We start from the raw sequence: 135533 nt of genomic DNA, 5'->3' as shown, positions 1-135533 counted from the left end.
GAAAGGAGGACAGCTCCGGGCTTTGAGGGTGAAGGAACTGAGAACAGTTCCAGGCTTTGAGTGAATAAGAGAGTTACACAGCATGAGTTCCCAGCAAGGCAATTCTAGTAAATGTAAACCTGTAATTCAGGCAAAATTTTCTGAAAGTGTTGCAATCCTCCCACAGTTTCTGGGAAATTGATTTCTCTTCATTTCTGAGACTCCCTACAGAGATAATAATTCCTAGGTATGTCACGGTGTTGGCTTTGATGTTATTTGAATGAACAAATGAAAAGCTGTTCTCAGATAGGAAGGTGCTACAGAAGGCCTTTCACTTTCCAACCTCAACAGGTGATCTGAGAGGTTGGCTGTTGTCCTCTGATCACTTGCCAAATAAAGATCAAGTACAATTGCTTCACAGAAGTTTTTGTCCAACATGGCACTGCAGCTAACCAAGTAGCAGCTGCAATAAGCGATGCCAGTGTGAATGCTAGTAGGTGCAACTCAAAGAAAAGCAAACATGTTTCTATGCCCAACTAAAAAACAGGCAGCACGTGGTGTAAGATATGACCTAACCTGTTTCACAAGAGGAAAATTCAGTGCTGAATGAAGGACAGAGAGTTCAGTGTGATGCCAAAGAACATGGTACGTATGGTATGGTTTCTACCACTTTATGTACGCCCCTTAATTGGCAGTGGGAAATACCTGCTGGGGGAAATACGTATTTGCACTTGACTGTGCTATGTAAGCAGAGTTGCAGTTGAAATAGTTCCACAGCCAGAGAAATGTGACTCATACAAGACAATGGACAGTGATATGTGGTGGCAGGCGACCCAAGCCCATGTCCTTCAAGGACAGGATTCAGGTTGATCAAAACACAGACATGCCTATGTAGGAAAATTCAAATTTTTAGCACTGTTGTTTTTAAAGGAGCCTCACTGTTCTCTTTCCTGATTCCTAAATTCTGATCATTTTCCCACAGTACCTGTAGAATACTTTGCATGAAATTATTACCCAAATAATCCAGCTTTTCTTCTGTTTACCACAGTCTGGCTTTGGGTAACCCAGCTTTTCCTAGCAGGATTTGAATACCATTTCCTTCTTTTCCAATTTAAAAATGTAATTTGCAAAATTTTGTAAAATAAACATTTAAGTATCATCACAAATTTTTTTTTAAATTAAAATGTTTTGAAAAGACAGGGTGCTTTCTGAAGAAGTACTTCCTTGCTTTGCAAACCTGCTGACTCACAGGCATGACAACACCACGGTCCCAGAACTAATACTGTGTTTGGCCAAGATGAGCTGATTGCTGTTAACCTTGAGCAAGACGGGTTATTCTGCACAGAGGGGAAAACAGCTGTAGGATTTTGTCCTTGATACAAAGGACATATGTACAACTGTCATGAAAAACATATCTTGGACAAGTCAGTATATTTAGTGTGCAGTGGGATTCCTTGCTGACACTGCAAAGCAGCAGCCACAGGTGGGAGCTTGCATCTCCACTCACTTCAGTAACAAAGCCTAACAGAGTGGGAAAGCAGAGATGGTTCAGGGGCTGGACAGGCACACACTGCAGTGATAGACACCCTGAGCTTCTACAGAAATGTGACAGCTGATGTGTTCAAACACCTCCCTCCATTTCCCATAGTCATCCTTGCCCACACAGGGTTCACTGCATGCTGGCTTTTGGACTCATGCCTTAGGTGGCAGCAGCAGTGACCGCAGCTAATGTACCTCGCAGCTGCAATAAGGGTATTCTGCAACATGGCAGCACTGATGTAGCAGATCATTGCCAGCAAGGAGGATGCTCACTTACATTCCAGCATCCCGTTCCCATTCCCAGACATGGTTCTGGCCCTTTGCTCACACTGGTGACAGCTCTCACCTGACTCGCAAGCAGGCTCAACTCACCAGGTTTACAGAAGGCACCCATCAAAACCTAGGCTTTTGCCAGCTGATGGAACTGAACTGGCTTTGCAATGGCACCAGCACCAGTATAATAGAAGCAGTGCAGTGGGGAAACCTCAAACTATTAGAATGACTCAATATTCTTCAAGACTTAGCTACAATTACCTAGCACAGCAAATGCATTTGAGGGGTTGCAGTATGTACCCTGCCTTTAATGCCACATCCTAACTGTGGGAACTGCAAGCCGTCCTGTTCCTGCTATGTGGATAATCAAAGAAGAAGAAGAAGAATTGCTGATAGTGCACCTGAGCCTAGAGTAAGCCAGGGAGTGTTTGTGTGCAAGATCAGGCTGGGAAATAGCCTGGGGAGTGATTGTTTATAGAATGGAATTTATAGTGACAGAAAACGGTCACTGGGAATGATGTAGTTGCTGTTTGGCTTCATGGCTTGACCTGTATCTGTATGCTATATATTATCATGCTTGAGCAAATAAAGTAGAACTAATTGTGAAAGCAGTGTGTGTGTGTGTGTCTAGCCTCTTTCTTTACAGATGCCACACTAACACCTCTGGCCTCCAGTCTGGCTCGCAGTGTGAGGAGGTGGACTTCCCTGGACATCACACAATGCACTAATAACTTTTTTCAGTCTACTTCAAGGTCATAGCGCAGAGACTGCTCAGATACTTGAAGGCTACCATTTGGACCACGTGTAAAACCTCATCTAAGGACTTCACATGGACTCCTACAGTAGAGCTAAAAATGCAGAGCTGAATTCATGTAGAAGATGGGTTAGCCTTGTTTCAGCTCTAAGGCCATGGAGAATCCAGTCCTATAGAATCAAAAACACAGCCTAGAATTTTAATAACTTTTTATTTCAAGTGCAAAGCCAGCAAGAAGACAGTGAATACAGACAAAAAAGCAATTAAGAGTGGCATAGATGGACAACAGAAGATAGTGCAAATGAAGGCTGAGACAAGACATGAGCAGAACAGGCATGTCTAAATTGTGCAGAAGCTTTTACTAGTGCTAGACTGTCTGAAATGACAAGAGCTTTTTTGTAAGTAAGTGAAAAGAATAAGTGATCTTTTCAAAACAGACGGTCTGCCAGTTCTGTAATAGTTGACATGAGGATAAAGGCATTTAGGTATCCTGTTCCAGAGGAAATTGCTTCTGGTGAAAGCTACTTCTGGCGCCTTCATCAGTCTGACAGCCAAAACATTCCAAGGAAAGTGGCTGGAGATTGAGCTGAATTTCCTGGAGTAGGTATTGAGGGACCCTGGAGGACCACAGCATTGCACACTCACACATCAGAAGACCCAGCATGGCCATCCTTCAGGCTGTTTGGAGAGTAGGACTTAGCAGTAGATTATGTACTTCGCCCTGGTCGGAGTTCAAACTTTGAAGGTTTGTAATATCTGTAAATCTTACAGGAAACTAGCCCAGCTCTTTTAATTCCAATACATCTTGGATTTTAGAGGCTGTGTGTATATGTATATATATATATATATATACATATACATATATACATATATATATATGTACACATGGTTCCAGAAGACATATATCCACTGTTTTTATTATTTTTATATCTGAAACTATGGTCTCCACCTGAAAGGCTTCTCTAATAGGTGTATCTGTTTGAAAATGTGGTAACTATAGAGGCTACCCAACTTCATTTCAAATGCTTCTCGGTAATATGCAGATGACAGCACTGATGTTGATTCTGATGTTGATTGTCACTGCAAACTCCATTTTAACACTGAATTTTGGCAATTATAAACAGGATGCTCTGTATTTCTAAAACCTTGGAGTACAGAAGCAGTTCCAGAAGCAGAGGAACTCCAGAATCACAGAATCACAGAATCACAGAATCCCAAGGGTTGGAAGGGACCTCAAAAGATCATCTAGTCCAACCCCCCTGCAAGAGCAGGGTAACCTACAGTACATCACACAGGAACTTGTCCAGGCGGGCCTTGAATATCTCCAGTGTAGGAGACTCCACAACCCCCCTGGGCAACCTGTTCCAGTGCTCTGTCACTCTTACAGTAAAGAAGTTCTTCCTGATGTTAACGTGGAACTTCCTATGTTCCAGTTTACACCCATTGCCCCTTGTCCTATCACTGGATATCACTGAAAAAAGCCTAGCTCCACCATCCTGACACCTACCCTTCACATATTTGTAAACATTAATGAGGTCACCCCTCAGTCTCCTCTTTTGCAAGCTAAAGAGACCCAGCTCCCTCAGCCTCTCCTCATAAGGGAGATGTTCCACTCCCTTAATCATCTTTGTGGCTCTGCGCTGGACTCCTTCAAGCAATTCCCTGTCCTTCTTGAACAGAGGGGCCCAGAACTGGACGCAATATTCCAGATGCGGCCTCACCAAGGCTGAGTAGAGGGGGAGGAGAACCTCTCTTGACTTACTAACCACTCCCTTTCTAATGCACCCTAAGATGCCATTTGCCTTCTTGGCCACAAGAGCACATTGCTGGCTCATGGTCATCCTCCTATCCACCAGGACCCCCAGGTCCCTTTCCCCTTCACTACTTTCCAGCAGGTCAACCCCCAACCTGTACTGGTACATGGGGTTGTTCTTCCCCAGATGCAAGACTCTACACTTGCCCTTGTTAAATTTCATCAAGTTTCTCCCCGCCCAACTCTCCAGCCTGTCCAGGTCTCGCTGAATGGCAGCACAGTCCTCTGGTGTGTCAGCCACTCCTCCCAGTTTTGTGTCATCAGCAAACTTGCTGAGGGTGCACTCAGTTCCCTCATCCAGGTCATTGATGAAAATATTAAACAGCACCGGTCCCAGCACCGACCCCTGAGGAACTCCACTAGTCACAGACCTCCAGCTAGATTCTGCGCCATTGACCACAACTCTCTGCCTTCTTCCTTTCAACCAGTTCTCGATCCACCTCACTACTTGATCGTCAAGCCCACACTTCCTCAGCTTATCTATGAGGATGCTGTGGGAGACAGTATCAGAAGATGGCTTTTGATCAATAAGTGTACAGCACCTGACAGGAACAGGAGAGGTGCGAAGAGTGAGGAATGAAGCATATGATATAAATGATCTTACTCTCTCCATACTACCTGGCACATCGTAGAGGCATTTAAATGGTGTGGTTAAATACTAGGTGGGGAGAAATCACAGTGGTGTGCAGACTCCTACAGCTCCACCTGGTTTATCTAAACAGAGCTCATTCAATTAGCTCAGCAAGTCTCTAATCACCAAAAAAGATCTTAGTTTAACCACTGCCTTCATCAGCACTGCAGAAGGGTATAGATCCCAAACTGAGCTGCCCTCTCATCTGGCCGTGTTAACACATAGCTATGTGTCAGTCTTTCTGATCTAAATGCTAACACGCCTAGATGTGTGTCAAGCGTCAGAAGAGTTGTTTCTGAAAAGCCCTCTAAGCTTTAGCCAGACACTTGCTTCTGGATACCTGCCAGAAATACCGTTCTAAGGGTTTACGTAAGCCCACATAGGCTCTGCAGGAGCTCTGTGCTATGCTGTGATCCCCTACCAACTGTGATAAGATTCAGAGCCGCAGCAGCAGTGAGACCTTCAAGATTTCCTTTACGTGTTGCAGGAACACAGCATTATGAGCAGAATACTTGGCACACTGTCACAACTGCAGCACTTCTCATAGCAGGAGAAATCAAAATTGGAATTTTATGATCAAAGCTGTGTTTTATTTTGCTGTTTTGCATTAGAAACAACAAGAGCATTTTTGCATTTTCATAAATAACATTCTTTGGCAAAATAAGTTTACACGGAAAGCTCAGCTGGACAGATTTGTGTTTTGTTTTGTTTTGTTTTTTCTTAATTCCTCTAAGTCCACTGCAAAATATATCAGTTCTCTAGTAAACAGTTGTTCAGAGAGGTCACAACATCCTGTGCTCTTTCTCCCAACAGTTTCAGCAACCCTAGCGCATATATCTGTAAGGTTTGGAGGCATTCGCCATTTGTTGACTGCTGGCAATGGCACTGGGCCTAGAGCTTCTCACTGACATTCATTTCTTTGTCTATTTTCCCTGCTTCATTTACTTCAAATGCCCTGAAACAACTAGCAATGTAAATGTTAATGAATGATAGGTTTATTAAATGGACCTAGGTTTACCTCCAAGTTTTAGCTGATCTCTCAGACTTGTGAGGAATGCACTGAGAAAATGTTTGGAAAGGCAGAGCTTTGCTTTCAGAGAGCAGTGCTGGGAGACTGATTATTATTTTGTGAAGGTCTCAGGGCGTAAGTTTTGGAAGCAAAAATAGTTTTAAATGAAAATCAAGATCGAAATATGTCCACCAGATTTTGTCAGGATGCCAAGAACTGCTCATCCTAAACCAAGGGTCTAACCTCATATCTTGAAATACTAGGCTAGACAAGGTGATGTTAAAACACTTCATGTGTACTAGCACTTAAGGTGCTGCTGCAAAAGATGCAGCTGAATTTATAGAGCTGATGATCCTTTGTAGTGCACTTTAAACCTAAAGACATGCAGAGACACCAACATTAAGTATGACACTGTAAATACAGAGGTGCATGTTCAAACACTGCTCTGAGGTCATATAGGTTTTGCTCTGTTGATTTTAGCTGACTGTGCCGATCGGGGTGAGGACTCAAAGGTGGCAAAGCGTAATAGTTGTCACTTTGAATTTTTGATCATAGAATCATAAAATAGTTAGGGTTGGAAGGGACCTTAAGATCACCTAGTTCCAAGCCCCCTGCCATGGGCAGGGACACCTCCCACCAAACCATGCCACCCAAGGCTTTGTCCAACCTGACTTTGAACACTGCCAGGGGTGGAGCATTCACAGCTTCCCTGGGCAACCCATTCCAGTGCCTCAACACCCTCACAGTAAAGGATTTCTTCCTTATATCCAATCTAAACTTCCCTTGTTGAAGTTTGAACCCGTTACCCATTGTCCTGTCACTATAGTCCCTAATGAAGAGTCCATTCCTGGCATCCTTATAAGCCCCCCTTCAGATACTGGAAGGCTGCTATGGGGTCTCCACGCAGCCTTCTCTTCTCCAGGCTGAACAGCCCCAACTTTCTCAGCTTATCTTCATATGGAGGTGCTCCAGTCCCCTGATCATCCTCGTGGCCCTCCTCTGGACTTGTTCCAACAGTTCCATGTCCTTTTTATGTTGAGGACACCAGAACTGCACACAGTACTCCAGGTGAGGTCTCACGAGAACAGAGTAGAGGGGCAGAGATTTTTGATAATGGAGACTGTCTGGTTTTATTCATACTAATGCACTGGTCCATCTTGGCTCCAGTATACCTAATTTTTAAAATCTCAAACTGAAATGTTTGCCATCACTGAAAGCCACAGATAGAGATACTTGCCACCACATTCCCAACCTTACTTCATACCTGAATTCATGCTTGCAAACATGAACTTTAAAAGTCAAAAGGGCAGCCAGGAGCTCTGTGGAACAGGCCAAAATATGTAATAAATCCCCTCTCCCAGAACTGCATCTCAGCTCTCACTGCCTGTGTTTTGAGCCCAGATTTGAGTGTCTGAACTTTCTCCCCAGTAGCACATGACAGACCGAGTCTGTGCCAGGTTCCAAAACCAGCTCCAGAGACCTCGCCTGACCACAGACAGGAGCCAGTGCAAGCAGCGTGACCTGACTGTGGGGTCACTCAATGCTGGTGTATTAAAAAGTATGTCTTCTGCTTTCTGCTTCACACTCCTGTAATTGCATTAATGGACTCATGTCTGAGTTACTGCAAGCAGTACAAAGAGAAAAATGTACAGCACTTACTTACAAAATAAATGTGTGACTACAAGAAAACAGGGAAGAGTAGTGCAAATTAAAGCTGTGTATACATTTGTAGAGAATCCATAAGGTCCTGTAGCAAATGCATCCTGACTTTTGGCAATATAGTGCTGTATTTTATACCAAGTATAAATTAATTACAAGCATTTGTTAACATAAAGCTTGCCTGTGGAATGCAAACTTACTGTGCCCTAATACAGTACAGATATTCAACATGTTAATTCATAATAACAGTGGCAATAATGATGGTGCATCGGCTAAAATATTACGCCACCCGTGCTCATACACAATAAGAATTCAGACCATTCTTTTTCTTAGCTTAAAAATGCTCAAATGCACTTCCTTGAAGAGCAAGCATTGAAAAACAAGTGGGAAATCATAAAAGGATTGCATCTATAATTTTGTAAATCTTCACTGTTTGGCTTAATTTCTTCCCACTGCACATTATTAACATAAAGAATTGTGTTTCAGCTAAGTCAAAATAAAGCCACAGTGCCAATTGCCAGCGCACAGAAAAGGAAACGTTGCGCTGTGACTCACAGCTCTTGTCTTGCAAACTACACGATTAAAAAATGTAGCAACTACAGTCATCTTAATATTCATAAACCTGTCTCCTCGTCGCACAGGTGCTGCTGAAAATCTTGTTCAGGATTCTCTGCTGGTGTTCAGTATGCTGGTGGGATGGTAAATGCAGCTCCAAGGACTGAGAGATGTTTAGCAGGCTCTTGTAGGTTATTATAGAATGAAATACAGAACCAAAGGAAGAAGGGGGAGACAGAGAGAATCGGGTTCATTACTAGGGAAGATTTCTGATAAATGTCCATGAGGGGTGAGAGGAGATTGTGAGGGGAGAGCAGGGGTGGCCATGAGGGAAGATCATGAGGGGAGAGCTGGAGCGGTCATGAGGTGTGAGGGGAGATCGTGAGGGGACAGAAGAAGCAGCCATGAGAGATGAGGAGAGATCCTGAGGAGAGAGCAGGGGCAGCCACAAGGGAGGAGGGAAGATTGTGAGTGTGGCAGGAGAGGCAGCCATGCGGGATGAGGGGAAATCCTGAGGGGAGAGCAAGGGCAGCCATGAGGTGTGAGGGGAGATCATGAGGGGAGAACAGGGGTGGGCATGAGGTGTGAGGGGAGATCATGAGGGGAGAGCAGCGGTGGGCATGAAGAGTGAAGGAAGACTGTGGGGGGAGAGCAGGGGCAGCCATGAGGGAAGATCATGAGGGGAGAGGTGGGGTGGTCATGAGGTGTGAGGGGAGATGGTGAGGGGACAAGAGAGGCAGCCATGAGGGCTGAGAGGAGATTGTGAGGGGAGAGGTGGGACAGCCGTGAGGGGAAATTGTGAGGGGACAGGAGGGGCAACCATGAGCGGTGAGGGCAGATCGTGAGGTGAGACGAGGGGCGACCATGAGCTGTGAGGAGTGGCCATGAGGGGAGGTCTTAAGGGGAGGGGCGGCGTGGCCATGAAGGGTAGGGGCAGCAGCTATATGGTGTGGCGCTACTGTAAGGGGGCAGCCATAAGGTGTGACTCTGACTGGGGATCATGACGGGAGATCAGTTTGCTCTCAGTGTCACGGTTTAGAGGCGGGCTTGACAGTCCTGGGGTAATAGTTGGGCTCCATGATTTTAAAGGTCTTTTCCAACCAAACTGGTTCTTTGATACTATGATAATATTACTACTGTGTCAGACAGAACCTGAGCACATATAGTCACAAGCTCACCACTTCTCAGAGTTAAAGACTGAAGTTACAATTAAAAGGCTAAAGCTATCTGATCACTAGTACATTCTCCAAGAGTTACATATGCAAGTCCATGTGTGCAGGATATGTGGTCTCACATATTTTTCATATAAAAAATACTTATTATTTAATGGTAACATTGTAGATAACATAGTCTGTTAATATAATGTTTAATTCTTTGAGATAGATACATGGATGATAACAGTATTGTTGAGATATTGGGGGGGGACAGCACAAATCTGTCTTTCTCCCTTTTGTGCCTCCTGGTAAATCCATAGCTATTCCAAGTTACAGTTTTTAAGGTAGTAGGTCCTTCATATTAATGGTGTAAAAGGGCAAATAAAGGGCTTCAAAATCCTGAATACAAATGAAATTGCACTGGTAATGAAAAGTGGCTGGAGCAGTGCCTCTTGCTGTTCGCGTCTCTGCAACTGTGAGCACAGGCTGCAATTCTTAAATGCTTTGTAATACTCAGCCTTCTTCATCGAGGATCTCACCCCAATTATTGCCCTTCTGAGCATCGTCAGCAAAACTGTTCAATGAACAAACGCGGAATTTGCCTTTTTTCTGACTGTGTTTATTATATGAAGCATGTGAGTATAGGCTGTGCACAAAAGCCAAGTCTTTAAATATCACTGGCTGCCAGCAGAAATCCAAACGAGTGAGTAATGAACTCAGATTAATAGAAAAAAAGAAAAACTGTCCCAATTTCCATGGCATTGCTCTCAGGTCCCTGGCTGGGGCTTGACCCCTCTGTCTTGCTGCAGAGGAGTTTAAAAGCAGAGGCCAATTTCTATCCTGACATTTAGGGGCTGACCACAGCTCCAGGCAGCACTAGCACACCATACCTTGCATGTTCTTGACACGTGTCTGCAACACCCACTGGAACCAAAACCAACTCCTCAGCTTTTCTTGTGGATGTTCAGCACAAAACCGCTCATGAATAGTGGGGAAGTACACCAAAGAGACAAGCAGAATCATTTACATACATTTGTTCGAATCATTTACATACATTTGTTCAGCACAGTGCATCTGTTGCATAGTCTCCATATTCATGCCATTCTCAGTGAAGAATCATTTGCTTTGTGCTGCAAGAGCAGATGCTGCCAAGCCTCCTTCTTTTCTCTAGTTACTCCTGTATATAATTAATTCAGTGGGGTTTCTTCCTGGTTTCACTATAGAGTAATAACAATTTGTTCCATCAGCCCTCACAGTAGGTAGATAAACATCAGTAGCCTCATTTCATGCATGGAGAATGTGTGACAGGAAGGTTATGCACTGACTGCTGTTGTAGAGAAGAGTGACCGTGAATGCCAGTTTTGGCCCACAGGAATTGATGTGTTGCCTCCCAGATGCGTACTGTGCTCCCACATGTGCTGTTGAGCTCTTGAAAATCAAAGGATGGCACAACCTTTTAGGAAAATCCATCAGGTCAAGGGAGGTGATTCTCTCCCTCTACTTTGCTCTTGTGAGGCCCCCCCAGCAGTACTGTGTTCAGCTCTGGGGACCCAACACAAGAGGAACTTGGACCTGTTGGAGTGAGTCCAGAGGAGGCCACAAAGATGCTCAGGGGGCTGGAGCACCTCTCCTGTGGAGACAGGCTGAGAGAGTTGGGGTTGTTCAGCCTGGAGAAGAGAAAGCTCTGTGGAGAGCTTAGAGCAGCTTCCAGTACCTAAAGGGAGCTTATAAGAAAGAAAGAGACTTTTCACCAGGGCCTGTAGTGGCAAAGAGAACGAGCAGCAGATTTAAACTGAAAAGTGGTAGATTTAGATTAGATATTAGGAAGAAATTCTTCACTGCGAGGGTGGTGAGACACTGGCACAGGTTGCCCTGAGAAGTTGTGGCTGCCCCACTGCAAGCACTGTGGCTACTGTGGTTTTCATTTACAACATCAAAATACGCATGCTCAGCTTTACACGTACATATATGTCTTTTCCATCTCTTGATGCACTTTGTTTGCTTGCACACATATCAATGTCTGTGGGTTGAGGTATGCACGTATGTCAGGATGTCCTAGGTGGGAAATTTGTTACCATTTAATGCCCAGTGAGCCACAGGTAGAGGAACATAGGACTGAACCACATCGCAGAACATCTCAAAAATAAAACAGATGGAGGGCGCCTGAGGCTGCCCAGAAGACTGCGCATGGTGGACATGATTTCTTGGCATAGCAGAAACAAAACGGCCTGACCTTGTAGCACCTCCATAATCCTTCGCTTACCCAGGGATACCCAACACCGCCTTGGCTGGACATTTGGGCTCAGCCATTAAACAGTAAGGTAGCTGACAGCAGCTAAACCACCTGACACAAGGGGTTTACTTGCTCTTTCAAATGTCAAAACCAGGTCAGAACTATGAGACAGCAGAATTAGACCAGGAAAAATCCTCAGGGCAGCAGCTGATGCAATTAGGATAGCTGGAGCTGGAGAGGCAAAGTGGGCAGTGGTCCTTCCTCACCTCAGCTTGGCCCCACAGCTCGCCAAGGGTTATTTCAGGCCAGAGAAACAGCTAGAAATGATTCCCTAGCCTCCTCGTGATCTTCTTCCTCCCTCTTCCTTCCTAGGGACATCTCTCCCTGAGTCTGCATGTGATTGATACATTAATAAAGGGGATTCAAGGATACAGGAGATCTCTTCCAAACCCTTTATCCCACAAACCTACGAATCTATGAATAGGAAGGTAACATTTCAGTGTTAAATTTCCTGGCCTTCAGCAGTCCTTGCCTGAAGTGCTTCTTCATAAGCCAGAGCTGCTTAATAGCTCTTTCTGCATTTTTTCCATGACTCTTTCTAATTGCTTTTGCAATAATATATAAAGTTGGTATTCACAGCATCCTCAAACAACAAGTTCCACAATACAGCTATACCCAGGATGTTAAAAGGAGCCTTCTTTTGCCTCTTCTGAACCTGCCACCTCATCATTTTATTGATGTTCCCATAGCTCCTGAGGACTATAGCTGAGAGGCAGTGAATAATTGACATTTTTAACTTTCTCAGTGTCACTGTTAATTTCAAAGACTGCCATCATACGCATCAGCCTGGCTATCTCTTTTTAAAGCTGCTGTGTCCTGTTACAGTTTATTATTTTGCTCTTTGCCTCTCTTCTTGGTACTGTTACTACTTGTATAAGACTGGGAGGCCAGAACTGCACAAGGCATTTGATATTCAGGCATACAGCAGTTATACACAAAATGTGTGTGTGTGTATGTGTATGTATATGTATTTACTCTCTGCTTGTGTATACAGACATATATATGTCAGGGATGTTTCTGGTTTTATTCTCTATTTCTGGTTTTATGCTTTATTTCTTTCTTAACATTTCATTAACAGTTTAGTCCTGTGATCACCACTGAGGACTGCTCTTCTGTTTTCACAGAAGTATCTATTACCACTTTAGGCAACTCTGCCCTGAACTGTATCCATTAGCTAAACTGCTAAGCTCCTTTCATACGTTAAAAGTTTCTTGGTAGAAACACATGAAATGGGTTGGCTCCTCTGTTTCTCCTCTCTACCTACAGTATCATGGCCCTGCAGATAGACTTCCATGTGCCCACTGGCCCAAGCAAAGGAATCAGACAGTGAGGAACAACATCCTGGTTCATCCTGTGTGAAAGTGCTGGCAAATAATATAGAATTTTTTTTTTATACATATGGGAACTGTGCAGCCAAGTGTCCATGTAGAATGAGCCAGACTGAGCTCCATGAGGATCTGAGCATCAGACAGACCCCTAAATCCACTTTAATACAGGTTATGATCCATCCTTTATTTATAATACAGGGGAACGAGAGAACCCATCCCCCCTCCCCTTTTTCAGTAAATGTTTGCTTTGCAGAGGAGGATGGAAATCTCCATCATCAGGAGGTCTGAAAAACAAGTTATACAAACATCTCCCCAGAGTGGTGCATGTCTAACTAATCCCCATGATGAAAAAACACTGGTTGATTGACTTCTCAAGGTCCCTTCCTACCCTAATCTTGAAGAGTCTGAGATTATCAGCCATCTACAGACAGATAAACAGATCAGCATTTTCTTCTTAGAGCGTGTTTGTGGGGGACAATTTTCAAACAGCTTTTTCTACCATCCTTCCATTAAAACTTCCATATCACAATGGCTCCTACAGAACTGCTGTAACCAATACAGAACTACTAAACCAATATAAGCCAGAGCAATTCTAAATCATTCAGAAGCTGGGTGATACCTCCAAACCCTCTAACATATCCTTTGTCCCTTTTGATTTTCACAGACTGGGGGAATATGGTAGACACAAAATCCTTATCAGAAAAGAATAAATAACCAGTCTGTCTTGGGATCTTTGAAAACAATAACAGATTTATTTTTGCAGCTGACAAGTGTTAAGAACTCAAGTTAATGGATTGCCATTTAGGAAACTGTTTTCCAAAATTTGGTCTTTCAGTCTTGTTGCCTCCTTTCCTCTACAGCATTTTAAAGTGATGCTTTGCACAACTGGGAGACCAAAAGGTTGATCTACCCATTTCCTTATAATAACATTCCTGCTGTTTTCTGAAACATCTGCAACAAGGTTTGCTTTATAGCTGTAACTGTGTTCATTATTTATTACCTGCTGGCAAATCCAGTGCCTGAATTTCAGGAATAACACCATTAACATGTCCCATGCTCTGATGACTGTTTCTCTATTGACAAGACTGAGAGCTCACACCGCGTAACAATGAACTAAAAAGCATGCAGTGATGCATTAAAAGGACAGAACTCAATTTCAGGCTTCAAAACCTTTGTGAAGGAAATGCCAGTTTGAAAAATGGCAGCTGAGTGAGTTTAGCATGGCAGGTTTAGCCCTTCTAATGTTTAAAAACTCAACAGAGCCAAGCTCATCGCATGGGGATGCTAATTATCTGGAGAGGACAGTATTTGTGTGCAGCATCCAACTGGCCAGGAGCCCAGAGAGGTTGTATCAGTTACAGGCCAAAGATCAAGTTTTTCTTGTGCTGGTCCTGGGGCATTCCAGGTAATATGGCAATGGCACCAACACCAATGGAAAACCTCTGGCCTCCTACCAAGACGAGTAGAGCCTGGCTTGCCATCCACCGGCTCCTGTCCCGCCATCTAGTGGGGTGTCTCCGTATGTCACTGGCACCCCAATGAGTGGAGTTACATCTGGAGGGCAAACACAGAGGTCTAGTCTTCTTTGAGTCCTCTGTGTAGGTATCGCTAAGTTAACTGAGGATACAGTTCAGATCAGTGTCTTCAAGGAGAAAAATCAAGCACAGAGGTTAGTTTGTCTCAGAAAAATTAAAAAGAAAAAGAAAAAGAAAAAGAAAAAGAAAAAGAAAAAGAAAAAGAAAAAGAAAAAGAAAAAGAAAAAGAAAAAGAAAAAGAAAAAGAAAAAGAAAAAGAAAAAGAAATGCTGTTCAGTTTCAGAAGGGTGTCTGTGCATAGAAGTTGTAACCTAGGCTCAAACTGCAGTACAACCAACAGCTGTGTGGGACAGAGCTGGGAGCAGCCTCAGTGGTGCCATCTTTCCCCACATCTCAGCAGCTGTGTTTGCGCTCAGGCCCTTTCCTCACTCCCCATCTGCTTCACATGCTGCAGCTGTGCTACACCTGGCCCTGTGTCTTGCATATCCCAGCCCTGGCTTGACTTTGGACCTTCCGCTCCACTGCCCTCACTGGACCACCATGGGACTGGGCCTTTGCTGGAGAGGACACTGCTACCTTGCCACCATCCACACACCCAGCTTGCCTTCCCTTAAGTAAGAGGCCTTGCTACTTCATAAGAACTTGGATTCAGCTCACTTAGCAAAAGAACTAATCATGAGCCATCTCCGCTGCGGAGGTCAAATAGGATGAATTCCATCCTCATTCTTTGCAAAGCAACTGAAATAGCCAGGCAGGTGCTGACATACTGGGGGGAGGGGGAGGGAGCAGGGTTATATTTTTGGGGATATGTTTTAGGGTTATGTTTTTTTGGGGGGAGCAGGGTTATGCTTGTGGATACGTTTCCAAATCTACTGCTGTAAGAGCAGATCTCTCTGCAGAGACATCCAGGTTTACTGCCTGCAGACCAAGGAATGTGCCAGCAAGCACAAGTAGTTAAATCCTTCCCCTTAGGTGTGGCATGGAAGAAACCCTTTCTGCAGCATATCTCTAGTCAGAGTCAAAGGGCTGTACTGTGTTGTGTTTAAATAGGACTAAAGCAGGGGCTCTACCAGGATTAAAGCTTCCATGCAGGCCCATCTTGTCATGCAGGACAACAAACACATTCCTTTCTGACAACTTTCCTTTTCCAAGCCCTCTTGTTCATTCTGCATAGTGATATAAGAACATTATTTTTATCCAAACTGTGTAACCAATTGCCTAAACGGGTGTAAATGACAGCACATAATTCATCTAAGAATCACTGGGTGAGACAGAAGAGAGCTGGAAAGGATCTAGAGGCAGTCTGTCCCTCTGTTGTGGGGTGGGATCAGCTGTTACCTGTGTCATTCATGGTAGATCTAGTATGTTTTCTGACCTCACCTGAGCAGGTTTCTGGACTGTTCTCAAAAACCTGCAGGGACACAGAACTAGGTAGATAGCCTACTCCTTGTTTCTCTATAGACAGTACTGGGAAGCATTTCCAATGCCTTACCTAAAACTCCCTTACAGCAAAATAAACCAAATCATATTCCTTCTACTTATTCCTGCTGCTTTTCTGAACCCCTGCTGATTAGTCCATATCTTTTCCAAAGTGTGTTGCTAAAGCTGGAGTCAGCTCTCCAGGAGGTATTAGCAGCACGGAATAGAGCTCAACCCCTCACATCTTTAAGACAGCAGAAGTTTCTTGTATGTAACGTCACCACATATATTCCAATATGGCACGGGCTTTTCTTAAAATAGGTAAGACAGGTGATATGAGGAAAATTTTTTTCACTGAAAGGGTTGTCAGGCATTGGAACAGGCTGCCCAGGGAAGTAAGTGGTGGAGTCCTCATCCCTTGCGGGTATTTAAAAGACATGCAGTTGGCACTTAGGGGCTTGGTTTAGTGGTGGTCTTGGCAGTGCTACGTTCACAGTTGGACTTCACAATCTTATAGGTCTTCCCCAACCTAAAAGATTCTATGATTCCATGGTTCTGTGACTCTGGTTCAGCTTTGGATCTGCCAGTACCCCAGATGTTTTCTGCAGAACTGCTGCCCAGTTCTCTGTCCTGTGTCTGTAACTGATAACACCTCTCTGTACTCAAGAGCATAACATCAGAGCAGCCATATGGAGCACAGCATCACCTCAGCATCCCCATGGCATGTGCAGCGCACACCGTCACACATCCATCCCCACGGGCAGAATTTAGGTAAGCTGGAGTGATGCATGTAATGTCACAGACAAAAAGGCTTTTTGTAGCTGTGCAGTGACCTCTCTGTCTGTTTGAAGAAGTGCAGCCAGCCCGTCTGAAACAGAGCTGTGGGTGTACAGCCAAGGAAGCAGCAGAGGATTTTCAGGGACCCAGCTGAACCGGAAAGAAATGTAAATACTGTAACGTCAGTGTAACAACACCTACATTTCTTCTGAGTGCAGGAGGTGTTGTTGCTGAGCTGAAGACCTTTCTCATATCCTAAAAAGTTACTCTTTTGGGATTTCTTCATCTATCTATTCCAGTCTGACATATTTTATTTGTGAATAGATCAGACCTGATAAACTACAGTGATGCTCAAAGTTCAGTTCTTCCAAGTACTAATCTTGTAACCCGGGACTCCGTCTTAGTACACTGCCAGTGTAGATCCAAATTATGACTTTTGGCTCAACGTCCAAGAATCTCCAAGGACTGCCAGGGACTGAAAGGCTGGTTATATTGTGTAACCTAATAATAAGAAGGTTTAGGACCTCTCTAGTGCCCTTAACCCCCGTGGGGAAAGAACTTGAACAAAAGCAGTTGGAGCTACAGTTTCCATCTGGGTGCGGGGAATGTCGCAGCTCCTGTTTCAGTCATAAATTCCAGCCAGATTTGTGAAGACACAAGCTGATTACAAGCTTGTTGTCCATCTTCTCTCCCAGTGCAAGAGCCTGGAGATGCACTGGGGAAGAGGGCATTGGGTACAGACTGCCCTGCCAGGCCTCTCTGCAGTGCCAGGTCTCACTTGGTTGTTTAGACTTCTATTTTCCAGTTTCTCTACCAGGATCTATCTATACAGATACATAGATTAATATATATAAAAATAGATACAAATATATCTATATACTTATATACACTGTGACTTTCACAGCCTTTTACAAAGGTTAGAAGAATGTCCCTTAGGTCATAGCCAAGCCACACCTCTCATTTTCTTCCACTGACTGCACCTGGCTGGAGACTCGGCTGCAGGCAGGATCTGCTTCCTTTTGATACAGCTCAGTGGGAGTGGTCACAATGAGCTGAAAACGTACTGTTCACTTAGAGAAAGAACAGTGAAGTATCAGCTGTCATCTGCCATTTGAATCCAAGATACAAAGTTATATCTTATCCAGTTGCTAGTATCTGATGAGAGTAACACTGCAATAATTCACAATGATCTGTGTTTTCCACGAGAAAGGATTCTTGTGAGACTGCAGACACCTGCCTAGAAAATCCACCTCAAGTGATTTAAAAACCCCATCTATAAAAACACACGACTTTCATCTGTGCTTGGGGATTCACATGTCTCCAAAGACAAAGTGCACTGTCAGGATAACCTACCAGTTCCCACCTAAAAATACCCTGCTGCAGAGGGACTACCTTTTTATCCTGCCACTCTGGAATGTGTTAACCTTGCTTGGATATGAGAGGTGTTTGAAGGGGCTGCCTGCACAGACACAGAAAGCAGGTGTGGAACACTCATGGTTTCTTCAAATGGTGCTGATTTCGGGGAGGGGGAAGAAGGCATTTCTAATATCAGCACATGAGAGAATTATCTCTTAATATGGCATCAGAGGAAATTTTTAGCACTGGTACCTCAGTAAAGTGCTTCTTGCAAAGTCTATACCAATTAAAGTATCACTAACTTAGTCCTGGGATTTATTCAGAGCTGTCTGAGTTTTAATCAATTTTAAAAGCCACTCAGGTTAAAAGGATGAAAACCTTGTCATGTCAACACTTCTGGTCTCATTTACAGCTTTTTTCCACTTGATATTGATTTAGCATAACTTCACGTCAAATTGATGTTCATACAGGAGCCTTGACCTATTTAACTGACGCGTTTTTAAGTAATACCTCCTACTTCACAGCTGCAACTCTGAATATAGACCTACACGCAAAGCAACCTGAAGGTCCATCTATCTCAGCACTTGTGCAAAGGGTTTCTACCCTGACTCCAGTAGACAGGGCCAACCCCTGAATTTGTAAGAGGTTTTGATACTATAGGAAGATTCCTTTTTCTAGAACAATCTCTTCAAATGAAAACCAAACTGAAGCACACCTACTAACTGGATGTTTTTAGCTGCGTATTACACTATGAGAAGGAGCCAAATGTTCCCCTGTCACTCAACCCACTGCTAAAGATGTGTGGTTTGTATAAAGAGGGGCTATCTCTTATCAAGTCAGCTGCTACTAGAAAAAAAAAAAACAGATAAGCTTTTGAGCAGAAGCCCCTAATTCAGGTCTGAGACAGCAACAGTAGGGGAAGGTATTTTTTGAAGGTGAAAACCAGCAGAGAATGACTGATAAATTTAATCAAGATTATGTAAGCAGCTAGACCATCTTGAAAAAAAAGGGGGGGGGGGGGAGCACTGATATCTGGAGCAAAGGAAGAGATAGCAGGGGAGGAGGAGATAAAAGGGGAGCACAAAGAAAGCCTTGACTAATTTACTGCCTGAGGAGGGTGAGGGACAGGGAATTGTATCCTGTGCCTAATGTCTCTGTCAAGTCCAGGATCATTAGAAGCACTAAGCATTTGAGGTCCCATAATGTCTTTTGAAAGTATTTTGTCATGTCCCCTAAGAATAAGGGTTCAAGAGAGGTCTACATTTATTTCAATTGTGTTGGACTGCTGCAGAGAAGTATGTGCAAGTGGAGGAAAAGAGGCCTAGGTATTACTGTGCTTCTGCCTTTCATCTTGACCCTGACTGCTGGGCTTAATCTCTTAATTTTGATTTGTTGTAAATAAGTGAAGTTCTTCACTGAGAGGGTGGTGAGTCACTGGAACAGGTTGCCCAAAGAAGCTGTGGATGCCTCATCCCTGGAAGTGTTCCAGGTTAGGTTGGACGGGGCTTTGAGCAACCTGATCTAGCAGAAGGTGTCACTGCCTGTGGCAGGCGGGTTGGAAATGGATTATCTTTAAAGTCCTTTCCAACTCAAACCATTCTATGATTCTATCTTTGCAAAAATAAGGAAAAATATACCTGTCCCAACCAGTCCTTTCACAAGCATACAAGTGGTGTCTCCAAACATACCCAACTTGATTAGTCTGAGGCAGTAATAACAGGAAGAGTCTAACAGCTTCTTAATTATTTGCCTATTACAAATATATCACTTATTTGGAGAAGGCACAGTGCTTAGTACCTGTCACAACCCTCACAAGGTGTCGAGCTCCTCAGCAGTGAGGACAGCCCTACTGCAGTTAAGTCATTACAGATGATGGAGACCACAGGAGAAGGCAGTCAGGCCAGCCGATACGCACCTTGTCAGGCTGTGAACAGAGGGAACATCACAGGTTTTTCCGAACATCACCTGTCTTACCCATTTTAAGGAATGCCATATTGGAATACATAACTGGTGACGACACTGTGCCACCCCCAGCGCTGCGGGCGACTCACAGCAGCGCTTCTCCAGGTGTCTGTGAAAGGCTCAGAGTGGTTCTGCTTCAAAACTGAGCTTATGCCAGAGCTGAAGAGCCAGCAGGGATCATCCCCTGTACCCAGCACTGCTGAGACTGCACCTCAAATCCTGTGTTCAGTTCTCAGTACAAGAAAGACATTGAGGTGCTGGAGCAGATCCAGAGAAGGGCAATGAAGCTGATGAAGGGTCTGGAGCCCAGGTATGATGAGGAATGGCTGAGGGAACTGGGAAGGTTTAGTCTGGAGAAGTCTCAGGGGGGACCTTATCGCTCTCTACAACTACCTGAAATGATGGAGCGAGGAGATGGCTGATCTCTGTTCTCAAGTAACAAGTGACAGGACAAGAGGTAACGGCCTCAAGCTGCACCAGAGGAGGTTTAAGTCTGGAGATCAGGAGAAAATTCTTCACTGAATTTTTCAGGTCAGCCATTGGAACAGGCTGCCCAGGGCAGTGGTGGAATCACCATTCCTTTAAGTGCTCACAAACCATGTAGACGAGGCCCTCAGTGACATGGTTTAGTGGTGGCCTTGGCAGTGCTGGGGTAACGGTTGGACTTGATGATCTTGAAGGTCTTTTCCAACCTAGCTGATCCTGCGATTCATGCGCAGGTCAGTGGAGCACTCAGAAACAGGAAGCAGGGTACAGCGCCCTGGCAGATCTGCCGCTCAAGGAACACAGCCCGCTACAGCGACAGCCCGGCCTCACCTGAGGGCAAAGAGGGGCTGGCCTTCCACTGCCCCTGCCCCTGCCCGCCGGCACGGCTGCAGCTGGGGGAGGCGGTTTGTGCTACCGACCCCCCCATCGCACACACGCACCCCCGACGCGCCGCCGGCCGCCCCAACCGCCCCGCCACGGCCACCACCCGCGGCCCGCCCCAAACATCCGCGCGAGGGCGCCGCGCGGGGCGGGGCGGGCGGACTGCGCGTGCGCGGTGACGCGCGGTGCGGTGCCCGCTATATGAGCTGCGGCAGGCGCTGACTCGGCCCTTTCCGCCGCGCTCCCGCCCGCTCTCGGGTCGCTGCGCAGACACCGCGCCGCCGCGCCTGCCGCCACCATGATCATCTACCGGGACTGCATCAGCCGTAAGGGCGGCGGCCCAGCGCCGGGGACGGAGCCGGGAGGGCCGGCCGGCCGGGAGGCTGCTCTGGCGGGAGGGGGGAAGCGGCCGGCCGCGGCCTGCGCTCGGCTGCTGGGCCTGGCGGTGCCGCGCATGTGCAGTGCGGGCAGCCGCGCCGGGGATTTGGGGGGGGGATGTCCGGGTCGAGGCCGCGCCGCCCGGGCTGGAGCGCTGGGTCCGGGTGGGGGTGACGGGCAGGCGGAGCGGGACCCGGAGGGGCGGTGAGGGGAGGCGGCTGCGGGGACGCGAAGGGCGGAGGCTGACGCGGCGCCCGCCTGTGTGTGTCCGTCCCCCCGCAGAGGACGAGATGTTCTCGGACATCTACAAGATCCGGGAGGTGGCGAACGGCCTGTGCCTGGAAGTGGAGGGGAAGGTGAGTAGCTTGTCCACTTCAGGAAGGGACTATGGCGGGGAGGGAAGGCAGGCCTCGCCGCGGTGACTCAGAGCCAGGCAGGGGCTGGGGAGAGGGATTGGCTTCCCTGCGAGCGGCCCTAGAGGTGGGTGGCGGGGCACGGCACGGCCTGGTGGCTGTGGCTGGAACAGAGACAGCTGCTACCATGGTTGCTGTATGAAAGTTCAGTGCTAGCGGTGTAGTGAATGTCAGGTGCTGGGAGAGGAGCCTGGCTTAAAAAGCCTGTGCTTGGGCTGCAGTCAGGTTCCTTGCATTTAACTGTGGCTCTGAAGTCATGCCCTGCTGTCAGGTCATAGATGTGTAAGAGCAGTAGCATTAAGATTTTTGCAGAGCCGTTAAGTTTTTTGATGTCTCTAAATCTAGATGGTCACCAGGACAGAGGGTCAAATTGATGACTCTCTAATTGGTGGCAATGCCTCTGCTGAAGGTCCTGAGGGAGATGGAACAGAAGCCACGGTCATAACTGGTGTTGATATAGTGATAAACCACCACCTGCAAGAAACCAGCTTTACAAAAGAATCCTACAAGAAGTACATCAAGGATTATATGAAAGCGTAAGTGTCAGCAGGCTTTTTCTTTAAATGGGATTGCAGAAGTTTTAGGTTGCTGAGATTTTGAAAACAGTGTTGAACTTTGTTCCTGTAGTATGTGTTAGTTTGGATACAGGTGCCAAACTCTCTGTGAACTTGAATAATGTCTTAATACTTGGCAAAACTGGAGCTCTAAAGAATTGATAATGGAATATCTGAGTTTATCTTGGCTGATGTACAGGACCTTTCATGTGCTTTGAATGTTATTTGTAACCTTACTGTTTTCTTTTGGATTTATCTATACCAGATGTTCATGTGGAAGGGGGTGAGGTGGTGAAGAAAAACTTCCTGAAGTAATTGTAACTTGGCAGTTTAAATGTCCATGAGTAATGTGTGAATGGAACTTTTGTTAATTCAAGGTGTAACTTGTTGCTCACGGTTTAGTACTAAGGGAGAAAAGACTGATGCTGAGAGAGAGTACTGTTTGTGCTGTGAAAATGGTTTACTATTTTTTTTGTCTATTAGCTTGGAAGTAAAATGAGCTTCATACAAGTGTTGGGCACTGTTCTGCTAATTGACTAGCAAAGTTAAGTTAAAATTTTGGGGCTTTAAGAGTGGGAGGGGGGGAAAAAAAACACAAAATCAAACGGTTTGACTGCTAACAACTCTTTATGCTATGGTGTGATGCTGCTCAGTGGCGTTACTAAGCTAGAACATGTTTTCAGATTCTTTTTTTTTTTTTTCCAGAATCAAAGCCAGACTTGAGGAACACAAGCCAGAGAGAGTAAAGCCTTTCATGACAGGGGCTGCAGAACAAATCAAACACATCCTTGCGAATTTCAAAAACTACCAGGTAATGAAACTCCCTACAGTAGTGTGGCAGTGATATGAGCTGTGATTGGTTCATTGGCTGAACTAGCTTGTTGAGAATTTTGAGGACTCAGGGAGTCAGGGCATCTAACTTGCCCTTCTCTGGGGGTATTAGAGACTCAGAGTCAGAGAAAAGGAATAGCATAGAAATTTCTTGGGGTGTTTGGGGATCTCATTTCAGTTTGCAATGCTTGTAGATAACTGCATTTGTAGCTAGCACATTTAGGAGCTGTAGAGTTTTAAGATTTGAAAGACGGATAATTTTGGCACCTGCCGTGTCTTGCTCTGCTCTTCATAGCATTGTGGTAAAACTGTAGAATGGTATTGGATTAGAAGGGTACTTAAAGATTATCTAGTTCCAACCTGCCTGCCATGGGGAGGGGCACCTTCCCCTAGAGCAGGTTGCTCCAAGCCCTGTCCAACCTGGCCTTGAACACTACCAGGGATGGGGGGCAACCACAGTTTCTCTTGGCAACATGTTCTACTGCCTTGATCACCCTCACAGTGAAGAATGTCTTCCTAATATCAAATTAGTTCTATCCTCTTTCAGTTTAAAGCCATTCCCCCTTGTCCTATCACAAAATTGCCGTGTAAAAAGTCCTTCCCAAGCTTTCTTGTAGTCCCTCTATGTACTTGAAAGCTGCTCTAAGATCTCTGTGGAGGCCTTTTCCAGGCTGAACAAGCCCAACTCAGGCTGTCTTCACAGGAGAGGTGTTACAGCCCTCTGATCTTTTGTGTGGCCCTCCTTTGGACTTGCTTGAGCAGGTCCATGTCCCTCCTGTGCTGGGAGCCCCAGATCTGATTGCAGCACTGCAGGAGAGGTTTTACAGGAGCAGAGTAGAGAGGTAGAGTCACCTCCTTTGTCCTGCTGGTCACGTGCCTTTTGATGTAGCCCTCATACAGAGGCTTTTTTGGGCCTCAAATGCATGTTGGGTCATGTTAAGCTTATCAACACCCTCAGTCAAGTCCTTCTTAGGCTGCTCTCAATCCAGCCTCCCCCAGCCTGTATTTGTGCCTGTGGTTGCCCCGACCCAGGTGCAGGATCTTGCACTTGGCCTTGCTGAACTTCATGAAGTTCACACTGGCCCACCTCAAGCTTGTCGAGGTACTTCTGAATGGCATCCCTTCCACCTTGTGTTCTGAATGCTGAGGTACTTAGGTGGCACTAAAATGGATAAGCTGCAGAAAGTAAAATCCCTGCAGCTGGTGAGGGGGAGTTTTAAATTGAACTTGGAGATGTTATAGTTTTCTTGTGTAAAAAAGGCACTTTCTCCTGGTAATAGCTCATTAAATGTCTCAGTAATGTGTTTCTTTGAAGTTCTTTGTAGGAGAGAACATGAATCCAGATGGTATGGTGGCTCTCCTGGATTTCCGTGAGGATGGTGTGACCCCATATATGATTTTCTTTAAGGATGGCTTAGAAATTGAGAAATGTGTAAGTACTGGGTGAATGTGCCCGACTACATGATTAGTTCTTTCAGTGCACCACTTGTTCTCTTGTGTGCTTGTTAAAGTTGAACAGTAGCTGCCAGCTTAAACTTTGAAGTCAGTACAGCCTAATTGGTGCTTTATGTTACACACAGTGCCTGAGACTTCCCTCAGGTGCTATTCAGTTACACCGAATGGGAAGTAGTTTCACTGCAGTGATTAATGGTGACTTCATGGCTAAGAAATGCAGAAAGTTACACACATCTCAGAAAGGCAATTCTATGTGATTTAAAGACAGTGTTCTCTGAAATGCACCACGACAGGGCGTTAATTGTGAAATACCTTACTTGATCATGTTCCCTCTTCTTTTGCTTATTCTGGTGCCATTTTTTGTTATGCAAGAACTGTGTTTAAAATATTGCCCTAAATTTGGGAACACAATAATAATCAAGTACTTTACCTTATACTGTCTGGGATCTCCAGCTGTTTGAGCTCAGACATCTCCTGTTGTCTGCTTTATCTTTAATAACTTTGTTGGAATGTGGTTGCAGCAAAACAGTCCTTGGATCACAACACTTGGCATTTTTAGGCTCATTTGGAGTGCCATGGAATTTGCTGTAGACTGGTAGTGTGGGGTTGCCACTTGCTTTGTCCAGTCATTGTGGCCTCATGAAGTCTGTTTATAGCCAGCTAAATTTATCTGTAAAGCCTCGTAGAGGCTTCCTGGTATGCAAGTCATGTAAAGATGAACCAACTCATAGTGTGGAACATGAGCCCAACTGAAGGAATGCTTTTATTGGCCAGAACAGACACACCACCTCCTGCAGCCTGCCTGAGGAGGGATAATATCTGCCCTGCACTCTGGAACAGGCCCAGGTCACCTGGAAGGTGCCTCCTCAAAGCAGAAGCTTGTGTTCATCTCCCCTGCTTGGGCAGACCTTTTGGATGTGTAATTTGGTTATCTCCATCTCCTTCAAGACAGAGTAAAAGAATAGTAGCAGGGTGTTCTAGTTGCAAGCAAAAAAAAAATCCCCTATGACAGCTTCTTGGTACAGCTCCTGTAAGAGGCAGTGTGTATGTTGTAAGGGTTAGTACTTGCTTAGGATATGCTCTTAATTGAAAGGAAACCTGAAACTTGGCATTTCAAGCAAAAAGGGTATGAACGAGTATCCTGTCCGGCTTGCTCAGCAGCTGATGCCAGTTGCTCTGTATGATCATAAGAATGATTAGCATCCTCTGATAGACCATGAGCACTTTTCCTGTTGCTCTCTGGTTTGCACTATGATGCGAAAATAACTTCCTTGCGCTTTCTGCCTGCCAGCCTGTGGCAGCTCAGATTGAATTAGGGAATACACAAACTTAAGTTATAGAAATTTACTGTTGTGACCTTGAACTAACACTTGCTACTCTTGTTTCAGTAACAAATCAAACAGTATGGTTTTGGATCACCTGTCTTCATAGCTGGCTGCTGTTTCTTCTTCATCGGCACAACACCAGGAATTGGCAATGTCTAACTGGACTGATGTCATCTTGAGCTTTATTCACTTATTTTGACCCTGATTTGGAGTGGAGGCATTGTTTTAAAGAAAAAAAAAAACAAACATCTGTCATGTAGATTGTCTAAAATAAAACTCATTTGAATCCATTCTAGGTGATGGCTTTTGGCCTAATGTATTTCTTAGGGTGACTTGCAGGAGAGGTTGCAGCAAGGTGTTTGTCCCAGGATTTGGTACTGTCAGTAGCATAGCCTGGTCCTAGCACACTATGACTTGATGACAGACTTCATGCAGTTTCTACCTGGGATACTGGAGTGCAAGAGCAGGCTAAGGTCAATCAGGCAAAGCCCAGAAAAATGTCATCATGATGGAGTGGGTCACCTTCATCTTTCTTGATTGCAGAGACTTGTCTCTGGAAGAGATACCAAAGTAATAACCCAGGAATGGAATGTGTGCTGCTGAGCTGCTTTGTCAGACAAGGACGCTTGAGTCTGTCCTCAGCTGTAGTATGACTTCAGTATCAAGGTAGGAGGATTGGATGGAGCAGGAGTCTAGCACCAGCACTCCCTCTGAGCCCAGGTACTAGGAACACAGGGAGAGGGTTTTCCAATGCAGGCTGGCTGTGGTACTGGCTCCTGTGTATCTGACAGCTGCTCAGGAGCAGATTAATAAGAATACACAAATTGCACAATTTTGGGGTGTTTTGTACTTACTGGTGAGAGAAGTGTTGGAATGGCCTGTCCCTATCCTAGGCTTATACACAGCAGGTGTGTCTGGGCTTGAAGCTTTGCTGAGTGTTGATAACTTGGTGTTCCTGCTGTATTCCCTGTTGGGAAGTGCATCTGTTTGACAGACCTGGAGCAAACAGCAGTTGCTTCTCTGGTTCGTGCTGAGATGCGACAGTAACGGGTTCCTTGCGCTTTCTGCCTGTCTGACCTTGTGGCAGCCTGGATTGAATAAAGGAACACAGACACCTTTGCAGAGCCCCAGATGGGGTTGGGGGGGTTATGTTGCTGCTGACAACACAACTGTGTGGGCCTTTGGCCAGGGATGTTGCCTTGGGCTGCAAATCACCCATGATTTTCTGCTGTGGTGGAGGCAGAGGTACAGGAGGTTAAGGTGCCAAAAGGGGAGGGCATGACCTGGTTGCCACCTGTTCACCTGTGAGTCCTTAGGCCTGCACTACAGTGTTGGCATTTTGCTGCCTTGTGTCAGGCTTGGCTGGAGCTAGGTTTCTGCAGGGGGTGAGATAGATGCAGCAGCAGGCTGGGAGGAGTGAGATACTGCCTGTGGAGGAGGGAGGGGAGCGTGGCCTAGTTATCTCAGAGGTTCCTGTCTAGTTTACACACTTCCTATTTTAGTTGTGTGGGAACTTCATTTACATATCTTTAACTTTCCCAGAAAGGGGGCTTGGACCAGCTGCGCTTCTGGCTGAGGTACAGGAATGATGCTATCCGAGCAACGTAAAATGGCGCTCCTCTGCCTTCACCCTATGGGGTTGAAAGGCAGGTTCACAGCCTAAATAAAATCACTGAGCCAACTCTCTTTCCTTGCAGAGGGTTTTTTAATGGGGCCAGGTCAGGGTGTTCTCTTTTTCTTAAAAGCTGAAAGCCTTAAAGGAAGGGGAAAGCGAGTACTTGCTTAGTTTGAGACTTCTGCTTCTCAGTGGAGTAAAGTGTCAGCAGGGAAGTGCTTGCATGGCCATGCAGCCTCTGGTCTTGCTGTGCAACCCCTAATACCCCTGGCTCCCATTTCCAGTGAGTTAAAACATTCAAAACTGAGTGAGCTGGCATGTGGGAGTGGAAAGGGCTTTTGCCCTGGCTTGATGGGTGATGCTGGGATCCCCAGGGAACAAGCCTGAAGCAAATTGTGTGACAGCTGCATACGAATGAGGAGGTGCTTTGAAAAGCAGCTGGTATAAAAGCATGCTGAGCACAGCCTTGCTGTTGGGTTGAATGGCCTAGGGTGAATCGTGAGCCGTCCTCACTACTCCCAGCTAATTGAGACGTTGAACTGGTGTGTACAAACACGCCTAGCCGGTAGGTCACAGCCTCATATGCTTTTCTACAGGGTAGAGCATATGATAGGAAGTCTCCCTTCTGTTGTGGGAAGGTCAGTTCAGAGGCTCTTGAGATGCAGGAGGTGGTTATGCTCATCCCTCCAGTGAGCTGCAAGAGAAGTGGTTTTGCTGCTGGCTGCGCTTCCCAACAGCGCACTGCTGCCTTCGGTTTCCCAGGGGAATGGACAAGTCCCACTGCTCTGGTGCCAAGCCTGCCAGGCAGCAGGGAGGAAAGGTTAAGCTACCCTTGATGGGAGAGACAAACCATGGGGGTGACAAGCAGTGGTCTGGGCTGTGCTGCTGTGGCAGTTAAGGCAGGGTGAGGGAATGTTTGAGATCCAGTGCCTTGTGGGAGTTGCTATGTGCTGAGAAGTGGGAGGCCTGTGGCTGGTAAAGGCACTTGTCAGCAGTCTGTGCTGCAGCTTTGATTTGGAAATGAAGCTGGTGTCTTTCCTTGCAACTCAATTCCCCTTCTTCTGGTGCCTCTATTTCATGCAGCTGTTTTCTGGGGACTGAAAAGCTAAACTGGTTGGAGAAGGCAAAGCTTCATACTGCTGTAATGCTATGGCTTTGGACTTACTGAATTGATGAAAATGCCGCATCGTAAGAAATTATCCTGGTGCTGCTTAAACACAGCCTGAACTTGAAAGACTTCATCCCTGGCAGTGTTCAAGGCCAGGCTGGACAGCACCTTGAGCGGTCTGGTCCAGTGGAAGATGTCCCTGCCCATGGCAGGGAGTTGGAACTCTATGATCTTTAAGGTCCCTTCCAACCCATACCAGTCTATGGTTCTATGGCAACTTTAAAACTGGGTGGGTGGCAGTTCTGGAGCCTTTTGCAGCCCTCAGCTTTGGCACAAGGAAGGAGAACCTGTAGAGGGAAGGTCCTACATGAATAGATGTGGGGAACAGACTTGCTGCTGCCTGCTTGGAGCAGGTGAGGTGCCTCCACTCCACCTTAGGCTGTGCTTTCCCAGATACAGCTGCTGTTGTGAACTGGGATGTTTCACCCTGCACCAACCAGCAAGTATATCTCTGTGTTGCTGCTGGCCAACAGCAGGAGAACAGCATTTAAACACAGTGTTCATTTAGCTCAGAGATAAATGTCTTGATAGGAGGAAAAGAAGCCTTGCCAAGCCTGGAAGTCTGCCATAAACCACCCAAAATCCATTGCTAGGAGCACAATTGTGCTGGTTTGTAGCCCCTGCACCTTGGCTGCCTTTTGGTTGTAGCTGCAGCTGGGAGCTGTTAAGGAAAGATTACAGCCAAGTGGCTGTGGGCAGGGCTGGCGGCCAGCAAATGCTGGTGACCTGGAAGTGTCTTATGCAGGAGTGGGAGGATGTTGTTGAGGATGTGCATAGCTGGTGTGTGTTTCAAGCCATTAGAGCTGCATTCATCACCTTCTACTTACGTCAGAAAGGAAAAGCAACCCAAGAGCCCTTTTTAGACTATTTTCATGCTATACCAACCTCACTGATGAGGCAGTGGCTGAATGTGGTGAGAAGAATGCTGAGCAATAGTTTCTCTGCAGCCTCCTGCTACCTAGGGAGCCAAGAGCTGGGATTCATATCCCAGTCTGCTACTACCACCAGCAGCAGCACGAAGAAGCAGAGCTGGCATTTCAGAGTGCAGCCCCTTTCCTCCCGTCCTCGGCAAGGTGTGTGCATGCTGGCAGCCCTGCCAAAGCAATACAGCTGCTGGGTTTTTATAGGGCATGTCCAAAAACTCATATGTCCAGAAAGGAATTAAGGATTAACTTCCCAAATTCTTTGTAATAGAGTAGGTGAGAAAAGGCCATGTAAAGCTGGACGTTCCCTCCCTGCTCACTGGATGCTCAGCAGGCAAAGCACTGCTGTTGCTACTGGAATAGGCTATTTTGGGGGCTGAGGCTCATCTCCTTTTCTTACAGCAGTGTCCACAGCTGAGCTGGGCACCCCTGTCCCCTCCAGTTGAGTCAGGGTGGGATGATTCTTAGCCTCCTGCAGCCATATGGTCAAGCTGCCCACGAAAAGGCATTTAAGGGGATCAGTGCAGCCCTTTACCCATTGGCTTGGGCTGCCCTGGCCCACCAGCCATCTGGCAGCATATCCAGTTCATCTGTTGTGGTAGGGCTTAAGAGTCTTCAGACCCCCGTAAACCCACCTGAGTATTAAGCTGAACGGGCAGGTTGAGCTGCTCATGACTCAAATGGTCATTTGGGAGAATCACAGAATCGGCTAGGTTGGAAAAGAGCTTTAAAATCCCAAGTCCAACCGTTACCCTAGCACTGCCAAGGCCACCACCAAACATGTCATTAAGGATCTCATCTACACGGTTTGTGAGCACTGCCAGGGACAGTGACTCCACCGCTGCTCTGGGCAGCCTGTTCCAAGGCCTGAGCACCCTTTCAGTGAAGAAATTGTTCCTAATACCCAATCTAAACCTTTCCTGGCACAGCCTGAGGCTGTTACTTCTTATCACATGGGAGAAGAGACTGACCTCACCTCACTACAACCTTTCAGCCAGTTGTAAAGAGCAGTAAGGTCTTCCTGAGCCTTCTCCAGACCAAACACCCCCAGTTCCCTCAGCCATTCCTCATCACACTTGTACTCCAGACCCTTCATCAGCTTCATTGCCCTTCTCTGAACACACTCCAGCACCTCAATGTCCCTCTTGTGAGGGGTCCAGAACTGAACACAGTACTTGAGGTGCGGCCTCACCAGTGCCAAGTACAGGTGCTAGAGAGTATGCTTTCAGTCTCATTTAATGGCATGTAGCACACTGATAATTCTGCTCGTGCCTATGGGACTCACTTGTGGACTGATGTTTTGACCAGTATTCAAGCAGAGTGAGACAGCAGCACATGGGAAGACCAGCAGGGAATCAGTGTTCACTGCTGTGAGTTCAGGCTTTAAATTAATCCAAATGTGGGGGCCGGGGAATCAGACGTGAATGCCTACGAGCCTCCTCCTCCTCCCTTTTGGCAGATGGCAATCCTGCTATCCTGCTAACAGCGCTTGCTAAGGACCCCTTGCACAACAAGCGGAGCAGAGCTGGGGAGGTTTTGTTGGTTGGTAAGTGCTGGATCCAAATGAGGCTGCCCCAAATGCTGAATCACGACTGTAGCCTTGCATGAAGTTTGACCAGTCCCACAGTGCCGTGAGTTACCGCAGAAGGGAGGATATGGGGCCCACAGCAGCGGGTCTACCCTGCTGCTTCTGTCTAGGGTGGTTTGTGCTGCAAGACCTCCTGGCGTGGCTGCAGGCTGGATGATGATCTGCCAACAGCACCTAACGACTCCACCTCCACATTTACCATGTGCTTCCAACAGGCAGGAACCAGCAGTGTGCTTGAACGCACAGCACAGGTCCTGATGTTGGCACATGAGAGCATCTTCAGTCCCTAGCTCAGCATCTCTGGGGGCTCAGTTGTACCCTTCCCTCATGCCACATGGATTTAGTGGGTGCTTTTAGGGCTAAAATTCCTGTCGCACCCTAACAAGCTAGAAAACCTTTAACACAGGAAGAAGGTAAAAGAGTGCTTCACGAGCTGCCAGGTTGCTGGACTATCCACTTGTGGTGGTTTAAGCCCAGTCAGCCATAAATCAGGCAGTCGGTCTCTCTCACTCCCTCCGCTTTTCTTCCCCCTGCTCCTGGAGGGATGGGAAGGAGAATCATAAGAATGTAACTCCCACGGGCTGAGATAAGAGCAGCCCAGTAACTAAGGTATAACACAAATCACTGCTGCTACCACCAATGATAATAATGGTAAGGGAATTAACAAGGGAAGAGAATACAACACCTCATCACCCACCGACTGATAACCCCCAGCCTGACCAAGCACTGACAGATACCTAGTCCCACTGCGCAGTGAACTGGCCCTTCCGGGTCATTCTCAGTTACATCCTGGGCATGACGTGCTGTGGTATGGAATACCTCTGGCTAGTTTGGGTCAGGTGTCCTGTCTCTGCTTCCTCCTGGCCTCCCCTCCTCCCTGGCAGAGCGTGAGACTCACAGAGTCCTTGGTCAGACCAAACATTTGAGCAGCAACTAAAAACATCGGTGTTATCAGCACTGTTCCCAGGCTGAAAGTCAAAACCACTGCACCAAAAGCACTGCACCAGCTACTAAGAAGGAGAACAATGACTGCTACTGCTGAACCCAGGATAGTATCCACCCCTTATTCCATACCATTCACGTCATGCTCAGATCCCACATTTTCGACATACCATCACTCTTATTTCAGTGCACTCTTATCTTAGTGCATGGACCAGTCCCTATAAAGCTGCTGAGTCCATCTGGTCCATGATGTCAGGCTCCATCTCTTGTAACAGTCTCTCCAAGCAGGAGAGGCTGCGTGCAGTGTTTACACTCATGAATAACCTGGTCAGTAGTGTCCATTGCCAAGTCCACCCCTCGATCATGAGTCCATCTCTGTGTTGCATCTCTGCCCTGATGGCCTGAAGTGTCATGGCCCACCAGGCTCAAAACAATTCACCGTTCCCTTCAGCAGTTTCTGCAGCTTGTTGCTGGGGACTCCATAGAGCTGCCTTCCATCTCCGACGCTTCCAAAGCACTGGAGGGGCCCAGTGGACCAGATACTGGCTCATACTGTCCCACACACCCTGCCACTCATGGCTGTCCAGCCTTGGGGAAAATCTCCTGCTCCTCCTATATCATCGTCTAACCCCAGACAAGACCCAAACCCGACTGCGTAACTTCTGAAATCAGACAAAATGGTAGTGGGTAGAACACCCTCTGTGTGTCTGCCCACATGCTGATCCCCGTCACAATCAGCAGGCAGGTCCCAAGGTTACCCAAAGGCCATTCAAACCCTTCAGAACTCTCCAGTGACGCTGCTGTACTTGTCCCTGGGGCTGGTGTAGCTGCCGTGCTCGCCGGCTCTCCCACCACCAGCTTCTCTTTTCCTGAGTGCAGCTCTTCCTCCTCTGCCTTGCTGGGACATGCTGCGTGGGCTCCAGCATCCTCCACTTGTCCCGGGTGCCCGAGGCTGGACCCAGCTGAGGCTCCCAAAGGTGGTGTCTTGCTCTTTGCATCCTCCGGGGGCTCGGGCTCGTGGGGCTCGGTGGGCAGCTGCCAGTGGATGTTCTCAGTGGCCGTGGGGCTGGGCTCCGCTGCGGGGCTCAGCTCCTCCACGAGGCTCTGCTCCTCTGCTGCCTTCTCCCGATGCTCGGCAGCCGCCTCCTTCCCCTCCTCAACCGCCCCGACCTCCTCCACCGGCAGCCTCTCCCTCCGGCCTCGGGCCCCGCTCCCGCCGCCGCCTGGTCCCCGGGGCCGCTCTCCCGGGCCGCTTCGGCCGGCGCCCGGGGCCGCTCCCCCTTGGCTCCCCGCAGCCTCACAAAGACAGAGGCGAGGACAAGGGCCGGGACGGTGAAGAGCAGCGGGACGGCCCGGTACAAGGCCACGGCCGCGTCCATCTCTCCCTGCTGCCGGAGCCCACCCGTATTACAAGCCATTGCCATAAAGTACAGTGAAACAAGAACCTTAGCCCAAGCCCCACACTTGATAAACACCAACACAGCAAATACCAGCCCTAAGTAATGTACAGCATTCTGAAACTCTGAGAGCAAGAGAAACAACTTTGAGAGCCAATAAATCAGCATTGTGACGACGATTAATCCAGTCAGATCTGTCATTATCTCAACCCTTCGTGCCCCACGTTGGGCGCCAAAAAGGACTGTCGTGGTTTAAACCCAGTCAGCCATAAATCACACAGTCACTCGCTCACTCCCCCCTCTTTTCTTCCCCCCGCCTCCTGGAGGGATGGGAAGAACTGAAAGAATGTAACTCCCATGGGTTGAGGTAGGAACAGCCCAGTAGCTAAGGTATAACACAAATCACTACTGCTACCACCAATGATAATAATGATAAGGGAATTAACAAGGGAAGAGAAATACAATACCACCCGCCGACCGACAATACCCAGTCTGACCGAGCATTGACCGATACTAGTCCAACCCTGCAGTGAACTGGCCCTTCCGGGTAACTCTCGGTTACCTCCTGGGCATGACGTGCTGTGGTATGGCATACCCCTTTGGCTAGTTTGGGTCAGGTGTCCTGCCTGCTTCCTCCCAGCTTCCCCTCCTCCCTGGCAGAGCATGAAGCTCACAAAGTCCTTGGTCACTCTAAACATTTGAGCAGTAACTGAAAGCATCGGTGTTATCGGCTCTGTTCCCAGGCTGAAAGTCAAAACCACAGCACTGCACCAGCTACTAAGAAGGAGAACAATGACTGCTACTGCTGAACCCAGGACATCACTGTATATCTTTTATTAGTTTATCCTGGTATAGCATTCCCTAGTTCCATTTGTGAAATACAGTTTCCTCACTGTTCCCCATTTTATCTTGAAACCTGGTGCTACTCCAGAGAAGGCTCCAAACAAACCAGGGCACCTTGGCTTTCCCCAGCCCTTCTGTTGCTTGTTGGTTGAAGATTCCAGTGCTCATTTACTTCTAGCACTTTCCACATTTGCAATGATGCCCATAAAAAATCAGTCCTTTGTAAAACCCATAAACCCCAGCATGCTCTGCACACTTCCATTACTCCTAAGTAGAGCCTATTTACCCTGTCCAAAGGCACTCTGCAGATCAATAAAATACCTACTTCACTTAGATCTTCTGCCATTTCACACTGACTGATGAAGTCCCTCTCAACTGAACACAAATTGTGAGGCAGTAAACTCAAATAAAACCAAAACTACATTCCTGCTAAGCTAATCCTGCTGGGATCCCTCTAAAGGCAGCCTTTTCCCTCTGAAACAGCACTGTCATTTTTGCCTGCAGCACTGAATTACATTACTGTATCAGGATTGTGTGCCCTCCATGGCCTTAGAAAACCGCATGAGGAGCAACATAAGGGAGAAGCTACCCTAGACTTTCTAGGTACCTTAGCTGCTCAAACAGGACATGAATCCAACAGAGGAGCCCAGCACATGGAAAGCAGAAGTCCTCATCCAACGTGATTGTGAATGCAAGGCTCCAGAGGACCTGAACAGCACGAGGAGGACAGCAATGTGTGCAGGCTTTGGCTGTTGCTCAGGGGTACATCACACACCATAGCAAGACATGAAGGCTGACTTCCTGGGTTCCTCTTGGCATGCTCAGGTATCTCCTGCAGCCATTATCAAGCTGGGTCCTGCTTGGAGAAGCTGAGGGGATCTGAGTCAATGAGTTATTTATGAAAGCACACACACATCCATGGAACGTGGCCTGCTCTTCCAAAACTCTCAGCAATCCCTCTCCTACAGTCCACCTTCTAGGAACTGGCTGATTCATGCCACAGGAAGCTGAGCACCAGCAGGAAGTGTTCCTGTGGAGAGATACATACACACACAAGCAGTTCTAGGGAAAAGTGAATCGAGCAATAATGTGTGACTTGTGCGTAAGGATCAGGGTTGTTTCACAAACCTCTGAAGGCATCTAACCCTGCTCCAAACCTTTAATTGCTTCCAAGTGGACCAGTAATGGACTGTTAGCTTTTCATGCAGACCTACTGTTTTGTTAGTGTGTGCTGAAGGGATGCACACACCTGAAGGACCTGAGGGAATGTGAAAGTTGTGCTGTAAAACCTCACCTTCTGCTTCATTTACAGGTGTACCAACAAGGGGTTTCCACTCAGTTTTCTTTGCCTTTTTTCTTTTTTAAACTTAAAAGCTTTGAGGATCAAATAACTAGTCCCATCCCTTCTGCCTCCCTGCTCCCTCCCAAAAAGGATGCTGAACAGACAACCCCTGCAATGTGCATTCCAAAAATGGGGGAACAGAGACACAAATACCTCAAGCCATCCTGCCCAAAAAACACAGTAACCCAGTGGCAAAGCCAGCAATAAAAACCTTCATACCTACACTACCAGAACTTGCGTTCAGTCAATAATGTAGAACATTGTGTGGTACAAGTTAAAATAATGCTTTTATTGATATGCTTCAACATAAAACGTGTAACATCATCAAAACCAAACAGAAATGTATTCCTTGATGAACTTACTTATTAGACAGACATTTCACTTTTTCTCTCGGTAATCACCTGGAGGAGTCACTGACCTGGCTATCAAACAGCCTTCTCTTTAGGGCTTTTAGTTGTGTTCATTTGTTCCCATGAAGTCTAAGACTGTGATGAGCACCGCAGCTGTGGCTGTTCTTCCTAAAGGCTGATCCCAAAAAGAGCATCATGTCCAACCCCCCCAAAGGGCGCACAAAGGGTTGTGTACCTTTGCAGCTTTGCAGACGAAGCCCTGACAGATCCCAGCAGAAGGGAAGGTTTTAACCTAGTTCTGCTGTAATGCAAACACACAAACTTACAGGTTCTTCTAGGACACAGTTTCCTTCAAAGTCACTGAGGCTTGGAAAATCCACAAAGCTAGCAGGAAAAAGTAAGATCAGAACTGAAAGGATTTCTAATAAAGATAAATCTAAACCAAGTTTATCCTATAAATATTTTTTTCCTGTCAAAACACATAAAAACACTTGTAGAAACATACAAGAAATATCCCTTGGGAGAAAAAAAACAAAACCAACAAAGCTATGGAAAAGACCAAAGTATCATCTGCCTTGATTTAACCTGCAGAACTGCTGTGTTCATTCCTGTCTGTAAACCCACCACAGTTCCCTCAGTGCAACCACTCTTAATTCCCTCTTGCTTCATAAATGCCATCATTAATCACTCTTATCTTCTCCTTGGTAGTGTCTGTATTCTGGCTTCAGCTCCCATGTGTTTTTGTGGGTCCCCTTCACGTTGTAGATGCCTATTTCTCTTAAAATTTCTTTCAAGTAGATCTGAAAGGAAACAAAAAGCCACATTATACAGGCGGGCAATCACCACAGCTCCTACACAGCATCTCATGATCTGCTCCATCACACCAACTTGGTTCATAATCATCAAATGTCACTGGGCAGCAAGGTGGGCTGATGGGCACAAACTTGTGTGATAATGACTGAGACTTCAACCCCCTGGCAGCAACAGACCTGCTGGGGTGCAGAGAGGCAGGTACTAGCTAGGTGGATGCTCCACAGCCTGCTGAAATGAAGCTCCCAGTGCCTCTGGGAAGGCAATACTGGGATTATAGAATCACAGAATGGTTTGAGTTGGAAGGGACCTTAAGAATCTTCCAGTTCCAAACCCCCTGCATGGGCAGGGACACCTTCCCCTAGAGCAGGTTGCTCCAAGCCCCATCCAACCTGGCCTTGAACACTGCCAGGGATGGGGCAGCCACAGCTTCTCTGGGCAACTTGTGCCAGTGCCCCGGCACCCTCACAGGGAAGAATTTCTTCTTTATATCTAATCTAAATCTACCGTCTATCAGCTTAAAGCCATTCCCCCTTGTCCTGTCACTGCATGCCCTTGTAAAATGTCCCTCTCCAGATTTCCTGTAGCCACTTTAGGTACTGGAAGCTACTCGAAGTTATCTCACACATCTTCCTCCAGCTTGTATTCCTCCAAGCTCTTGGCTGTCTGTCTTGCTTTGGTTGGAATTATCTTGAAACTCCCTGCCTTACTCAGACCCCACCGAAGCCCTGAGCTGTTGGTTTTCATGCCTTTATGTAATGCTTGAAGCTACATCAATTTGATGGATGGACCACTCGGTGGATAAAGAACTGGCTGGATGGCCGCACACAAAGAGCTGTGGTCAACGGCTCGATGTCCAGCTGGAGACTGGTAACGAGTGGTGTCCCTCAGGGATTGGTGTTGGGACCGGTCTTGTTTAACATCTTCGTCGCTGACATGGACAGTGGGATTGAGTGTGCCCTCAGCAAGTTTGCCGATGACACCAAGCTGTGTGGTCCAGTTGATATGCTGGAGGGAAGGGATGCCATCCAGAGGGACCTTGACACGCCTGTGAGGTGGGCTGATGCCAACCTTATGAAGTTCAACCATGACAAGTGCAAGGTCCTACACCTGGGTTGGAGCAATCCCAGGCACAGCTACAGACTGGGCAAAGAAGAGATTCAGAGCGGCCCTGCAGAGAAGGACTTGGGGGTGTTGGTCAATGAGAAAATGAACATGAGCCGGCTTCAGGGTGCGCTCGCAGCCCAGAAAGCCAACCGTATCCTGGGCTGCATCAAAAGGAGCGTGAGCAGCAGGTCGAAGGAGGTGATCCTGCCCCTCTACTCTGCTCTCGTGAGACCTCACCTGGAGTATTGTGTGCAGTTCTGGTGTCCTCAACATCAAAAGGACATGGAACTGCTGGAACAAGTCCAGAGGAGGGCCACGAGGATGATCAGGGGACTGGAGCACCTCCCGTATGAAGACAGGCTGAGGAAGTTGGGTCTGTTCAGCCTGGAGAAGAGAAGGCTGCGTGGGGACCTCATAGCAGCCTTCCAGTACCTGAAGGGGGCCTATAGGGATGCTGGGGAGGGACTCTTTGTCAGGGACTGTAGTGACAGGACAAGGGGTAATGGGTTAAAACTTAAACAGGGGAAGTTTAGATTGGATATAAGGAGGGAATTCTTTCCTGTTAGGGTGGTGAGACACTGGAATGGGTTGCCCATGGGGGTTGTGAGTGCTCCATCCCTGGCAGTGTTCAAGGCCAGGTTGAATGAAGCCTTGGGTGGGATGGTTTAGTGAGAGGTGTCCCTGCCCATGGCAGGGGGGCTGGAACTAGATGATCTTGAGGTCCTTTCCAACCCTAACTATTCTGTGATTCTATGATACTAGACAAGATTTAGAGGAGAGCTGAGTAGATGCCAAAGAACTTTCTAATATATTCAAATATTAAGGCTAGGGAGAGTAATTAGAACCCCCCAAGTTACACCAGCAGCATAACCTTCAGCAGCAGAGAGATCGCTAACAGCACCCTTCTTTACCCTTTATAATAAACACCTATAATTTGTTTCATTTTTTAAGGAACCGTTTGCCTGCTTGTTTGTTTAAATATTAATGGTGACTGATGCAAGTAGATTGCCATGGCAACTGCAGACCACAGCTTAAGAATCCCCATATTACATTCATAATTGCTTTACTCTGGGCAATTTAATCCTCTTTTGAGTGCATACATTGACCTCGGGTTACTGGAACCCATGTATCTTTTGTACCTGCAGTCCCACTATGCTCAAATAGCAACATCTTCAACTCATCAAAAAAAGCAAGTATTTGTTGATGATATAGGGAAAAAGGAAAGGCCGATTGCCCAGTCTCTTCCTTACACTCTGCCTATTTTTTGCTAAGTGCGAAAATTGGGCTTTTTATTTATTTCCCAGTCAGAAGAAGTCTCTTTTAGAGAAACTGATCATTACTCACTCTCCAAGTACACATCAAAAATTGACAAAGCAACAAAACCCCAGATCCCACCCTAATGACGAGACTCCAGGTGGACTCATGGAGCAGAATTCTTCTTGAAAACCTACCAAAGCAATAAGGGGTCTTTGTCAAGAAGAAAGTTGACCCCATCAGACTGCACATACAAAGCAGTTTCTCAGGCTCTTTTCTTCGAGCAGAGCGGCTGTGCGCAGGAGTAGTTCATTTTGCACTGCGGGGATGGCTCCTCAGCCTCCGAGGGTGCACAATGCAGACCCCAGCAGGTGGCAGCAGGAGAACAATGTACGGCTCAACACGGCTTCCCACGTCTCGACTGGCGCAGAGATGCTGTCATTATTCATGAATGTGCCCGCTACGACGGCAATTGGTGCGCAAACGTTTCTGTGCGATGACACTGCTGTTGTGCAACGCATCGTTTAAAGGTGATGAAAGCAGGTGAAAAACAGTGTGGCCAGCAGGGCGAGGGAGGGCATCCTCCCCCTCTGCTCAACCCTGGTGAGGCCACATCTGGAGTACTGTGTCCAGTGCTGGGCTCCTCAGTACAAGAAAGACAAGGAGTTGCTGGAAAGGGCCACAAGGATGATGAGGGGTCTGGAGCATCTCTCTTATGAGGAAAGATTGAGGGAGATGGGCCTGTTTAGTCTAGAGAAGAGCAGACTGAGAGGGGATCTCATTAATGCATATAAATATCTCAAAGGCAGGTGTCAGGAGGATGGTGCCATACTCTTTTCAGTGGTGCCCAGTGGCAGGACAAGGAGCAATGGCCACGAACTAAAACACAAGAAGCTTCACATCAACATGAGGAAGAAAACTTTACGCTGCAGGCAGCAGAGCACTGGAACAGGCTGCCCAGAGAGGTTGTGAAGCTTTCAATAGTGTCACTCACTGACAGACACTTCCAAAGATGGTGAGTGGGTGGAAGAAACACCCAGATTCAAGGTTAAATTCTGCTCCAGAGCATACAGACAGATCAATGAGAGTAGGGAAAAGTGTAATTGCACTTAGTCCCTTAGTACATTGATAAGCAGCTCCTGGTGTACAGACCTAGCCTGCATCCAGGAAGCCACGTCACAAGGCATGACGAAGCTGCAGGGCTCAGGCAGAATGAAACTGCTATGGCTGCACAGTTCATGGCTCCTGCTGTTCAGTGGCACTATCTTTGGGCGATGGCAGTCCTCACCTCTCACTAGTCGCTCACACCTCCAAATCACCCACCCAGTTATACAGAGATCACTTTTAACTTCAACAGGGTTTCAGGCCCAATTCCCCAGGCACTTCTGCTTCTCTCTAGACAAAACTTCCAAGAGTTTTGAGTCCACAGCCTAACAAAATGGACCAAAACCAACTTAAAGTGAATAGTGAGGTTAACATCTGTGCTACAAATGAGGGCACTCCAAGCTCGGACTGTGAACTGCAGCAACTGAGGATCTACAATGTATACCTATTGGCCATCTCTGCTGCAGGGGAAACAAGCAGCAGTGGTTTTAGGAGGGCAGCAGAGTGTTAACCCAAAAAATCACTCTGTGTGCACACATAACATGGAACTGTTGGAGCTTTTAGACAATTAGAAATCAGGGATAAACCTGCTGATGGATGGACCACTCGGTGGATAAAGAACTGGCTGGATGACCGCACACCAAGAACTGTGCTCAATGGCTCGATGTCTGGCTGGAGACCAGTAACGAGTGGTGTCCCTCAGGGATTGGTGTTGGCACCGGTCTTGTTCAACATCTTTGTTGCTGACATGGACAGTGGGATTGAGTGCGCCCTCAGCAAGTTTGCCAATGACACCAAGCTGTGTGGTCCGGCTGATACGCTGGAGGGAAGGGATGCCATCCAGAGGGACCTCGACACGCTTGTGAGGTGGGCTGATACCAACCTTATGAAGTTCAACCATGACAAGTGCAAGGTCCTGCACCTGGGTCGGAGCAATCCCAGGCACAGCTACAGACTGGGCAAAGAAGAGATTCAGAGCGGCCCTGCAGAGAAGGACTTGGGGGTGCTGGTCGATGAGAAAATGAACATGAGCCGGCTTCAGTGCGTGCTCGCAGCCCAGAAAGCCAACCGTATCCTGGGCTGCATCAAAAGGAGCGTGACCAGCAGGTTGAAGGAGGTGATCCTGCCCCTCTGCTCTGCTCTTGTGAGACCTCACCTGGAGTATTGTGTGCAGTTCTGGTGTCCTCAACATAAAAAGGACATGGAACTGCTGGAACAAGTCCAGAGGAGGGCCACGAGGATGATCAGGGGACTGGAGCACCTCCCGTATGAAGACAGGCTGAGGAAGTTGGGGCTGTTCAGCCTGGAGAAGAGGAGGCTGCATGGAGACCTCATAGCAGCCTTCCTGTATCTGAAGGTGGGCTATAGGGATGCTGGGGAGGGACTCTTCGTCAGGGACTGTAGTGACAGGACAAGGGGTAACGGGTTCAAACTTAAACAGGGGAAGTTTAGATTGGATATAAGGAGGAAATTCTTTCCTGTTAGGGTGGTGAGACACTGGAATAGGTTGCCCAGGGAGGTTGTGAATGCTCCATCCCTGGTAGTGTTCAAGGCCAGGTTGGATGAAGCCTTGTGTGGGATGGTTTAGTGTGAGGTGTCCCTGCCCATGGCAGGGGGGTTGGAACCGGATGATCTTGAGGTCCTTTGCAACCCTAACTATTCTATGATTCTATGTGCTGTACTGAACTTGAGAGCAAGTGGCTTGATGAGATGAGTTCGGAGGATGTTATGATTTTCCTGTAGGATCTCTTCTCTTTCCATAAACCAGGACCCTCCACCTGGGTCTGTGCTGTGCCAGGTTGGCCTATACATTTTGGAGAAACTAAGACTACTCAGTCTGATGCTGTATCATCAAGAAATATCCCCCACTTCCCCCAGTAAAGCCAAATACTGAATTTTAGAGCCTGGTGAGTGCTAACCAGGGGCCCACAGTTTCTCTCTGAAAGGGATCCAATATGTTTATATAGATATAATTCTAACACAGAAGCTAATCTGTAGGCAAGCTGTTTGTACATTTAAGGCACCTTCTGCTTTGTTACACCTTCCCTCATGATTTCTTTTCATAGAAAGGGAAATGTTATTATAGAATTAGGGGACAAAAATTTCTGAGAGAGGAGTTAACCTCTGAGCTCTGAAAACCCTTCTGAAACTCCGAGGGAAAAAACCTCACTGTATTTCGGACAGCCATTACTTAAAGCTGAAACACAAGAAAAAGCTGCAATCTGCCCCATTTTGAAGAATACAGTTCACATCAGACCACTGGTTCCATTCTTCACAATTGTTTGATTGCTGACATGAAAAGCATGTTATGTTCTCAGCCACTAAGTCCAAATCTAGAATTACTGCACTATTTCCAGGGATCACTCAGTACTTACATCTGGGTAGGTGGCAACAGATTTGACTACTACTGCGAGTTCTTATTTTTCATTAGAAAGGAAAACAAATAAACCCAGGTTTCCCAAATATAGTAATGGTTTGTGTTCAGAATAGGCTCGCTTTGTGATTTCACGATTGCAAAATAAAGATGGCACCAATTTCCCAAGTAACATGCAAGGGTTTCATTTACTACTTACATTTACCATTACATAAGAAAAATAACCTTATTTATTTGTTCCTTCACTAATAAGGATGTTAATTCCCTTAGAAAAATGTGTTTTGAATATTATCAACCAGTGAGGTAAGCACCTACAACTTCATTTTAATGGGAGCCAAGGAGACAGCAGCAGCATTTTTTCCCTCATGTCTGAAAATAACTTCAACATTTAGAAACTTGGAGGAGAAATTACATACCCAGACAATCTTAAGACAGTATGACAGAAAATAAAGCACTGAGCACTCAGCAGAGATTAATTAACAGCCAGCCTCTGTACAGTGTGGGGAACGCGTGCCTATTCACCTGCTGGCATTTGGCTTTTTTTTGTCAGCTATAGCTCTCTGCAAACAATAAAGTCACAGTGGGCATTAGGAACGGATACTTCATTTTCAGATAAAATCCCCATAGCTGCACACCAGAGGTTGCAGTCGGCAGCACCAGGGGTGCTCACACACAGAGCAAACAGCAGCTGAGTGGCAGGAACAGAGGGACAGTATTTTTAAATGGAAATGGATGCTACTAGCAATTCCCTACACAAGTTTTTAATGGGAACCCAGATGGGAAATTAGGATAGCTTCAGATGTGGGGTAGATGATGCACTGAAAGATAGTTCTGAATTTATCACCATACTGGCTGAAGAAAGGCATCAGGAAGACAATTTGGGTCCTTTATTTTCTCAGAGGGTCTGCGGAAGCTCGATGGGCACCAACACCTATGTCAAAAACCTGGCTGGTAATGAACACAAACCCCTTAACTCTCACATGCAGCTGGAAACTGAGACGGCACTCAGTGGAGGGGGGGCTTAATGGTCTGATTAATCTCAGAAGCCCTACAGGACTTCTAGCCATCAGAGAGACTCAAATAAGAAACAGATGCAAAAATACAGCCCAAATCACGTGTGATGTTGGGTCAAATTAGTCTCCAATTTCCTTTTAATATATCTTTATTACTACAATGATTAAAAAAAAAAAAAAACAAAAAGGCTAGATTTGCTGAGATGAAAGTACCAGTATAGATCCACTATACTACAGGCAGAATATATTCAGAAGCATATGATGACAGCAGAGATACATAGATGGCATAGAAATTCATTGTAAGTGTAATAGAAGTATTCATGTGAGGTATTTTCCTCTATGTATCTAATTTAATAGCTACCCTATAAATCTAATCTTTGGGGCAGTGACTGAGACAAAAATTGGGATTAAAGTTGCCCAACTTTTGGTGCTTAATGAAGAAATCTGTGTTAGAAGCACAGGCTCCTCTGAGCTGATGCCGAGACAGGTACATTTAAGAGGTAAATCACATCACAGGAGGAAGAAAACATTTGTTCTCCTGTGGCTTAAACGGTAGTTATGGGTGACTATTTCGAGCTGAAGTCATGCTAGGTGGGGTAACGGGATAAATCTGCACCTACTTACATTCAAAGTGATCAACATAGTGACTGTCACACCTATCTCTTACAAAAATAAAAAAGCTTTACATTTTCTTGCCACTCTCTCCCTATCTTCCTCCTATTCCTTCTTCCTTCTCAGCTCCCATGGTCCAAACACCTTCTGGCCACACAGATAAGAGCTGACTCATTAAATAAATGAATGAAATAGAAGACACGAATACATTATTCAGGTAGTGTCTCCCAAGGTACTGGAACACCATGAACCTGCTGTGTTTGAACTGGGTAACATCTTCGTGCAGCTTCTTAACCAAACAGATTGTGCACCTTATACAAATACTCTGATACACTCTGCTACAGATCCACTTAATCCTAAATGTGAAGTGACAAAACTAGTAAACATCTCCATTTCCCCCCTCTTTTACGGAGGAATATTTTTTCCCATAATCCAGTTGTCACTGTTCCTTCTTCTGCCTTAGCCCTAAGAACTTGTGAAACTGTTGCTCCGTTTAGACTCAAACATAATCAAAGTCCCTTTAAGTTTTGTGGAAACTGCAGCTAAGTTTAGGACAGGCATCAAAGTTAGCAGTGAAAAACATCAAAAGCACCAAACATACTTCACATGTCATTGTCTCCCCCATCTCCTGCCTGGTCTGCTCAAGGAAAGCTTGAACAGGGGAAGGAGGGAAAGAACTGGGATGTTAGGGTTCATAGATGAAGAGGCTGTCAGATATTGCAGGATAACAAAGCCAGCATGTAAACACATGTCTTCATGCTTTTCCTGCTTGTGGAAACAAACATCGGAAATGTTTCTTAAAAAATCAAAATAAATCCCATGTATCAACTCTTAGTCTAAAAATTATTCTGGTTGTGAAGGAAATCAAGTGATTTTGGGGGTGCTGGCTGACATGATGCCTGAGCTCCTAACAGGGACAATGAGTGCATTTAATACTAGTCGCATGAAACACAGTTTTCTAGACCCACAGAGAAAGAGTAACCCCTGTTGCTATGCCAAGATAAAGTTCAGAAACTGAAGGAAGGGCTGACCACTCACACCCTTTACTGCCAACAGTAACAGAACTAGGCTGTTACTTCAGTGAGAACAGGAGTATCATGGGAGACATTCACTGCATTACAGAAATTGGTTTCTAGTATTAAAGCAACCATTTAGGTTGTCTAAACCACCTCTGTCAAGAAAAAGCATACTCACTGCAACTCCTACAGAGTCTTACGATGGTGAACTTAAAACTAGATGATTTCTGTTTTAGAGAGCTGTTTCAAAGGCATACATAGTAAACTATTTTCTGGGTATGGAAATTATACACAATAGGAACTACTGAAAATGGTTATATTACAAGACAGCTAGCACATACCACTGGCTGTTTGGTTATGTCCACCAGGTCTTTAATGTTGTAATACTGATGTTTCTCAAAGGCAGAAAACAGCATGTCCAACACTTGTTGTTTATCAGCTCGAGCCCGTTTTCCATCTTCTTTCTTCTTCTTCTCATACTCAATCTATCAAATGCAAAACACATCTTAAAGACATTCATATGTAACACTGTCTAATTCTCAGTGCTGAACATTAAGGCATAAAAAACCTATTTCATAAAACACTGTTCAATGACTCAGTGCTTTTCGTCTGGAAAATTTTCTCCTGAGCATTCAAATGTTCTTTTCTGAACATAAACTAAGCATTTTGTCCTCAGCACAATTAAGCTTTTCAGATAGGTATCTCTGCTTTAACCAGCTTCAGGAACACAGCCTGCACGATGTGCCCAAGCCTGGAGAGAGAATTATTATTAGTATAGGAATACATACTGAGATGGTATTTTCACTACATCTCTGTTGGTATCAGCTTCTGCAGTATAATGACATATTTCAAACCTACAAAATGCCAGTCTCTAGAAAACCCACAGACCAGCATGGCCACATCCACTATCATAACAACCACCGGCACAAAGGATGCTCAAACGGCCCTTGGACACTGTGCCATCTGCTACAGAAACAGCACTCAAGGCAATCACTCCACCAATATAAAACCAAACTTCACCAAGTGAAGACACACTTCGAGCATGCAGATGGTAATCCCTTCAAGAGAAACCTGAGTAGCACATGCAAAGTTACAGTGCTCCAAAAAAGCCCTATTCCAAGCAAACAGAGGCCACACATCACCCTATTTCAGAATGAGTATTAAAAAAAAGTACTTAACTATTACAGTTTGCCCAAGACTGCCTCCAAAAATACTTCCAGCACTTCCTCAGATTAATCATCAGAAGCAAGATTTGCACAGGCCAGCACATCCCAAACAAACCTCAATCACCAACATCTCCCAGCACATCACCCCATCCACCCCCAATACCACCCTCAATACCAGAAAACCATGAAGCTCCTTGGAACCAACAAAGGTGACCCAGAAGGCAATATAATTCATGTAACCATCAAGTGCTTTCAGGCACACTGTGTGGGTGAATCTGAAGAGGCACAATGTACAGCAGAAAAGATGCTCGTGACCAATAAGGGACACAAGCCTGGCTGTGAGATAATTTTGTATGGGAGTCGTTCTGCCTCTCATGTCTCAAACCTGATCCTCAGAAGGAAGACCTTCAGAGAAGAAGCCTAGAAATGAAAATCACAGTTCTACTGGATACTAAACATCTTATTTTTAATAAGACAGATTAGCTTTTGGCACAATTTATTTTTGCCTATGTTTCTTTGCCAGCTAACTCCCTCCTACCCTCTCGGTGAAAATAGCCTGTATCTTGGTATCTGTCCAAAGTGGCTGAAGACTATTACCACCTTTGCCATTCCTCACAGCTCTCTGGCCAGCCAACCTTCTCTTTCAAATCCTGAAACAGATGTACCTCATTAAACTGAATGCAGAGCAACCTTGTAGCTTGAAGTTCACTGTTTCTGCGTAAAACCTAAGATCACAGAATCACAGAATCACAGAATCCCAAGGGTTGGAAGGGACCTAAAAAGATCATCTAGTCCAACCCCCCTGCAAGAGCAGGGTAACCTACAGTACATCACACAGGAACTTGTCCAGGCGGGCCTTGAATATCTCCAGTGTAGGAGACTCCACAACCCCCCTGGGCAACCTGTTCCAGTGCTCTGGGCTTGGGCAACCAAATACTTGTCTGCTTTGCCAGTTGTATGTTAGTGTCATAAAAAATACAACCTCTCCACACAAACCCAGACTCTCAAGACAATCTCTGTGAGCATCAACAAAAAATCTACAGTACAGTTTGTACCTCTTCAAATGACACATAGTGAAAACGTGCTTAGCTAGCAACTAGCTACTAGTACAACTCCCTCCACGAGGAGAAACAAATCGCTTTAAAATGGATGCTTCCCACACAAAGGAACAAAAAGGAAATTCTCAGCATTCTCTCCCTGATGTTAGGTCTCTGACAGGACTATTTCATGACCGGGTATAAAATCCTAATTACACAAATAACAGTCTCCCAGAAAATAACATCAAGTGGCCTATTTAACCAAAACACAATCATTTATTTTTTCCTCTAGTAAATTGCAAGGCCCAGCATTCTTCTTTCTCTACTATTTTAGCGCCTCAGCACACTCTTGCCAGCAGGAGCTTCTATTTTACATTCTCTGGACAAGCTACAGTAAATCAAAGAAGAGTGTTTGTATTCCCTATACAAATGTAATGTGGATATTTTAATATTATTGATTAATTAAGAATTAATGAATTACAAGAAAGCTGGAGAGGCACTTTTTATAAAGGCTTGTAGTGGTAGAACAGGGGGGAAATGTTTCAAACTGAAAGAGGGTAGATCTAGATTAGGTATCAGGAAAAACATCTTTGCTGTGAGGGTGGTGAGGCACTGGCACAGGGTGCCCAGAGAAGTTGTGGCTGCTCCATCCCTGGAAGTGCTCAAGACCAGGTTGGAGCAGCCTGATCTAGTGGACAGTGTCCCTGCCCAGGGCAGGGGGGTTGGAACTGGATGAGCCTTAAGGTCGCTTCCAATCCAAACCATTCTGTGATTATGTGATTAATGTATAAAATCAGCTCATAAAAAAAAAAATTAATATCAAACCCTCCCTTTGCTGAAAAGTTATTTGCAGCTGGTGTCCCTGCTGCCCGTATCTTAATTAGAAAACACTCCATCATTTTCCTCGAACTGCAGCCACAGCTCCCACTGCTGCATAAAAGACATAGAGCCCATTGTGAAGTGAAAAAAAGCATGGTATATGTTGCTGTTTTCTTCTTTTTGTCCTATGCCTATGCTACAAAGAAAACAGGAATGAAAAAAAATGAAGGGCTGCACTGTAACCTGTTATGAGCAATCAGGATGTTTTATGCAGTAGGCTTAAAGCACTTTCTGAGACTCGTTATTACTGAACACATGTACATAGTAATATTTCTTTAAATTTGTGGGTTTTTGTAAATTTAAAAAGCATCAAAATACAATTTGATTTCAAGGAAGGACCATTTTAGAACAGGCTGTTGAGTGCAGCAGTTGTGAGTTTATCCCTGCAAGACTTCATACAAGAATCAATTTCTCTTTGTTTACCTTCCCAGGATGTTGCTAAGCTTGCTGAAAAGCTGCCAAAATTGCCTTCCTGAAGGTATCATTAATGCTGAAGCTGATGTACTACACTGCTTTGGTAGACAGCTAGTACAAAGGTGATATAAAAGTGAGGCTAATTCTGAAGTTTCACCCAAAATAAGTCTGAAAGGTTTTCCCATCTCCTGGTGCACAGGTACTAGCCTCTATAGTATGGGAGAGTGGGAAGAGGGGAAAAGCACAAAGAAGCCTCTGAAGAGGTAACCAGCACCACTAAAGTACTTTTCTGCTGTATTACAAACAAGAATTCAGCCACAGAAAGATTCCAGCTGCAAGAATATTAACACCGCAACCTTATAAACTTATGTATGTGTAATATTTACTGATACAAAGAAAAGGAAGGTCCCCTTCCCGGAGAAGAGCTAGGCTACAATCCTGGCATATATTGTACTGGCATTGCTATTTCTTCTAACAAAAAGGTAGGCTTATTACAATTTATTGGGGAAAAAAGAAATCATTTTCCCCATCACTGTATTCAGGCAAGCTATTACTATTTCCCATCTACATGTATTTAATTTCCCTCTTCCTTCCTGTTGTATGTTCATTTATGGGTACATAAGCTTAAGCCCCATTTAGTATTCTATCATCTCTGTTCAGGAAATGTTACTCTTTTCTTTCTTATTTAGTAGACACTACTTTTTTAACTCAGAAGTTCCCCAAAAGATGACTGAATGGATCAGTATGTGTGGTAGTTTGTACATTTTTTCTTCTTCCTTGTGAGAAGTCTTGTCCCCACCAGGGCTGTCATACGATTACCAGCAGTGCAGCAAGTGTTAAGAAAGCAACTGCTTCTTGAAAACAGCAGAAAAAAAGTTAACCAAGAGGTCTAAAAACTTCATGGACTTGTTCTCCCAGTTGTACACCCCCTCAACCATCTAACCTGAACCTTAATAAAAGATTCAGTGAAAAGGAAGGTGGTGTAGAAAGTAGTCATGCCTGGCCCTTTAGAGTCAAGGCAAGGCCAAGAGTGATTCAAGTACAAGCAATTCCTACTAGATTTTTCCCACTAGAGCTCCTTTAAGTTAGATATGAAAAGTAAACACACTGCAAACAATTTCCATTAGCACGGACAGCTATATATAAAAAACATTACAATTAGGACAGAAGAGCATCCTAACTTTTAAGAAGCCTGGTTACATCCTGCTTATACCCTCTAAAGCTCACACAAGACTTAAGATTTCTGTAATGATATGACGACAGCAGTTTGTAACTGGAATGAAGATTGAAAGATTCTCTCCAGGCTGAAGTCCTGCTGTTGTAATTATGCTAGTGTCAGGGAAATGACACAATATCCCACTAAAAAAAGAAGCTGTACATCACTGTGGCTTCTTCCAGAATGAAAGGAGGAGAATAGCAGTCTCGTATAAAATTGCATTTGCATAGCAGGATATACCAGTGTGACTATTTTGGTTAAATGTCATTCCCTTAGCTGAAATAGTTATATTGGTATGATCATCTATGTATAGATCAGGCTTTGAACAGTAACTACTACAAAACAGTCCCATGAGGGAGAAACGATTATTTTGGGTTCTGTGGAAACAGACTGCCTTTCAGAATAATGCTTAAATATCATCCTGCATATTGTCATTTGTTTTATGTAAATAAAATCTTAATAAAAAGCGTAAAAGTTTAAATGACTAACACAGTGACTCGTTTTCAGTATGACTTAACATTTCCCCCATTCAACAGTAACAGGGATTATATATGCTTACTTACAAATTACTCAAAGAGGATCTTTAAGAAAAAGGACATTATAGTTTGTATGTACATCAACTGATCTGAAACAGCAGTGTGGGTGTAATATTGACAGAGCCAATGATGCTAACAACACGTACTGTGAAGGTATGAAACTGTGAAAAATTATCAGCTGTTACTCTTTCTTACTTGTTGTCAGTTCCTCCAAAGGACCGGGAACTAATGATTCTTTTCAAGCCTTTTACCCACCTCCGTATGGTATTTTATTTGGCTCAAAGGAGTGCTTCCACATCTCATAGCACAGAGCCAGAACTGCCTTTTATTCCCAAACTTTAAAATTACATTTAAAAAACAAACACTAGAGAAAGAATGTAATAAAGTCACTAGAAAAGGCTTGGGTAAAGGTGGTCTGCCCTCCATCCGGTAACATGACACTGTCAGAATTGACAGACCTTAGCCCTAAGGGTGATACTGGTCTTGAGACAGAAAAAAGATCCCCAGAAGACCAAATCAGGGAGAAACCAGATAACATGGGAGTGTTTCCAAAGACAGTGGCCAACAGTGAATCCTGAGCAAGACTCCTCCTGAAGAGAAGAAGGGAAAATGCTGAAAGCTACTTACATTATATTGATGATTAGCCACCGGTTTATAGTTTGTGGTTACAGCTTTGTCCAGCTGCTGTGATAGCCTTACAGGTTTAGAAGATTCTTCTATCTGTAACCTGCAAAAGAGAAGAAAAAGAGAATGAATAAAAAGTTCAGACAAGAACACACTCAAGAAGAATTCTAAAAATCTGCAAGTATGAACCAGCCCTTATTAAAGGTCAGATGCAAACAAATCAAAAGGCAAAACAGATGCACTCTTGTGAATTAAATTTTTCCTACTGTTTATGCTCGAGTACACTGTGAATTATTAGGACACTATATATTATAGAAGATACCGAAATGCTGAAAACCAAACAGCTGTGACCATGCCTGAACACAAATTTCAGTCCAAGAGCCTAATGCTCAGGTGGAAGAAAAGCCCTTACTCTTTAAAAAGATCAAACCCAACCCAAATGAACCCAGAATCACCCAGCTGACTGAGCTGAGGTCTGAAACAGCTTTTGACCACCCCTGCTGACTCATGGAGCACAATAAGGACCAGACTCCACGACCTTCTCTTTGATATTTTAATGTAAAAACATAAATTCTCTTGGCCTTTCTTCTGGCATTATAGTACAAATATAGTACAAAGCACAAATTAGTGTTTTACGAGCACTTTTAAAACCACGAAGACAGGGAAATCCACCCAGGTTCAAACCAATGTACAATCAAGTCTCAATCACAGAGTTAACAATAGGTGACCTTCAGTCCTCTTTGGGCAAGACTCTGACAAGGGCACAGGTTGAACACATTTTGTCAAGCTCATCTGTATGTAATTTAAAGCTTATCTATGATCATGTAGAAAGAGTGCTCTCTTTACTTCAGGTTTAGCACTCCAAGAATTAATACTTGAAATGAAGATGCAAGAAACCAAGATCTAGAAAGGTACAGGACAAAGTCCCTTCAGAGAAAACAGTTTTATGGTACATACAATTAATATGCTTCCAGCAGTGTAGTTACTCTGTTTCCAGAAGTGTCTCTTACAGGCAGAAAAAACAATTTTCGCTAAACCAGGCAGTACTTAAAAAAGTGTTTGAGATAAAAACAGTGTTTGTTTTTGTCTTTCTGTAAAAATACAATGCACACCCAAAAAGCTACATTTAAATTCAGCATGCTCTGATTTAACACCTGAACAAATTAAATGAATTACATTTGAAGTAAGCAGTAAATGAAGAAATAAATTCTTTAGTTGCAGCAACTGGAAATAAAGCCAATTATACTTCATCGCCGGTACTGCTGGACAACAGTTGCTGGCAGTTTCATCGCACACAGAAACTTGCTTCCTCTTCAATCTGTGTAGGCTTGTCATTCGTTCCATGGTTTTAATTACCCTTAAGTGACCATTGCCTTGCATTCTACATTTCTAAATCAGGAGAAGGTACATCAATGTCTTCTTCTGTCCAAATGTAACATGTTTTTTCTTTGCTTGAAGGAAAATCAATGGGAAGGTAAAAGAGTAGTGAACAACGTTGACTCCTGTTCCGGCAAATAAAAGTAGAAGTTTTTATCATGAGTGTTTATCTTTTGGCCTTCAATATAATTAAATGATTTTAAAGATTTCATTGATCTGGTTTCCAAAGGTCTTCTAAACTCACGTTTCACAAAGAGGCTCAGGCTAAAGCTAAATCAGTACCTTTTCTCCAAGTTGGTCTTTTTCTTCACTTCATTGCTTAATTTTTTTTTTTTTTTTGTCTCGATGGCTTTTAAAATATTTAAATAGTTTGGTTTTAATTTTTAAAAAAATATTTTCTTGCAGTTCTTCGCCATTTTTCCTATTGTTTTGACCATGGAAGTTTTCTAGTCCCTCCTCTCCCCCACTGTTGCTATTTTTCACCTCACTTCTCCCCTCTCACATTTCCCTTTCTGTAAAGCAGATTTCCTGCCCAACCTGTTTACTAATATTGCTCCTGTTCATGAGACAGTGGCTCCAGGAGAAGGGGCTCCTCTCCCCTCCAACGCCACTGCACCACCTTCACGTGGACCAGATTTAGGTATTTGGTTTGTGATGTTTTTACTTCTCATTACAGCTGCAGCATATGTAAGAATAGACAAGGTTCTTAACAATATTCAGATACATCAGATGGTCTCAAGATTTCGGGGAGCACTAGGATTTCAATGGTGGTATTTCTGCAGGATTGTAGATCCTCCTTGCACCGGGCTTTAGATTCATTACTCTTTTATAATATAGATTCACAATATCTTCCATTTCTTCAGGAAAACAGCCAAAGGACATTAGCCCTTCAACAGTGAAATGCCAGAACACTGAAACACCTGAACTGAACACCTCGGACTGTCCTCAGAGGGAAAAGCTTTAGAATTGTGATGTCAAATGCCCTCCAGCTCCTTAATAAATCAGATTTTTATGTATGCGAACAATTGATGGCTCTTCAGCCTAGAGCTTATCATGAACTTCGAACACCACTCAGCGGTGAAGGTCTCTTCCTGTTCTGGCATTTTAAAATTACAATACAGGAAATTTCAACCCCCGTTTTAGTGCCTCTTCCAGAAATTAATCCTTCTTTGCATAAAAGAACACCAGCAATTTATTTCTTAACATTTTTCACTTGCCATACAGGATGTGCATTCCAGCTTTTTTATTTTAACCTGCTAATTTCCAGACCAGTAGAAAACGGAATCTGTAGGACAACTAATGCACTTCTCAGAGGCCTCCAAAGGTTGATGGCAATGAAATCATGTTTAACATGTGAAGCTCCCCAGCACACCATCTTGAAAGGAAAGAACAACCGGCCTGCTTAGGAAGCAGGATGGAAGCCTGCCAAGTGAAAATGGAAATGGACAATCTAAGTTTGTTTGTGAAATGGCTGAGGACTTCAGAAAGATCTACATGTACCAACTAACAAACGTACCAGCTACAAATGTACGTGTCTCTGAAAGAAATTTCAGAGATACCAGTGTTGTACCTCAAGATTTCTTGCCAGAGGTTTCCAAATCACAACTCACAAATCTCACATGGTCTCTAGAAAACAGTCTCCTAAAAATGTATTCTATTCCCAGTATTACTTTTAATGAAAGCAATTACTGCAGCTGCCACATGCCACTATGGAAATCTAAACGGGAAGCACGGTGACTCAGGAGGCGAACCTTTTTATTAATATGCAGTTATTGTACACATGCATCTTGCTCTTCTCCCTAATGGCTGCCCTTCACGTTTCTTTTTCTGCAGCTTTAAAGATCTCCTGGAGAATGACAAAGACCCAGGCTGCCTTCTTTCCACCGGGCTTCCATGCAGAATATGGTCACACAATCCTATGGGGAATGACAGCTGCTGCCCATCTGGAGACAGCCTCCCCAAAACACACACATACAGGTAAAGGGCCTGACAAATGTGCTATAAATGTGGTACAGAAAGCAAATTAGCAAATGGTCCATGTACGGATGAAGCACTGAAATTTGCTTACTGCACTACAAAGGGTAAAGACAAATAGCCTGTAATCATTTTGTCCACATGATTTATTCGCACAGACACTATTTGCACGGAAAAATATCGTGGGGTTTTTTTCTCTTTTCTTTTTTTCCCCAAACCGTGCTGTAATTCTCCTGCATTCAGAAAGTATTATGTCTGAGTGAATATAATTGACTTTTAAAATTTGTATAGCTGTTGTTTGAAAAAAAGTTGATGAAATACATATTTATACAGCCTAGTAATTATACACTCGAACATTTATAACAAAAGCTATGAATCGGGCATTATACTAGCCTTTTAGATCAATGATTTAATGTGTTTAATAGTTACCTCTAAATGTTCATTTCTTACACAGAATTTAAAAGGCAGTATTAAACCAAAATATTATGAAGTGTTTTGTACAGGGTTTTCTCAGAGTGGATCTGCTGAATCTTAATTGAAACTGTTGGTAGGAATAAAGAGAAAAAAATCAATAGATATTCTGAGTCACTAGTGACACTGATTTAAAGGAGCAGTGGCTTTTTACCTATTACCATTTATTATGATTTGCAGGAGTGTGACAGTTAAAAGCCTTAGTTATGGCTCAGAACTACACACAACTCTCCAAGGAGTTAGATTTTCCACAAACTCTTGTTGAAATAGCTAGTGCCATAATTCATGCTAATATCTGGCCTAAAGGTAAAAAGAAAATGCAGATTTGTTTTTTTTTCCCCTCAAACTGCCAATAAATTAGTGACAGCAGCCACCAGCCTGCACACTGGTTTTCTCTTCCACCCCCAAGATCAAATATAGCTCTTCCGCCTTGAAATACAGTGAGTTACCAGCAAGGCATTGAATTCACCACAGTCATTCCCAGCAAAATACATTTTATACTGCAACTCTGATTTGTCATTGTGCCTACAGCTGAATAAGGGCAAAAAACATTCAAACAGGCTGGAAATAATTTTATAGAACTTGTCAACATGCAGCAGGCTCATAAAGGGAGACAGATGAAGGCAATATGTACATTCCTAGGAGAAGCTGAGAAAAAGCCTCAGGAGAGGCTTTTAAATATACGCATCTTCTAGAAATAAAAACTAAACCAAAGACCTTTAGAATAGATGCTTTCCTGTGATTAATCTTCTGCCACAAAACAAATGTTTCAATGACCAGAAGCAGCTATTAATCAGAAATGCTGCTAGGACTTGAATTCTTGACATTTCTAAAGAAATTGTTCTGTGCACAGGGCTGAAAAGTTTCAGTGCCTTTTGTGCTTGGCTGTGTTTACACAGGGTACTAGTAAGTAAGGAGCCAACCTTACTGTTGCAATGAAGGAAAAGTTGGTTTGCTTCTCCCTCGGCAGTATCATGCAACAGAGATGCAGTAGAAAAGAGCAAGCCCATTGCCCAAAGCTCTCCAGCTCTGCACGGTTCTGCAGTTGTTCTGGCTCCACGCAGTTTCTCAGTCCAGGGGAGTGAAAACGAAGGACTAACACTCACTTAGTCCTTTACTCAATAATTCAGCACTTCAACTAGACACTGACAGCTGCATTACATGAAGTTTCATGATACCTGATATGAGCAACAAAGTTTTTTGTTTGCTTTGTTATATTGCCAAGCATACACCTTCCAAAATCTCATCCAAAACAAGCTAATAAAATAAATGTAATAATATTGCTTCACACCTACTTCTCTCATGTTCGTTTGGACTACTGTGACTTGCGGAGGTTCACACAGCATCTTTTCTGACTTTTCTTCCAGGCAAGAGTATTAGTAACAGAAGAAGTGAACAGATGATGGGCAAGAGATGAAAACACCCACGAGACTGCTGAAACTAAATGTTTTTGTAATTCTGTGAGAACAATGGGAACTTCAGCACATCCTGCTAAAACAACCCCATGGCAGTGTCCAACCACAAACAACACAGGACATTACCAGAATGACGACTTGAGTAAAAATACATTATCTAATAATAATGGTGACAATCTGTTGTTACACAATCTGTCATATAGTCTAAAAGATGAGAATTAGCAACATGCCAGTTTAGCGTGTTGTGTTTCACTGTAAGAAGTCCTACTGTCTCATGTTAAATGGAGGCAGATGACTGCAGCCCGTTGCACAGATGAATTTACTGTTCTCCTTCAGACACTGTTACTCCAGCACACACACCCAGTCAAAGCAAAGTGAGTCTGTCCCCATTTATAAAAACTAGACAGGCAGACAGAGAAGAGGATAAGCTGAATGGAAGTGGCATTAAGAAGTGCATTTGTCAGTGTTAAATAACAAAATGTTTCAGATTATTAATACAGAATATGATTTATAACTAATTTTCAGTCCTGAAATCCTGGCATTACAAGAAAAGTGCTGCAATTATTATATGTTGAGGAAACCCATTAGGTTTTTCTGAAGTTGACATCTTCAACTACATATGTTGAAGGCTGAGCAATGAATCATATGAATATAAGACAATTTTGTGTCTAATACTGAGATAGCCACCACAGTCGTAACTGAAGACTCCAATTCTACATACCTTTCTCCAGTACAGAAGATGAGATGACATGAATAGCAAATCAACAATAAGTAACAACTTCTTATTCATTTTATTTTCTGGTTTGCGAAAATGGAAATAATTGAATAAAAACACTAAGCTCCCATTTTTCCTCTCTGAATTTAGCACTGCAGATGATTAAAAACCTTCTGGGCTGAGGTTCTGAGGATAAATAATGTAAAGATAAAGCAAGACTGACTTTTGCATTCGAGGAGTGATATAACTGAGTAAGTTTATTATGTGATCTCAACTTTAAACATTTTAAGTGATGCTCCAGTGCAATTACCATGAAGAAATTTACGAGATCTGCTTGACACTGCATGTATTTTTAAACAAGCTCACATGTGTCTATGCATACTTCCTCTAGAAGTGTCTTGATACAGATGAAAGAGTCCCTGGCCATATATCCTTAAGGGTGCAGATACCCATTCACCCCTGGAAAGCAAAGCAGCCTCTGTACTCTCCTTGTCCTTCCAGAAGGACTTGGGTCAACCCAGCATCAGCCTGCTGGGTGAAAAGGCCCTTCCACTGCTGTCGTGCTGCGAGTCAATTGAAAGGCCTTGCCCAGTTAGTCACAGCATCACCAAATCATAAAATCGTTTAGGTTGAAAATTACCTTTAAGATTATTGACTTCAACTGTTAATGTAGCACTGCCAAATACACCACTAAACCATGTGCCTAAGCACCACACCTACATGTCTTTTAAATACCTCAGCAGCTTCCCTGGGCAGCCTGTTCCAATGCTTCACAACTCGTTTGGTGAAGAATTTTTTCTTAGTACCCTCTTCTGCTTCAGCTTGAGGCTGTTTCCTCTTGCCCTATAACTTCTTGTTCATTAAAGAAATTAACATTTCTTATTACAATTCGTGTCATCTGGAAGAGCAGAGAGATCTGCAGCTCTGTAGTTGTTGCCAATGTCAGGATTTTGCAGTCCTTTCTATCCTGTGGCTATCACATTCAATCAATTAGTGACCAACGGGGAAACAAACCCTCCATTATTGATTCCTACCATACTTTCAACATTTTCTTATTAACAGTCACACCATGAATGGCTCTGTTCTGCTCATTTTTCAGCCCAACACAAGCAAAAAGATCAAGTTCAAGAACAAACAAAAGCAGAACTAGAGGGGACAGTCTCCTCCTAGAACTAAGCCAGGGTTGCAAGTGCATCTGTGCCTGCTCTATTACTCTATATGGGGCATCGCTTCCTAATTTCTAAGTGGATAAAACGGCAGGACACAGTACATTTTTATACCAGGGTGTTTATACTTGTGGTTTATTCCAGTGATAGAAAGGTCTAAAACTAGGGTGAAGTAAAACTTGGATTTGCGTTTCTGTTGTCCAGAGTGTGTGGGCTACCTCAAGCACAGGCATGAGATGAGGCATAAGACTGGCAAAGTGACAATGCTGGCTGAGCAGAAGAAATAAGCAGCATGCCAGAAGAAATGGGAATGCAGGTGAAATTTCAGAGAGAGCTCTGAAGACAGCATGACATGTACATGACACACATCAGTCCCACGTGGAAGAAGACAGGGAAGAGACACAGAAGCTGGAAGAGCAGCATGACATAATGAGCTGGATAGGGAGGACTGTGGTGAACATACTCCAGGAAAACAACAAGGAAGGGGGAAAACTGGGTTAAAAAGTCTTAGCTTTCCTTCGGGTTTGTTCAGCCTAACATGCATGCCAAAATCTACAGACCTCTCTACCTCTGAGCTAACCATTCAACATCATCTGTACAACAGGCTGTACAACATACACAGATGTCTGTGTCTTAAGTATCAGTAGGAATGAATAACCAAGGAAAGTGATTCCTTGCTTCGAGGGAAGAACGAGGAATCTCACAAGCCCATTACTAATACTAGAAAGGGTGAAGACTGGAGCTCTAGGAAAAGTGACTCATTAGCGATCTAAGGAGGACAGAAAAAGCTCATCCCTTTAATTTTAACATGAAGATTATCTTCCCAAATTAAACCCAGAGGTACACCCTTCAAAAGGATCACATACAATTTTAACTATGCATCTACACATATTTTAGTTCTTCCTATCAAAAAAGATTCTTCAGGAAACAACTTGACAACATCAATTCTCCCTCTCTTATCCTAGTAGGTGGTTTAGATGGTAAGCTGGAAAAGAAAATAAAGATTGCATGGTTTCGGGGAGGGGTGAGACTTTTTGAAAAGATACAAGTGAGCTTAAATACAGGCAAAAACATTATTAAGACGTGCACTCATTATTATTAAAACAAAAGTGTAAGGAATCATAGAATAGATTTATCTGGCTCAAGACTTTTTCTTCCTTTGCAGCCAGGTGTTTGGAAATTTCTTGCCTCTTATTAAAAGGGAAGTTTATTCTAAATTGTCAACAATCAAAATCAACCAACCAATAGAGAAATAAAGTATGTATAAGTATGAAACATCATTGACAAAATACAGTCTGCTAAAAATGACAGCATGGGGGAAAGGGTTAAACCCTGCTAGTGCCAAGCACTCTGAGTTTTGATCTAGGTGACAATTGACACCTGTGGTCCTGAGATTTCTGAACAGGAACCTGGGTTAAATGTGTTTAAGGTCAAGTCCTGCACTCTTTTACACTGCCAAGTACACCTTCCTGAAAATTACGCAGTCTGGAGTCCTGTTCTTGTCCAAACTTTGGGGCCCACCACATTCTACATATTGGTCTGTCCTGACTACCGTGGGCTGCCCACTCTCCAACCAATACCAATACAAACATGTTTGAAAGTGCATGCACCTGTACTTGGGAACTTGCTGCTATAAACTGTTTCCTGTTTAAGAAAAACTTGAATATTTTCATAGGTATCGTAAGCCAATTAGTACCAATATTATACTGGGATGCCTGAGAAGGTAAGATGGACAAAAAAAATTTGACACCCTAGTGTAAAAAACCAAGATAAACATCTTTAAAAATGAAGTTACCTTCAGGTATTTATCTGTTTCAAAGACAGAATTTACCATCATTATCATGAAATGACAGTCACAGTTTTTCTCCTGTGAGTTACCACCTGAAGAGTATCCAGTGATATAATTTCGATTTTGCTACACTACATCATCTATGGGGAGGTGACCCTGCCCATGGCAGGGGGGTTGGAACTGGATGATCCTAAGATCCTTTCCAACCCAAACCATTCTATGATGCTATGATTTATAGAAAAACATCCTGTCATGATCCAAAAAAACAAAAATAATGAAGAATCACTGTATGTTTATGCCTTTATATCATCTTTTTAAAGATAAAGCCTCCTTTCACATTTCCATTTTCAAAGATGCAGATTCCTTTCCTGCTCCCCTTTTTCTCAATCCCCCAAATTCTCCATAACAAACAGCTTTATGTAAGACACTATTTCAATTTAGATTTTAGAAGAGGAATTTTAAAGTTTCAACTATTACTTATTTCTAAAAGTAAAACAGACAGACTTGTCTCCAAATCACATAATCTTCATTTTCCTGCCAAAACTAATCTGCAGTGCTTGTTCCTGCTTTGAAACCAATGATATAAATAACGGGGACTTGTGAGTCCAGGCAACACAAAGCAAATCGCTTCTTGCCAGTGTCAGCAGATCTAGAAAGGGTTTAACGATTTGCTAATGGGAACAAGAAAGGAGAATTTTAGGAAGAAGGCTGCTAGACGAAAAAGCTACATCTTTACCATGCTCTGAAAGGCCTATGTCTTGAATTACTGGTAAAAAGGTGGATGATTTACAAGCTCAGTCAATCCACTCTGCAATGAAACTGCTCACAGCTAAAGAGATGCTGGAAAGAAAGAGGCAGACTGTTGGCTACAAGCGCTTAAATGAAACAAAACCTAAACCCAAAGCCTACAGCACCTCAGTTAAGTCTCCTCAATCTGAACCTCTTCTCCCCTTCTCCTGAAAAATGTCTTTAGGGAGTTACAGCTACCAGCGCTCTGCATCTGACTACGTGCTCCCCTTCCTACAACTCTACTTCCCAGATACCTTGCCACTCCCCTGACAGCTCTGCAAACAGCCATGGCATCTGGCTACATTGGGCATCTTCCAGTTTAAGTTTACTGTACACAATTTAACAGTTTGTGGCAATCTGGGAAACATTTGGATTGCTTCCCTAAAAACCCAGCCAGCTCAATTCCTCAATTTCAATTGTTTTTTCTCGGCCTCTTCTTTCCTCAGCCTGCAGAACTAAAATGCCAGATAGCACAACGCCTTTTTAAGGACATTCACCTCCTTTTGTTAAAATAAACACATAATCAATCACTGAGGAACTGCTGCAGAGGGTACTGAAATGAAACTGCTGGGAAACTTTCTGATGTGCATGCCTATGGGTTAATGTATTAATGACTATATACTGTCATCGATAGCTTACAAGGTAATCTTGCACATTTCAGCTACTGCTAAATAGGTTAACCATATGCTTGCACTAAACAGCTGAATTAGCTCATATTCAACTGCTGATTTAATCCACCCAACACTCTTTCCCACAGGCAAAGGGAACCAAATTGGTTTTAACTGAACTCTGAAAACATGCTTAATCCAAACAAAATCAGCATTAGAAACCTGTCTTTCTCCTTAGTCCACGAGAAAAAGCAGTCTTGTTTATCCTCCTGGAAAACGTAACAGTTTCCTGCAAGCCGCAGGAAAAAAAGAAATGCAACACAACCGGAGAGCAGACTGAAAGATGTACCAGTTAAAGCAGAAAACAGATTGCTTTTTTATAAAGTTTGATCATCATTCTTTCGGCCAACTGTGTCTTCTTTGCCAGTTGTACAGCACTGATGTTCTGCTGCATTTGTTCAAAATAATTACACTTTACCTCCTCCTATTTTGCAAAACAAGTGCTTCCCCAGCTCCCTCTCCAGATGCATCACATACCTGCCCACCTCTGCCTGAGAACTGCTGTTATGACATCCCTCAGACGCTGGAGCGGGGACCATACCCCCCCCAAGCAGAGCACAGTGGTACACAACTGCAGAAAGCCAGAGGCAGAAAGCAGCCGTGTGGAGGGAGCCCAGGAAGCAGCAATAGGGGTGGGAGTTGCCAGGTTGCTCTGAGGCTAGGAGGTGATGGCAGCAGGGAAGGAAGAGCCACCGTGGGGCCACCCGCTGCAGACCTCTGCTCCTGCTCACCAGGCTGTGTGAAGGATGGTTTTACACCAGCCCTGCATTGCTCAGCCTCGCTCCAGTCACCTTCCCCGAGGTCTGGTCTTTGAAACCCTGCTGCAGAGGGCAAACATGAATGTTATTTTCTTGAAAAGCTTTACATGGCTTCTGTGCATCATCTTCAGTGTGAACAGTTCTCATCACAGCCACAGGTTAGCCCCTGATGAGAGCTATCACTGAGGACTTTGAAAATACCTTCAGGATCTGGAAGCTGTGGCTCAAGAGTCAGCTTCGAGCTGACCAGAAATTCTAAAAGTTATACCAAAGTATCTTTCTTTTAAAACCACGAGGCACAACAAGGACATGGTTGGGTTTTGAGGCAACTGAGCCCAGAAAACGTAAGATTTCGTTCTGCATTTAAAAAATACAATTTTAAAACTAACTTCATCTTTGTTTTGGAGAAAACAACAACACGAGCTTGGTAGCTCAGAATATTATCTTCTGAACACTCCCTAGGGAGCTTATTTGTTCAGAAATAAACTTAGCTCCATACGTTTCTGAGCTCTGCTACATTACTATTCTCCTCTTAATCAGAGATTTTCAGAAGAGTGCCTGTTATTTGTCAACACAAAGAAATTGACCCAGACTTTGTGCAGCCATACCTATTCTGTTATTAAATAACACCCCCCTCACCCCCCCCCCCCCCCCAAAGATTTGATTATAGATTTGTCTGGCATGAAAAGTTCTCGAACCAGTTAATGGCTGAAGCACAAATGTTGTCTAGCTTCCCTAACAGGAAGCTGGATAATTGGGTTTGTCCGTAAGATCTGTGTGAAAGCAGACTCCATGCAGGTGTAATTTGGTTGAATACATCCCCCGTAGAAAAAAACCCCATGAAGTCTTGAAAGAAGCTTCAGGACTATTATATTTTAAAGCCTGCTCTGTGCAGTTTTTCTTAGTTACACCTAAGGCTGCAATTAAAAAAATATATATACAATAAGAAATGTTCCACACCAGTTTTGGGGCCACACAGAGGAGGCCACGCAGATGCTCAGAGGGTTGGAGCACCTCTCCTATGGAGACACGCTGAGTTGAACTTGTTCAGCCTGGAGAAGAGAAAGCTCTGGGGAGACCTTTCAGCACCCTTCCAGTACCTAAAGGGGGCCTGCAAGAAATCTGGAGAGGGACTTTTTACAAGGACATGTAGGGATAGGACAAGAGGGAATAGCTTTAAGGTAGATAGGTAGATTTAGATTAAACATTAGGAAGAAATTCTTTCCTGTGAGGGTGGTGAGGCACTGGCACAGGTTGCCCAGAGAAGCTGTGGATGCCCCATCCCTGGCAGTGTTCAAGGCCAGGTTGGATGAGGGTTGGAGCAATCTGGTCTAGTGGAAGGTGTCCCTGCCCATGGCAGGGGGTTGGAATTATATTGTCTTTAAGGTCCCTTCCAATCCAAAACATTCTGTGATTCTTTGATATCTATGATAGTGGCTAGGAGTGTGTTGGTAATGCACTCATGTGTTGGCTGCTGATGAGCAAGAACCAACAGACCACCAAGGCTGTCTCTCCAACACCCCACAAAGGCTGTTAGGCTGAGGGTGGGCAAGAGGTTGGGAGGGGATGCTGCCAGGACTGCTGACCCCAGCTGACCAAGGGGATATCCTACATGATATGATGTTGTGCTCAGCAATAAAAGCTAAGAGAAAGGCAGAAAGGGGTATTCATTATTGAGGCTATGTGTTCCCGAAGCAGCTCCTATGCATACTGAGGCCCTGCTTCCAACAAAGTGTCTGGACATTGCCTTCTGATGGGAAGTAGAACATATATGTCATTCATTTTGGCTTTGCTTCCATGCACAACCTTTGCTTTCTTTCATTAAACTGCCTTTACCTCAACCCATGAGTTTTTCCATCTTATTTTCTCCCCTCCGTACTCAGTAGGACACGGAGTGAGAACAGCTGTGTGGGCATCTGATGGCCAAAACCAAGGTCAGGCCACCACACTTAGAAACACTAATAATTTGTAACTTTATCAAAAGTTACCTTGGGATTAGAGATTTTGAGAGCTCTAGATGTTTTAAAAACTTTTAACACTGATATGAGAAGTACTCTGTACTACATACATATACTGCAAAGAATATGCAGCAGTAAATACAGATCAGCTCAGAACAATGTGAACTGCTGGGTATTTGTCCTCTCTTCTGTGGCATACATGGTATATTTTTAGGAACAATTGTGGTATATCACATATACTTAATGCTTTACAAAAAGGCAGTTTTTATTTTCCCCACTCATGTCTTGTATTAAATTCCCTTCTTTTCCCACAATACTATCACCTTGAAGAACGTGTATTAATTTTTCTTGTGTATAATTACTGGCTTTGTACAAAAATAAAGCTATAAGCATCTCCAGGGGAACCAGGATGCAAACCATTTATTGTGAAGATAGTGATAGTTGACAGCTTTAGAGCTGGTGGACAGTGTTTAAATTGTGTGGGAGATCGATTTTTAAATTCTAGCCCTAAGTTCAGGGGAGCTGAGGGCACTCTAGAGAAAAGAACAAGGAAACAGAACCACTTCAAAGAAAGAAGCAGCTGTAGCAAATACTTAATTCTCAAAATGCAGAGAACAGTCAGGCAATTACTTAGAAAGGTAAGGAATTTTAAAGGTTTCTTCCAAATGGATGCTTTTGTATCATGCTATTTCTGCAATACTGTTCAGACTTACTTGTTTCACCACACCCTTTATTAACTCTGTAAGATTTTGGAGGACTCCCACATCCTTCAGTGCAGAAGGAAATGGCATAAAATTACCTATCACTTTCCCATCCTTACTGCTTACACCACCTGTATCTACAGCCACAAACATTTCATGCTTGTGTAAGTGGGGAGAAGAAAGCTGTCTCTGCTAGTATGTTTCTTCACCTATACCAAGCCTCAAGATTTCTACAGCAGTTAATCATTTCAGTCTAAGCAGCTCCTGCTTTAGAGGTTATAGGATCCGTCTGAGCTGAAGAAGACAACAAACTACACACTGTATTCTTTCCTGCCTCTGGCTTAGCAGAAGCAGAACACAAACAGCTTTTCTGCCTTCACAATTTTGGAAAATCCTCCATTCTGAAGAAAATAGGAAACTTACTTTTCACAATGGGAAAAATGCCAACTTATGCAAAACACTGTTATAATCAATCTCTAATTCCTCTCCTTAATTCAAAAATTAAGAAAATAATTCACCACCATTTCTTCTCCAGTGCAAATTTTATTAATGGCTGCATGAAAACTAGGTTTAACAAAGGGACTGGCAGTACACAGCTTTCTAATGCAGACAGGGTAATAAAAAATAGTAATATATGAAAATGTCAAATAACAAAGAATGTAGTTTTATGCACTGAAACAACATGCCTTTACAGTAGGTGTTCTGGTATGTGATACCCTGTGTGACACATGAAATAAACACCTTATTGCAATTAAATACAAACAACCTGAAATCGGACTTTTCCCTTAGCACATGCTCCATGACAGACGGTACTGGAGTGATATTTGCTCCAAACCAGATTAAATCAGTTTTAGAAACTGAATTCCATCGATGAGCAGATTGCACCATCTGCTTCTACTAATATACATTAGAGAATGTGTATTTTCCATAACTGCATATTTACTCTGTAATCAGAAGACTGTAAGACAAATAGTGATAGCTTAGTCTACGGAATGACTGAAAAGCACCGCCATTTATGTCAAGGATGTCAAGGGTGTAACAGAGAAGCAGTTAAGTTATTTGAAGGCTGTGCAATGAAATAATGAAAGCAAATTAGGCAAAAGAAAATTCAAGCAGCACACTGGGACACTAACAGTCATTGCAGTGATGAGAGAAATACAAATGCAAAAAGCTTAGATGTAATAAGACTTCTTACTAATAACATGTAGGAAACAAGAGAAAGAATCTTCCAGCCGGAGCCTAAGCAGAGATGGCTGGAAATCTGAATTTTTATTACATGCCTTTTGTGTTCTCAAGAAAGAAAAAAGCCTTGAATCAGGAGGTAAGCCAACATTTAAAGTTTTCATGGAACAGAAATGCTTCAAAATTTTGTTTTGGAAACCCAAACATGATGTTCCCAAAACAAAATATGCCTTCCCAGTATCCTCAGCAGCTGCTGACTGAAATTAGTGCAATTCCTGTCATTTCACAACTACCATTTCCATGGCTTGCTGTGGTGACAAAAATGACAAAAGCTAGCCCAGACTCCAGCCCAGGGGTTGCCAGAGCATCCATGGTGCCTTGTCTCTGGCAGGGCAGCTGTGTGAATTGCCCAGGAATGTTAGGGCCCCTCATCCCCATGCCAGCAGACTCCTCATGCCACCCACCATCAGGGCAGCCAGCCAGATGACTTCAGAAACGCTGACAGCTCATACTCAAGACGTCTTCTCATAAGCAGCTAAAAAGTCAGGCTGACACATTGGTTAGGTGTTCATCTGATATGCTGGGATCACAAAAAAGAACCTGAGATAAACACTTGAGAAGCCAGGGTGAGATTTTAGCATTATTATTCTATTCTTCTTATTATCCTCCGAAGCAATGATGATTATTTCCGGCCAGTAAGATATTGCAACTAATGAAACAGTATTTCATAAGGCATGACAGTCTTTTTTGAAAGGACAGTCAAAGAAATGAAACTATTGGGGCATTATTATGCCCCAGTATAAATTTGTAGAGGTATGGAACAAACTATATTGTAAGAGAAAACAGAGTGAAGGACTCTTCAGGTCTGGAAAAGCAAAAATGACAAGATGAAGACATAACTGAGGTCTACAGTATCATTTGGTCCAGCAAGACAACAAATAAGGAACAATTGTATGGTTTGAATACCAGAACTAACACACATTAAATCTGTAAGATAGGAAAACTCAAAACACCACAGGAAAGCTATTCTTCACACAACTTGTGAATAAGTGATGGAACTTCTTGCTACAGGATATTATGGATGCTAAAGGATAAATTCCTAAAAAAATAACTGTATTGATGGCTGTTAAACACCAGGACAACCCAAAAGTCCTTGAGGTATGAACTGCTGGAGAATCAAGGATTGTGCTGAGGAAGCACATGCTTGCCTTGTTCTAACAGTCTTCTCTAAGCCACCTATTATTTCTATCTCACATTGGGTGAGACAGTTTTTGCTCTGAACCACCAAAGACAGTCTTAAATTCAGGCATAAAACATGTAGAATGCATCAAAAGTAACATTATGTGTATCACAGCACAGGCAAAATGTGCTGGATTTAGCAAGAAAACTGAAGGGACAGTGCACTCCCCCCTCCCCTCAAGCACTGCAAGGTATGAGGTGTGCCCTCCATGGCACACCAAAAGTGAGCAGCCATGAAGTCTCTCCTTTGTAACTACAGCATAGCTACAAGCAGGTCTGTAAGACATAGATGGAAGATTTGCATGCACTAAACACTTGCTGCAACTCAATAAAATTGACAATTGAGAAAGAGAACACATATCAGACATTGTTGTGATTTCTGCTCACTCACTTGAAATGACAGTCCTGAGAAATGTTAATTACGGGGCCAGTAATCAAATGTCATAAACAGCTACAGTAGATGAGGGGGGAAAAAAGAAAAAAAAAAGATTTTAATGTCATTCAAAACGGGTGGTAGATTTAATTAGCTTCTGCTCAAAGGTACCTCTTAACAGAAGGATGGGATCCAATACAAGGACACAAAGGCATTTATTGTTGCAATCCTATTGTGGGAAGTTAGTCTAAGAGAGAGAAAGAAAATTGAAAGGAAGACTTTCTGCGCCAAGTATTATTTCAAAAGCAAGGCTTTTGACTTCAGACTCCTGGAAGGAAGAAGGATCTTGTAAGAAAAATAAGATGAACCTGGTTTTTGCCTGAAGCTGGGAAGTGACCATGCTACAGAATGAATTTCTGGCAGGACATCAGAACACCACCATGAGTTCACTTGCCAAATCTGGAGTAGTCAGCTTCTTCATATGGCTATTTCCCTGCTTGAAAATTCAGCTGAAAATCGATGATCTAAATGCAAAGCCTGTCATGACTTCCGGATACGGGCATATTACACAGAGTATTAACAAGCCCCACTGGGCCATGCCCTCAACATGCAAATAAACACAGAGGTACCACTTCGGAATAACATGCAAGCTAAGCAGATGAGCCAAAAAGAGGCGGAAGAGCTAAAAAGTGAAACATTTATTCCTGCTGGCCAATGAAACTACAGAGAAATTAAATTACTTGTTCATGATGGACATCGATGAGAAAGCTGGGCATTTACAACACCCACGACAAAAAGAACTAGAAGAACTAAAATGAAGCAAAAACCAAGTTTGAGAGTTACTACATTTTAGTAAGATAAAGTAACATAGTCATCACCTGATGAGGACAGTCTCAAGCAGGGAACCCTACGCATCTGTACAGACATTCAGACAGGCCCATCTCCTAAAGCTAGAGAAAATGAAGACCAAAAATGTAGGCAGAAAAATATTATAAAAAATTTGAAGGTTTTTTGGAAGAGTTTTTTTTTAATGTAATGAGGAAGCTAAAATTACATAAATAAAAGAGGATTTCTTCAAAAAGGAGTAAAGGTGCAATATGGGGGAGAAAATAAAACCAACAAGTAGAAAAGAGGGGCAGACAAACAGCCATCATAAGATACTAACTTTCTGTACTCCACACAGAAGATTCGGGACATCAGATAGAGTTCTGTTCATAAACTGGGGGCTCTTAGGAGAAACACATCCATTTGAGGTAGAGATAGGGAATCTGCTATTGCACTTCAACCTCCATCCAAAGGTCAAACCAGGGCATCCTCGAGGCTATTTCAATGAGCAGCAGAAACTACTGATGGAGTCAAATATTTCTCTCTTGTAATCTTGTTTATTTAAAAAAAAAAAAAAAGTCTACAGCTTTGTTTTCCTTGGAGATGGGCTACGAGCTGCTTGCTTTGAGTCATTTACTTTGACAGCGCTGTTTCCAAAAAGCTCCTATCTACTGCAGCCACAAGCTATGTATGAACAAGATGATTCTCTTGTCAGCTGGCTTTTCTGTAGCTAAATCCTTTAAACCTGACTTTTCTCTCCCTTCTTTATTAATACTGCAATGAACTGGAAGTACTTCTGCATCCTGCCAAACCTTCAACATTTTTTTTCTTTAACATTCTGAACAACACCAAAGCAAAACATTATTTTTTTAAAGTAAGGAAGATGCCTATACTTTGAATGAAAACTACTGATTTGCCTTAATCAAATTAAAAAAGGAAGTGTGGACTAATTGCCTGATCCCTGAGAGCTCAATGCGGATGACACTTTTTAGCCTCAATTCCTTTCACAGGGGACCTTAAATTCACACTCAGAACTCAAGACAGAGCCAGGTTCAATTTATTTCATTCAGACAGTAACTGAGTCCAGGCCACTTGCTTGTGTTCGCAGTGATTAATAAAGAGAAGAGATGCAACTGTCAAGCCAGTGTGAGAAGCAAGGTTATCCGAAGAGCTCTTGGGTGACAAAGCAACACTTAATCTTTCTGAAAGCAGTGATACAGAGTGGGTGGCCTCATCCTTGCCTTTTGTTTCAAGGAAAATAAAGCCCCACCATTATAGCATTATTTTCTTTGCTTAGACAGTAGAGGCAGACCAGTGAGAAAAGCAAAACCAAGTACTATATGACAACAACATATAGCCGAGACATGGGATTCTGCACCAGCACTAAAGGGCTGGATTTAATACCTGCTGCACTTGATTCTTGCATTCCTTGCATGTGGTAGGATTTAGGGATCAGGCCCTAACAGCTCTAATAACCATTTGGTTGATGTAGTGCATCATAAATTTAAAACATTAATTTTTGCCTTTTAGGTTTTAAATTGCCAAATGAATGTCTTGTCACTTTTTATATATATCTAAAGGCCACTTAAACATAAAAGCTGACAGTGTAACTAGATGTTTCCATTCCTTCCAACCAGGACATAGGTCTTTCTGAACTTTGTGAGAACTTGTGCACTTCTTTCTAGCAAGTTTTGTACATCTCTACCAAGTATTACCTCTACTTTGCACTCACCAGGTTTCCTAAATCCCAGACTTGAACTCTGTGTTTATTCTTTTATTAATATAACAGCATATGCAACATTTGAGTAAATATGCTTATAAATCCTCTTCTTCTTCTCTGGATGATACATAGGACACTTGTGCTTCACTCATTAGTCTCCAAAATTGATCTGCCCATCATCTATGTAACTCCAATTACTTCATGCATAATTAGGCACTTCCTGATTTTCATTACTCATGTTTATCTCTGCAATATTTACACAGCACCAATCGTACAGCTGCCCATGTACAGACTGGAACGCATCACTAAACAATACGTTTAATTTGGTTGTATTCCTCCGCAAGAGAGGATATTGTTTTCAAGGGCCTAGTTCCAGCCTCATCACGCAGATGGTTCAGGGACCAGGAAGTCTCTGAGGTCTGTAAGTTCATTTGAATTTACCGACCCTTTCAGAGAAATAAAACCACAAGTGAAACATGTATGCCATTTTATTGCCTAACTTGTGCACCTACAGCTAAAACACACCAGCTTGGATTCACTAAAGCTAGTAACACTCTACCTGTGACTCCTTACATACAGTTTTACATTTGGGTTTTTTTAATTGTACTAAAAGAAATGATTATTTTATCTGTTTGAGGTTTACGATTTGTTTGCTTTTCTCTCATCAACTTAGATGAGTGACTGTGCCCTGTTTAAGCCACACAGCTGCTTTTCAAGAAGCCTTCACAAATCTTGCTTTCCTTCATACAGATGAAATCCCAGTACATACACTGGGATAAAAATACAATCCTATTTATATCCCCAAAACTTTATCCTATCCTCCACTTTGCCACTTTCTGGGCTTAAACCACGACAAGAGGATACTACATTGAATATTTGTCTTCTCATATAAAAATGAGCTAAAAAGAGTTAAAAAAAAGAAACAGCAATAAAATTTAAGGTTAATAATCTACTCAGATGGGGTGATTTAGGTGTCAATTTATAAAACCTACACCATTACTCCTACTCCATTACACAGCAGCATAACTATGCTGTAGGTGTTTCTGTCCAAATTACCCCGAGTATCTCTCCTGGTCAATACTGCAGTAATAAAGTGTATTTCATATTACTTTACATTTGTGGTAAAAAGACAGGGAAAAAGGGTTTGGGTGCACAGATATTAAAGCAGACACTTTAATTCTGCTGCATTTTAATAGGAAATATTTAGAATCATAGAATCACAGAATGGTTTGGGTTGGAAAGGACCATAAGATCAAATAGTTCCAACGCCCCTGCCATGAGCAGTGACTCCTCACACTAGGCCATGTCGCTCAAGGCTCTGTCCATCTTGGCCTTGAACACTGCCAGGGATTGAACATTTACCACTTTGTTGGGCAACCTGTTCCAATGCCTCACCACCCTTACAGTAAAGAACTTCTTCCTTATATCTAACCTGAACTTCCCCTGTTTAAGTTCGAATCCATTACCCCCTGTCCTATCACTACAGTCCCTCCTCAGCATCCCTGTAGGCCCCCTTCAAATACTGGAAGGCTTCTATGAGGTCACCATGCAGCCTTGTCTTCTCCAGGCTGAACAGACCCAACTTTCTATGATTCAGTTTCACAGCATGCGTGGATATAAATCCTCCAGGGATTTAATTAGCTGCATTTTATCATAACTTGCATTCCCACAGACAGATGCTGCTCCTGCATCATGCTGATAACAACAAAGACCAAATGACACTTAAGAGCACATTTGAAATGTGTTTTTCTGAAGACATTAGGCACAGTAAAAGAACCACTAAACAGTGCTAAACGAAAGTATCAATGTTTTTCCTAGTTGGTTTACCATACTGACTCAAAGGGCAGTTTATTTTACACAGTATAAACAAATTAACCTCATGAAGTTGTATGCTTTGTCAGTCTACAAAATGTATCTTTTGCTTCTGATACCAAGAGGACTATACCCATAGGTGTGCTTTATGAAAACATCCACTTGTTTTTAAAATAATGATTTTGATCAATTAACCTCTTGTCAACTGAGAGGCCATTTCTGCAATATAGCTATTTCTTAGTGCTCTAGCCATTTTAATCATAGTTTCAGACTTTTGCGATGTAGTCCTTATTCCCTGCATTTTCCTACAGAGTACGAGTACCTGCTTTTCAGGGACTTTGTTGAAAAGTTCCTTTCCAACACACGCCACCAACTGCAAAGTAATTAAATTATCTTGATTTTTCTAAGCAGTGCCCAAAGGTGAGAACAGGAGCCAATGTCTGAGCTGAAATGAGAATTCAAAATAAAGTGATGATTTGAAATATAATTTTACAATCATATTTTATTTCTTCATTTTGAAATTTATTATAGAAATACAGACCTAAGTCATATTTCTCTTTCAGATATTATCATGTACAGCTCCAGGTATGCATCCACATACCATACAGTCTGCTATTTTTATCACACGTTTTTATACTCCCCGCCTACAATCAGATACACTGAAATTTCTCTTTCAAGATGACTTCTCTATTCAAAATATATTCCAGAAAGCTGGGATTTTCTTCCCCTTTTATACATAAAGAAATCTGGCCCTGGATATATTTGTGCTCCTGTTTCTCCTGTCCGTTTTCCAGTTAGAAAAATGGAATGAACAGGTAATGTTCAGCCCTGTAACAGGTTTTGAACATAGGACTTTAACCTCAGAAACAGCTATAGTTAACGCTCTTGGAAAGCGAGGATCCTTTCTTTTCTTTCTTTTAGATATGACACAGGAACTTTTAAAAATGAGCTTACCAGCCAGAAAGTGTGTCTCATTGCATCTATCCCCAACTAAACCTTTTTTTTTGTTCCCACCAGAAAACAACTTTGCAACTGATTTTTTCACCTCCCACTGCTTTTAAATCTGTTGCATCGTCATGGTCATGATAGTCTACAGATTAACAGGAGCCTGGGTTCACGAAAAGTTAAGCACTCATGATAGCCAATATTATGACATTTAGATTCTTCATAGAATCACAGAATGGTTTCACTTGGAAGGGACCTTAAAGATCATCTAATTCTAACCTTCCCCTGGACAAGGTTACACATAGTCCCATCCAACCTGGCTGTTGTCACATTCCTAACTTATCCTAACCTGAGCTAAAACATGGTTAATAAACAGTTCTGCAGAAGGATAGAAGCCAGTGTGTCTCCACTGTCTGCATACTGGAATCATGAAGCCAGAGCCTCATGCTATTCATAGAAATGGACTCTGTAAAATCACAGACTTCCCTATGCCTGTTCATCGGAGTGCTATGCAAAGCCTGAGGACTGAATACAGTCCAAGAGCAGAAGGAGCATAGGAAAGCTCTTTGGAGGGCTGTTTCTTTTCCTAATTCATTACTGTTTCTTCCTTATCTGCCTCCTTGGCAAGGTCTCAGGCACATACACACAATCTGACAGGACAGCAGGACAGTAATTTATAGAATCACAGAATGGTTTGGGTTGGAAAGGACCTTAAGATCATCCAGTTCCAACTCCCCTGCCATGGGCGGGGATGTCTCACACTAGACCACACTGCCCAGGGCTCTGACCAACCTGGCCTTGAAAACTGTCAGGGACGAAGCGCTTACCAGTTCTTCGGGCAACCTTTTCCAGTGCCTCACCACCCTCACAGTAAAGAACTTCTTCCTTATATCTAACCTGAACTTCCCCTGTTAAGCTTAAACTCAAACGTGTCAACGTCAAATTCAAATTTGTACTACAATTCACAGTATACAGTTCCTCCTGGTTCTGCCACTAGCACTAAAAAATGGGTAAGCCAGATATTCCTGCAAAAATACTGCAGCAAACACTTTGCTGGCATTAACTGTGATTAGAACCCAGTCTATCCACTCTTCTCTCAGTCTCAGCATGTTCAGGACCTGCGAGATAGTGCTGTACCTGTTAACTTCTGGCCAGCGCTTTTGGATTTGCAGTAGAACGAATTCTGCGAAATGTTTGCCAGGACAGATTAATACATTAATGAAGCTGGAAGTTTGCCATCCCTGGCATTAGTTGTAAAATCAAATGTAAACTGTCAATAGAATACACTGTATATTTGAACACAGAATTAAATTGCTTTATATTTTAAAACTGATGAGGAAGACTCTTGGATAAACTCACTCACAATTTCATCTGAGTCAGAAAGGGCAACCCTAAATTCCTGTAAGCAAATCTTCAGCAGCGCTTGACAACAGTAGGAGCATCTGACACACTTAAAGGTTCAGTGAGGTAAAAACGCTGGATGAGAGAAGGGAAGGAAAAGTGGGGGGTAGAAAAGACACAGAGTGAGCAACTGAAAAAGATCAGTCTGTTCTCCAAAACTTCCCAACTTCAGGCAGTTTGCAGGAGCAGGTTTCGCTATTGCCTTCCTCCACCTTGTAAATTAAAGTTCTGGCCTGTGCACACACTGGTTTCTATATTGTTCAGAGATGTCCCAACTAGAAATGTCTTTAGACAGCTACATTACACCACCTTAGAAAAGACAATGGATTCCAAAGAGAAAAAAATTAAAACTTTGACCGGGCAGGTGACATACATCAATATATATGATATTATGGAGATATATATATATATATGATATGGATATATATGGATATCATCAGGATAATAATTCAGTTCTGCAGAATCACTCTTAGTGCAGAACTTTTTGGTGTTTCAGTGGGTCAAAAACTTGGGTGAAGATAAGCACACCTCTCCATTTTCTTTCTGTTTAGTGGCCTTCCTGTATTACATACACTCAACTGGAAACTTTCATTTCACAATGAACACATCATCTCTCTCAGTTTCATTTTATGCAATACCTTTCTTCCAAACTCATGGTTTGCAAGCTCCTGAAACAGGAGGAGCTGATGACTCTCAGATGCCACTATCCATTTTAAATTTGTATTTGGACATTTCAGGCTTTTTGGGGGGATTTGGGAAAGCACAGAGCAGCCACCTGGAACAGTCGCCTCCAAGGCAAAACAGATATACACAACTCCTGTGCAACATGGCATTTCTGCTTTCATTGCATGGGAACATATCAGTTCCTTGCCTTAGGCATGAAACTGATTGTCCAGTCTTATATCCATGTATTACTTCCACAGAGTCCCAGGATGGTTTCGGTTGGAAAGGACTTTAAAGCTCACCCAGTTCCAACCCCCTTCCATGGTTAGGGACACCTTCCACTAGACCAGATTACTCAAAGGCCCGTCTAACCTGGCCTTGAATACTGCTAGGGATGTGGCATCCACAGCTTCTCTGGGCACCCTGTGTCAGTGTCTCACCACCCTCACTGTAAAACATTTGTACCTTAAGTCTACTCTAGACCTACCCTTTTTCAGTTTAAAACTATTTATCCTCATCCTGTCACTACAGGCCTTGGGTAAAAAGTCTTTTTCTTTCTTACAGGCCCCTTTTATATATTGAAAGGCCACAATAAGGTCTCCCCTGAGCCTTCTCCAGATGGAACAAGCCCAGCTCTCTCAACCTGTCTTCATAGGAGAGGCGCTCTAGCCCTCTGATCTCTGTGGCCCTCTTCTGGACTTCCTCCAACAGCTCCATGTCCTTCTTATGTTGGGGTCCCCAGAGCTGAACGCAGAACTGCAGGTGGGGTCTCACCAGAGCGGAGTAAAGGGGGAGAATCACCTCCCTCAACTTGCTGGTCATGCTTCTTTTGATGCAGCCCACGATATGATTGACTTTCTGGGCTGCAAGCGCACCTTGCCAGGTCATGCCCACTTTTTCAGCTACCAATATCCTCAAGTCCTTCTTAACAGGGCTGCTCTTGACCAACTCATCACCTAGTCTAATATTGAGAATTGCCCTGACCCAGGTGCAGGACCTTGCATATTATCCTACATATGTGCATGCTACAGAAGACAACCACATTACACAAGAACAAACTCAAACAAAATTCTAAACTGAAGCAAACACAGATCCTAAACCTTAATGATTATGGGCAGTTGTCAGAAATCTGCTCAGTTTCAACTTTCTGCACGGGCAGCAGGGAAGGAAGGAACTGAGAGGAAGCAAGTCTGCAGCATTCATGCCTTCCTGTTGGAGTACATCACAGAATTCACGGTACAAGGTTACCTCAGAAAAACCTTTCCATTCCAATCTCAGGTACGGATAAAGCACATCAGCCCTTTGAAGTTTCACATGGCCACTGTACTATTCAACAAACATACTTATGGCCAGATTTTTAACACACTTTCTACATGTGCAGATGCATTTGAGTTAGGTCCCACTGATGGTACCGGCTTAGTGTACAGTGCAAATTTTTCACTCAAGCACCACAGATACTGAAATTACAATGATTAAATGCCAGCCAAACCCAAACTGCAAAGGAGGCAGCAGCTTAGCAGAAACATCATAATAGATCATAACCAGAAACCCCAGGAATCGTATAATTACTGTCTACGAGGTTCACTTAAAAAATGTATTTCATTTAAAAGCAACTTGCAAATTTCAAACTCAGTGTAGACTCAGAAGGAAGGAATACTGTGATGATTAGCACTGACATTTAAGTCACATTTTGTTGATAGAATACCATTTCAAAGGGACACCATCTCATTCTCTCAAAGCCATGTTGGCCTTGTGATAGTAACCGAATTAAAATAGCAGCATATATTTTGTTAAGGCCATAAGCTGATGTCTCTGTTATTAAAAAGCAGGCATAGAAAATACAAGGAAGATGAAAACCATGATTTTTACAGTATTGTTAAATTTATGCATGCACATGAATGTATATAAGAAATATTTTAAGCAGTGCTCCTCTATACCCATTTCTGCTTCTTTCAAGCTGTGGAAAGTAACATTCTGCAGAAAAGCTTTTGTGAAAAATACTACTGAAAATGATGTGCACTTGATTTGAAATGTAAATAAACCCCCTAGGATTTTACACTTCCTTCACTGCATTTGCAACTTTGTATAATCTGTTGGTCTCTGATACTTGCAGTCTTATTTTCTTTCCACATAATTCAAGGTGAAAGAAAGTGAGTTTAAGGATTCTAGACAACTTAAACCCAAGGATCCTACATTATACCTTTCTCTTCAAAAAAAGTAACTTACTGTTCTTTTTCATTTTATGGTGTTCTTCAGAATTCAGCTCCCAAGCCATTTAAAAAATGTCCCAGACTCAAGCACTGGCAGGTAGCTGCCCAATATCCTCTCTTTGGAAAACATTCAGGATCGCATCTGAATACTAACTGATGGTTGCAGTGCTTCAGTATGTGCTATGAACACCTGATATATTTAGAGAATGTCACCACAAGACCTTGCCACCTGACTATTCTAATCTTTGATTTTACACAAGGACAACTTTTTGTAGTCAATGATATCATACAATTTTTGGAGCTCCTTGGCAGCAGGGTAACTGTTGGACAATACTAGTCTACTGATCTCTCACAAACTGCAAATACCATCAGTAGTATGTGAACAAAGTTGCTTAAAAATAGAAGATGTGCTGTGGTGCTGACATTCTACATATTGTGTAAATTTGAGCTCGTCAGCCTAGTAGTTGCCAAAGCAGTTTTGCAGAACTCAGAACATCGGCAGTAACTACAGCATCTGGCATGGTGGCTAGGAATAGATCCATAAGCTTCCGTGAGCTCCGCTCTGCAACACAGAAAATGGAAGATTTACATCCAAAATCTGACACCAATGTAGAAACGGCCTTTTTTACGCCAGCTAGTTATCCTGCCTTCCTTGACAGGGTCAGGTATGGTGGTAAATGAAAAGAACAGAAGGTTAGTATGTCTAGTAACATAAGTCATGATAGTTGAAACTGCACTCTCTTTCAGAGATTTTCACCGATTATAGTGCGACTTTCATACTATAGACGGGAAAAGAAGATGGAAAGTAAGTAATTGATGCTGCTCTAGGACCAGGAAGTATATCCCTAAGTACTAAACAAGACCCTCATTGACATTTGGAAAGCACCTTAGCAGCAGAGCCATTTTTATAATTATTGTAGTCCTGGTAACAGTAAGGTAAAAAGACCTCCAGCACTGTATGACACCAAAGACTGGTTTCAAGAGAAGGGATCTGTGCCACTGACATTTCAATTTACTGCAAATACAAGTACTCAGAACTTCAGGTGCTGAGTACTGGTTCCAAATGAGGCTTTTTCCAGCCTGAAGAAACTGACTATGACTGAAACCTGAATGTATTCCAGGGTGACTATTTTTAGCCTTGCCTCTTTCAGCAGGTAAGAAGGAAATGGATGCTTTTTGGCTCATTACCACAAAGGCAAACTAGATACATTCTTAAATGCAATGAATCTGATGGCAGGAGAAAACGAGCAGTGTAAACAGCTGAAGAGGAATACTGTTTCATGAACTCTGTGTTAATGAAACAGGACCATGAGAATTCCCAACTAAGACTACTGATTTCCTTCCCCAGCGTACAAAGAAAAAATCCATGCAGTATTTGCCATAAACTTTTCTTAAATATGTATCCTTAATCATCTTTCTTCTTTCTGAAGACGACCTTCATGCTAGGCTCCTCTCAACAATGTACTTAGAAGCACAGAACACATTCAGTATGGCCACTACAAGAACCACGAGAGCATCCCAGCAGCACCCTATCATAAGATTTCAATTTGAGAGAAATGCAGGGGTCTCTGGACACAGTCTTGGGCAACCAGTCTTAGGTGGCCCTTCGTGAGCAGGGGGTTGGACCAGATGACCTCCAGAGGCCCCTTCCCACCTCAACCACTCTGCGATTCTGTGCCTGCCACCTGGAAATTATGATATTTAAAAGAGAGAAGGATATTTAGAAGACAGAAAGAAATCAAATTTCATGCCATGCTGTAACAAGACATTTTAAGGTAAAATAAAAGGAGAATGATAAATCAGCCAGCAAGGAAGCCCACTTTTTTACATCCTCTGTCTCCAGGCATTTGCAAAAGGAAGGAATCTAAGAACAAATGATCAGATCAATGATCTCTCCCACAATTTAAGAGAGCAGCAGTTTCCATAACTATTGTGACTCATATGAGAATACACTGCAAAAATATATTGCAAAAAAGAAGAATGTATCACGCCTCTTTCCCCTCCCCTGAGTGGCCCATATACACCTGGCTACTAGAAGCTGAAAATAACAGGAGGGTAAAAAGGGTATGTCGACCTTCTGCATGGAGCTGCAAGTTTAAGAGAAGCATGATAAAATATCCACTGCATTACAACCAGTAGGTTATTCCTTATTTATTAGCATTATTATAATGGTTGGAAGCAAGGACCAAAATTAGGACCTTTTCATATCACTGAGCAAGAAAGCATGGTATTACAAAAGACCTATTAAAATCCAGTCTCAGAACAGCACTTGATAGAACAGTAAAAGATGATAGACAAAATGGAAAGGACGAGAGACAGAGAAAAGAGCCTGAGGTCACAAAGTTGGTTTGGTCGCAAATCAACAAAAGCAACTCTCCCAACCTCTGAAATGGGAAATAGCCACCCCTCTGTGCTGCTGAACTCATCTCACTTTAACCTTATTTTTGTTTCTTGCTCTTCTCCATTACTCTCTTCAAGTAATGTGAAAAATGGACCAAAAATGGACAAAGAAACTTAAACACTAGTGTGCCTGCTATTTGGCAGTCCTGTTCTTCACAAGTAGAATGCGATTTGCTTGAGTTATAAAAATGGTGGGTGTCCAGGAATATAAGGGAAATATAAAATACAACTCCTACCGATACAGCTTAACCCTTATGAACATGATTATTAGACAATTTTCTACAAATTGCACATTATTCTCCAGGAAAAGTTGGGATTGGAAATCTACCAGTACATGGAAAAGAATATCTTTTTCGTACCTAAGGATGAGTTACCTACAAAACACCCTAGAGAATGTCTTTTTGTATTATGCTGAATCTTACTTCAAGAGAAAGAAATTGGTCTTCGATACTTGAAAGATCACGGTTTCATTGACTGACAGGCAGATGCAATCTCAGCTTTGTGTAAAAAATGGCCTCCCACTTCAAACAAACTGAATAGCACTTAATCAGTGTGTCAGCTTCTGCAGCAAAGGCACTAATATAGGCATATATGCTCATTCTGAAACGGAATTCACAGGCAACCAAGCATATCTACAAGAATATATGTGAAGTGGCATGCTGGTCAAATTATTCATTTTCTTTTGCTAGTAGGGCGTATTTGGTAAAAATCCTGGCATAATGCTCATTTCTAGCAATACACTGAACTGTCAGTCAATACTCTTACAGTATTTTAGAGAAGATTAGCAACTCATCTGCCCTAATTAAATTTCACTTGCCTGGCCCAGACTACCAAGTGTCAGGACTTCTAGTGGCCTCCGTATAATACGGCTGTAAAGAAATGTGAGTTCTCAAAGTTCATTTATTAGCCTAGAACATTTTGCAACCCACTTCTAAAAGCCTATCATGCATGTTTCTTCCAGTAGCTTTTCCTAAGGACTTTCAACACATAGTCTATAGAAAGCCCTTAAAAGAAAAAAAAAAATTAAACCAAAAAATATACTAAATCCTTGCACCCTTGTTATAAGCTGTCATGTTGGCAACTACCAATGTCACTAATGATACTTCAAGATGTATTTTTAAGTTTCAAGATGTATTTTTAAGTTACTTAAGGAATTTTTGGGAATTACCAGCCTCACTGCAGTGTTAAATGTCAGCTCTTCTAGGCTCTCTGAAATCCTGGTACTCCTTTTTGTTTTAATTTGGTGTACATCTTGGGAGAGTTCAGTATTTCAGATTATGTAGAGTTGAATCAGAGTCTCTAAATAGCCACTTTGAAAGGCCACCAGCACTGCACCAGCACATCTGATAATGAAACAAGGGTTCTGCTTTTATCCCAGTTTTTGCCTGCATCCACTACTGTTGGGAAGCGCTATCAAACACAGCATCAACAACGGCCTGAGCTGCACCTTGCATGCGCCTTCAAAACCCTCCCCAAGAACTGCAAGCCTGGTGCCTGGCCACCCCATTGCAAAGGAACTTAGCAGTCCTGGAGACCTTGTTGTAGCTACTCAGCCTGAGAGTGTCAGTTTGAATCACAGCTTTGCAGAAGTGACTTCCAGAGACTTCTCTTTTTATCTTCTTAGCTTTTCTTCAAAATGAAATGTAGTTTTAGTGTCCATGATATTGATACATTCATATAATTTTTGAAAATAAAATTCTTTCTGTAAGAAAATGGAGAAACAGAAGTAAGCAGAAATGGGAAAGGGGGACTGAGAAAGAACTGGGGAAGAAGAGAGTTTGCTATGGTCAGAGAGATGAAGAGAGCAGACATGAGAACCAGTACAAGGATGGAAACAGGTAATCTGGTAGAGGGAATGTGGGATGGGGTGCATACCAGGCCCCCATTTTCCTTCTTCTGTACATAGCAAAAGGCCCTTGGAAGCATCAAAATCTCATTCTCATCTCCTCTGAAGTCATCTGGAGCCAGAGACAATCCTGAATGCTTGGGGGACTTCTCTCTCCCTTCCCAGTGCAGACAAGCGTCCTGGTGGACCTCTCTCTTTGGGGAGTCATTAAGTCCAAGTTGGTTAAACACCAGTATCATGGAATGAAGGTAATAGAAACAAAAGTCTCCTGAGCCTCAGAAAAACAAAATTAATTGACATATAATGACTCCTCATGGTGGAAAGCTGACTAAAGTAAGATGAGGAAAACAGTCTAGTTCGGGTTAGACTGGCTGTGGTGTCCATGGAGCCTACCTAGGGCAGCCTGGCAGAAGGGAAAGGCTGCCTACTTAAGGTGAAATGGATGGTGAGGGCACAAGACTGGTGCAAATACAGTATGCGCCGTACAGTGAGCCATGCATGTGACATGCATGTGTGTCACATCTGTGACACACACCATCTGCTACAACAGTTCACATTTCACCATCTTCTTTCATCTGCCAGGCTTGATAGGGCTAGGAGGGAAGTATCAATGAGAAAGAGCAGTGTAGGAGCAGTATTTTCTGTGACCACCATACAGTAAAACAGTCTGCAGCTGGGAACAGTCTGCCTATTTTTTTCACCACATAATCCAAGTATTTTTAAGGGGGACCATGAGATCCACTCCTACAAGACACGAATTAGGACAGGTGCTTGGAACCCACACATTATTTTCCAGCTAGCTGCAATAGCATCACCAGCAGCAACAGCAAATGTATAACTATTCATTAAGGTGCTACAAAGAACAAATGCATTGTTAATAAAAAATTCCAGGAAATTCAATAGCATGGAGCTTTACTAGTGAAGGATAGCAGGTGTTTCATGGTATTTATTCCCCCTACGTTACTTGAAGCTCAGGAAAATGGAAAAAAATAAATAAACCTTCCAACAACAAAACTTCCAAAATGGAAAATACCAAGTGAAGGTCACACCACTTTTTTTTACCTGACTAGTTATCTGTAGGCACACATTTATGCCTTGTATTCAAAGTGTTCTACATCAGCCATCTACACCCTCCTGTAACCAAATAAAAAGCCGCTCCCTGGGAGAAATCCCTCCCATCTGCTACATTCAATAACGCTTTCACCCATACACGTCACCAAATCCTGTACTTTCATTACCCATCCTGAAACCCCCACGTCACACGTATCTCCCACCTAACGGCTGGCAGCACCATCACAAGACCATCACTTTGTCCTCTCACGGAAACTCTGCAGAGCAGCATGGAAATCAAATGCCACACCACGCACCCATCAGCTGGTATCCTTGGCCCAGACACAGACAGTAAAACAGACAGGATCCATAACTGCGTTTAACACCAGGGAGGTATATAATCCGTTTTGGTCACTGTCTGCTCTCAGAAGACAAATGATTACAGTTATTGGAGTGTGCAGCTTAACTTCATTTTCTGGATCTTCAAAGTTTGAAGCAATTGCATTTATCTTTTAATTTTATTTCCTACCCAACACAACTTACTACTGTAGCACTTAAAGCCTACACAACAGACTAGCTGTTTAATCAATATTACCAATTCCATCCTTTGAAGAGTCTCTCTCATGTAAAGCACAACAGTAAATAGAAAAGTGAATAAAAATGGTTTAATATAACAGAGTTCTATAACTTAAAGGGTTTATCTTCAGTGCTGTCACATTTTTTTTCTAAGCACAAATACAGACTGTGGCATGTTGAGGGTGGGAGAGAGTAAAGGGAGTGAAGAGTTAGATCCTACTACTCAAATACCAGAGATGTTATCTGGACACAAACCAATTTCTCCTGAGCCTGTGACTGCTGCATCTGCTAAATCCCATGCTGGTTCCCACCAGAGAAGATTAAAAAAAAACCCCAACTTTTTGGTAAAAGGCAAAAACTCTTTAACAACATGGAATGTTAGAAACTAGTCATACACAGCCTGACAATTTTTCTACAGTAACGAAAAAACAATGGTAGCATCAGTTTTCAGCTGCCACTGCTTCCAAACACAAGACCTGCTTTCATGCCTGTATCTTTGTTGCTCCTGTAGGAGTTGAATATTACAAAATCAAAGACCAGGAGGGGCTGCATGTGTGTGTGACAGAAAGAATGCTGAAAAAAAAAAATCAAAGTTGGGGTAGTGACTCATTAAAGCTACCAGTTTTGTTTTGGTCTCTTGCTGCGGCCTTACCAGAAGTTTATCTGATCAACTAATAGAAAACTACAAAATGCAAACAAGCACTTGGATCAAGCAACCTGTGATTAAAACAGTTGTGAAGCAAATACATTCCACAGACTATATTTGTATAAATTTAAAATTGCCAGATTGAAATGAGCCTTTTCCTAGTAACATCACATTTGCTTCATACTCCATTTCACACTGATGACAAAAATCATTATAGCAGTCACAGAGCTCAGTCTGAAATGAAGCAGTTCACTGTACATGAGCAAACTTATGGTACTGATTTGCCAACAGCTAGAACGTAAATTCTCGGAATTTAAGTGATGCAATAAGGAAATACTGGAGCAGTTTAGATGACAGAGGAGGTTAATAAAACCTAAGATACCGTAAATGTAGTATATGATACACAGAAAACAGATCAGAAACTGGGGGAAAACATCACTTTGCCTTTTCTGCATTTCTTTTGACGATTCTAGTCATAAACTAGTCACAGACAATTCTCTTCCTGAAATATCCTGCTTTGTATTTCTCTAATGACAACAAATTCACAATATAAAAGGGTGATTTAATGAAAACCCACATGCTTAAAATATTTATATATGCATTTAATGCCATGCACAATTAAATTCCAATTCTGATATACTACTAGAGAACATCATCAAGTTCATTACCCACATGATACATGAATCACATAGTAAATTCTGGATGTATCAGATTAAATTTTCAAAAGTCACTAAACGATTCTGTTATATATATGTCTTGTGATTTCCATCCCATTTCTGACATTTTCAGCCATTACCTTTTCTAGCAAGTATGCCAGTTGAGGTCTAGCACTTCTCCCTGACTTCTTTCCTATTTGGGGCATTTTGAATATATTTCCAGAGGTGCGTTTTGTCTAGTATAGCACAGTATTACGTAGAATTAGATTTGGATAATCCACACAAAAACTCATACTCAAGAAGCATGTCCTGACCAGACCAATGCAAAACCTTTAAGTCCTCAGGAAATTCAGCTTCGATCACATTTGAATACAGCTATAGAGAATCATAGAATCATAGAATAGTTAGGGTTGGAAGGGACCTCAAGATCATCTAGTTCCAACGCCCCTGCCATGGGCAGGGACACCTCACACTAAACCATCCCACACAAGGCTTCATCCAACCTGGCCTTGAACACTTCCAGGGATGGAGCACTCAACCCCCCTGGGCAACCCATACCAGTGTCTCACCACCCTAACAGGAAAGAATTTCCTCCTTATATTCAATCTAAACTTCCCCTGTTTCAGGTTTAACCCATTATCTCTTGTCCTGTCACTACAGTCCCTAACTAAGAGTCCCTCCCCAGCATCCCTATAGGCCCCCTTCAGGTACTGGAAGGCTGCTATGAGGTGTCCATGCAGCCTCCTCTTCTCCAGGCTGAACAGCCCCAACTTTCTCAGCCTGTCTTCATACGGGAGGTGCTCCAGTCCCCTGATCATCCTCGTGGCCCTCCTCTGGACTTGTTCCAACAGTTCCATGTCCTTTTTATGTTGAGGACACCAGAACTGCACACAATACTCCAGGTGAGGTCTCACGAGAGCAGAGCAGAGGGGCAGGATCACCTCCTTCGCCCTGCTGCTCACGCTCCTTTTGATGCAGCCCAGGATACGGTTGGCTTTCTGGGCTGCGAGCGCACACTGAAGCCGGCTCATGTTCATTTTCTCATCGACCAGCACCCCCAAGTCCTTCTCCGCAGGGCTGCTCTGAATCTCTTGTTTGCCCAGTCTGTAGCTGTGCCTGGGATTGCTCCGACCCAGGTGTAGGACCTTGCACTTGTCATGGTTGAACTTCATAAGGTTGGCATCAGCCCACCTCACAAGTATGTCAAGGTCCCTCTGGATGGCATCCCTTCCCTCCAGCGTATCAACCGGACCACACAGCTTGGTGTTATCGGCAAACTTGCTGAGGGCGCACTCAATCCCACTGTCCATGTCAGCGACAAAGATGTTAAACAAGACCGGTGCCAACACCGATCCCTGAGGGACACCAGTCGTTACCAGTCTCCAGCCGGACATCGAGCCATTGACCACAACTCTTTGTGTGCGGCCATCCAGCCAGTTCTTTATCCACCGAGTGGTCCATCCATCAAATTGATCTCTCTCCAATTTAGAGACAAGGATGTTGTGTGGGACAGTGTCAAACGTCCAGGCAGATGACATCAACTGCTTTACCCTTGCCCATCAGTTCTGTAGCCCCATCATAGAAGGCCACTAAATTGGTCAGGCAGGGTTTCCCCTTAGTGAAGCCATGCTGGCTGTCACCAAGTACCTTGTTGTTTTTCATGTGCCTTAGCATGCCTTCCAGGAGAATGTGCTCCAAGATTTTGCCAGGCACAGAGGTGAGACTGACTGGTCTGTAATTCCCCGGGTCTTCCATTTTCCCCTTCTTGAAAATGGGGGTTATATTTCCCTTTTTCCAGTCATCGGGAACTTCACCTGACTGCCATGGTTTTTCAAATTCGATGGCCAGTGGCTTAGCAACTTCATTCGCCAGCTCCTTCAGGACCCGCAGATGGATTCCATCAGGTCCCACGGACTTGTGTGCGTTCAGATTTTTAAGATGGTCTCGAACCAGATCCTCTCCTACAATGGGCTCAAGGTCTTCATTCTCACAGTCCCTGCGTCTACCTTCTAAGAACTGGGTGGTGCAGTCAGAGCCTTTGCCAGTGAAGACTGAGGCAAAGAAGTCATTCAGAACCTCAGCCTTCTCCAAATCCAGGGTAGCCAGTTCTCCTGAAAGCTTCCTCAGGGGGCCTGTGTTGTCCCTAGTCTGTTTTTTGTTTGCTACGTACCTGTAGAATCCCTTCCTGTTATCCTTAACATCCGTAGCCAAGTTTAATTCTAACTGGGCCTTAGCTTTCCTAACCTGGTCCCTAGCTTCCTGGACAACATCCCTGTACTCTTCCCAGGCCGCCTGTCCTTGCTTTCGCCTTCTATAAGCCTCTTTTTTCCTTTGAAGTTTCCTCAGCAGCTCCTTCTCCATCCAAGGAGGTCTCCTGGCCCTCCTGCTGCACTTCCTTATAGTCAGGACACAACACTCCTGAGCTTGCAGTAGCTGATCCTTGAATATCAACCAAGAGTCTTGGGCTCCCCTGCCCTCCAGGGCTATATCCCATGGAACCTTACTAAGCAGGTTCCTGAAGAGGCCAAAGTCTGCTCTCTTGAAGTCCAGGGCAGTGAGCTTGCTGTACGCTCTTCTCACTGTCCTGGGGATCTCAAACTCAACCATCTCATGATTGCTGCAACCAAGGCTGCCCTGGAGTACCACATTTCCAACCAGCCCTTCCCTGTTGGTGAGCACGAGGTCAAGCATGGCACCTCTCCTTATCGGCTCCTCTATTACTTGCAGAAGGAAGTTGTCTTCCACACAATAGGGGAACCTCCTGGATTGCTTGTGCCCAAAAGCAAGAACAGTTCTGACCCTGTATAAATCCTACATAAGACCATGATAATACTAAAGTCATCCATTGCTAGTAAGGCAATAATAAAAGCATCCAAGTCAGATATCACATATCCATTTGTCATAGAGCACTCCTACCTTTTCAGTTTCATATAATTTTCACTAGCTGCAGGTCTGCATTCAGCACGTTGCACTACTATTCCTTCCAAGGCAAGTTTATCTAGAATGAAAAAAACAAAGCAAAACTGGACATTAAAATAACATTCACCAACACGGTCAACATTTGGATTATTTTTCACTAATTAAGAACTTAGTAAATATAATGTAATCATAAGTTCTCAAACCTCAAATTAAGTTCTAAAATCTCTGCTATTTACACACTGAAGCAATATGCTTGCACAGCTGGTATCCTGTAGACTTCCTTATTTTACCATCAGATGCTTTACATATTAAGAATGAATCACAAAGACCAAATTTGAAATAAGAGATGTGTGGCCCTCCTTTCCTCAGACTGAGGCACTCAGATTATCTAGGAACTGTTTTGGGGAAATGTGCATTGAATACAGCTGGTGACCATGAAAAACATGAGCTATAAAAAGAACCCAATCATCAAAGTATCCAAAATCAGTGGAAGATATAATGAGGGCTAATTTTATTCTTATCCTCAAAAAAAGAGTAACTTATTTTCACCTTATTGTAATAAAAAACACCCCAAACTGTTCACTAAAGGAATACAACACAATAGAATAATTATACTGCATATGCTAACACTTGGAGAAAAGAAATAAAAACTTGCAGTTAATAAATGTGAACACCTAAAGCAAAGATGACTAATAGAGTGGCACAACAGTACCAGCCTACCCTGTAAAGGTGGAAAACCCTAAAAATTAGAAGCAACTTCATGTAGAAAGGAAGAGAGAAGTGATGGTGGCCAAACACCTGCTTTTCTACTATGACGTTCTGGTGCAGAGTATGTGTGTGTGGCAATTTATCCATTGCTTTTGGCCATAGCCAGTGCAATATGTGTTAAACCAACACCTCTGGAACAGCCCTGAAAACTCAAAAGGATGAGTTTTAATGGCTTGATTAGCTCTCACTATTTGAAATGTCTTTCCAACAGAGTCTTATCTTGCTATCAGGGTAGGGTACTACTCTGTCACTTGTCACCTTCAGCTGGCAATGTCACGGAAGCTAACAGAAATGCTTAGAAGTGTTGAATCAAAGTAACACAAGGCATTCTGGGACACCACTAATTTAACACTGACTTGTAGACTGAAATATTATTACATCTGGAAAGCAAAGTCTGCTCTCCTTGAATAATGCAGAGAGTGATTACTTCGAGACTATGTATTTTAAAATTATTTAATCTAAAATTCCTTGGTTTGATTTAAACTAAATCCTTGAAAAGAATAAGAATGCCACACTTTTCCAGGTAGTTCCGGATTAAACGTTTTGCTGATTCCTAAGGTTTATGGTCAGGAAAGACAACTTAGCAAATTTGCCTGACTTCCTGTGTATCACAGATAGATAAACCTTATTTGTGGTTGAAAGTGCTACTAATATTGCTGCTTAATTTCTAATATGAATTTGACTTCAGCTTCTAGTAGTTGATTCTTCTTATGGCTTTCTATACTATGCTAAAGAGCCTTTTAGTACCTGGTGTTATTTCCCTTTGAAAGCACTTACAAATTGTAATCAAGTCATTTTTCAATCTTCTTTTCAATAAATGGAGTAATTCACGCTCTAGCATTATCTCACCACAAACCATTTTCACCACATCTAAATCCATTTTGGATCTCTTGTCTGTACCTTGTTCGACCTTGCAATGATGGTTTCAGAATAAAGAGACCAGAAGATACAACACTATGGTACTGGTCTTACCATAACTATATACAGAGGTAAAATAACAGATATAGGAGCTGGTATTTTTCTTATTTCACTTCAGCCATCCCAAGGTTATTCAACAAAATATCTGAAATCACCTGAGAGAGGGAGGAATGGAGACTGTCAGAGGAAAAATTGGTCTCGTCCCTTAAGATTCAATGATCTGCCCTGCGCTGGTGGGGTTTTTGTAGTTTTGGGGATTTTTTTTGTGGCGGGTCTGTTTATGTCCCATAACTTCATGCTTACATGGCTAAAACTGGGTAAAAATCAATTAGTCTCTAAAAATCAAGCTCTGGGTATGGACAGAGCTGACTGGCTATTTTACTGTTAACACAGTATTTTAGGTTTTCTCTAAGCCTCACATTTTACTCATGGGCACTGCATTCCCTGTTCCTAGGTATATAATTGCCTTTGGCTTGGTTAAAATGCATTGTCTTTAAACAGATTCTATGAATTAAGGATCCCAGTCACACCATGCAAGTCCTGTCACAGTTTTTCACTGCCTGTCCAGCATTTGTGTCAACTATGACACTAAAGGACACTGTCCTTTTGCTAATCCTGGAGGAAGCCCTTCAAACTGCAGCCCAAGTGGCCTCCTACTCATAATTAGTTTCTGATAACTGTCAGCCAGTTTTTAATCTTGTTCTGTGCTTGCTATGTTTCTTTTAGACAGAATGTCACAAGATTCTAAATTATGTGCAATACTACAAAATGCTAAACAGGCTGCAAACATGCTGTTACTTTCAACTCATGATCTCCAAAATAAACAAAATTAAATTTTTTTGACGAAAAAAAATTTATATAAAGCCATGTTTGATAGCATTCATTATATTTCTGATCTGTTCTACCTCTTGAACTCCATGACAGCTTTCCCACTAACTAGCTAACTAGCCTCTAACCATCTCAGCCACCCAGGCCAGCTGTTGAACACCAACTTGCTGCTGTGAGTCTCTCTGCACCTTCCTTAATTTTCAGGTTATTTTTAACAATCAGGATCAGTGAACCAGATAGCTCCCACACAACAAACCATTTAGGAAATGAACCTGCCAATTAAACATGCTTACTTCTTAGTAATATCTCATCTTTGATGTCTTGACTAATACCCTCTTTTAATTACCACTGATCCAGATTTGGCTTTTAATGTTCCAGTCACTTGACAGTACAAGGCTGTCCACAGTCTCCCAAGAACATCTTGCAGCTAAGCTAGTCTGCTGTCAAAGCTCATCCACGCTCCAAAAGCCGAGGTTTATGTCCCACTTTCCTTGAACTCTCTTGGGCGTTTTAACACATCCAGAGAGCCTACCGGAATAAATCTGCAACAATGCATGCAAACCTCTGGATGAGTGACTGTAGATGGGGAACACAGGCATTACTACCTTTCCAGTCTAATTAGCTCTCACACATCAAACTCAAGTTCAGAAACTTAGGTCTGTCTTCACTTGTTGCAGGACCAGAGCTGCAACAGCGATAGGGAGATGTGTTGGGAAAATGCCAATTCCAGCTTCAAATCCTACTGACAATCATCACCAAATGAACAGAACTTAGTTAAAAGGCTTAAGGTAACCTTAATAAAGAGGAAATGGAGAAATTTACTGAAATTGTGTAGAAAAAGTTTAACAGGGGTTGTGATGGGATTTTTTTGTGTTTGGTTACAGCTTGAAGGGTTTAGAGAGAGAGATGGACTGGCTTGGAGATTTTAATGAGTTTTCTAGTCTGACTGCACCCAGCTCCAACTTCCAGCCACTAGGCCTTGTTGAACCATTGACTGCAAAGTTGAAGATGAAAGCATTTCTTTCCATCCAAGCACTTGTGGAATCTCCACCTTTATCAAGCCTAATAAAAATAGTGTTTTTTTAAATCTTCCATGAGGCCTGTTTTTCAGCTTCTTAATCATTCTTATTGGCCTGAGAAAGTTCAGTTCAGTAATGTCTCTGCTGAAACATCACCTCTCACAGGCAGAATAAACAGCCTGTGAGACAGCATCTGGAGTTTACCAGCTCCTGCTCTTTGTGAGCAGTGTCAGCTGCTCACAAAGGAGAAGATGAAGACCTGCCTCAGGACACACAATTCCCAGGCAGCAGTGAAAACTGGATGAAAGTACAGGATATAGGCATGTGTGACTCCAGCTCCTCAGTAGGTGGAAGTTGGGCTGTGCTTCCCAGTGTACAAGTCAGAAGCCCCAGTAGTTCCTGCTGCCCACTTACACTGCTGTGCACCTTCCCTGGCTATTGCTGGACAAGGAGCAGACGTTTCCTACACTAGACTTCAGCTGTGATCTTCCAGACCAGAGGCATTTTATGGTGCCTCTCATCCATGCAAAGGGCAGACTCTAAGCTGGTGCCCTTCTCAGACATTCCTTCCCTGGTAGCTAAGCAGCTGGAGAACAGGATCACCCGGTCTTCACTTATCACTCCCTTATTCAGGCACCCAAAGATACATGGTACACTTGTTTTACTGACCACTGCTCAGAACGATGACCTCACGTTCAGTTGTAGGACAGAGCCTCTGCCCTAACTATCCTGCAAACACATGTACTGCAAGCCTGTCTACAGTGTATTGCTGGGTATATAAACCTTATATTTGGTCATATTAAAACATGATCCTAACCAACTATCAAAGCCTTGGGTGACATGGTTTAGTGTGAGGCATCCCTGCCCATGGCAGAGGGATTGGAACTAGATGATCTTGAGGTACTTTTCAACCCAAACCATTCTATGATTCTATGAAGTGGTTGTGTATCAGCAACGTGTCTCCTGATTACATCCTCAGCCTGTATCATCTCCAAACTTTATCAGGAACTATTTCCTTGATCACTGACTAAAAATAAATAGGACCAAGGACCAAATCACTGCAACATTTTAACTGTAATTCTTTGCCTAACATTTGTCAGTTTGAAGCCTGCAGATATTTTTTGTACAGTGAGATGAAAGGCAAACTAATACAGTATGTATTCTAATTTGAAATGACGAATGAGACATAGTGAGAGATTTAACAGAAAAGAGCATCACCTGCTTTGCCAAACAAACTGCAATCAAGAAAAGGGGAAAAAATTTTGGCACAATCATTCTACCTCCACCCACAGTATTACTGGTGGTGTTCAAGGCCAGGTTGGACAAGGCTTTGGGTGGCATAGTTTAGTGGGAGGTGTCCCTGCCCATGGCAGGCGGGTTGTAACTAGATGATCTTGAGGTCCTTTCCAACCCTAACTATTCTATTATTATATTACTCTCCTTTAATTTTTTAACTGACTGACTTCCAAGTCTGATGTTTTATTGAGTTTTGTACAGTCTCTCCTAGTTTTTAAATACATGGCCCACCCAACTCGCCTCTCAAATACTGGCACGTCTTTTGCTTTTTCAGTCTTGTAGAACTGCAGTGCTCAAAAACTGTTAAAAATCTCAACGGCAACTGTTGATAAGAGTTTCTTAGACAGCTCTTTTAAATCTCTTAAATGCAAATTCTTCAGACTTGCTGATTTGAAAATCTTCAATTTTAATTAGTGTGTAGAGCTTGTCTTCAATAGCTGTTAATCAACATCCTGAAGTTATTATTAGAAGGAAAATGCCTATCCTACCAACACTGTGCGACAGTAACTATTGAGTGGCTTAATTGTCCAACAACCTGGCAAATTTTCTGTGTTATGACTAGCAAATTACCTCAATAACCCCAACAGATTGCATTAGCACAGCTTCCTAATACACTTCAAAAATTCTCTACCTCTTATAGCTGAGATTTCTCCTCATACCCTTTAATATTGTAATAAATAAAAGTAGCTGTTTTCTGTAACCCAGGTCATTTCCACTGACAGGACTCTCAGTGAAGCTGATGCTATTTGGACATGTGAGTAAGCTGAAACACTGGTAAAGCACCAACCTTCCTGTGCTGTGCTCCAGTCCTGAATCCTCAACTCCATGGCATACTCAAGCTTCCAGAGCAGGAGGCTCAGGAAGAGGATGAAAGTTGAGGAGTGAGGTTACTTTCCAAAAGGAAACATGTAGGACAGAATGAGGGGCAGATGCTTAGCCCCCTCCTTCTTGGATTTGTTCTCCTGTGTAGCTGATAAACACCAGCACTGCATTTTCACTGTCTCCAGCACAGCTTACCTGACCAAGAAGAATCCTAGAATCACAAGATGGTTTAGGTTGGAAAGGACCTTAAAGCTCATCCAGTTCCAACCCCCTGCCATGGGTAGGGACACCTTCCACTGGACCAGGCTACTCAAAGCCCCATCCAACCTGGCCTTGAACACTGTCCGGGATTGGGCAGCCACAGCTTCTCTGGATGACTGTTCTCTCTGGCGCAGCCTAAAGGCTATAATTTGGAAATGGAAGAGTACTACTACAGCCACTCTCATAAGTGTGTGCAAGACCGCTTACGAGAAGGCTGCGTGGAGACCTCATAGCAGCCTTCCAGTACCTGAAGGGGGCCTATAGGGATGCTGGGGAGGGACTCTTCGTCAGGGACTGTAGTGACAGGACAAGGGGTAATGGGTTAAAACTTAAACAGGGGAAGTTTGGATTGGATATAAGGAGGAAATTCTTTCCTGTTAGGGTGGTGAGGCACTAGAATAGGTTGCTCAGGGAGGTTGAGTGCTCCATCCCTGGTGGTGTTCAAGGCCAGGTTGGATGAAGCCTTGTATGGGATTGTTTAGTGTGAGGTGTCCCTGCCCATGGCAGGGGGGTTGGAACTAGATGATCTTGAGGTCCTTTCCAACCTTATCTATTCTATGATTCTATGATTCTATTTTATGACTCATTCTGGAATCAAAATTATATCCTTTCAGTTGCTGGATTCCAATACTGTTCCTTACTTGAATAGCCATTGCAGCATACAGGTGACATCAACAATTTGTGACGCAGCAGTCATTTCAGGATTGCTAGCTACCAACAGTGGCAAACAGGATACTTCAGCTGGATAGGGCAGAAACAGACAGTTCACTCAAAGTATGAGACAGCACACAGCAGCAAGTTGCTCTGTCTCAGTCTACGTGGGAATCAAGAAGAGCCAGGATACACTGGGCACATCTCAGCTCTCACATGTCTGGTACACAACATAGAGACCCTCAGAGCACAAGAATGATCAAAGTCTTTACCCTGATTGCAAGAAATACTTGCATACCTTTACCAAAATGAACTTTTGGATGATCTTCCAGTGCATGGACAATAGGCCAGAAAAAAAAGGACATCTAGTTCCTCTAGACACAGCTACACCTTCAGAAAACAGTGAGCTATATGAAACCACCCCATTAAAACTACACGTGGCACAATACCATATGTACCACCAAGCGCACAGGAAGAATGAGGGCTCTTTGGAAAAGTCTTGTAGTACAGCACAAAAAGTGGAAAATTTTCTCAAAGATATGCCAGGCTTTAACTCTGTGTTACTGATGACTGTCAGCTGCAGTGAAGGAAGTTACATGGGTTGGTGCTGACGAAAATTTTACAGCAGCTCTAACATTTTTCAAGTTTCAAAGGTTTAAATGTAAATATTCATGATCTCCACAGAGTGTTTTCCACATGAAATCGATTTTGAATATTTTATCATACAAACCACTAGAATTTTACATGAACTTTCAAAGAACGCTTACTTGTTCACAAAAGTGGAAAATTTGAACTGCAAGTGTTGGAACATTGAGAAGATGATGAGCATGAAAACTAAGTATTCTGTAACTGCTGCCTCTTAAAATGTACACAGCTTAGCTGGCCATGAAAAATGTCATGTCTCTCCTTGGAAATCCCTACGTACTTGTGCCAAGGCATTCTTAGTTCAGCTTCAAAGTATTTCAAGATCACAGTGCAAGATGAAAGCACCACAGAAATCATTCTTTTAGGGTTTAACAGCCACTAAGATATGTAACTATGCACAGTCTAAGCACATCAACTGAATTTTCCACTACTTGACAGTAAATTAAATTTGAACGGATGCCTCCTATAATGGTGAAAAAAAGCCAACAACAAAAAATCACACTTGAAACTAACTGGCGCTTTCATTTTCTCATTTATACACTCAATAATTATAAAAAGAGTTAATTTTGAGGAAAAAATCCAAATGTTGAAAAATCAGAAGCTGCCTGAAATGTCTTTGACTGAAGTTACGCTAAACATACCAATAACATCAAGAGTTAAAACTAAAACCATGACTAATTCCTGATAAATCACACCTAATGAATAATATCTGCTTAATATACCTCATACAGTGGCAGAAAAATTTTGCGTACTGGTACTAGGGATACCCTGGCATGGAGAATAGCAAACAAAAAAAAAGTGCATTTATTTTTACTATCTTCAGTTATCAACTATTAAAATATTATAGTGATGACTCTACAGTATTGATAAACAGGCTTACAGACAGTGGGTGCAGGAGGAGTATTTTGCAATAGAGCAGATGAATTTACAGAAGAATAATCTTACTTTTCACTGCTAATGGCACAAAGCAGGAGACATCTACCTGTGCCAAATACATCTTGAAAACGATGGGACCTCTCCAGGTCCAGCCCAAGGTAAGTATTCGCTCCACCCGTGCTGGGGAATGCATGCTGCAGCTCCTGCCTACTCCACAAGGAAGCACACATAGAGATGTGCAAGGAGCTTTCCCTTTCCTGCTCCAAGCTGCAAATGTTTAAAGGGAAACCTTGTTCTAAGAGGCAACTGAGAATAAGCTCAGAGCACAGATCGTGGAGAGAAAACAGCAATTTGATTCAAGTGTGCTCTGCCGATGTTTCCCCCCTCCCTGTACCAAGTGTTGCTAAGCTCTGATGTTATCTGATGTTCAAAGCTATCTGTAGGCACACTAACCCTTTGTTCTGCAGGGCAGCTGAGTTATTTCTGTCGAGAAAGAACTAACTGATGCTAGATAGCCTTGGTGACTTAAAAAACATCACCAATATAAAGAGTAAATCCATCTCTAAATCAATTTTTATCTATGGCATAGAGAAAGGGAAAAAGCACAACTTCATCAGGCTGCAGTTCTTGTGTTGGTGCAAATACTCCCATCGATTGCAAATGGAAGATTTCACCACAAACTTAAACCAGTCAGACCAACAAGTCCTCAGCATAACTTCCAGAGTATTTTCCGTGAAAAAATCTTACCACTGAGCACATGTCCGATAAAGGAGGAATATGTATGTGCATGCACTTCATAGATGACCTCCCCCCCCTACTTCTACAGGCACGGACACCTCTCCTTTCCATACTGTCCTGCTGTATGCATCAAGTACTGTAATCAGGACCAAAACAAATGTGGAAAGAGGCTTTGTGAAAATTAAAATCTTTGAAACATAAACGAAGCTCTCTGTTTAACACCATAAGTACTAAAGATGATTTGGCCAGCTAATACTACAAATGCATCTTAAAGTATTAAAAATAAGGTGTCATTTAGGATAATAGTGTGCATTTCTGCGAATAATCCCTGAGACTATGTAAACTTCTTAAAGAGAGACAAACAGTTGTGATATCCTTCGTCCCTTATATAGTTAAATGCAAATTCTCCTTTACAGTCATATTCCTGATATCTCCCTGCATACACAGCTGACACGCCACCTACTGCAAAGCTGAGCTGACAGTCGGAGCAATGCTAGCAGCATTTCCATTCCAACATCGTGCCGGAGCTGAATAAAGGTGCTTTTTTGAACTAAAAAGAAAAAATTATTTTTTTTCAAGCTGACAGGAACAAAGCAAGATAGCTGGCTTTTTGTCCTTGCTTTGATAATGGAGAGAAAAATAAGCAGAAGAGAAAATGAATGCGAAGAAAAACACAGCAACTCTGAAGGCTCTGAGCAAGACAAGGACTATAAAACGTCTCTGATTACTCTGAATGTTGGCGGCTATCTATACATCACACAAAAACAGACACTAACCAAGTACCCAGATTCTTTTCTGGAAGGGATCATAAATGGTAAAATAATGTGCCCGTTTGATGCTGATGGTCATTACTTCATAGACAGAGATGGACTCCTTTTCAGACACATTCTCAACTTCCTACGAAATGGAGAACTTCTTCTACCAGAAGGATTTCGAGAAAATCAACTTTTGGCACACGAAGCAGATTTTTTCCAGCTTAAGGTACTCTCAGATGCAGTGAAATCAAGGTGGGAGAAGGAACAGCTAGCATCTCGGGAGACTACTTTCCTGGAAATAACTGACAGCCACGACCGTTCACAAGGACTTAGAATCTTTTGTAATGCTCCTGATTTCATTGCAAAAATAAAATCCAGAATTGTACTGGTGTCCAAAAGCAGGCTGGATGGATTTCCAGAGGAGTTTTCTGTATCTTCAAATATTATTCAATTCAAGTACTTCATAAAGTCTGAGAACGGTACACGGCTGGTACTGAAGGAGGACAACACCTTTGTCTGCACCCTGGAAACTCTTAAGTTTGAGGCTATAATGACAGCTTTAAAATGTGGATTCAGATTGCTGACCAGTCTGGATTGTTCGAAAGGGTCAATTGTTCACAGTGATGCACTTCATTTTATCAAGTAATCACAAAACCAAAGGAAACGAGCATGTAGACAGTAAGCCTCCGTGACCTGCAGTCTCCTGGCATCACGATAATGTATCTAACTAGCCCTGTACCACAGGGCTGGCTGCTGATCAATTGCTGTGAGCTAACGGTATGTAAATCTCACAATGACATCCATCTCTGGCTTACTTAAGCTGAAAGAAAATTTTATGTCTGAATTTAATAAAAATTATCTGCTAAACATTGTAAACACAGACTGAATGCTTTATGCTGTTTGTAATACATGTTTTCTGGATGCTGTCTTTCAACCAGAGTCTAACTGAATCTTTGTGTACTTAGGTGATTAACATGCATACACCTAACTGCTCTGCTGAACAGCAAGTAGTGAAAGTATTTTCATATAATAAGCAGGCTTAAAATATGTTTTGCTTATAACAAATTCAGAGTGGATTTTAACTGGAATAAATTATTTTAAATGTTCATTAGTCTTTATGCTAATCTATTGTACTGAATTTGCAGAAAAGGGTTTAAGATTAATCAACTTGATTTTAAAGTTAAATGATTTCTCAATTCACTTAAAACTAAACTTACAGCTGTGTTATTACATTAATAAAAATTGCCAAAGCATGTGAACCAACAAAATAATGTAAGGAGGGGGGAATTCTATTATTATGGGAAATGGGTTGAATCTGCACAGAATGTTAAATTTTCTAATTATATATACACCTCAAATGTCTAATAAAAATATTTGACATAAAGTTTCATGTAACAGGTTTCCAGTAATGACATCCTACACTGCTGAAGTCACTATTTCCTACCAATCACATGTGCTTGTAAGGACAGTCGAGTAACAGAGCCCTTGCTTTCCACAATGGCTTAACTAAAAGCAAATAGTACTACTAGCTTTGAATAGACCACCTGCTGGCACTTAAGATGCAACACTCTAAGTAACAGAATAAATACCTTCTTTCTCCCCATATCCACTATTTATCGAATCTTTTCATTTATATTTCAAACAAAGCCTTAATATCTTCTATGAAACAACTATATCTAATTTAACTGCAAGTGTTACAAACCAGCCACTCTGCAAAAGCAGACTGAAAAATCATCACAAGAGGCAGAAAGAAGCTGCATTAACTGTACATTTAAGCTTTGTCCATCACTGAATCCAACTGTTATTCACAGCTCATATGAACCCAAAATTCAAGTAAAATGCTATGAAAGAAAGAAAAAACAACCAAATAGTTTCCCAACTTTTCCAGAACATCAACTTTTATAGAAATAAATGAAATAGTAAGAATGTCAACAAAATGCAGTACAATCCATACAAGAAGTGACAACCGAGGAAAAGAGCTAACACAAAATAGGCCGAGAACAGTTTTATTTCAGCTTTTAGGGGGAACGAATCCACCCTTAGTAGTAGTGACTGGGAATGCAAATGCAAAGTCTGCTTATCCTTCAACATTAAATACTATTTCACTTGTAACATTTAATGCGTGTTGTTAACTAGGTCCCTTACACAGATGAATTAAGAGAGGGACAGTGTATCTCCAGACCAGGCAGCAGTGACTGAAACATATTACAATATGATTTTATCAAATCGGGAAATCCTCTCCAGAATACTCCATCAGAATGAACCCACTGTTTAGAAACAACAAACTTTTCTATCCAGTCCCCATGTTACAGACTTACAGATCATAAAAGACGTGGTTCCAAGTAGACCTTTTTCAAACTGAACTGTTTAAAAATCTCCGCATTTCAGGCATATGAGCTCTAGACCTGTTCATGTATCCCAAAACTTCTGTGAGTTTGTTCTATTTCACTAACTACCTACAAACAAAAGACATAGTAAAATACAGTTCTTTACATGCACCATCAACATATGTCAGCCCCCTCCTTTCCTTCCTGCAAGTTATTTTCAAATAGGTATCTTCAAAAAATTCCTTATTAACCACTAACCTTGTACATACAAGAATCTGCGGGAATTCTCTGAAAAGTAAATGTGAAAATTCCCTTAAAGAAATCCAAAATCCTGCTGATTTTCCACGTCAAGAGATAGAAACACTATAACATGGAACAATCACATGAAAAGCCCTTTGTGAACACAACTGTCTACATAAGCAAGAAAATAGTTACAAGACAATCTAAAAAAGCTCCATAATTAATTTGTAAGTTTTAAAGAAGCACGTTCCCAGTGCTGTCAAATACACAGCCTGCGGAAGCACAGTGTCTGGAGGAGGCTGTTGCTCCTAGGATGTCAAATCATCCATTTTCACTTAAATACTTTTGGTTATCACCTTCACTTGTAACGGATCTTTCATTGCGATTTAAAAGATCATTACAGTTGAAAAGTACAAAACAAAAATAGCAAAAATCAGGGGGGTTTCAAATAAGTAATACATGCTAAGTAAAATATATTATGGTTGCCTGCCTTTCAATTGGGCTCTTAGGATGGCAAACACCAAGGAACTGTTAGCACTTTAGTATCAGAAAGCATTACCAGTATTTCTTCTCTTCACTCGTGAAAAAGCAGTAGAGAATTTGATGGTACAGCATTTATTGTAGAAAACGCTTTTGGAATATAAGCTATCCACAAGCTCATAATTGCAGGTAAAATTCAAATGATCTGAAACATCTTTAAAGAATATTCTATAGCTATTCTAAAACGATTTACTGGAAAACCTTTATTTGCCAGGCTTTTGGCTCAGAAAACCTGCTTCCTTCTTAAGCCTACAAAAAAGAAAGGGAACTTGATACTATCTTTTTTTCCCCAAGTGAAAAATGTACTTGTAATTGTTCCATGTTACAGTGTTTTCTAAACATTAGTAAAAATAAATTCCTGCGTTGTTTTATTTTTGTTATTTAAAAGTGAATGATTCAGTACCTTAAATCATGACCTTAAACACTTTTCACTGTTTTGTTTTTATTTCTGTGCGAATAACCCTGACATCTATGGCACACAGGTAAAGTCATCTGCTGTACCACTAACTTCAATCTTGTCTTCTGATTTCCATGAGTACTCATACATTTCCACAAGCGTCAGGGTTTAAGAGTTCTACATGCCATCCCTGATCGAAGCCACCTCACTCTGCTGTTTGATTCACACAGCAGAAACAGAAGGAAAATAGGAGTAAAAAAAAAAAATCATTCTCTTCCCTGTTCGCATTGAACAAAGCCACAACCATGCTGAATCACACCATACCACCTCAAGCTAGCTAAAAACTTCAGTAGTTTTTCAAACCAGGGCACGGAGGTATCTTGCTTTCGTGTATGACCAAAATGACCACATAAAACCTCCATACTGTGAATAATTTGCTTTTTACTCCATAAATACACTAAATATAACGTAAATATACTTTGCGTATGTTCAGTCACTCAGGTGGCTATTTGTGTTCCACCACTGTAGGGTGTATCAGAAAAGGCACTAATCCTATGACAATAAGAATACTGCACAGCCAAGTGCTTAAGTCAGAAATACTAACAGTTATCAGAACAACATTACTTAAAATATGATGTGCATACAAAGTACTTCTATTCTTCCTTCTCTCATTAAGACTTGGATCACAATGAACCTAGCAGAAGAGTCCTACAAGTATCAGCAAGGAATGACAATTTCCATAATTTCTCTGATGATCTTCAATTGCTTGGGTAGGAGTAAAAAATTCCTCTCCCTTCCCCAAGGAGGCACTTAACCTGCTCCCAGGCTTGGGCAGCTTCACTTGCTTCCCTGACCATTTTCTTGGTTGAGAAAAGAAGCCACCAAGTAGAAAGGACAGAGGGAGTTGGAGGCAGGACTGACCCCCATACGCTACAAAAAGAATATCCTTGCCCCTATGAATTCCTTGAAAAAATACAGGTAAATAACAAACTGACCAAAAACACCCACATTTGGACACCCACCTTTTCCATCAGTGGAGGAGAAGTCAGGGGCTCTTCTATCACACTTGGCAGTACCCTGGCATAGGTACCAACTATTTGGTTTATTTCTACATAAGGACAAAACCTAAGAGTTGCTGCACTATGCCAGACTAAGGTTTGTCTAGCTCAGTGTCCCCTGGTGACTGTGAACTGTTTCCATCCCCTGATCCCCCACATCTCTGAGTACAGCCACCATTTCTGATCCTTTGACCCTCACATCCTTCCCCTTATCTTGTTTCCCTCCACTCCATCATACAACTACTTTTCACTTTTCTTTCACCACACCTCTCCCTTTCACCAGGCATGTTACTGTGCTTTGTTAGGGATGCCTAGGTAAGAACATAAAACCAGGAAAAAAAAAATATAAGATGTTCCCTTGAAGTAGTTCCTCAGTCTCTAGCCATTTACTGCCCAGTGACTTCTAGAGCCAGACATGATTTCTGGAGGTAGCACTGATGCTGTGAAACACGCAGGCTACACAAGGTCAAATTATAGCTCCAGCTATACCTTCAGTACCTGCTCACCCACTGACCAGTGTTTCACAGCATCGTAATTGCGTTATTGACATTTTCACTCATGTCTTATTTTTAATTGCCTTTTTACATTTGTGCCTAATAAAACTGTGTCAGTGGCAATTGGTCACTTCTTTTTTACAGTAGGTGATATTTTTCTAGATCTTAAAGGGGAAAAAAATTACATCATCATTTGCAGCAATCAGTGGTACTGTTATTTTCACCTCTTACAAGCATTACAAGGTTTCTATTCAGTAAGATGAGAACAGCTGAAGAAAATTATCTTCCTCCTCCTCTCTCCATTAGTATACAAGCAGAATAAGGGCAGGCAACAAATACTACAATTTAATAATGGCAGTGCCTCATCTATGAATTTATTTGGGTAGAAGTGTCATGTTGCCCTGATTCTGTTGACTTATGAATCAGGCCTGGGGATGAAGGGGATGAGTTAACTTGGGTCTATGACAAAATAAGTATTATTTTCTTCAGCTAGAACTGTTTCATCTTTGATAAATAATTATTGCCTAACCCTAATTTTGTCACCTGTCCTGCAACGAAGGACAGAAATTACTACATTGACAAGGAAGAGACTACTAGTTATAAATCTGAAGGTGTTTTCATATGAAGAGATAGGCTTGCATAATTCACAAGGTTGAAACAAAAGCCATCGATATGGCACAAGAAACTTAAGATCAGAAAATTAACACTATGGGCTTTAATTACTTTTGAAATAGACGTTCTCCAAGTCCTCTGTGCTGGTATATCACAAAGAACACTGTCGCAGAACACTGCCGCTATAAACCATCATCATTCGCAATAAAATGCCAGAAAAGAAGCACAGCAAGGACTGGGGAAAGTAGGAGGGAGATGTATGATGACACCTGAGGAATGCAGATGAGCAAGCACTCAGAAAAAGAAAGCGCAGCTCTCTTTTCTGAGGGAAATTGCATAATATCCTGTGAAACTAGAGAGTGGATTTCTTTTCCTAAAAATGTGTTTAGTAGGAGTACCACACACAGCTAAAGCAACAGTCTCTCAAAAAGCTGTTTCCATCTCTTCTGGTAACAGTTTAACATCATTGCCATTATCATTTAACGCCACACTTGTTCATTTTAAGCTTCAGAAGAGAATATTGCTCCTCCACTTCAGACACAAAATCATTCACAAAGCGGGTACAATAATTACAGCTGTACACAGCAGCTACTCATTTAAAACACTATTAGCACACAATGACATGCAAGCTCAACATGTTAAGGTTTCAAAACCAAGTAGTTAGATGATGACTGTTACAAATTAAGCCACTCTGAAGGTATGTATACTTCTGATTACATTAAAAATGACTATGGTATTGTCTTGTTTACTGGTGAAACATAAATGACTTTGGGGGACACAACCTTGATTTACAGAGTTCATGAACCCACCATCTTTGTGGACAGTAAAGGGTGATTCCACTAGTTCCACCTCAAGCATTATTCATATTATATATAAATATTATATAAATACAAATTACATACCATATATAATATTTTATATTGCTACATACATATTTATTAAATATATTCATATATTTAAATCTGATATTATATATACATATTTTTATTATATAGGGGCCTACACGAAATCTGGAGAGGGACTTTTTACAAGGGCATGTAGTGACAGGACAAGGGTTCGGCTTTAACTGAGAATGCTTTAAATTGAAAGAGAATAGATTTAGATTAGATATAAGGAAGAAATTCTTCACTGTGAGGTAGTGAGAGACTGGGACACAGCTTTCTCAGAGAAACTGTGGCTGCCCCATCCCTGGCAGTGTTCAAGGCCAGGTTGGACGGGGGCTTGAGCAACCTGGGCTAGTGGAAGGTGTCCCTGTCCGTGGCAGGGGGGTTGGAAAGTGATGATCTTTAAGGTCCCTTCCAACCCAAACCATTCTATGTTTTTATCTCAGTTACCTGAAAAATTAGATCTCTACTCTTTTGCAGGATGCATCATTTTTTGCCTTTTGACGCCACCCCACCCCAAGCCTTCAACAGCAGTTTTGTTCCAGATGTGGAAAACCTGGCCAAAAAGAGGTGGCAGGCTTTCTTGCTTACATCACCTGAAGGGAGATTTGGTGTCTTGTGTAAAGGGGTGGCACTTCACCAGCCACAGAGCACACCAGAGATGAGAATTGAGATTTAAAAGCCCAAGGCTTCTTGCTAGGGAAATGTCCCAGAAAGATGAGGATCCAAGGGTCTTGCTAAAGCTGTGGGCCTTATACTCAGGGAAGTTTGCAGGGCTGGATTCCCTGAGCAGGAAGGATGGGGAGAAAGTGTGGGGAGAGAGCCTACAATATCTGAGCACTGCGAGATGATGACGAGGAAGGAGGAGAGACTCCATGTCAATAACTGCCACCTGAGGGCCTTGGGTTTATAGAGAAGGCAGATGCCAAAACGGTGCAACACTGAGGCTGTGTAACATAAGTAATGTCTAATTATCCTGAAAGCACTATATTAAAACAAATTAAGAAAATAAATAATATTAAATTCTCTTTTGGCTTTTCATATGTCAGGTTTCAGAAAGACAATTTTCTTTTTTGCAGCAGAAGTCAGAGAAATTCCCATTTTTTAAAATCTGTTAATAGAAAACATTGAGCTACAGATCTACTGCTACAGCTCCACAGAAAATTGCTTGTTATCTCAAAGGAGGTTCTTGATGTTGTATCACAGTGAACAGATAAAGGAAAAAAAGCACAGGTCAGAGGTGGATACAGACTCTCTCAATTAGGAAGAAAAATTAAGCAAACAAACTAGCAATGAACAGGCTAAGCATCAAAAAAAGGTAAACAGAAGCAACCCAATCATTTATTACCTCTCCACTACTTTAATAAAGCCTTTGGCAAGTATTAGAGACAAAGTAGTACATTTTATCAGTGCTGAAACTGGTAATTTCAGAGGAGCCTGGAAGCCAAGCTGGTAAGGATCAACTAAAGAGAGAAAAAGGTACTCGTGGGTTAAAAATGTTATCAATACTAACTTTATCTAAGGCCTGCAGTATTGCCAGGTCCTGTGGTATTTCCAAAACACTTCCTAAAATGAACAGCAAATAATGTTCTTTCCCAACAGAGCAGAAATCTAACATGTAGGCTATTTTATGCCTTCTCACATGATGATAAAAGTCCATCTCTGTAAGACTTTTCTGCCAAGCACAGATGATGACTTTAGAGTTTACTCACAGCATACAGAACTCCCTAAGACAACCTCCATGAGTAACACAATACGCTGTGGCACAGCTACACACTGCTCCAGCTCCTGTATCACCATGGTTGTAGGCGTGATGCTGGGGCTGGAAAAGCCTTATAACTGAGGAAGAACACAAAATGAGCTCTGGTAGACTGTTTCCATACTCAAGCATACAGAAAGCTCAAGTTAGCTGTGCTAAAGCCTCCAGTGCTCTCGCAGCTGCAGCTAGCAAAGGCAGAGGAAAATGAATAGACACAACATTAGAAGAGTTGCTCTTTGCCTTCACTGCCTTCCCTCTCAAAAAGTTACTTTCATGGTTAAAAAGAAGATACTTCAACTATCCCTGATGCAAGCTGTGTAACAGAGGGAAGTAGAGCCTGGAGTACTGGATCAGACTAAAGGTCTGCTTTGCTCAGCATCATGACTCCAGCAAAGTGTCCAGAAGCAAATATCTATGAAGAAGCCTAAGGACAGCGCAGCCATGTATGATTCTTCCACTGGGTACGCATCCCAGTGTTCACCAGGCTTTTGTGGCTTGGGATCTCTTAAATCAGATGTCCTCTCAAGCTTAGTACCCTTTCACGGATTTTCTTTCACATACCTCTTTGGCTTCCCTAAGGTCAATGTAAGCCTTTAGCAAATACCACCTACACATCCACATCTTCTGGCAAAGAATTCAATAGCTCAATTACACCCTGAATGCAGAACCACATTTTTATTTACTTTGAAACTGCCTCCTGCTAGCTTTACATCAGCTACATGCCAGTTTTGCACAGGCCAATGCAGTAAGCATTTGATCTCTGTCTGCCCCTTTGATCCATCACTCAAGGCTCTAATTTGCAACACTACAAGGGTCTGAACCCATCGGATGTGATCATACTAGCAGGTGGGCGAGTTGCAATAATCAGCAAAATCCCTCTCAGAAGACAAACAAAAACCCATTTGCGGAGTCATGATCTGGTATGCTAGGCACGGCTGAAATTCATGGGATCTCTCAAAGAGCCAGAAGGGAACACCAAGAACTCTGATACGAGCCAACAGCACACTTCTGCTTAGTGCAGTACTTAGACAAGCTGGACATAGACATCACTGAAGGACAGCACAGGTTTCTGGGATTGACCCTCACTGACGTATACTGGGGACTGTTCTCAGGATAGAGGCTGTGTGACAACGCATACATCAGTGCCGCTCAGGCAAATATAAATGTTAGAATATTCCTACAGTATACTAAAATTAATAGCCAGTCCTTAAGAACACGAAGGCCACACAAAGGCAAGTTCTTAAAAAATTTCACTCCAGTTAGTATTGACCTACATTAAATCCATATCCTTTTTGCTGTTCTACCAGTGCACCTTCCGTGTTTCGCCACCACATTTATTATAATCAGTATATCTAATATATATAATTATATAATGATATATGTATTATATATATTTATTATATACTGCAGGGGGGTTGGAACTAGACGATCTTTAAGGTCTCTTCCAACCCAAACCATTCTATGATTCCATGATTCTTTATATATCTATATTATATATATTATAACCAGTACAATAGACACTGAGTACATGTACCTTAAAGCAGGAACGGTTGCTCCTTTGTGTGTTTTAACAGATACAAATGGAGTTTCATTACTCATTATGGCTCCTGGAAAACTACTGGGAAGCTTGTACTTTAAGTTTTGTTGCATTTACTTGCCAACAAAACAAGTTATAATTTCAAGACAAAAGTCTTTCTGTGGCTTGAAAATGGCAGATTGCATAAATAAGTTATCTTCAACATTGAGTTGCAAGCTAGTATTTAAATTAAGAATTACTGTTTCATCCCTCCTGATAATTTTTCAGTTAGAATTTCACTTCTGAAGTAAAATTAGTATTAACTGCTTTAAAGAAAATCAAATGTGCATTTAGCAGCTTTACACAGTCCTGTATCCTAACGTGAGAACTCTGTGCCTTTAACAAAAACTCACTGATTTAACCGCTTGCAGTTCAGTGTTTATCAATGTGCTTACACTGAATTTCAAATATTCTGATACATGTACAAGCAACAACCTGATTGCAACATCAAAAAATGAAGCAAGTGTCATCTAAGGACAATTCAAGCGTATATTTGTCTCTGCAAGTGCACATTAACAACTGGCAACATTTTCATACTAGATTCACACTGTACTGTCTGCAGCAGCTCAGATAATTTATTCCTTTTAATCAAAGTAAATTCAGAAATTATTCCAATGGCGCCTCTCCCTTCACTAGAAGGCACTTGTACTACTCACTGGCAGGCTTAGGGAAAAGAGATGACTAACACCTTGTCCTAACGCGCATTAAGAACTGAAGGCTGCTATTTGCTATAAACTTACATTAGAGACTTCAAGAGATGAAATCTGGATACATCAGGAGTTCAACTGGCTTGAAGAAGGTTCAGGAATTTCAGCTACTAGGTTGCACATAACACTGCCTGACGCACACATTCTTAAAGAAGAAGGTGCATCTGTACCTTGTGTACAGATCTGCTATACGTCCCCACACATCCCTCTCCCCCTCAAAAGCAATACTGTGCTTTCAAAACTACATTCTCAAAGCTCAGGTAACATCATAATCAATTGCTGCCTGTGCAACTTTCACTTACACACTTGCACGAGGACAGTACCTAGTTACATTTGCTCTTACGTGAGAAGGCATGTCTTTACATCATTCTTAACACACTACACAGGCTCACGACAGCAGCTTCTGGGTATTTTTATTTGGGAAGAGAGGAGGAGCACGTCACACTTTAACTGTCACAAATGATTGGTATTCATAACTTCTGTCACCTCCAATAGCACCTAGAGGCAGGTGCAAGCAAAGCCATATGCAAGCAGGAACTACTTATACATATTTTAGTTTAAATCACTTGCTCATCATCATATAGGAACAAGCAAAGCCAATTCTCATTTCTCTTTTCCATTAGTTGAGTGTGCAATTTGCTACACTCCTTTCCCATCTGACAGAAACCAGCCTTCAGGCACTAAAGAATACTGGCTGAATCACCAAGCACTGATCATCACAAGCACTAATCAAATAGGATATCTGTATGGAAAAAGTGACCTAAAATGATGCAAAAGGAGCTCAAACTTAGTTTCAGTAAATTTGTTCTACATATATCTTAATTCCTGAATATTTTGATCACAACCATAGCATCATTTGAAATATTATGGATACTTCAGGTTTACATGGGCTCAACAAACAGGGATATTTCACAGAAGGAAAATCCATAAGGACATGTTAAATAAAACACTATCACCCATGGCTCTGGATCTCTCTGAGCTATGAATCATTAAAGGCTGGAAGAAGTATTTTGAGGAAGTATCACTATGTTTTCACATCATTCTTATACTCTTCCCAAGGCATCTGCTATTGACCACCACTAAGGACAAGATACCAGCTAGCCAACCTTTGGACTGACCCAGGATCACATCATTTCTCTCCAAATGGTATCAAGTAGAATAGCAGTGCTGGTACTACCTCACATTTTGGTAAGTGGTTTACAATCATCGTGAAAATACATGTGATTTAAAATGTCACACCTAATACTAACAATTTACGATGTAAAAAATTCTGAAGATTTACAGTACCAACGCAAAAATGTTGGGGAACTTCTTAAGCATGTAAGTCAAAGGATTTCTGAATGTTATTTACCTCATTTACCTCCTTTATCTACTATAAAACTACACATAAACCTTACATATTTTTATTATAGTAATACCCAAAAGCAGTTATCTGGGTGTTCTTATACTTAAATGCTACATAAATGCATAAAAGATATCATCTTTGCCTCAAAAGTACTTACGTAGTCCAAGATAAAGTAGATTAACAGCAAAATGGAGCGCTCCATAACCTGAATTACTTGAAAGGCAGTTTGGAAAATGACATCTGAGTTTCATGATGATTTTCAGAAAAGAAAAGAACAGGCAAGGAAGTGCAACTGACGGCTGAGAGTCCTCCTTTAAATGCTGCAGTTTAACCACCTACCATTTACTCAGAAACCGCATCCACAACCAGCCTGATTCCTTCAAACTGGTTTAGCACTCATCTTGTCAGCATATTTAAACAGCCTCCAGCATACAGTAATTCATTCTTCTGACCGAAGCAAAAATACAAACAACTAAACACGTGACCATCTTACACAGTATTTGCAGAACAAGGAGACACCAAGAGTGAAGAGCGGACAATTATTCAAATGCAAACACAAACACAATAAAAACTCCACAAGCAAAGCAAAACCAGGGTGAACCCCTACAACTAAGGGACATCAGAGAAATGCAACGTGTCAAAATTCTGATTCATTTTAGCAGTTAATCTCTCAAGCTCTGTTTTATCTGAGACATCCCACAGCAGCGAGTCTCAGGTTTTAAGTGGGATAAAAGCTAACCTCTAGAAGTAGCCCTACATAACCTTAAAACTGCACCACGATTAACATATATTCAGAGCGACCAGATTTAATAAGTAACTGGGAAAATTGCAAGCTATAAAACACACTGTAGATTCAGTACAAGTCTACAGGCTATAACATTTCTAACACCAGTCTTTTGCTATGCTTAAGCCAGTGTAATAAAAAGAATCTCAATATTATACAGAATTCCATCCTAAATAAAACAAAACCCAAAGCCTACTCTTTGCAGACACAAAGTATACACTTTTGACAATATTTGATGCTGAAATGAAATTCAAATAAAAAATATTAAAAAAACAGGTATCTCCATATTAAAGTGTCTGAAAAACTACTTTCAAGAAGACATTTTGAAAATATCATTACTCTTCTGCTTAGGAACTGCTTTTTAGGAAAGGCATGAGACTCTTCCCAGTCCATCTGCTGCCTCTGCCATTACCAGTTATGAGTGTCAGCCCACTTCCGATACTATTTAATATGTGTGCATCAGAGGTAATCCTTCTACTAACAAAACTGAGATTTGTCTATATATTTTGTGTTAGCTGTGTCTAGTTTCTCAGGTTCACAGGCTCTTGCTAACACTGGCTCTTACTTGCGCTAGTACGTTAATGTTATTTTTGAAACACCTTTCTAATAAAAGCAGAAAAGGGGATTTCTGTTAAATACTACTTGACATTGTAAGATTCTCATGCTGGTGTGTACCTATCTGGGAATTTCAGTAATGCAAACCCAAAGGATTTAGCAGAAGAGAAGGGAGCCGTGAGCCTCAAAGAGAGCTTTGCTCCAGCTGCTGAGGAATTGCACTCTAATACACCTATGTTAGAATAAGACTTTCTGGAACTATCTCCTTCAGTGGCTATAAAGGAAGCCTGCACAGACCTGAAATAAAATATTTAGATTCCCAAGGCTGCTATCCTACATGAAATAAGCATGTTGCCCATTTTACACAAAAATACCAATCAAAGGGCAATACTTTTTATTTACTACTCTGAACTGTGTAAAAATCCCAACACTTTTACTCTAGCAACTGCAGTTTGAGAAACCCCCTCAGAATTTTTAACTCTACCCAAGATATCATTGGGCTGACTAATATGTAACTAGGAGGCAATATCAGGGAACTAACCATTTTTGACTCTTTCTGAAGAATTGATAAGTCTTTCACAAGAATTTCATTTTTATTAGAAAAACTGAATAAAGCACAACACTAGAACACTGTTGTTTTTTTTCCGACTGCTTAGTCTGTGCAACTAAGATTAAACAATGTAAGACCTGGAAATTTGCCACAGACTTTGCAATTGAGAAGACTCAATTCAAACTGAAAAATAGTCAATGAACCTAGAAAAAATAAAAAAGTTGAGGAATAAAGAAAACAATATAAAATAACATTCCGAAGAACATTACATTTCTAAATCTCTCCTCATCATTATATTCCCCTTCTTTTAAATAAAAAATGTAAGTAATTTAAGCATTTGGTCACAGCAGATGATCAGTCTATGAAGTCATGTTTCAATTTTATGATATTCTACCCGACAAATATAACAAAAAAAAGACTTTTCCTTGAAAAGTAGAACTGAAAAGCTGCAGTCATAATTAATTTCTCAAGTGTTGCAAAGAAAGTGTCCGTACTCACCAGTGCTGCTGCTTTCAGATTTTTCTTCTGGTTGGCTTTCTGGAGAAAGAACAAATGAACAAAAAAGGAAATATAATGTTTCTGTGTTGATTATGTGAAATGACAAAGTGGGTTGCAAAGCAAAGAAAGGTAAATGATGATAAAACCACAATCACTGGGTTTGACTGATGTTTATAAATTTGTTTTCTGCAGGATAATTTGCCAACAGGAACAAAAAAAATAAACATCTTTAGTGCCCAAATTCACAACTTCAATGAGAGAACTCCATTACACCTCTGACTGGCATCCATTCAAGAATGAAGTTACACATTTATACAAAATCAGTAGCAGGGTTATGCTTAAGCAATGGATAGTATCCATTTATCACACTCTGGACAGATCAGTATTATTTGGGGGTATTTAAAAAATAAAAAAATCAAGGTTCTGCAAAAGAATGCTCTAATTGGCACTGGTGATTTTTTTAACTTGACCAACCTCTTCTCTACCCTTTCTGCAGATCACATAAGTATTCTTCAATCTTTCCCTTTACAAGGGCATGTAGTGATAGGACAAAGGGTTCCTTTTAAACTAAAAGAGGGTAAAAGGAAGAAATCCTTTACCGTGAGGGCACTGAGGCACTGGCACAGGTTGCCCAGAGAAGCTGTGGCTGCCCCATCCCTGGTAGTGCTCAAGGCCAGGTTGGATGGGGCTTTGAGTAATCTGGTCTAGTGGTAGGTGTCCCTGCCCATGTCATGGGGGTTGGAAGTGGATGGTCTTAAGGTCCCTTCTAAGCCAAACCATTCTGCGATTCTATGATTCCCTTTCGTATCATTTGCCCTCAAATGGTACTATATACCAGCAGGTGAGGAAATAAAAAATCCACATAATCAAAAGCACCTCCTGTTTCACAGGGCAGAGAATATAAGTATGCACTGAAGAAAAAAAGGAGACACAAGTGCTGGAAAATGACTTGCCAAAAGATGATCACTCGAGTGAATGGCAGAGTCTGATTCAGAAACAGTTTTCTGCATGAAATTTCAATCTCACATTTCAAGAAATGGCAGCCGGTGGATATATTTTGGTAAACTGAGTTCTAACACTTACCAAGCCCTATGAAATTAAACCCCTACATAAATTTGTCAATCCGAAATTTGACTACTCTTCCTGTATTTCCCCTTTTTACGCATCTTCTAAGGTAGAGAATAAAGAAGAACACTTCCACTTGTATGAAATACAGCTTAAAAATGGTAAAATATACTTGTCCTTAGCTTTCAACTCAAGACATGTCACAGCTATCATTACAGACTATTTACTTACAGGCAAGAGTGAATTACTGCTCTAACTCAGAGAGTAATTTTTGAGTTCAGTTACTTTGATCATTTCTGCCATATACAAGCTGGGTATTAACAGAACTGAAAACATGAAATATTTTACAAAACCTTTTTCATGCCACTGATTCTCTGGCTTTCACGGCTGGTAGCCCTGTTTTTTCATTGAGATGGCTGACAGCTTGAGGACTAATGCAAACAGAAAAAGCAGTATCTCACAGATCCTTCTTTCTTTACCAGTAGCTGTCTCAGCAGCTGAAGGCAACATGCTCCCTCAACAAGAAAACATCTTTATATGGCCTCTTCCTACCCATGAGGATTCACAAAGGCAAGTTAAGATCCCTGCCAACTTTCAGATATACATGCAGGATAGCCTGTTTACAGAAAAACATGTATCTTTTCATTGACATAATTTTTTGTGTGCCTTCAGCACACTTAGAACATAATGTTATTACCTAACCAATATCCTAACTCAGTTGTAACTTAACCAAGGAAACATTTAGTACGCACACAAGAAGCAAAGAGGACATAATGAAGAATATGCAAACACACTAAGATACTGACTGAACTGAAATGTAAGAACCAGCTGGATTCAAAACTGTTTCAATTCTGCTTCAGTGAAAGACTAGCTGCCTAACCAAAGCTACTGCATAAGACATCATACTTCAAAATTGCTAATAGCATCTCTGATTCAAGTAACAATAAAAGTATATCATGTCTACAGGGGGAGTGCATGTGCTTGCTCGTATGTATCAACAGAATCTGCCCTCGAGATTAGAGACAAAAAAAACAGACAGAAATTAAGCCTGTCAAAAAAAGTGGTGGTTTTTTTTTTCCTTATCATTGGACAATTTGTTTTTGTTATGATTAGGTCACAACCATAACCAAAAAAGACTCTGCTTTAAAAATCTTCTCTGTACTAACACAATGAAGAAGGTGAAGGAAGTTGTACTATTGTCTATTAAATATATTTTATCAATGCAGATTACAGCTGCTCAGCTTCCTCCACAACATCCAAGATTCACAGATAAATGTCAGCAAGTTGGATGGGATATTTTTTGTTGTTGCTTGTAGGGTTGGATTATTTTTTGTTGGGGGAGGGGGAGGGGATTTATGACAATCAGTGAGACTTAAAGAAATAAAGAAATTTTAAGTCAGTGAATTAGGCAGAAAGCCAATTCTATACCTATCACACTGAGCCCATTCTAACATACCAAATATTTTGTGCATCCAATCTCAATAGTTTAAATTTGTACAAGAATTAACAGCCTATATTTTTAATAAAAAAAAATTAAAAGAAAATTAGCTTACCCCTGCCAGCCAGCTGAACACACTTTGCAGTAATTTGTTAAACCTCACAACACTCATATGCAGTAAATAAATATAATTTCAGTCTTTTAGAGATGGAGGAGAGAGATGATGCAAGCAGTCTCAGTTGTTTTCTAAATGGACCATATGTCACAATAATATATACGGAATTTTGCCCCATCAAAACACTGTCTGTAATTAGATTAGCTTGAGTCATATTCTGCTTTTCTGATCAGGGGTTGCATCTTCTTTATCATCATCCCAAATATTTGGAAATCTGCATAAATGCCAGAGATCTGAAAGGCTGCTGTTGCTTCTCTTTCTTTTGATCACGAGGCTGCTGTTAAGTTTTCCTCTGGTAACAGTCCATAAGAGACTGAAGTACATAGAGGAACAAACAAGCACTAAGTAAGACCCCAAAGCATTTTGGAGAGTGGAATGTGTGCTTAAGGGACAGCCTGAACAGAGACACCTGGAAAGTCCTGTTGAAGTAGACAGGTACATATCAAAACTCCTCAGCAGGCAGAGCTAAGATGACAGAACAATGAAGGAGGGATGTTTGTTTCCTAAATAGTAATTTGATGAGAAATTTGAGAAGTCAAACATTCATCTAATACGACTGGAAGTAATATTACACAGCATCAAGATTCTGAGCACTACATATTTTACTGGAAATAATTAAATGTAATTAAAGGAGTAACTGCTTTAACAAAAGAAGGAAACATCCTTCTGGGATTTTACATAGTGTTTCTTCATTTCACATTTCTTTAAATGGCTGATATTTCAAAACACAAATATGCAAAATACATATCTGATATCTCAAAATACAAATATACAAAATACAGAATAAAACCCTCTGAATATTCATTTTCCCTGAAATACAATTGCACATTATACAGTAGGTGCGACTGATAAACAAACTCAGAAAAGGATTTTTCATATATGAGAAGCTGTATAAAGGAAAAAAAACAAAACATCAACCCAAAACAATGGGAGAATATTCAAAGAGTGTGGGAATGAAGGAGCTGTTCTAAGGTACACAGGCGGAGTTATGTGTATTACTGAACAAGAATACAAAAAAAATTTGAATTTCATGAGTTGAGATTCTGAAAGAAGAGAAGGCTCAGAAAACTGGAGAAGGACGCAATGTTAAGAGATAGCAATCCTCTGTGAAGCATGAAACAGTGGAACAATCCATGCATGAATGCTGCTCAGAAACAATGGCCTGCTAGTCATTCTATCAATGGAATTCTCTGAATATTTTGTGCTTTCCACACGATGGAATGAGCATGAAGGAATTTAAAGTCACTGAAACAGGCATTAAGGCAATCCCACTTATGAAGTGGGAGTTGTGAAGATATATTCAAAACTTCAATAAAATGAGTCATCTCACCCAACTTTACAGAAATAGCTTATACTTTATTTGTGCCTGCAGTGTAAAACCTTCCTCTTCACCCAGCAGTCCTTTACAGCTAGAGATGCAATTGCCTGCCAAGGTCTGTGTTTCCCCAAGTCACATTAGTAGCACATTTTTTCTAAGAACTAGCTCAGTAAGAAACTTTTATCATTATCTATAACATAGCTGCATTTTTTATTTATATTTAGAGACAGTAATCCAAAACTACCTGCTGGCAGAAAAATTAAGCAACAGGCAATTAAAGCAGCGAGGGAATTAATTTATAACCACAACCAGAAAAGTTTGCTGTTAAATGTTTAACAAAAGCATGTTCCCATTCCTTAAACCAAGAATGAAACTGTCAAATTATAGCACTTCCTTATGCCAGGGTGTCTGCCAGTAGGAAGCTCAGAAAAAACCCACAATTTTAACCAAACATATCCTGTATCAGGCCCCTAGGTAGTTCTTAGCTACATACACATAAGAAAAATTCATTTTCTTCAATACAAAATATTGAAATATATGCAAAATGCTCTCCTTTCCTCCCACCCAAAAAATTACAGCTATGATAGCTGATGACAAAGATAAGACAAAATGACTGGAAGCACAAATAGCATTGTTGCATAGCAACTGTTGATGTACATATGGTGATGTTTATGGAACAGAATGTAGTTCATATTTAATGCTGAAACAGTACTGAAACCAGCCTAGACAGCAAGACCTAGACAGCAAGAGACAACTGTGCTTTGGATCCCTCTGCAGAAGCCACACTTCCCACCAGCTTTGCTAAACCAATGTTCAGGAACACCATGGCAGGTCTTAGTCATTTGCCCAGCAATGAAGACAATGAAAATGCCTCACATGTGCAAACAGCCTTGCAAAGGAAGTAGACAGTTATTTTGCAATTACTACTTTTGGAATGTATCGTACTCTGTATTATTCATTAGAGCTATTTAAAAAGAGAAACAGGAGAAACCCCACAGCTAGTCTAAACAGAAAGTGCACCACACTCAAAAGCCAGCATAGACCAGATTTTTAATAGCATCTGGGATGGAATCCACTTTACCCAGCTTTGTATTAGCCTAGATCTACTACACACTGCAGAAGACCAAGAAACCGCAATTCATTACACTTCAGACACAACAAATGGCACCTCAAAAGAGACTGCTGCTGTCCATTAACTAATACGGGACCACCAGAGGTCAAGAGGTTTACAGTGTAAGAGCGAAAGGACTTCTTTCACCTACAACAGGTATTAAAAGCAAGTTCAGCTAAGACAAAACAAAACCCACAGAAAATAAATTCAGAAGTCTAGAAATTACACCATACACAAAAAACTAAACTGCTTGTCAAATCTGATCTCTTTTGCTTGCTCTAAGTGCCCTGACGAGTCAATGTGAAGTGCTCAATTATCCAGAATATGTAAACTCCCTGCAGCATCTTCCAAGATTACAAAATATTTCAGAGGCAGCTTTGTTAGCCCTCACTCATTTTCTGAAACAGCATCAAAAAAAGATGACCACTACAACACAAGGATCCCAGGATTAGAGAACAGCACACTGAATAGATCTTCAGGCTTTTAATGTGCTCAAAAAAAAAAAGGGGGGTGGGGTGGGGGGAAGAAAAGAAACAAACCAAAACCAAACCAACAAACCCACCACCCTTTACAGAAGAAACCCAACTGATTTATGCCATTTGGTCCATTTTAGGTAAGTTCAGTCCTCCAGAAGGGTATTGACTGAGGTCAGCAGTGCATGAAACACTTTTTTATGCACATTTCATTTGCATAATCCCTCAAACGCATTCTTCCAGATGCAGCACTAGCCATGCCATCTGCAGCTCCAAAACAGCTTAATCTTTAGCTCACGATTCAAATTGGCATCTTGATACTGTAACATGGTGCACTTTGCAAAAGAAAATGGAACCAGATTACAAACGCTTTTCACAAAAATAGGCTAATTTTTATTTGAAGAAAAATACTCGTCTGTGAACGTAAGAATTAATGAATTTCAATTTCCTGTGACTGCATCTTACTGTGGATAGACTGATATACAAAGATGTGCAAGTTTTTATTGAGCCTTTTTGCATTCTTGATATAATTATAGTGTTTTTTTCCATGTGGACTTTCTGGCATAAAATAGGGTAGCAGACTTTCTTTCAGTTGGGATAGCCATATAGTTTTGTTCCACTCTTCAGACACCAGGTTTTTCATACTAGCCATAATTCACTACAAAACCTGTTGAAATTGGCTTTGGAGCTCAAAACATATTGGCAATACACATTTAAACACAAGAGTGTGGCTGCAGGAACATGGTGTCTGTAAGAAATCTGACTGAAATTTGGGGTATCTGTGTCATACTCATCTTTACAACCAAAAAAAGTCATGCAAGAAAAGCACATTAAGGTTTACTTTTGATTGTGCTGGAAGTGTGGGCTTGACGATCAAGTAGTGAGGTGGATCGAGAACTGGTTGAAAGGAAGAAGGCAGAGAGTTGTGGTCAATGGCGCAGAATCTAGCTGGAGGTCTGTGACTAGTGGAGTTCCTCAGGGGTCGGTGCTGGGACCGGTGCTGTTTAATATTTTCATCAATGACCTGGATGAGGGAACTGAGTGCACCCTCAGCAAGTTTGCTGATGACACAAAACTGGGAGGAGTGGCTGACACACCAGAGGACTGTGCTGCCATTCAGCGAGACCTAGACAGGCTGGAGAGTTGGGCGGGGAGAAACTTGATGAAATTTAACAAGGGCAAGTGTAGAGTCTTGCATCTGGGGAAGAACAACCCCATGTACCAGTACAGGTTGGGGGTTGATCTGCTGGAAAGTAGTGAAGGGGAAAGGGACCTGGGGGTCCTGGTGGATAGGAGGATGACCATGAGCCAGCAATGTGCTCTTGTGGCCAAGAAGGCAAATGGCATCTTAGGGTGCATTAGAAAGGGAGTGGTTAGTAGGTCAAGAGAGGTTCTCCTCCCCCTCTACTCAGCCTTGGTGAGGCCGCATCTGGAATATTGCGTCCAGTTCTGGGCCCCTCTGTTCAAGAAGGACAGGGAATTGCTTGAAGGAGTCCAGCGCAGAGCCACAAAGATGATTAAGGGAGTGGAACATCTCCCTTATGAGGAGAGGCTGAGGGAGCTGGGTCTCTTTAGCTTGCAAAAGAGGAGACTGAGGGGTGACCTCATCAATGTTTACAAATATGTGAAGGGTAGGTGTCAGGATGATGGAGCTAGGCTTTTTTCAGTGATATCCAGTGATAGGACAAGGGGCAATGGGTGTAAACTGGAACATAGGAAGTTCCACGTTAACATCAGGAAGAACTTCTTTACTGTAAGAGTGACAGAGCACTGGAACAGGCTGCCCAGGGGGGTTGTGGAGTCTCCTACACTGGAGATATTCAAGGCCCGCCTGGACAAGTTCCTGTGTGATGTACTGTAGGTTACCCTGCTCTTGCAGGGGGGTTGGACTAGATGATCTTTTTAGGTCCCTTCCAACCCTTGGGATTCTGTGATTCTGTGATTCTGTGAATGCCAGCTTTAACACAACAGCAACACATTTTAGCCATTCTGCATTTAAGCAAGTTTCATGAAAACTCACTGACTGCATGTTATTCTTGCTAACCTCAAGCAAAAACAATTTTGACAGGGTCTATGCTTATTCTGTGCTTCATTCCAAACATTTCTAACGTCAGTAACTACCCTTTGCTCCCAATTAATATAATAACTTCTACTCAAAAGATCCATGGTCCTTGAATAACTTTCTCTAGTTGCTAAGAAATGCAAAATTTTTAGTAGATTACATAAAGATTGGACAGGTTCTAAGCACCTAAAGTTTTTGAGACACTGGTATTACAGATGGTAAGCCAGAAATAAATGGGCAACCTCTTGTTATAACATTCTAATGACTTTCATTCTAACTGATGACAAATATTCCACATTCTACTTAAGCATATGCACCCACTGCAGCTTAAGTTACCATCAGAGGTTTTTGAAGTGGTATTTTGTATCAAAAGGTGTCTTGGGAATCAAAATCCCAGGAGATTTTTGTCAAACATGCAAAAGTCACCAAATAATACTAAATACATCTTCACACCTAAAATCTCTTTCCTTCATTAAGCATTCTGAGGTTAAGGCACAGAGTACTGGAAAAAGATGAGGCACTGCTAAAATGTTTGCAACATTCCTGAAAACTTGCTCCCTATCTCTTTTCACATTTGTAATCTATGAATTATAAACTCCAGCTGCAAGTCACACACTCTAAAATACAAATTTTTTTTAAGAGAGAAACCAGAAACACAACTACATTAGTTCCAGGGAAAGGGATGATAACAAATGAAAAGTGCCTGAGTTGTAGCATAAAAGCTTGCATTTCTAAACATGCAAGAGCTCGGCTTTCTAAACACAACTGAGACAGCCAAGCTATTTGAACTTTAATATCTCAATGCTCAGCCATTAAATCTTTAAATAGATTATTAAAAGGAGGTGGTCAAACTTACTAAGTATTCTAGCTCTGTCCTGTGAGTTACAATTCTCCTTCCCTCATTTATCTGATAAAATGTCACACTGCCGTTACAGCAATTACTTGCCAGCCTATGGACATCAAAAAATCAGAAGGTTGTCATGCTGTAGCTTTCTGCCCCACAGAAGACAGAAGCAGCAGAAAGTATTACTATTATCTGTCTTCTAGGGACACCAAAACTTAAGTGCTTGAAACTGAGATACCTTTTGCAGACAATGAGATATGCTCTGCAGACATGTTCTTTCTGTCTCAGAAATTCCAGAACACAACCAGGTAATTTCAGTAGAAAATCTTACAGCACACAGGAGCTACACACAAGGCAGTCTGCTGAACTTACTGTACAGTGTAACATGACCAGGTCACAGAATCACAGAACATACTGGAATTGTAACAAATAAGTTGAAATCTAACTTACCTACTGAAGTTTCTGTGAACACTGTTAAGGTCTGTCCTCCCACACTTTGCAAAAGAAATGGATGTTCCCTTGGTGCACTGACTGAAGCAGGTTTTCCTCCAATATCATTGATACTTGCAAGCTCTTCATTCAAAGTAAATGACACCTAACAGTCACAATTACCACAGTGTTACTAAACAGACTCAATTACTCAGCTTTACAAGTTATGGGAAACAAAAAGAAAGAAAACACGAGTAGTATAGCACATTTTAATTGCAAAAACATAATGAGTGGGATAAGAGTCTTATTATAGTGATCTCTCGTTGAAATACAGAATTCAAAGCTTTCACATACTTACTAAAATCTACTCATCTTTTAAAAAAATTGTAAATTACTTCCTCCTGAAATCAGAGAACAATTTGATTTTACTTATTAAAATGTAAAGCATAATAGGTTTCCAGACACTGTTCGGTATGAGTGCTTTAAAATGTTTTACACAGACAGCTGAGTTCAAGAAAAATTGCTAATGTACCACAACAAGTGTTATTAGTCTGAGGGCTCCTGAATCACATGCAGAGGCTTAAATACAGTTCTTTTACTATTGCGTACATTGTATGCCCAATACAGGAGCTGAGGAGGTACTGGGTGGACTGAGTAGCCAGAATCTTTAGCTGCAGGACACAGCAAGAAACCTGAAGGGGGCTATTTCTGGCTGGCTATGTGTTTTTCCTGTAAGTTCTGCTACAGCCTCATTCTGCCATGCAGCAACAGGGTCCCTAGGAAGCCACCTCTTCTCATGGGGCTCTTCACCACATGGCTCTACACGGACTGCAAAATGAGCTCTGCGGCTCTCATCCAGATTTTGGTGTGGAGCTCACTAAATCAGGAAGGTTGGCTCATACTCGAGCATGGAAGAGACCAACCAAACATCAAAACCTCCAGCAGAACTCTCTCCACTCATTCTGAAAAGAATTTGTCCAGGTAATCAAACAGCAAATGCAGCTTGCTTCCCTGCTACGTTTTTTGTCCACAGCTTCTTCCAATGCAGTTACAGGCCTATGTGGCATTTGAAGTAATTCTAACTAATGAAACTTCCCTTACCTCCTATAAAGGATACAGGAAGCTACTCTCATTCACTGAGGCTGCTAATAAAAGCAGTTACCTTTGCATGCAGAGCAATCTTCAATTTGCTTTATATTTAGTAGGACCAAATTCCAAACATATAATAGAATACCTTCTGAAATTGCAAACCTTCATCTCAACTTCTTTTGCCTTACTGTCACCCTTCTTAGTTCTGACAGCCTTCTGCACTAACACGTCTCAAAATGTTTAGAGAGATGGTTGCTATATGACTGCTGCTACAGATGGGTAAACAAACTTAGTGAAGAGAGACCACAGAAAATCCGGGGACAGAGCTCATATGGGTAGAATTTGCACCTCCTGATTCTCTGAACAATGCTTCATTACAGGTGCAGCAAAAAATATGTGACCAGCATGTTCTAATCATGAAACAGGAAACCAGCATGAATAAACATGAATAGAAACTAGCATGTTCTAAACAACTTTTCAGAATTCAAAATGTAACACATTCACAGCCTCTGTATTTAGTAATTACTTACTTCTGTTCTTCCTTGATTTCTGCAAAAGAAAATATTTAATGTTTTAGTTTCCATAATCTAATTCCACAAGTTTAGCTTCCCTGATAAAAAAGCAAATTCAAATTCTAGTTTTGTTACTCATCTTCACTCCTGAGCTGCTTAATATTTTCTTATTTTTGTCATGCTGATGCCCAAGAATAAATGGGAAAAGTCAGCAGGTGAGAACAGAAGCAGCAAAATAGCACATGTAAGTTAAAGCACATTCTCCAGCTAGTTGTGCATATTTCTTGAGTTTAAGAAATCAAACATCACATAACCACTCCCCACTACAATTTCATATAATATATAATTTATTTTCATAATCGTCACACAAGCAGGTACCATTCAGGTATCAGAGAAATATGCACAGTATTTGCAAGAAACAGTTATGTATTACAGGAGATGCAACATAATCTACTTTACCACAAGTAACTTCTATAAAATGCAACCAGTAAAGGTACAGTAAAGGCTTACTTGGCAATCCTTAGTTTTCCCACTTCACCTCTTCCTGAAGCTTTATTCCACTGTTGTGACAAGTATTTGGGGACCTAAGAAAAGAAGACAGGTCTCAAAACAAGCAGATTTTAAAATTCTTTATAAAGTGTGTATGTGTATATATTTAAATGCTTTCACCCTGACCACTTCAGATTACAATATGAACTAAATATAGTAGACAACACAGAATCACAGGATGGGTTAAGTTGGAAGGGACCTTAAAGCTCATCTAGTCCAATTCCCCTGCAATAAGCAGGGACATCTTCAACTAGATGAGGCTGCTCGAAGCCTCATCCAACCTGGCTTTGAACACTGCCAGGGATGGGACAGCCACAGCTTCTCTTGCCAACCTGTGCCTCAACACCTTCACAGTAAAGAATTCATTCCTTATATTTAAACTAAATCTCTTCCATTCTAAAGCCATTCCTCCTTGTCCTGTCACTACAGGCCCTTGTTAAAAGTCCCTCTCCAGGTTTCCTTAGGCCCCCTTTAGGCACTGGGAGCCGCTCTTAAGGTCTTCCCAGAGCCTTCTCTTCTCCAGGCTGAACAGCCCCAACTTTCTCAGCCTGTCTCCAGAAGAGAGGCGCTCCAGCCCTCTGAGCATCAATGTGGCCCTCTTCTGGACTTGCTCCAACAGCTCTATGTGCTTCTTATGTTGAGGACACCAGAACTGCAAACAACTCCAGGTGGGATCTCATGAGAGCAGAGGGGCAGGATCACCTCCTTCCACCTGCTGGTCATGCTCCTTTTGATGAAGGCCAGGACACAGCTGCACAAAGCAGAGGTCAGTGCAGGGATAGGAACAAGCAGCCCTGCTTAACCTCATACATCCAAGAAATGAAAGCTGCTCCAAGCTGCAAGGACATAACTCCACACAAATTCATTCAGTTACAAAGGTTTTGGTGTCTGCAGCATTGGGTGACCTGGGCTCATAATGGACTGTAAAGGCACCTCTACCAACCAACAAGCTGGAAGCTGTCTTTCCAAGTGGACCCATTTCTCTTCCCATCATTGTACTGCTAGGTGAGACCACAGCCTACGTCTTCAATCTCTGGCCAAAAATGTACCAGCTAACTACTGCCAGGTAAAATGCACCCCGAGAGCCAGTGCACTTCCACAGCCAGCCTCAGTGCCTTGCTGCTGCTGCTGCCGCCGTGCCATATGCCCACATATGCTCACGCTCCTCAGACTCCTACATGTGTCCCAGATGTGATGATGCATGCACAGCTCTGTGCAGCAACAACAGCATTTCTTTTTTCTGGACAGAGTAATGCCTGGAGAATGTGTCCCATGCTCAAGAGAGTTACCCTGGTTCTCCTTACAGACAAGCTTAAAAATGACATTTATCTGTGAAATCAAATGATAAATGTTTTTTTCTGATATAAGGTGCTATTGCTGATAACCACCTATAAATCTCGACACTTGTATGAGTGCAGTTCAAAAGGTGGCCTGTCCAGAGAGGAGTTCCCAGCTCAGCTCATATGTCCATGCATCCAGCTCCAGCGAGGCACTCCAAGCAGTTTATCCCCAGAGGAACGACAAACTTGTCTATCTTCTGTGCTTCACCGTGTGCCATCAAGTTGTAGCTATGTCTACCTTTCCTTGCAAGAAGACAGCTCCATCAGTTATAAGCACAGAGCGCAGTGTTTTGCAGATCACATGGATTTGCAGATCAGTTTCCCCATCACCACCATTCAGCAATTCTGGCTGTCTTTTCTATGGTGGCTGTTTATAAAGACTGGACACAACATATTAGCACAACTATGAGAGACTGGAGCAGTTTTTCCCCTACACACAAGCTATCAGACGTAGAAGCACTGTGGCACATCAAGGGATGGAATACAGACCTGAGGCAATACGGGACAACCTCACATCTAGTTTAAATGTAACACGTTCAAGTGATATGAAACCTACAGATTCTTTTCTAAAGGAAAGAGCTAAAAGCAGACTAAGAGAAATTACTATTCTTTCTTTCTAATCTCTTTCTTCTAATAAAGATGCAGCAGTTGTTGTGAGAAGATCATCTTAAAGACCTACAGTAGCCTCAGTGCCTAGCAAAACAGCAACTTGTTAAAAGAAAAAACATTTACTGTTCCAATGCCATATACTACAGTATTCCAGTACAGGAACTTTCTAACTTTTTTCTTCATATGCTCATGACACATCAGGACAAATCTACAATCTGTAATTTTTCAGCAAAGTTCTTTACTGGTACAGAAAAGTTTATTCTGGCTCACACAGTCCACAGCAACTGAAAACATCTGTGCCCACACAGAAAAATGGTGTGAGACACAGACAGTGAGAAAGTACTAAGCTATGCCTGTGGCATTTTCTGTTTCAAGTAGCAAAGAAGCACATCATAGTCTTGCATAGAGTAAAAATAAGCCAAGCTCCACTGCACAGCTCAGAAGGCAAAGAGCCTGTTCCAAGAACTTGCTGACAAACAGCAACTTAAATTTACCTGTTCTTCAAAAAAAAAAAACAGCTCAGAAAGCATCATAGTACTGGTGCTTAGTACCAAAAAAAACCTCAGAAAGCATCATAGTACTGGTGCTTAGCACTTTCTTTGGTCTCACAGTACCCTATTAAGTGCTGTGGAATAGCTAGAAAAATCCAGAGGTCTTCCATCTGCTCAGCCAAACTTAATGGCAGTCCAGGTATCCATAAAGTCCTAACACTGGGTCAAAAACACCACAAATGCACAACAGAAATCTATGAATTGGCACAATCCATCAATAAAGATTTTTTTCTCCACAGGTTTCAAAGTGGTAATTTTCTACAGTGGATTTTCTACTGGATTCATGCCAGATCAGGTATCATTTTCTTTCTAAAGCCAAGATAAATGCTATGACATGTGCTCCAACTGACTCAACAGAAATAGTACTATGTGCTCACACCTAATCTGTACCTCATTTATATTGCCAGGTAATAAGGTAGACATACACCGAGTATGAGTAGACAAAGACTGAAGGACTCACATGCTATTAATATTACTGACTTGCTACATAATGTAGTCAGACAGGGATTTTTTTCAGATTAAGAGGTTGCAGATCAGTCTTCTTTCAGCTGCATGGGAAATGGTCTCAAAGAATGCAATTAATACTTTTTCTCCTGGCCTACCTGCAGTCAAGGGCTATGCAGGGGAAGAAAAGGGGATATGAAGGACTGTGATCAAAGGATTACATCTATATACAGATACTTCTGCTAAAACCAGATGGTTCTCTCAAAACCATGTTAAATTCTGTAGCTCCACACTAGTGACATAGACAGTCACAGGAATGATTAAATAGTCTTACACACTGCAGATATCTTAATTTGCCACTTTCTTTTAGCTTTAGCATAATAGAAGTTTAACATTTAGAGAACAGTTGGGTTTCGAGCTCTTAATACTCCTTGAAAGAACATACGGAAAACAAGGGTGACAAGCTTTCACAGAAAGAGCAGAAAGAATATTCAAAGATCCCACAGTAGGATTTTGAAGAATACATACCTACAGAAAGACTGCCTTGTGGACAGAGCACCTCACATACTAAAAGACTATTAAACATTTTCAAGACAAGTGGCCTTTATTGTGGGATTTGTAGGTAAGAACACTCTTCTCTCAGAAATCCATACAATTTAATCACGAGAAGAAATCTGACGTACCAAGTAGCATCACTCCAAGACCTCTTTCACACTGCTGCTTTCTGCTTGCTATTCATATCACACAAACACCTGAGCTCCAGTACACCAGGCACCCTGCAGGTAGGGTATGACAAAAGGGCCCCTGCTCCACTCATCTTTCAGCTTATTCATAGCTTTCTATCTGCCTTTGGAACAAAAACCACAAAGCAGGCCCCCTCTGTAACAAACCACTTCCAATTTTCTGTGTGAAATTTAATCAGTTCTTTCTCTATATAGCAATCCGTACGCAGTACGTACATCAGAAACTGAGTAAGGCTGATGTCAGTATCTATGTATTCATTTTCCCTTGAACATCCAAAAAAGAAATTATATAAAGATATCATCTTTCTAAATATAGATCAATGCAGCAAATTAAATAAATAAATAGAGAACCCAAACCACCACACAGGGAATAAAAAAAAAAAACAATTCTAATGGCTAACACTAAATGGGCTTCGCTTTATCACAAGTACATAACCAACAGTTCTTATATTTCCTTATTTTAGCTTTCACTGAAATCACAGAAAAAATACTTGAGCTGCTTTCTGGGTTTGTACTGAAGCAACTCAATTGCTGGTACCTCCTTTTACTGCTCATGCTTCTACAAGACTCATCACTACATTTTTTATTGCCTGTTAAGTAGTCTCTCTGGAATACTTCCTGTGCTGGCTCAATGTATGCTAAAAGGAAATTAAATAAGCTAGATTTTTCATTCCAGCAGAACTGACTGCTCCCTCCCTCAAACGAAGGATAATTTCAGCCTTATTACCCTACACAGAAGAAGAAAAAAAAAGTACAGGTGCTACACACTGTCATGCCTCCGCACGTGTTGAAGGTCCTAGTAACAAAGATGGTTGTTTCCAAGTTCAGGTCTGAAGGAATTCAAAAGATAAAATCCTACACATCCCTTGTTATGGCTTATTAACATTAGCAACTTTGTAATATTTTTTTTATCATCATTATTATACAAGGTGGCAGACAAATTATAAATTCAGATCATGCGCATGAAGGGTTAGATTAACACTTACTTGGAAGCGCAATATTTAAGTGTCCCTTTTAGACCAGCTTTCCCAGGCTCTGTGCTGAGTGGCATCAACCATAAGCACAGACGTGCCTGAAAATTCCTGTCTTGCCTCAAGAAACACCAAACTGTATCAGCCGAAAAGACAAGCAAGTTCAGGGCCCTGCCTCCAAATGCAGTCAACAGTGGGTGCTTCAGAGGAAGAGGAGAACATAAGAAGGAAAGGTATTTCTCCAACATGCTCTTCTAATTTCTACAATCTTTTACTCAGAAACCTTGGGGTATGGAAACATATTTATTTTTAATCTCTCAATATGATTTTCCTGCCTGAATTTGTCTGATGGCTTTCTGAGCTTCTGCAGTTTTGACATTCACAGCTTCCAAAATTTAACTACATATTGTGCAAAATGGTACTGCTTTGTTTGCTCTGAGTCCCATCAGATGAATTGACACTCCCTTAAGCCTTGGGTCCGAGCTGACTCTTCCCTACGCACTTCTTCCTTATTCACCTGTGACACTAATCATGCCTTCAGACCTCTGTAAGATTTCCACATCAGTCATCTTGCCGGCCTGATAGGTAACAACATATACAGGAGTTCCGTCCATAGCCACCATTCCTTGCTCCTCAGATCATACCTGGTGCACTTCTCTGTACTGCTTCTATACAGGTTATAGAAGTCCACTTTATAACTTCCACAATGGGGAAGATGAGATCAGAACTACACACAATACTCAAGATACAGGCAACATGGTAGCGCAATATTTTCTCTTTTGTTCTCTGTATCTTTTGCAATCATGCCTAATGTTGAATCTGCTTGTCTGACACTACATTAGGGAGTTACCCACATCTACTGAAAACCTAAACCTCCTTCTGAATGACAACAACCAGTTGAGAACCAATTCTTTACTGTTAGGGTGGTGAGGCACAGGAATGGGTTGCTCAGGGAGGTTGTGAATGCTTCATCCCTGGCAGTGTTCAAGGCCAGGTTGGACGAAGCCTTGGATGGCACGGTTTAGTGTGAGTTGTCCCTGCCCATGGCAGGGGGGTTGGAACTAGATGATCTTAAGGTCCTTTCCAACCCTAACTATTCTATGATTCTATGATTCTATAATTGCTGTGTATGTATAATTAGGATAGTTTTTCTCTGTGCACATCAGATTACGCTTTTCTACTCTGAATTTCATCTGCCATTTATCATCCTGTCACTCGGTATGTCATGATATACTTTGGCAGCTTTCCGCTGTCAGCTTTCATTTTTACTGTTCTGGATAAGCTGTTACAATTAGAGCACTATGGAGTGCTCATTATGGTTTCACAAAACCAGACATTCAGGTGTCAGGACGAAAGAGGAAGCCAGATGTAACAACCCACCCACCACCAGAACTTTTACAGAGCAAAGCAGGTCAGAAACTGCCCACCATTTTCATGGGCCACATGATATTCTGGTAGCTGAAATATGATTGTGTCAGAGCCCTTCACTACCCTGGACCAGTATCTCGGTACTACCATGTCCCCACAGAGTCTTTCAAGTTGATGGTCTGAGCTTGTTCCTTATATCCTCAAAACAGGAAGAGGAGGAGACTGCTGCTTATTCCCAGACCGAGCAAACACAGGACTAGAAAAATAGGGGCAAACCCACAGAGGACAAGAAGGGAGATAGGGCACCTATTCCCCCACCCTCAGCTGTGAGTCTCCTCTTTTCTGAACCAGTGCTTGCTGTGTCCAGCAGAAGGGGCCAAGCCATCCTGACAGAAAGCCCCTCCACGGAGGAGAGCTGACAAGTTGGCAGTAGCTGCAAACGGGGCCCTGCACCAAATAGGTGCATTGAGTTTTGTACCTTTTCATAGCACCTTTGCTATAGCTGTACTTCTTTAGCACTGAGGTGAGCTGTAGTGATGAGACAAAGGCGTTTATTTTCTTCGGGGTTTTGCTGCGGGTTTTTTGTTTGTCTGTTTAACCAGAATGTGAATTTGGGAGCACTCAAACTTTCACTGACTCCGAGAGTTTTGGGAAAACAAAAGTTACGGTACCATGTTTGTTACCCCTACTAAAGCCCAAGCCAAGGACAGCCCGAAGGTAGCCCGCTCTTCCCTGGGGGGTTCCATGTTAGTGGGAGGTATCCTCGCCCAAGGCAGGGGGATTGGAACTAGTTGATGTTCAAGGCCCCTTCCAACCCAAACCATCCTGTGAATCTGTGTGCCCCGGCAGCTGCCCAGGAAGACGCCGCGTCCCGCTACTCGCCCAGCCCCTCGCCCACCAGGGGGGAAACGGGGGCAACGCGGCACCGGGGCAGCCTCACAGGGGCAGCCCCAGCTCCCGCCGCGCCCCAGGCACGGAACGGCCCCACTCTGCGCTGCCACCCGGCCTCTTCCGCGGGACCCGCCTGCCGCCAGCCCGAGCACGGTGTGTGCGGGGTGAGGTAGGCCCAGTCGCCACAGGCGGCGCCGGGCCGGACCTAGGGTTGCGCCGGCGGCTTCTCACCTTCACCAGCCACATGCCGGTGTTCTGCTTGGCCCCGGTGAGGTCCAGCTCGCCCTTCTCGCTCATGGCGGGGCCGGGATAAGGCGCAGGACGGGGCTGGCGGGCGACACACGAGAGCAATTCTTCCGGCTGCCGCGGCCGCTGTACCCGCCCGGCAGCGCACCGCCGGCAGACGGTGGCCTGCGGCGGACAAACCTCCTCCGCTCGCGGAGCACAGAGAGGTGGGGCTCGTGTTCGAGTCCCCGCCCCGCGCGGTCGTCGGCAATGAGGGTTTGGACATATCAGCGACAAGATCTACTCCGCCCACCGCTCTTACAGCCCCCCCTTTACAGGAAGGGCTGTCTGAACATGCTGGAGAATGGCCCCAACGCGTTCTACAGAAACGAGAGGAGCAGTCTGGAGAGGAAGGCACCCCAGGAGCAGTGCCAGTAATGGCGCGATAGGAGTGGCTCCGGGGAAAGGGGTCAAAGCGTCGCGGTGTCCCCAGATATCGCAAAAGTGAGGAAAAATAAAGCAGGTGAATCCTTTACCGTAGGTAAAAAGTAAAGACTTAGCTTTCCGCAAAGGGAATTACAGTGAAGCAGTGGAACAGGCTGAAGGTGGGACGGTGTCTTGGGCACTGAAATTAAGTCGGGAGAGAGCAAGCATCTGCCCGTCCTGCTTTGAGATGGGGGTGTTGGGCTTTCGTAACCGCTCAAAGTCCCTATTTGATGTCTCTGTTCCTAACACCGGGGACACCACTGTGGACGTGGAAAGCATTTTATTACCTTCCTCTCTGCAGCATTCCTTTATACCTTCACTGAGATGTATCCCTTTGTCTTGTCTCCACTCATACTAAACAACCTCAGTTCAATTATGGCTCATAGGTCATATTTACTAGACCTCTGGTCATGCCCATTGTTCTTTGAATTCTCCCTAGAACAGGTCTGCTTGCAAAACAGTGAAGGTCATACTCTGGGACTGCACCAACAGCAAGCAGGGAGTATGTCTGGTACAGTAAGACATCGTTCATCTGGCTTGCAGAAAGCAATCTCATTATTACATTTCAGATATGATAGCCTGTCTTTCTAATTACAGGGAAACATCTAGGTAACCAAGGAGAGCAATGCTTTCATCAGTACCTGAAGCAACAACAGCTAACACGGAACTGTTCTGATTAGGTTCAGTTGCATTTTAAAATTACTTTTGTTTTCACACTGGACCTGTTCCTATCTGCAGAATGCAGCTGGGAGCGTGGATGAAGCTTGTACCATTAGTCAGCTTCCAGTAAAAGTTCAGATTTCAGTAAGACAACCTTTCACAGACACACCAAAGGCATCTCTTCTAATGCTAATGAAAATGGAAGAGATGCCTCTCCATAGTGGTAAAAACAGCCATCATTCCTGGCACTGGGCAACCCCCAAATATTATAGGTCTAAGACCTGTAGATTTTGTTTACCTGGAAAAAGAGTGGATCTACACAGACAAACACCGTCACTTTACAGTGGGTCCTATTCCACTAATTGCTTTTGGGTCCAGTTCCACTGATTGTCTGTGCTGTACATAGGGCAGTACATTCTTTCAGAACAAGCCAGTGAATTCCCTCCAAGTGAAACTCAAGGGCAGAGCTGGGTAACCCAGATGGTTATAGATGCAGCCATATGCTGCCTCGCACTCTGTACCCAGCACAGTACTCCAGCAACTCCAAGAAACACTGCACCCTTGGCTGCAGCCAAAAGCTCTCAGGCCATTTTTTAGGGTACATGCTGTTGCCCATGCTGCTAAAAAACAACTTGGTGATGGTCTGGAAGAAATGAGGGGCTCAGTGATATAATTTTCCTAGAATCCCAGGGTGGTTTGGATTGGAAAGGACCTTAAAGCTCATCTAGTTCCATCCCCCTGCCATGGGCAGGGACACCTTCCACTAGGCCATGTTGCTCCAAGCCCCATCCAACCTGGCCTTGAACACTGCTGGGGATGGGGCAGCCACAGGTTCTCTGTGCACCCTGTGCCAGTGTTTCACCACCCTCACAGGGAAGAATTTCTTCCTTATATCTAATACAAATCTACCCTTTCTCAGTTTAAAGCCATTCTCCCTTGTCCTGTCAGTACAGGGCGTGATAAAAAGTCAGTACCTTTAGGTACTGAAAGGCCACAATAAGGTTTCCCCCGAGCCTCTTCTTCTCCACGCTGAACAAGCCTAACTCCCAGCCTGTCTCCACAGGAGAGGTGCTCCAGCCCTCTGAGCATTTTTGTGTCCCTCCTCTGGACTCAGTCCAACAGGTCCATTGTCTGTCTTGTGCTGGGGACCCCACAGCTGAATGCAGTACTTTGGGTAGGGTCTCAAATTTTCCCCAAGGACAAACACTGAATTAATGACAATGTTGTCCCTCTGCAATGCTCCCAGCTCAGTCTGCATGCTCATATCACACTCACCACCACTTTTGACAAAGAAAAGCAGTGGAATTGATGATGTTAACAGGAATACCATTTTCAGCAAGGTGAAGTTGCAGGTGTGTGATGGAAGGAGAGGAGCTCTGCTTACAAGAGACCTATGACAGCAACATGACTGACCACCTCCACTCTTAGAGAAGGGCCCATGAGGAGCCATTGCTCCTATCCCAGGCATAAACAACAACAGCAAAAACCTCTGCAGGAGCCTGGCAATTGGGGTGGTTCAGCTGGCAACCCGGAGGGGAGGGTGGCCAGGCAGATATCTCTCCTGGCTCTCTCCAGGCAGCCTCTCCAGACCCGTTTCCATGGAAACTGAATTTAAAGGGACAACAAGCAGGAAAAGAGTGCATTTTCATTAATTCCTCATTTAAAATCTCAACCTCCTGTTTGCCAGGGACACATTTAGTGCCATGGAGGAGGATCAGGGGGCCAGCTGCCGAACAGCAGAGCTGCACGTTAGTCACCTATTTTCTTTGTGCGTGCAGGGAAACAGATGTTGTGTCTGAGGAGATAGGTGCTCAAATACAGACTTACACAACCTTTTTATCTTCCCCCCACCCCATCCTACTAGGTGATTTGAAGAGTCTGCAGTGTCAACAGAAGCCACACACGGTTTCTCTCCATTGGTTTTAGGAAGAAGCTAATTGCTGGTTGAAAACCAACACAGCAAAGGATGCAAAAAGCCTCCTGCTGGCCTGCTGAAGTTGAGTTTTGCCGTCAGGAACTCACGAACATCTCTCAAAGCCCAGCGAGGATAAGGGCTGAGGAGCAGGATCCCAACTTGGGTTTCAGTTTATAAGCAAGGCAGAGTGCATGTGTCGAATTTTAACAAGAGGAAAAAAAGTTCCCTGCTCCAGGCGCAGGGCAGCAGAGAAGATCATTGGTTTGAGTGACAAAAACAGAGTCACAGTCGACTGGCTCCCTTTTCACTGCTCTGCCAGCAATGAGTTTGTGGACCCCCTGTCTTCATAACTTTCCATGTAGAGGAGAAGTGGCACAAGGCACAAGGCGAGTAAAAGAGGGACTGCAGCTCCTGGCTATGGTCCTGTGAAATTGCATTAAGCACGTGAAAGCCCCTTCCTACCTCAACTGCTGCAGTGACATTGCTGCTTTGGGACTCATGCTCCAGATGTGCCACAGGCATCTAACCAGTGGGCTCTCCCAGCAAGATAAACCAAACCAGTGGGCCACCGGCTCCCCTTCCTGTGAAAGGCATTGGAGCACAGCCAGCAAAAAGAAGAGAAAGAGCTTGGGAGAGGACACAGGGCTGAGCAGCGTTAAAAGCCAGAGGCCACAACCTCCTTCCTGTGGTGAGGTGTGGCTTGGTCATCTCGCAGCCCTGAAACTTGGGTATTTAAGACCAAGGCATTCACTTAGATTCATGCACCTAGGAGACCTCATTTGGGTGATTTCACACTCCTTCTCATGGCAAGTCTCCTCAGGGACAGCTGGAGCATCCTTGTTTTCTGGCTGCTGGTGTTGAGCATGTTGCAGGACCACCATCTCTTTGAGTCTCAAAACTACCTTGAACTGTCTAGGCAAGCAGATGGCAAACCTTTACCATCTTTAACTGAGATGCATCATTCTCTTGCCTGCACTGCAAGAGAATTGCTTTTCTATGTAACCTGGAAAGAAAGAGGAAATCATCTCCAGAGAGGTAAAAAACACCTAGGCAGAAATTAATAATTTATTTAGGAATAAAAGAAAGGTAACTCTATGTAGCTTATTCCTGAAACAGAGCATGGGCCATCACACTGCGTATCTATTTCCTCCAGCAGCAAAGGATTCTCAGTGTGCCTCTGTAAGGCCAAAAATATGTTACATTCGTTGTGTTTTCAGTCTGCCTTTAAGCAATACATTAATAACAGACTTGTTCACCCCAGGCTGTTCTGTGTCAGAGTGCAAAACATCGAGCTCACAGCAGAGCTCCCATTTCAGTACAATGCTAGGCAGTATGAAAACTTGATCACGCTTCTGCCTGAAAACACAATTTAGAGCCCCAGTTCTGATCAGAAGGCAATTTTCAGTCATTAATTAACCCTTTTAAATTCTTACTACACATTTTTATGTATGCTATGCACTGAGGAATACCTGGTTTTCAGGTTAGTGAAATTGCTGCTGTGCTTAGTTTCACCCATACCGTGTCTTCCATCGCATTAACAATGTGCACTGAACTTGACTGTAGACAGCTTGGTCTCTTGCTTTCTTTCTTTTTTTTTTGGATTTTCACCATATCCAGGAAGAAATAAAGAAAGAGAATTAAAAGATGCAGCTGCAAAATTTTTGTAGAAAAAAAAGCAAGGACAATTGTCAGAGAATTTCAGAGATATTTGATCTGAACCTAATTTAAAATAATTTCTTTACAAGTGACCGTAAAATTGACATTATCTCTTTAAATCAAGGTCCTTTTTGCCTCTCTCTGACATAAAAAAGTGTTAGCTAGCATTTTTCACTAGCATTTCTCAAAAAGGCATTTAAGCATGCAACATTTTTAATTCAGTAATAGCACAAAGGTAATGTGAGCACTGAGCAGCTTCTTTCTAAAGTGCCTTTTCACTGTAGCTGAATAGATGTTACATAGAACTGAGTGTTACCTGTTCTCCAGTCCTCTACTCCTTTACGTTTTTTTCTGATCCTTGAGTTTTCTCTGATGATGTACCACCTCAGCACAAAAGGTCAGCAGTACCTACAGGCACTCATCATCTGAACTTTCTGCTAATAACTTCATGAAGAGCAAAGCATTTTCCATTTAGCTACCAAAAAAATCCCTAAGGTTTTCAATGGACTTATTTCCCTTGAATATAATTAAACAAACATGATTATACGCCAGCAATATTGCCATAATTTTGTAGGTATAGACAACACACAGTTGCCAGGGTATGTTACTGATACATTTATTATCTCCTAGTGGACTATTGTTTTGATTTCCAGTGACCCTAGAAGAAGATTATGTGACTAAGCTGAGCTAAACCATTAGTGACCAGAAGAACAGATCTAGTAGGCTACTAATGAAAAACAGGATGTTCTTGTTGGAAAGTGAGGCAGGCAGGCTGTTGTATAGGGGTCACACTGTTTGAACATATAAAAGACTGGCTGGTGACCTCCTGCAGCTGCCCAAGATTGAAAGCACAGGCAGGTATGTACAATTTTGAGATCGTGTATATGTTACTCTCAGGTGTTATTTTGCATCCTGTTTATTATTGGAACTAGACAAGCTTTAAGGTCCTTTACAGCCCAAACCATTCTATGATTCTATATATAAATGTGATAAAGGCATCTAGTTTGTGGGCACCATTGCTTCAGAACTGGTTGTTCTGGTACCCTATAACGCCACAAATATAAGTGGTATCATTAAAGCAAATGAACCACATGTATTTGCATTCAACCTTGTGTCCCACCCTAGCACCTGATTGCAACTCAGCCACAGCGGTGCCTCCCAGCAAGCTCTCAATGAGATAATTAACTGGAGGGATCAGACATGTCTGCTTCAATACTGCTGCAAACTGCCTGCAGGCTCCCTCCAAAGCCTTTCCACCTAATGGCCTTTACCA

The 135533-nt window shown here is 42.5% G+C and overlaps 3 protein-coding genes and 2 non-coding genes across 5 annotated transcripts; 4 read left to right on the top strand and 1 right to left on the bottom strand.

The window, feature by feature from the left end:
• Positions 1 to 21110: 21110 nt before the first annotated feature.
• On the top strand, positions 21111 to 26149 carry TPT1 (tumor protein, translationally-controlled 1). The gene is made up of 6 exons (XM_065678215.1): positions 21111 to 21229; positions 21564 to 21637; positions 22040 to 22230; positions 22954 to 23059; positions 24395 to 24511; positions 25923 to 26149. The coding sequence occupies exons 1-6, from the start codon at positions 21202 to 21204 to the stop codon at positions 25923 to 25925; spliced, it is 519 nt and encodes a 172-aa protein (XP_065534287.1). The 5' UTR covers positions 21111 to 21201; the 3' UTR covers positions 25926 to 26149.
• LOC136014198 (small nucleolar RNA SNORA31) lies at positions 25732 to 25861 on the top strand. Its single transcript, XR_010612543.1, has one exon. It is a non-coding gene; the product is annotated as a small nucleolar RNA SNORA31 (small nucleolar RNA).
• Positions 26150 to 26836: 687 nt separating the features above from the next.
• LOC136014199 (small nucleolar RNA SNORA31) lies at positions 26837 to 26972 on the top strand. Its single transcript, XR_010612544.1, has one exon. It is a non-coding gene; the product is annotated as a small nucleolar RNA SNORA31 (small nucleolar RNA).
• Positions 26973 to 35945: 8973 nt separating this feature from the next.
• GTF2F2 (general transcription factor IIF subunit 2) lies at positions 35946 to 129742 on the bottom strand. The gene is made up of 9 exons (XM_065678214.1): positions 129550 to 129742; positions 122363 to 122436; positions 121871 to 121889; positions 120273 to 120417; positions 111337 to 111375; positions 87431 to 87512; positions 51193 to 51292; positions 45659 to 45802; positions 35946 to 36827 (listed from the first exon to the last, which is right to left on the bottom strand). Exons 1-9 carry the CDS (start codon positions 129613 to 129615, stop codon positions 36708 to 36710), a joined length of 789 nt encoding a protein of 262 aa, XP_065534286.1. The 5' UTR covers positions 129616 to 129742; the 3' UTR covers positions 35946 to 36707.
• KCTD4 (potassium channel tetramerization domain containing 4) lies at positions 96883 to 97656 on the top strand. Its single transcript, XM_065675826.1, has one exon. It carries the CDS (start codon positions 96883 to 96885, stop codon positions 97654 to 97656), a length of 774 nt encoding a protein of 257 aa, XP_065531898.1.
• Positions 129743 to 135533: the final 5791 nt, after the last annotated feature.

The sequence above is a fragment of the Lathamus discolor genome, chromosome 4, assembly GCF_037157495.1.
Source record: "Lathamus discolor isolate bLatDis1 chromosome 4, bLatDis1.hap1, whole genome shotgun sequence".
In the NCBI taxonomy this organism is placed as follows: domain Eukaryota; kingdom Metazoa; phylum Chordata; class Aves; order Psittaciformes; family Psittacidae; genus Lathamus; species Lathamus discolor.
This window is presented reverse-complemented; position numbering and strand designations above follow the sequence as displayed.

Bases quoted from the DNA above. Each gene is read 5' to 3' on its own strand.
- GTF2F2 (XM_065678214.1), bottom strand. From the start codon at position 129,615: ATGAGCGAGAAGGGCGAGCTGGACCTCACCGGGGCCAAGCAGAACACC. The intron at 122,437-129,549 runs GTGAGAAGCCGC...TTCTTTTCTTAG, and splicing joins CCGGCATGTGGCTGGTGAAG to GTCCCCAAATACTTGTCACA. The intron at 51,293-87,430 runs GTAGGAGTGCTC...TCTCTTTTGCAG, and splicing joins AATTATATGAAACTGAAAAG to GTTACAGATAGAAGAATCTT.
- TPT1 (XM_065678215.1), top strand. From the start codon at position 21,202: ATGATCATCTACCGGGACTGCATCAGCC. The intron at 21,638-22,039 runs GTGAGTAGCTTG...CTCTAAATCTAG, and splicing joins GCCTGGAAGTGGAGGGGAAG to ATGGTCACCAGGACAGAGGG. The intron at 22,231-22,953 runs GTAAGTGTCAGC...TTTTTTTTCCAG, and splicing joins ATCAAGGATTATATGAAAGC to AATCAAAGCCAGACTTGAGG.
- KCTD4 (XM_065675826.1), top strand. From the start codon at position 96,883: ATGGAGAGAAAAATAAGCAGAAGAGAAAATGAATGCGAAGAAAAACAC.